Source organism: Scardinius erythrophthalmus (assembly GCF_964197995.2).
Source record: "Scardinius erythrophthalmus genome assembly, chromosome: 2".
NCBI lineage: Eukaryota > Metazoa > Chordata > Actinopteri > Cypriniformes > Leuciscidae > Scardinius > Scardinius erythrophthalmus.
The window spans coordinates 26,238,783-26,382,961 of NC_138222.1; positions in this window are offsets into that span (position 1 = coordinate 26,238,783).

A 144,179-nucleotide genomic window follows, 5' to 3' on the forward strand; every position below is an offset into this window, starting at 1 on the left:
GTAGTGAGGGGGGAGGGGACCCTAGGACCACCTCTGGACCTGTGCCGTCCATGACCTAGTGATCTCCTCATGCACCTCGGAGAAGAATGGTACCGGGGCAGGACGCTGAGAACCAGCGCGATCTGCCCCGAGAAACCAATCATCCAACCAGAGAGGGTTCGGGACAGGGTGGAGGGTTCCACACGAGCCCGACACTCTCGGCGGCCCGAGATAGCTTAGCCATCATCTCTGGGTCCGATTCGGGCAACATTGCCAAACCCGAAGGGGGCAGCGCAGCAGAGTCATCATCCCCGGAGAGAGAGGACCCGCCCTCCGATGCCGCGGTCGACATCTGATCGTCAGGCGGGGCGCCGAAGGATACGACTGGTGCAGACCTTGAAGGTGGCCCAGCCCGTTCCTCCGACGGCCCAGCTGGTTGCGGAACAGGGGAGTGAGGGGGTCCCGGGGGTGGTGGCCCTGCGGAACCGGTCCTCACTGTCACCCTCAGATCTCCCAAGCTGCGGCCCGAAGTAGCCCCCCGAGGAGGGTTAGATCGAGGCAGAGGCGAGGGGGCTCCCATCCCTTTGAGGAGTGAGAGCCGCGATCGGAGCTCCGAGATGGTCACGTTCCCGCAGTGAGAACATGACTCATCCACGAACGCTGACATTGCATGCCGAATGCCCAAACATACAATGCAGCATCCATGACCATCACCTGGCGTCAGGAAACGACCGCATCCAGAAACACACAGTGTGTTTGCCATTTTTGTACAAACGCGCACACACCGTGAAGCTCTTTTAGAGAACTGCTCTCTTTTTGTGCCGAAGCACGCAGGGAAACCCTGCTCGCGTCACCAACGGTAAAGGGAATCCTGCGGTGCACAACCGATACCAGCTGTTAAAACAGCTATTGTTTTTTAGAAGGTGCTGGATCGGTCGAGGAAGTTCGCTGCCGTGTCGCCAACACTCAAAGAGAACAGGAAAGTACACTCTTCTTTGTAGATCTTCTTTGCAGAAGCTCAACTCCGAAGCGAAAAGCTGATTGCATCATGCACCAGCTGCTCATTTATACCCGCGCTGACGAGGCAGAGCAGCTGAATGCAATGAATGCATGCCAATGTGAAATTGGCTTGTTTAGTTACACTCGAAGTAGATCGGTCCTCTGAGCGAGATCCCAAAATCGGCGGTCACGACGAGGCGTCGAGAGTGACCGAATGATAAGGGAACCAACGGCCATGTATACACTGCAGAGTTTCAGGAGAGACAACCTCATTTAAATTCAGAGTGAATCCACTAACATATCCATGATATAATATTATAACAATATAGGCTCATTTGGCTATAATCTTTTAATTTATGGAGACCTCTTAGCATCAGTAGATAGCCTTTTTATGTGCATTTGTTCAAAATAGCCTGTATGGGCAGATTGTTCACATAATAGGCAAAAGTTTTGTGTTCTTTACACAACGGATGCATGTTCTGTTCTCATCTTTTTTCTGTTAATTATCACCATGTTGGAATGTGTCTATTTTTCTTAAATCCATCAACTCAGAATGCAAAGTGGGTTTGATTGATTGCGTTACATGAGAAAATAAATATTTTTTGTCAACCTGATGTAGATTTAATGCATAGATTTAGTGCGGTTCGGGTCGTGGTCTTTATGTCAAATTTGTCGGGTCGAGTACGGAATTAAATTACTGTAGTGCTGCTGTCGGATAACAGGTCGGGTGTTCTGTTAAGTACTGCGGGTGCGGGTTGACCAAACAGGACCCATGCAGGACTCTGAGGAGGGATGAAGACAAGACAGAGTCCTTTATCGTACTGTTTCAGTCACTGTGATAAAAGAGTTTAAGCTGCAACATAAATTACGAGAAAATTTACATTTTATTATTATTATTATTATTATTTTGATATGCACCTATCGTAGGAGACCTCCAAAACAAGATTGGGAACCTTTACAATAGCATAATAGGGGCACTTTAATATGTGACAGGCAGATTGTACTAAATGGGACAGCATATAGGCTACATTTGTACTGTGACTAATGTGGTCAGTTCTTTGAAGAACTTACTAAATAGAACCCAAAGTTACTGTAGGATCTCTAAACGGTTCCTCCAGTAACCCCATCTCAAGAGAAAGGCTTTGAGTCTTGAAATATAGTTCCTTGTGTACACAATTGGATATCTGAGTACCTTTAAATGGTGCTAGAGTCCTCTAGACGGTTCCTAGAGGGCGATCTGAGGAATCAAAATGGTGCCTCGGGAAGCCTATATTTTTATTTTTACAGTATTCTTCTTTTTTGGTTGTTTGTTGTTAGTTTTTTTTTGTTTGTTTTTTTTTTTTGTTTTTTTTTTTGCTGTTTTAATGTTTAAATTAAAATGTTTAAAATTTGATCAATATATTTTATCATATGTTATGTTTTGTACTAACAAACCAATTTTTTGTCATAAGATGGATGGATGGAAAAGTATTAGTGAAGCTAGCCAGGGCTGCATTTCCCAAAAGCATCATTAGCCAACTATGTTCGCAAGTTCCGTCGTTATCAGCATAGTTCTATGAGCCAGTGTTTCCCAAAACCATCGTTCTAACGAACATTCGCAAACAGCATCACAAAGTTGTGTAGTTGGAACGACAGCTCTCGACCTGTGGTTAGAAGCATAGTTTCTAGTTTGCATGACATGTGGACTTAATAAATCCTTATCTTGAGTAAAATAAGCAAGCTGACATTCAGTACAACCTGTGTCTTTTATTTAGAATACATACAAATGTCATTTACGTCTTTTAGTTTGTCAAGAGATTTAAAACACCGTTTTTGAAGAGTGCGCATGTGCAAAAGTGCTCTACTATGTAAGAACGAGCCTATGATTGAATCTGCGAATAAAGCAAAATGAGAAATAGTCCTCAGATGTCATGTCTGTAATTTATAGCAAAACATCTAGCGTTCTCTAATTCAATCTCAAACAGATTAATTAAAAGAAGTTATTACTCCACCATGTGCGTGACGTCGGGAAAACAATATGGTTGAATGACCACTTTGCGACAATACAGTTTCGGGAAACAGTCGTGACTAGTCGTTGATTTCTTCAACGATACATCGGACTATGGTAGTTAAGCAGTGAGTTACGTCGTTCGGGAACGCACCTCAGTATGTTTTTTGCACATAAACAATATGTTTTCAAGCTAAAATACTACTTAAACAATATTGATTCTTTTCATTTTTAAGTGGGGAGTATTATTTGCTTTTAGACAAGAAAGAAAAAAACAGAAAACATAGACCAAAGATGCACTTTAAATAAATGACATGATCGTTTCTCTTTTTCCACTGTTTGATTTAGGCATAACTGGTAGACTACTAAACTAAATTTTAACAGATACATCTGGAAATATTATGTCATAGTTTCATAGAGTCATTATGTTATTTGGGAGAAACTGTCCTTTCTTTTTCCTCATTTTAGGGCACAATTTACAAATGTGAGGGTGTGTAGCTGTGACTTTAAGGGTGTTTGATAAGTTTGCTTTGCGCTTGGAGACATGCTGACACATCCCTTTTTAAAAGCAGCGTAAGTGACACCATTGAGACAAGAGAACTGAAAAAGGAGAAAGGCACTGATAGAAAAGGAATGAGTGAGAAAGTAAGTTAGAAAGTGACAGGGGAAAATACAGTAAATGTGAACATGTTTTAGAAAAGTTTCCCTTCTGTTTCATCTTTTGATTTTGCTGATATCAGCATGGATTAGAATATGTTTGTTCACTGGCATCCTGCTCTCTCTCTCTCTCTCTCTCTCTCTCTCTCTCTCTCTCTCTCTCTCTCTCTCTCTCTCTCTCTCTCTCTCTCTCTCTCTCTCTCTCTCTACTTTGTGCAATCCTCCCTCCCTTTACTTTCTAAAGAGAGAGCAGCTGTGGAGGCTGCCAAGGTCGCAGGGACAACTGAGAGTAATGACATTCCCCTGAAATGTTACCTCAATGCTAAAACTCACACTCAGCAGGAACAGATGAGGGCTCAGGAAGACAATGGCCTACAAAACCTGCCTGCATGTCTGTAGTGGTGTGTGTGGGTGTTTCTTCAACTTTCATGTCCCAGGGGTTGATTTTTATTAAAACTAACAAATAACAGAACTTTTTTGTTTGTTTGTTAGTTTGTTTGTTTGTTTGTTTGTTTGTTTGTTTTATGAATATCACATTAAAACTCTTGGCAACATTTTACCATGCGATCATGATTCATTTTGTGCTACTTTTCAAACGACTTTATGCAAATTTTAATAGGTGTTATGTAAAAATAACCCAGTCATAATTTAGTAACACAAATTATCACTGTCCCTCTGCTGTGGCATTATTTCCATCACAACCAACAATTTTGCCTAATTTAGAGTTAACCTAAGTTCTTTCACAAAGTGCACTTATTGAACAATGAGACAAAAGTGTCAGTGAAGAACCAGATAGATACGATGTGTGACGAAAGCAAAGCAAAATCAAGCTAAACATCACTTGAATACAATATTTTTTATTGTGCATCATTTTCAATCAAGCTTTATGTTTGAATTATACAAAAATATTTACTATTTAATTTATATAATATTCAAATTCAACTCAGCTTCAAATTAACTGTACAGCCGCTTCTGCACATATAACTCTGCGATGCTCTCCAGCCAAACTGGTGAATACTATTCACTGGGTGGATACTATAACACTTCATACAAACATTATATTCATTGCATTATAAATAAAATGCCTATGTAACAGTTGCATCATTGCCCATTTAAGGCCTTTCCAGGAAATAAACAAAATAACAAAGCATTATACATAATATATTAGTTAAATACTGTACATCAAACAATGAGGCAAGGTGACATTCTTATGCATATTACACAACACCACTTGTAAACATTGTTAGTAGATTTAAAAGAGTTTAATATAATTTTACATGGTTTTAGTTTTACAGTTGTACAATATAGAGTTTACAGAGATTAACACTCTGTGTTGTCATCTCTGCAAAAGTGTAAAGGCATGTGAACTTGCTCTAGAAGACAACACACTGCATTGCTCAATGATGCAAATTACAATCCAATAAATAAATAAATAAAATGGCCAGGACATTTTTCAAGAAAATGTTCGTCCTTTGGTAAGAAGAATACTTGGAAGATTCAGACTAAACGAACGTTGAGGAAAAATAAAAGAGGAAAGCGGAAATCCCTGAGGAAGATCAAGGCAGCAGAGATAATACCATGATAACTTTCTGTGGGTTAACAATGTGCCGCCTGCTGAAGCCGCTGTCTGTGTAATGGTTCTCTGGAGGTTTGCAGAGGCCGACGACTTTTTTTTTTTTTTTTTGTGCAGCTAGGCTGCATGTGGTGCCCCTCTCCTATCACCCACTGCAACCTTCTTTCTCCGATAATGATGCCAAGTGGTCAAGTGTGCACTTACCTACCTCACATGTACGCACATACAGTACACACACTCTTGGAGAAGTTTGTGTAGGACAATGCTGTTCTAAGTATTACCACAGTTGTTTTGTATGCTGCCCTATATGACTAGATAAACTGTCATGACCAACCTCCTCAAAATCATGAAGGACGGTTGGAATGCAAGACATAGCCTGCTGTCCTCTTCCCCAAAAATAGCTTCTGCTGAAGATCAGTGCTGACGTTTTCTTTAGCAAAAGGTCCCTACACTGGAGGATCCTTCTTGCCTTTAACGCCACAAGTTTCTGTTTGCTTAATGTCAGCTCTCCTTCTGTGCATTCAGCAGTGACTCTGTTCTTTTTCAGAAAAGGTTAAGCAAGAGCAAGAGTTTTACAGCAGTTTGGGGAGGGGAGTTTGTTTGTGTGTGTGTGTATTGTCTCATATATATATATATATATATATATATATATATATATATATATATATATATATATATTATTAGGGGTTTAACAATACTGTATATGGATCGATGCATCGATCAAACGTCTAACGATATGATGCATAAAATATCGATATATGGTACCTTTATTTTGACACTCACCACATCCTCAAGTAACTTTTCTCAGCTGAAATAGACGCCTGACAAGATTGACTGAACCCTAAACCACTTTGTCACAAAAGCCGGTATTGTCCACTGTCAAGGCATTGCGAGTTCATGTTTTAAAGCAGAAACTGACAAACAGCACCCTTGTTGTTTGTGAACACAACCCGAAAAGTCAGTTTTAGCAAATCAGCACGCAGTATTCAGTTCAGGTGACAAGGCTGTTAGTCACTTCGAAAATACGCACTAGCTGAGAGGAGTTTCGTCAAAGCTGACTAAAAGTGATCAAGGATGGATAATTTCAACGGACCCGTGATATCTTCTTCGGGGCATAAAAGGAAAATAAAAGCTGAAACTTTTTTCACGGAAACTTGCTAAAGCAGCACGATAGGGGTGAGGGAAAAGTCCCCTGTATTGCCTCTAATCACAACAACAAAGTATGTCAGGCGTTTATGCCAGTTGAGGAGATTAACGTTACAAAGATTAACCAAGTGCTTTATTATATATCATAGAAATTACTTGGTTTTGTTTAACTCTGAAACATGAAAAGTGGAGTTATCTGCTTTTGCAACAAACAAACAAAAAAACTTTTAAAGGGGTCGTGACATGAGAAACCAAATTTGCCTTGATCTTTTGGCATATAAGAGGTCTTTGTACCATTAAAACGTCCTGCAAGTTTCATAGCTTAAGACGTCCTCCCCATTATAAACGAAGCATTTATTTAATCAAGCTCTAAATACAGCTCGTTCTGGATCCATGGTATGAAGTGACGTCACGGTACGAAGTGACGTAGCAGTCGTTTGCATATGACCGCCTCCAGCGTAGACAACTACGCTTCAAGCGCAAGATAACTACACCACATTTCATCATCGCATCTGTCACGCGTTTCACATGTGTTCAGTCGACGTGCAGCGAGTGGGTCTGTTTACAAGAAGATTGCGATGTCACGACATGCAGATGTGCTGTTCCTGGCTGTGGACAAACAACATGTTTGAATAATATACGCTGCTGAAAGATCCAGATGTCAGGGGAAGATGGATGCAGTTTATTTTTCGCGGACGTCCCAGTCACGGCAGTGTTAATTTAAGCGTGTGTTCTCCACATTTGAAGGATGAGGACAGTTGAGAACAATCGCAGTTTGATGCTTTGCCAGAAAACTTTTGTACAAGATAAGGCCGTGTGGACTATTCTGGGCTACACAACGACGACGCAAACTGTAAGTAATGTAGGCTATTTAAAACTTAAAACTTTTTTAAAACGTTAATTGCATTTAATTCATTATGAATAATCACCGTGTTTTTTAGCCTACTTATTGTTTTATAACCGTCATGTTCATGCCCCGTAGGCTATTAAAAGATGTAGGCTGTTAAACTGACAAAATAGTTTCACACTTTCTATGTGGACGGGCAGATGCATTCTTAGTTGTGTTGATGGTTCATTTCCTCTGATTCCGACTCAAACATCATCACCATCGCCGTTACTATGGTAACGGTAAACACAGCTCCGCAAAATCCGCACGTTTTGAAAAGGGGGTGTTAACAATTGATGCATAGGCACTGACGTTATCCAATCATAACAGTGGATGTTAACACTGAACTCTTAAAGGGGAAACACCCCCAAAACAGACTGTTTGAATCAGAGCATGAGAAACAGGGTGGGAAAAGGTCATAAATCACTAAATTTTAAACGTTTTTTGTCCAAAAAACTATAGTAATACTATAATTGCACCTAAGGGAACACAATAAAAGAAAAGAAAAAACCATGTCATGACCCCTTTAATATATAAAAAACATACTTTCAATGAACTTTAATTTTGTAAGTTACAGTACCTGTATTTTTTGAGTTATTATTGCTTAATCAAAATAACCCAGCTGCAGTTTGATTGATATTACTTGGAATGCACAATAAAAAAAAAAAATAAAAAAACAACAACCTGATTTATGAAAATGAGCAAGAACGGAGTTAATTTTGTTTGCATTTGTGAGTTAATAAACATAACTGGTTGTGTAAACTTGGCACATAATATCTAAATATCAATAAATCAATCGATATAGCCCTGAATCGAATCGAATCATAATCGTATCAGGCGAAAGCTTGCGTCTGCGAAAAGGACAGGTGAGCGCGATGACGATGGATGACGTCATCCAGGCCCCGTCGTCATCCAGGCCCCGTCGTCATCCAGGCCCCGTCGTCATTTTCACTCCCAGGCGGGGGAGGGCCCACCAGCGGCTCGCTGGCGGCAGTGGATCTCCTCCCCGTTATAGCACGAATCAGGTCCCTCCTGGTTCTTAGGGCGTGCACCAGCAGCTCGGCAGGCGATGCAGAACTCATGTTCGTCGGGCGTGTCGATGGAGCCTGCACAAATCTGGCAAGTTTTGAATCTGGCAAAAAGGTTGCTAGTCCTCCTGGTGCAGCTTCCACGATGGCAGCGTGAAGAAAGAGATTCTGACGCAATTGTTGTGCCCATGCATTTTATACTGCCTGCGAGCCTGTCAGTATTTGCATACTTTGTGACAATTGGCCAGTTGTTCCAAGTTGGCGTTAGCCCATAAGATTTCAACAAAAGTGGAGAAGGATATATATAACATTTTATTTTGTGAGAAGTAATGGAGTGTACAGGAACTTCTTACTCTTTGAGCATTTCTAAATAAAATAAAATAATTCCTAACTCATAATTCATACTTAAGCTCATTTATCACTACTTTATTTATTTATTTATTTATTTATTTATGCATAATTATATCTTTATATCTTTTGTCTTTACTTTGACAATGATCAGCTGAATGAACATTATCCATTATGTATTGTAAATGCATTATTTGGTATGTTTGCAACCTCTTCGGCTGAAGTCTACTTTGAGGAAAAGGTTAAGCAGAAAAAGGTCTGCTGGTCTGTATGTTGCCTCGTCTCTTGCATGGGGTCCCTGTGGGTCTGTTCTTCTGACAGGGCAGCTGACGAGGACACTTTGCCAGTTGGTCACCTCAAATGTGAATCAATTAATTTGATATTTAAGAATGGGATGACTAAAGGGACATGATGTCCTTCAAGCTTCAGTAATCTGGTAATGATTAGGCCTTAATGAATGCATGCCTTGTGTCTCAAATACTGTGCCAAGCTATAGTTACACAAAAACAGCAAGGCACATATACAGTTTTGCATCCATTTAGTTTAGTTAGCCTGCTATTTAGCATAAGCCTAAACTATAGCAGGAACAGAATGAGAAGAGAGTACCTCTCGCGTACTGTAATAATTGATTTGCGAGTTGGGAGAATTTTTATTTTTTTTATTTTTTTACAGTATTAAAAAAATATATTTTGCCTTAATCTACTCATTCTACTCACTAATATAATAGGATAAGATACATAAAATGAGAACATTTGAATTTTATTATTATTATTATTATTATTATTTGTATTATTCATAGCTCCCACAAAATCTAAATAGCTCTGGTCTGCCACCATACTGTAGCTACATCACTGGTTTGATGTTTAAGGTGTGGGGGTTGTTGTATTTTTCCACTGGTATAACTTTAAATTTTGGCTTAAACCTCTATTTTAGTGCCATGTGACCATAAACACTTTTTCTAACATGACAACTGGTCACTATTAAACATTTGGGTAATCTCTAGATGGCCTTTTTCAAGTAATGACATCTCTGTATCATTTCTCTCAGGTCTTCTTGGTTTGCACAGAGGGTTTTTTTTTAATGACGACCTTTGCTAGGCAGCCTCTAGGAGGTTTGATGTAGCTGCCACTTCCTGAGAACATAATCAACAATTCCTACTGGGACATTCAAACACTTGGATATTGTTTTGTACTCTTTTCCTAGTCATTTGTTTTACTTTGTCACTATACAGTTTTTTTTTGTAATGCACTCATGTCTTTATTTTCACAGCAATACTTCAGATTCACAACCTAAATAATGATTGTGTAGCTGTGGGGTTTTAGTAGCTATTTTAATGATTCAGGCTATGTCTCCTTGTTGGGGAAATGGTCTTTCATCTGTGTAAACTTGGAGATTTGGCAACACGCAGATTGAAGACTTCTGTAAACTGCACAAGTAAGTTTTTTTACTTATAAAAACTTAACTACTTTATTTAAATTTTATTTATGGACGTTATGCCATTCCTTGAAAGTACAGAATTAGCCAGTAAAGCAGAGGAAGAGAGGAGTGGGAATGGCATCAGTCCCCATGAGAATGATAGCTTTAATGTGTTGGAATACCATTTTCTGGCCCTGAAGATGCATTGATACAGAGAAAGAGAAAATAGCTGAATGATCCTTGATCTCTGAGATTTGTAAACCTGTAATTGGCTGTCACCTAACTGCCCTCCAAAGGCCTGGTGGTGAATCGTGCCTCGAAAAACTGCTGATAATAGGGTGCAAACAGAGGATGGGTGGTCCAGACCACAGGGGTAAATCACCTGCATACATCTCTTTTTTTTTATCTCTCAAACCTCCAGAGAACAATTTGCAGAGCTACTGTATGTAGACCACAACAAAACAGCAGGAGGCCTGAATGTAAAATCCCACCTTAGATGTGCCCTGGGAGGGGGGCCGAAGGACCAGCTAGCCCATTGGTAAAGTTGATGGTCTTGATACAGTGTTACGGTGAGGCAAACACCTCCAAATTCAGTCCATGTGTAACATTCCCACACCCTCATTTCAATGTGCATGGTGAAAAGTAAAAACAGCAATTTTCTTACCTGATCTGACCCCTTGCAAAATACTTTTGTTGGTCCAAGCAGATGTACATGTAGTCGGGTTTATTCTATCATCAAATAATATGTTTGACTTAAATAAAATCAGTTAATGTGGATGTCACGACATGAAGCAGATTTTTAGTGTATTGTTTTACATTAGGCTTGGCGAGTTTAGCCGTGAGAATAACAGGTTTCCGCATCCCTGACTAGCCTACTATTAGCTATAAACTTTATCAAATCGAAACATTTGTTAAAGTCAGAATCATTGATGTGTAATACTATAGAGCTTGACAGTCTCAGTTGTGAAGATCTGATGTGTAAGGTCATCGGGTTCCTGCTTCAAAGGAAAAGTAAAGAATTGAACACTGCCGAGGTGGCACAGATGTTCCACTAGTCCCTGTTGATCTTTCAGTCTGGATCATTGTCTATTTCACACTGAACATGAAGCAAGAAAACATAAGAAATGCTCACTGAAAACAATTTACCCTTAACCTTCTGTTATATATATCTTAATCTTGAGCTATTAGTATTAAGCTAGAGTCGTATTGATAGTCCTCAGACATAGGCCAAAGTCATTGGTTTTCAGGTCAGAGTCGTGCTTCAAATCTTAACCTTCAGTTTATAAAGACTGGAGTCAAATGTCCAGTTACCTGTACATGCTTTAAATCAGAACAAGTCAGGACGAGTTGCATTAATGTGTCCGTTCCAAAGGGCTTGCTGTTAGAGTAATGGATGTCAAAGCCAATCATAAGATGAATTCATTTTGGTACACTTCATAATAAGTATAATAAAGTACTTACAAATCATTTACAAATTATTCGTTTATAGTCAATCCACAGTTAATATACTGTAGTCTCTACACTGTTAATATATAAATAGGATGTATACAAATAGTGGTATGTATATAAAATGAAACGATAATAATTTTGTTATAATTAGTGAAAATGAATGAAGAACTATCTATTTGTATAAAGCCTATTAACATATTAAGAATGTAGAGACTACAATAGATTAACTATGAATTAACTATAAACGAATAGTTTGCTTTTCAAATGATTTGTAAGTACTTTATTGTTGTATACTTATTAGTTTAAAGGTCTGTTGTACATTTTGAAGTGGTGGAGGCATAACTACCTTGCAACAAATTGCATGGGTTGCTTTTAATGGTGTCATAATGATTGTAATTTTAACTGTAGAATACTGTAAAAAATGCTACCATAAAAGCCTGTTTATTAACAGTAAGATCTCTTACTATACACATGGTAGAACTGTAATAAATCTAGCCTTACATTTTATGCAATTTTACAGTAAAATAATGTTAAATGTAATGTGTTTGGAAGTAAAAACAAACAAATCATCTTAAGTAAAAAGTCATAAACTGACATTCCCATGTATCACATTTGATGGTTTCCCTCAGCTTGTGTAAATGCTACTTGTGATGAACTTTGATTCATCATGTGTCTTTTTCTTTACCACCGGTTTTAGTTGCCTGTGTAGGTACAAAACAGGTTTAAAAGCAGCATGGCCTTACTAATTCAGCATAAAAGGGCTGTTGAATTTACCGTTTTGTAGACATTTTTAAACGGTATATTTTTGCAGGTTGTTCTGTAAATATGTTAACAGCTGGCAGTTTTTTTCACAGTGTAAAAACATCAGTATTGTAGCAAATTAGCTGTCAAGAATAACCAATCATAACTTGGGATAATTGATTATGAATATTTGGATCAGTTAACAGAATTAACTTGATGTAGTAAAATTAATATTGCAATCAATTAACCTGTTTGTGCCGTGAACATTCAGTGTTAATTGTTTATTAATTCTAAGAAATGTACGTTTCCGGGGCATGGGGAATGCCTTTCTTACTGTACAGTACTATTCAGAGCCTGTAGCCAAAAATCTATGATTAGAGACTCCAGATATGAGCTTGAGACACGGACAACTTTATGTGTGACATGAACAAGATTTTATTAACTAGACTAAACACTTCAACTACTCTAACATACACATACATACATGCATACAGTTTTCCAAGGGAAAGAGAGCTGAAGCAGAATACTGGAAAGCAAGAAGTTATAGCATTGCTTGAAATTCAGCAGATCAACAGCCTTGAGCAAACCATCAGTTTAGTTCTAACACACCCTTCTTTAAAAGGGTTAATGATACTTAATGTATCAAATAATGAAACTAAGTTTGATACTTGCATGTCTCGCCCATTTGAATTAAACTGTCCTGATGCAATTTGTTGAGGCTCCAGCTGATCTTTGCTGATGTGGTCTTGATGAGAGAGAACCAGTGGGAGTCAGAAGATCTTTGGTGAATGGAAAGACAAGGCCACAGCCTGGCACAAGCTCAGGATTCCAGAAAAGGACTAAAGGCTGATTTATACTTCTGCGTCGGACCTACGCCGGAGCCTCTACGCTGTAGGCAACGCGTTGGTTTTCATTTATACTTCTGCGTCGTTGTCCGCGTTGACGCGCGCAGAGGGAGCATGTGAAACCTGAGGGAGCGGTCCTAGCAGACCAATCACAGCGCTTGCGTCCGCGTAGAGTTGACGCGTTGTTACATTTTTGGAGAGGTGCACGTCAGGGTATGCCGAAGGGTACGCGCGCTACACACAGCCTACGACGTAGCTACGGCGTAAGTTCGACGCAGAAGTATAAATTGGGCTTAAGAGCATAAGAGGCATGATCTTGTGATCAGTGATTTTTAAAGCGTGAAGATGTCACACCCTCTGGAGGTGTGTGAGCCAATAAGAAGTTTTCCCTTTGGAGGGAGATTTTTACCACATAAAAGGAAAATCATGTGATGGAAAAATTAGATATGTTAATACATTTCTCACATGGATATATATATATAGAATTAAAAGGGTTTATTTCTCCTTCTCAGCAAGAATTAAGTGAGAGTCACAACTCTCTGCAAATTCCTTTTGGCATCATAAAATTCTTATCAGTCTCAATGTGTCCTGTAACAGGACACCGGGTTCTGCCAGTGTGTTAGCTTCATTTGGGATGTTAGTTTTTGGGGGAAGTTTCATAGACCTTTGTTGAGTGAGGGAGTTTGCTGGATTATTCATTAAATATAATGAATAATTTGTTTGTCTGATTGGTCCAGATGTTACAGTATACTATGGGAGCTTGTTTCCGCCAATTAATTAAAAAACAAAAAGGTAAATTGTGATATTTATCTCACAATTCTCTTCATTTTCTTGCAATTGCGAGTTTACATTTTGTAAATCTGACTATTTTTCTCAGAATTGCGTGATATAAATTCGAGATTATGACTTTTTTTCTCAGAATTGCGTGATGTAAATTAAAATGAAACGTTTTCAAAAGTTAAAAAAATTCAAAGATTTATCTCACAGGTCTTACTTAATAACACGCAGTTGTGAGTTATAAAGTCAGAATTGTGAGATATAAATTGCAATTCTGAGGGGGAAAAAAGTCAGTTTTGAAAGTGGCTAATGTTACCATTGTCTCTGAATGTATTCACATAGACCATTGTAGACTATGCTGTTATTTTTAACATGAAATGAGCAGCAACTCATTTGCATTTAAAGATACACACATCCAAAACAGCATGTTTTTGCTTCCACCCTAAAAGGGGCATTTAGGGCATGCTTTAATAAATTAGATGTGGGGTATTTTGAGCTGAAACTTCACAGACACATTCTGGGGACACTTGAGACTTATATTACATCTTGGAAAAAAAGGCACACCTGACCTGTTTACATTAATAATATCTCAACAAGACGAGCATTTTGATCAAGAAGTGCAATTATCATTTATACTCTTCACAGGCACATTTTATTCAGTTAGACTCAGTTAGGGTACCAGGCTGAGTCAGTAATCTATACTTTTTTGCATATTTTTTTTTTTAGTATCCACTTGTTCCAGTCCATCCCTGTATAAAAATAAAAATAAAAAAATGTGACACCTTCTAAGTAATAACAGTTATAACATTAAAGACAAACCTGTTACCAAAGCAAAAATATGTCCATCAAAGAATTAAGCACAAATACAGGGTTATTTATTTAGGAGAGCAGGTTAAAGGGGGTGGAATGGGGTATCTGGATTTGCCTGGGTCCATCTGGCTTGATGAGTTGTCCTTGTACAGTAGCGCTGAGATTTGAACTAGGACTTTAAAGGGAACAAGGTGACAGGTGTCAGAGCCAGGTGAAGCTATGCCAAAAACAGGAGAAAAAAAAGTTGTTTAAGAAGAAGACATGTATTGGAAGACATTACAGCTGGTCCCTTCCAGACACCTGCTTGAATTCCCTTGACAAGAGCAAGGGAGTGAATGGGAAAGAAAAAGAGGCAGGGTAAAGAAGACAGTGGAAGGGGCGAGAAAGCAATGTGTCAGCTCTTTGGGGATACCTGTCGCCCGTGGGGACCTGAATCCGTGCTGGGCCAAACAGGCTGTGTCCGCTCAGCATTTTAGTGTCCCGCTGTTACATGGTGCAATATGCCAGCCCTCCAGCCCCCACCCCTCTCCCTTTCTATCTCTGAACCTCCCAAATGCTCTATTCCCAATGCCCTTCATACATATTGTACACACATATTGTACTTCTATTGTTAGAGAATCATGCCCCAGTTTAGCCACTTTACTGGCATGAGATTGATGTTGCTGACATGGCAAACCTGATATTAGAATGATGGCTGAAAATGATAAAATTATAAATATTGTCAAGAAATGGCAGACAAATGGCCAATATTCTACATCTACTTTATATACTTTTCAAACGTTTGGGGTCATAACGATGTATTATTGTTATTTTAATGAATTAATGAATTATTAATTAATTAATTAGTTAATTAATTTAATACTTATAAAGTATACTTTTATCAAAGAATCCTAAAAAATCACACAAAAAATATTAAACAACTGTTTTTAACCTTTTTTCAACAAGCATAATGTGACATTAATATGACAATTAATGTATCTATATATAATTGCAATAATATTTCACAATATTACTAATTTAACTATAAATGCAGCCTTGGTGATCTGTTTATGCCCCAATGACGGTTAGGTTTAGGGATGGGGTGGACCTTCATGCTTTTTTTTTTTCCTCTAAAAATAATTTTTCCATATGAAATCACCACATCGTAAAAAAAAAAAAAAGTTAAATTTTCTCATGCGATTGGGTTGGAAACCAATTAAATATGAAATATTGACTGATACCAATGACATACTGCACTTTTAACATTTTATGTCAGCCTGACACAACACCCAGAGCGTCCACTCACTTGACAACATTTTATACATCACAAGGGTATTACAGTAGGTGAGTTTTTTTTTTTTTTTTTAAGTGTGAACTCTCTATGATTATAAATCAGAAACAATCAGCATTACAGGAGACTAGAGATTTGATTAACAGACCTCCCAATGAGGGTTCAAATATAATAAGGCTATGCTAGCAGAGATGCCTCCCTCTCTCACAGCTTGATTGGACACAGTTGGTGTTCTTTCACACACTCGGTACAGTTGCTTAAAGGGTTAGTTCACCCAAAAATTAAAATTCTGTCAGTAATTACTCACCCTCGTGTAGTTCCAACCCCATAAGACTTGTGTTCATCTTCGGAACACAAATTAAGATATTTTTGATGAAATCTGAGAGCTGGTTCACTCCTTCATAGGCTTCTATGTAATTGATATCTGCCATCCCAGAAAAGTTAGTAAAGACATTGTTAAAATAGTCCAAGTGACTACAGTGGCTCAACCTTAAGTTTATCAAGCGACGAGAATACTTTTTGAGCGAAAAACAACAACAACAAAAAAACCCACTTTATTCAACTAGGCCTATTCATTTTCTTCTGTGTGGGCCTCTGAGTGAGTTTATGTAGTGTAACAGGGCAGTGCTTCTGGGTTGTATGTCAGAACATAGGCTCACCATTGGCCGACGCTGGTCGTGTGTGATGCTGGCCCAGAAGCGCTGCGAACTAACCCTTTAAGCATGACAACTCGAGTATGTGATCTTTGAACCAATGCCATATGCAAGTTCAAAATGTTTTCAATTTTGCACATCCCAGTGCTCATAACCAAAATATACTGTTAACCAACAACAGCTTCTGTCCATGCATAGTATTGCATTTCACTGGAGACAGAGTTCATTCCAATACATACGGCACAGGGGAGGAATAGCTAATTAATCCTAAAATATATTTATCAGCCGTTCTGTATGCGGTGATTCCACAAAATTATAGACATGCACTGTAATATCAATCTTTTATTCAAAAGGACAAATCCCACAGAGCAGTAACCATCTGCCTTGTGAGAGATGGCATGCCCTTCCTTCAGAAATGCTATATCTTGGTTTGGTTGGTTAAGGATCACTCATGTGCTTGAATTGTTGTGGTGGTTTGGAGGTTATGTTTCACTGCAGGGCAGATGCAGGCCAGTGGCTCTGCTCCTGTTGAGTTCAGTGAAGAGGACTGAGTGGAGTGAAGTGGGTGGAGAGTTCTAATTACAACACCAGGGAGGACCGTGGCCTGACTTGATCTTTTGGTTAGGTCTGATTCCATCTGTCATGAACTCTGTTTTCACATCTGGAACCAGAGCAGTTTTGTTCTGTAACTGAATCTGAAGAGTTGTTCAACACATTTGAAGAGTTCATCAAGTGCAATCATTCCACAAAATGACACAGTCCCTGACATATAAACAATAACAGAACACATTATCAGTGGATCTCTAAGGGTGCTGTGCAGTGATTTGCATTGATGTAGTAGCTAACGTTTCACATTTGCTGTACAATACATCAGTACTATACCAATATTAGAGATTTTGTTTTCATCAGTATTGGTAAATATTAGATATGTATCTGTTAATACTGGATATTTGATTGTGCATTCTCATTTCCATTAATATATTTACATTTGCCAACATCTAACACTAACACAATTTATAAAAACATTTTTGTTTTAAACTTTATAACACTAGTGCATGTAATCTTTTGCAAATCTCAAAATAAACATTTTGATTATGCTGAAATCTATTTTTCATCAGTGTTATTTTAGTATTGCTTTATTAAAGGGTTAGGCCTAGTTCTAGGTCTTTATGTCTTTCTTCTTTCAGCCAAACACAATAGGAGTTATATAAAAAAATATACTGGCTCGTCCAAGCTTTATAATGGGAGTGAATGGTAACTTAGATTTTTAAGCCCAAGTGCATCCATCCATCATGAAAGTAATCCATCCAAGTCCAGGGGGTTAATAAAGGCCTTCTAAAGCGAAGTGATATAAATATCCAAATTTGTAACTTTAAAAACTAATAAACTGGCTTCTGGTATCTGCCGTACGGAAGTCTAGTTCCAGCGGAAGTGTGGCCTAAAGACTAACCCTTTAATATTTTGAATCAGCTTTTTTTTATTAGTATTTAGGTTTAATTTATTTTTATTTCAGTTTTAGTTTTTAATTTCCAGACAGTATTTTTTTATCAACTTTTAATTTCAGTTAGTTATCAAGGCAACAATTCTAATTTCCATTTAGTTTAAGTTTTTCATCTAATAGTAATGTTTTATTTTATATCAGATTTATTTCAATGAACAAATTTGAAAATTGTTTTAGCTTTAGTTTTAATAATAACCACATTTTTGTTTAATTTTGTAGCCTAAATTATAACCATGTACCTAAATGCCTAAATTCACTTTTAATGTTTGAAATAACAGATATAACTTGTTGTTGTTTTTTAGACAATGTAGTGTATTTGTCATGTACTGCTCTGAGACACGAAGGTTGAGGATCCAAATGTGATGCGATCTGGGAAAACCCATAACATGGTGAAATTTTACTTATTACTGGTTTTGATACCATATTAAATCTGGTTTCAAGCCCTTTCCAAATCTGTTTTTATTTCTTTCATCGTTTGTTGGTAACAAAAGTTATGGTTATCTCTAGCCGGCTGATCGCTATGATATTCAGGAACGGAATTTTGAGAAAAACAGGTTTAATTAAAGCTGCAAGCAGCATTTATCGGGGTTCAAGGGTTTAAAGCCTTTAAGCACACATGTGTAAAAAGATATTAAGTTTTATTTAGCAAGCATGTAAACACTTAGAAAACTTGGGAAACCAAAATTAATTTATAAAAGATCATATAAGAGATTCAGTCAATAATAATTTTGTACAGACGTAAATAATGTTTGATTGATGTTTATAAGGAAGTTCATCCTGATAATTCATTGTCAGCATTTGAAAGATTATTTTACCCTTTGGTGGACAAACATGCACCTATGAAAAAATGTACATTGAAGAATGTTAGGGCACCATGGATTGTTATTGAGTTGAGATGTAGCAAAGGGTACAGCAAACAGAACTGGGAACAAGGAGGATTGGGACGTCTATTGCAAATTAAGAAATCAAGTAACTAAAATGAATAGGAAAAAGAAAAGAATGTTTTACAAAATTAAAATAAGTGAATATGATTGTAAAAAATGTGGAGTAGACTCAATGAAATAATGGTTAGGAAATCAAGTCAGATTCTTCTTTTATTGATACAGGTGACTCATTTTTAACTATTTTTAAACCATATGAAATTGGAAATTATTTTAATGATTTTTTTTTTTTTTTTCATAAATAAAGTTGATAAATTAAGAGAAGAAATGTTGTTTGGCATAACCAGTTTGCCACATCTTTAATGTCAGTATTGAAAAGGGGATTTTTCCTTTAGCTTGGAAAGATGCAAAGGTTATTCTCTACAGAAAAAATGCAGCACTGGGTTTTAATGGTCATAATAGTCTACCAATAAGTTTGCTACCAATTCTTAGCAAAGTATTGAAAATGATAGTTTGTGAGCAAATTCAATTATTCTTTAAGGAGAATAATTTGTTCTCTAATTTTCAGCATTTATGTTGAGAGAGCACAGATTGATGACAGTAACTTAGTAGGAGCAGTATTGTTAGATTTTAGCTCAGCTTTTGATACTGGTCCATAAATTATTGCTGGATAAACTGAAATGTTACAAATTTACTTATCATACTGTACATTGGTTTAAAAGTTAACTGTCTAATGGGACAATGTGTATTTTATAATGGAAGTTATTCAGATGTGAAAGAGTTGCAATGTGGTGTGCCTCAAGGAAGTTGTTTAAGACTAATGATCTTCCTCTTGTTTTAAATTGTGCATGGACAGTCGTGTATGCAGATGATAACACATTATATTTACCTGCAACATCAATTAAGCAGTTGTCTACTGCTTTGGTTGAGGAAATACAATTGGTCATAAAGTACGGAATAATAAGTTGGTTTTAAACTTGATAAAAACCAAAAGCATTGTGTTTGCATCAAATTGCATCAAAAGTTGATTGGATCAAAAAATACATTTGTCTGAAAAGAGTGTGCCTATTGAACAGGTAGAGGAAATAAGACTTCTTGGAGTTATATTAGACAGTAGGCTAAAGTGGTCAAAACAGATAGAAAATACGGTAACAGGTATGGGAAGAGGTTAGTTATTAAGAGATGTGTAAACTTTTTACCACAACACTGTATTGTGCAATTGTGCAAATTGTGCAAACAATGGTTCTTGCTTAGATTACTGCCCAGTGGTGAGGCCGAGTGCATCAAGTAAAGACAAAAAATGTAACTAATTGAAAAATTACAATTAGTCCAGAACAGAGCGACACGACTCACTTTAACCTGTAATATAAGGGCTAATATAATAAGAATGCACTGGTGAAGGATTGTCTCTCTGCTTTGTTTTATAAGAAGTATTTCTGTGTCTAGAGTTTCTAATGTCTTGGGCTGCGTTTCCCGATAACATTGTCTCTTAGCGCGCTATGAAGACTCTTAAGGTATAACTTAACTAAAGATATACCATTTCTAGGCATGTTCCCCGAACCATATCTTAGGAAGCTGCTTAAGATATACCTTCTTACGTGCGACGTTACCAAGTGCTGTCCGTGGTGATGGTGCTGAATTGGTTGATATCGATGGCTTGAGAATCAATTATTCTCTCGTGCAGGGGCACGAGAAACTAAAAGAATCACTTCAGAAATAGTTAAAATTGCATTTATTACTATAATAGCCTAGCCTACATATTTTTTAAATTGTATCATATACCGGTATTGCTGCCATAATAACCATTTCAATTTTTGACATGCTTTTTTCTCGTTCCCATTTTTGTTCGCTGAGGTGGAGCTGCAATGAAATATTGTTCTTGTAAATACTTTCCAGCATTTCAGTAATAAAAGTTTACATCTTATGTATGGTGCTCGGCAGTGATCAAAAAGGATTTTAAACTGGATTTTAAATCTCTTCTTGTAAACTCAGAGATGTGGATTCAGATGGAAATTAAATTACCACATGACTTGTTTGTCAAAATACAGTAGGTACTAATTTGGCCAGGGATTTTTACAACAAATACACTAGATCATAGATGGAAAAGACCATTTACAGCCAATACAGGCAAATTATTAAGTTTTATTTAAGTTTTATTTAAGTTTATTTTGACAGTTATAGCACCATATCTTGCCCACCACTTTTATTAGGTGTCCTCAAAGTGTGCCCATACACATGTGTCAAATTTTTTGTAAATATCTCATTTCGTTTTGAAGTTTATTTTGACGCATGCGGAGTTTTTTTTAGATCACAAGTTATAGCCGTTTTATAGCCCCGGTCACATCGAACATTTTTGTTCCCCTTAGCGACTGTGATTTGAAATTTACTTTTTTTTGTTTGATGATTATTGATAGTCACTCTCCAGAGAATATTTCTGCAGTTGTTTTGTTCCAATCAGGCCAAAAACCTAGGAGTAGTTTGCAAAAGTAGGTTTTTTCAAAAATCCTAAATTTACTCGAAAATGGCACCTAAAGGGCGAGCGAATCCGAGGCATGCACCGCCTAACGGTTTAGAAGTTACGAGCCATTCTGTACTTTTGACCGTGTAGCACCCCCATCAGGCCGCTCTGGGCATGCCTTTCGTGACGTTGTAGGCGGTGTGAGTACTACCAGCCCTCAGAGTTTCAAGTCTCTACAACTTACGGTTCGGTCTGCCCGATCAGTTCTAGATGGAGAATGCTTCATTCGCTACGTGCTAGAACCCCTAATTAACTGTCACGTCCTGCAGGAGGGACGATTGGCGCTCTTTTTTTTATTGCCTTTTTTTCATATCACATATTTTAGTAATCATCATAGATTAGGTATCATTCAAAAGCTTACAAACTCTTTGAAAGTTTGGAAATTGGACGATTTCTTTTAAGCGAGGAGCTGCTTCAGACTCCGTTGTTCTCTTGTGCTCCGCTCTGCATCTCACGATAACGTTGGATAAAAAAATGAAAAAATAAAATTGCGTGCCGTTGTAGTTTACACAGGACTGGAGGTAAATGCACATTGATATACCTTTATTCTAGATCTTATGTGGTTTATTTTGATAGGTGAACTGTCTTTAGTGTTAAGAGAAGGAGAGCTGTGATTTGTTTGTTACTCTTCAGCAAACAAGGACGTGTGAAGAAACCGAATTGCAGAAGATTCCTTGCCCTCAATTTGGAATATAACATGCTGCAAGAACTCCCAGGTAGAAGCACACTGCTTGGGGTAGTTCATGTCAAATACATACTGTAGAATGCTTTGAAGCATACATCAACAGCTGCAAGCAGTGTCCATTGATGATGACAAAGGATTGCGATATCTGCTGGGCGTTTCCTATGGCCATGACAAAGGGATGTTTTTTTCTGGACTCTGCCTAGTTTAGAAATTCAACCATGTTCATTCCAACCTATAAAAGAAAGTAAATACAATACAGATTGTTTCAGTGGCAACGGTGTCATTATTCAGTTGAAGTCAGTTCAGTGTTGATTCAATTCAGTTCAATGTAAAGTTCATCATGAAATGGAGTTCATCATGATTTCAACAATCAATATTTGTATTTGGCGAAAAGCCGTATAATTAGTGGTATGCTTTACATTATTCCTTAAAGGTCCCATAACATGCTACTTTTTGTAGGCTTTAATATAGGCCTTAGTTGTCCCTAGTACTGTATCTGAAATTTCTTTCCAAAAATTCAGCCTCGGTGCAGAATTATAGCCACTACAAGCCAGTCCCAGAATGAGCTTCCTTCAGACAGGCCGTTTCGGTGTCTGTAGCTTTAAATACTAATGAGTAGGAGAAAGGCGGTGCAAGGTGGAGGGTGGGTGTGGCCTTGACCATCTTGCACAACGGTACCGTGGCATGCATGTTTACGTTGGATATAGCAATGGCACGAAGACACGCAGTCGTTCAAGCATTTCAGTTTGACCCAGAATCTGATCCAGATTGAGAAGCAACGGATGAAGAAGTTGCAACTCAGCGGCTCCAGCAGGACGTTTCCGAATGGTTAGTTTAAAATATTATGTCTGGATACGGTACTTTATTCGGATGGTTTACAGTTATTATCATGTAGCTAACGCTAACCTACTGTTGCCTTTTCATGAGAGATCTGTAACGTCTGTATTTATCTTATTACAATTACATCAAGCTCTGCGATCTTGAAATGCGGATATCGCGCGCGCCATATAACCAACAGGAAAACGGTTATCCAAATAACAAAGAAGTGTACAACACTCGCGTTACAGTGTGTGTATTCACAGACATAAACTGCATAGCTGCATAGCTAATGTTACAGCCACCTTCTACGTGTAACAATCTAGGTAACCATAAACAGTAAAGCAACACACTTATATATCATTAGTTGACTTACTTGTCCGAGGTGTGTAGCTGAGCCAAAGAGAGTGATCCAGACTTTAGTTTCAGACGTTCAGCAAGCCCAGCTCTGTATTGACCCTTCGGTGTTTATTTGTACATCCAATTATTGAGCAATTGTTAAGCTTCGCTCGCTCAAAAGCCATGATATCTCTTGTGGACAAACTAAAATCGCGCGCGCGCGCGTTCCTACTTCCTATCGCATTTTCTCATGGGCGGGCAAAGCAGAGACAGGGGAGGTAACATTTCGCCCTTATGACGTCATAAAGAGGAGATTCAAGATCAGCGCGTATGAGCCTCCATTTTCTCAAAGGCAGAGAAAGATAGCAAAAGCTCGATTTACACCGATTGAAATTTCTAGAAACTTGGGGACCATATACAGGCTAGGGGAAAATTTCATGTCATGGGACCTTTAAATGTCTTGTTTGATCTTGTGTTTTTGTCTAGGATCAAAGCTGCATAATATGAATCGTTTTGAGGTAATAAAGTTAAGTCAGATAATGTACATCCAGCCAGTTTTCATCACAAAATAAACTCCTTCAGGGTGATACGAAATCCCTCCACTTTGTGTTGATTACCCTGTTGAAGTTTATTCTGCAATATCAACTGGCTGGATGTACAGTATCCCTTGCTTAATGCACAGGCATTTCCTGTCAGGTTACAATAAAATTTAAATAGCAGTTATGTGATTTTATACTTACTAGTTGAAGATCAATGAATGCCTTTCCAGCTTTGTCAGATGGACAAAAAACCTTCTGACCAATTCTGTATACCGTGGCAGGAAGAAGAAGGAGAAGGACCAAAAGAGCAACATCACCTCTATTCTCTGCAGAAAAAAAGACATAAGATATCAGAAACAGGGCCAGCTACAACAAATATATACTAAAGTTAGTGCAATAAGCTACGGGCAAAACAAATATTATGCAATAATGATACTAAATACCTAAGGTTGCCTTTTATGTTGTATCCTTTTGAAGATGTTTTCCAAAGACTGATTCAACTTTTCTTTCTTAATTGCAATCCTTAAAATTATATTACATGAAATAGTAATCTCCCTTTGGAGTGACTGAGCTTTGTAACCTTGTAAACCTTTGTAAACCTTTGTAAACCTTTGTGTTATGCTCAAACAGCAACATAACACACTAACTAAAGTTGAAAAAATTAAAAAGCATAATAGGGCCCCTTTAAGTAATTCTCCACCCACAAATTTAAATATCTCGTCATAATTTACTCCCCTCATTCCACCCTAGATGTATATGACTTTCTTTCTTTTGTGTAACACAAATGGAGATTAACCATATAACATAGGCTAGTCCATACTAATACCAGCTGAAAGTGCTCCCTTTATGCTTTTAGCATTAGTTGAGAGATTTTTTCCTTTAAAAAAATGAACATGTAGCTACTGCATCTGATATTTATCCAAATGAATCGACACTGAAACAAGAAGACATTGAATCATTGTATACACAGACGTAGAGGCTGCCATCTTGTAGAGGCGGCCATCTTGTCTGAAGACACAGGCGTAGAGTCGCCCATTTTGTCTGAAGACACAGGCGTGGAGACGGCCATATTGTCCGAAGACACAGGAGTGGGAGCGGCCATCTTGGGACGAGACTCTGGCATGGTGGCGGCCATCTTGGCAGAGGGCTCATGAACGGGGGCGGCCATTTTGGGACAAGACTCTGGCATGGCGGTATTGTTTTACAGTAACATTTGTTACAGTATTTATTAATCTTTGTTAATGTTAGTTAATAAAGATAAAGTTATTCATTGTCCATGTTCATTCACAGTGCTTTAACTAATTTTAACAAATAAAACTTTTGGATTTTAATAGTAGTATAGTATTCTTAATTCATGTTAACTTAACTTAGTTAAACTTATGTTAACTAATGAAACCTTAATGTGTAAAGTGTTACCAAAACAATTATCGGCTGCGTTTTTATTTTTTAATGACTAAAAATATTGTATCCACAAGTTGCATCCAAAGTTGAGGAAAAGTGCTGAGTGGTCAATAAAGTGATATTGAAATGTTTTACAGCTGATCTTCACTTGCAAAAGGTTAAAAGCACTTTCTATACACCTTTTAGATGGTAATATTTAAGTGATTTCTCTCTCTTTGTGCTCTCTGTGCATTTGCAATGCATTTTGAGATCTAAAAGGGCATCCAATATTTCTTGTAAACACTAAGGAGACTGCTGCCCGCCCCTAGGTGTAATTTAACTCACAATGCAACCTTCAAAGCCACCCTGACATCCGGGAGATGAAGGGCTTTGACAGCGTTCCTTAGTAGGGATCATCATTTCATTAGCTTGCAGCATACAGTATAAATATTGAGATCCAAAGGCCACTCGCTTATTCGTGTACGCAAGGGAGAAGCGAGAAGAGACAGAAATGGGAAAGAGAGAGACGTAGGAAGTGTTTTCGGATGTAGTTGTTGTGGTCTGAGCTGAGAGTAATTTTGAATCTGTATGCAGAGGAAAGTGTGTCAGGGCAGCCATGCTGAGATGGCAAAAGCTTGAGCGATGACATTTGAATTATATGCAGTTTGTCTTGACCAGTGCTTTCCATCCTGGTTCTCATGGAACGAAGTCAGCATTCAGAAGAGATCCGGTCTGCTGCTCATCCACATTTCATAGACTCGCTGCGTAAAGAACTATCTAATGTATGCTGGAAAGCGCCTAGTCTAGCTAATACTATTTATCTAAGGCAGTTAGCATATCAAATACCTGCTGTCAGTGATCATTTGCATAGCCTCTTGTCTTGTGTTTCATACCAAGACATGCACGATGAAGGGGAAAAGAAATATGCAATGCATGCAGGATGGAGGCCAAGAGTGCAATGAGAGCATAAGCCTCATTTGATGTTAATTTCAGAGCATTTTATGCTATCCGAGCAACCTTTTAGCTCGCTGTTCAAAGCACTTAGTATCTCAGATGAGGACAGAGACCACAGGGTTGGAAGTGATTGAAATGGTTCTGGCCATTTGAGCCAGCAGGTTGCAAACGGTCACAGGTAGAAATTAAGTTAAATAGCATATTTCTTTCAAAATTAAAACTGTATACTTTTTAACAAAAAAGTATACCTTAAAAAATAATTTACTTAAAGCCTTTATAATGCATTATAAAGGTATTCACAATGCTTAATGCATCATATTTTCATAAATAATTGCAACCAAAGTTAAAATGAATTATAATATTTGGAGATTCCTGGTTAAATCTGAAATCAGTTGTTTGACATGTCTTTTAATGCATTATACTTTCCAAATGTTGGGTTAAAATGTAATTATATCTGTGGTTACAATTATTCATAAGATCACACAGTGCCTTATAAGGTGCATTACAAAGCCTAATTATTGCATTAAAAATATTTGTATAATGCATTATATATAATGGCTTTAAGTAAACTAATTACTAGAGATGCAGAGATACTGTACATCATCTGTGTTTGTGTGTTTCCCTTTTTCCTGCCACATATTTTTAAACACTGATAATTAATTACTGTACTCATATTTAATTGTTTTGAAATAAGTTTAAAAGTAAAAAACGTATTATTCATAATGTGTGTTCCATATTTACAGTCCAAGTCAATAAGAATGAATACTTTTATACAGCAAGGAAGCATTAAAGTGGCAGTAAAGACATTTAGAATGTTAAAAAATGCTGTTCTATTGAAAGTTCTATTCACCAAGGAATCCTGAAAAAAAAAAATGTTTCTACATAACATATTACACAGCACAACCGTTTTCAGCATTGATAATAATAAGAAATGTTTCTTGAGAACCAAATCAGCATATTAGAATGATTTCTGAAGGATCATGTGACAGTGAAGATTGGAGTAATGACTGTTTGCAAACACAGGGATAATAACATTTTAAAATATATTAAAATAGAAAAACATTGGTTGACAGGCAGGTAGGACATTTTATGATTGCCTTCGGTCTGAAAAAATTGTTTTGGTCTTGAGACTTCCACAGAAGATATATACATGTTTTAATATTTAGACTACTTCTATTATTGATTGCTATCAGGATGTGAAGATAGTTTCAACCAGTATAACAAAGAGTCTTTATAAAACTGTTTTGCCTACCCTTCCTTTAACTAGGAATTTTGCCTCAAACTCTTAATTTACTGCTCATTACTGGTTATTAAGGTAATTGTTATGGTGTTTAAGATTAGGTATGGGCTAGAATTAAGGGATGTAGAATATGGTCATGCAGAACAAGGCATCAATATGTGCTTTTTAAGTACAAATAAATAGGCAATATGTTAATAATATGCAAGCTATAGTAATAAGCAATTAGTTAATAGTGAGAATTGGTCCCCAAACTAAAGTGTTAAAATAATAATAATAATAATAATCTTACCAGTCCCAAACAATTGATTGGTGTATTTGGTGCTTTACTGTATATTTAAATGTATCAATATGAATTCTGGAATGAAGTTGACAGACAAATAATGACAGAAATATAACCAACAGATGATGAGAAGGATAAACTAAATTTTTGAACATATTTTACCCCTCAGTCAATACATTGGTGTATGACTAATATTTATAGTAAAATAAACATATATGTAAAAACAATGGGTCGTACATTAATATTAATATTAGCTCAAATGATCTATAGGGAATTTTAATAATTAATCATGAATATGATTAATATTTTGTATGTTACAGTTACATTAATTTATCGCAGCTGAACTAGATTGATATATGAACGATTACCATAACGGGTTATGGTTCGTCATTAATACATCAATTGTTCTTATTTCAGCTCGAAGTTATGGGATAACTTTAATGGAATTAATTTAGTTATCAAACAATCTGTTTGTCCAGCGAACAGATTGTACGTAAGATTAAATTAACTCTCAAGGAAAATTATCCTTCTTACAAACACGAGAAAGAGTATCTTTTCCAGGCCTTGAAAAGACACTCTCGGTGTTTGTAGACTAAAATTAGGTTACTTAAATCGTAGCCAAGGTAAAGCATATAGCTAAGATCGAACATTTCAGGGACTAAGTAACATGGGCAATTAAATCAGAGTCAGTCAAGGGCATATGGAATTTAATAATTGGACTAATACATCGACCTAAGGAATATATCAAACTACACAATACACACGGATTATATGTCTATGTACATAAAATACAGTTAAACAATACAAGATAACGAATAACAGTGAGAGAGAATAAAATGGTCAGAATTAGAAAAAGATAGAATGACAGAAAAGGATGAGAGAGAGAGAAGGATGGGAGACGAGATCGGAAGTGAAAGCAAAAATCTGTGATCAGAGATCGCAGTTGGCTATGGCAAAAATCACAGACAAGTAACCCGTAAGAGACAACAAAGAAATCACATCATAAGTTCAATTCAATAATCGATACTTGCATGGCATGTGGTTCTCTGTGTATGAGGTGTGTAGGACCGCAGGGTTCTGCGTGTCTTTAAAAGCAGCGCGAGTCGTCTGAGGGGAGGCGTGCGCGTGCTGTCTTCCGGCGCGCGTGCGAGCGCGGGAGCTTCAAAGAGTTGCCGGGAATGATTCAGGCTAAGTTCATTCAGCTCGTGAATGAACAGAGGCGAAGAGGAAAACGAAACTAGACTATAGAAAAACATAAAAGAAATAAATAAAAAGAAAAGAGAAGCAGGCCGAAGCCGGTCCGGACTTGGGTTTTGGAGGAGGAAGGAGAGAGCGTAGGCATGAGAGAGAGAAGGGTTTTCTGAGTCGGTCTTTTATGGACAATATGGGTTGACGCCTCTGTTCGCGCGAACAACCAATGAACGTCCAAAGGTCTGAAGCGGGAAAAATGTCTTTGTCTTAGTTCCCAGTTTAATTTGCATGTTTTATGGCAGCGTTATTATGTGATCAGTTATAATCTAACGAGGGTAAAAATAGTATCATACATTTTACCAGATCCTGATGCATACATTTGGTTCCAGTACAAGGAGAGCTTTACGTGGATACCGAATTAGATATGTTTCGAAGGTACACGTCGAGATAGATTATTATTCTGTAAAAATAAGCTTAAAAGTTAAACTAACAACCTAGGAATAAAATGAACCCAACATGTGGTGTACATTGATAAGTGGGCATTGAAGATTGGACTTTAGAAAGATCCACATGGCATATCTATGATTGAAAAAGGGTGCACATCTGAAACATTATTCCTTTACGGTTTACAAGAATACAAAAACCCATCACAGAGAAGAACAATCATGAAAAAGAGAAATTACATTCAGGCTTACATATTTCTTCAATGGTTATACATATAAAATATCTAGGATGAACACCTAATTCTGCTCTTCTGGCTAACATTCCGTTAGGTAATAAAACACAGTTCCACACAGGGGGGAAGGGATTGCCAGAGAATGTTAGTGAACCCTCTCTAACTAAAACACTATTGATTAAAGAATACATTTCAAAACCACACCTCTAGAAAATCATAATTATATGGTCAAACGAATTAATAAAACATGCGTACAGGAAGATCAAACCCAAATCTGAGTTACATACATTAAAACTATATTTCTATAGGAGGATGTTTGTGTGTGTGTGTGTGTGTGTGTGTGTAGAAGGTTTCAAGTTTCGTTATCTCTCTGTGGTCCAGAGAGGGGAAAGGGGGGGTTTGGAATGTCTCTGAGGTGACATTAGTGTCGTAAAAGTCAATTGGTTCCAATCTTTATGGAGCCAAAGCCTGATTTGCACTCACGAGTTCAAAGTGCACCAGCTTTTGTATTCAGGAAGAAATGTTTTTAGCAACACAGAGTATTTGAATTTGTTAATTCAAACCAACGACGAATGATTCGATAGCCAATGTTGTTACATATAACCAACATTTTATTGATAATTATTGTCTTTCTGAGCCCATATTTTTTTCATATAGGCTTCTACATATTTCAGCTTGATTGATTGCAAGTTAGTTTTGAACCATTTATAAGGCATCAGAAGGAGATTCCTTTTCTTTTCTTTTTATTGTTCAACTCTCTCACTTGAGGATGGCCATTTTCACCATAATCCTGTCACTTGGCTCCCTCTGTTTGAGGCTGATATTTTAATTTACGCTTGGCATGCTGCTCTATGGGCCTTGAAGGCTCATGTCCAGGCTACCACAATGAGCTCGCGCTATGATAAAAAGCAGGTGGCACCAATACTGTTGTGATTCACAGGTGATGCAAAGCTACAGAAGTCAGCCTGATGTCGGTCCGCTAGGTTCACAGCTGTTTGCACTGAGATAGCATCCCTGGTCTCCCCTTGTGGCCATCAACCAAATCCCTGTTTTGAGCATTTTTCTCCTATGAGAGATTTCTGCAGTTTGATTCCAAATAGATATATTCCTTGATTTCTTCAAGCGTCTGTCTCCCTCAGCACCACAGAAAATCTTACCAACTGATTTTTACTATTAAATCACACTTTTTGGAGATCACCTTGATGATTTCTGAGCATTTTGGTAATTTGGACCACTTACTTTTTTTCATCTTGGCAGAAATTCCAATCAGACATAGTAACAGACTGAGCTCTGGATGTCAGCAATACATTCTCTCAGTAATCAGCCCAAGGCTTTAATAGCCTGAACGTGCGGCAGAACCAGGAGCAGTGATGAGGCCCCTGATTAAGAGAGCTGTGCTCCACAGAGCCGTAAAGGACCAGAACGGAAGTAGAGCCACCATTTTCTCCCCATATGGCAGTGGGCAAGCCTTCATAACTCACACTAATAAATACAGGAAAGAGAAAAAGACTGATAATTACAGTGAGGAAGAGGGATGAAGGAAGTGTGGGGAAAAATGTCCAGATAAAGAAAATTAGATGGATGGATGGATGGATGGATGGATGGATGGATGGATGGATGGATGGATGGATATTATTGATCTGCATCTTTCGATAGACAGCGGAACAGTGAAATTTTATTCAATCTGATTCACAACAATATTCAATATGATTAGATTTCTATTTTTCATTTTTTTTTAAGTGAATTCATTGTATTATGTAAATGCTTCTCCTAAAAAAGACAAACTACTTAAGATTGTTTATTCCAGGCAACTTGCTCCAAAGTAAAGGCATTAAATGCATACACGTACTTGGAATATAACAAAGAGTTCAATGTGCTGATAAAATATCTTAGAGCTTTTTTTTTTTAAGTTTTCAATTTTCCCTAAAAAAAGGGGGGGGGGGAGTTTACTTTAGAATCAGAAAGAGCTTTATTGCTTTTTTAAGAGCTTTTTTAAAAGCTTTTTTAAGAGCTTTTTAGGTTTCTTGGTCTGAAAATAAATATTTTTTCAATTCAAAAATCCGTATTTCAAGGTTGATGCATAATATATAATATATATATAAATTGTGAACAAAAAATCTAAACTATCTAGATAACAAAAAAATAGAGGAAACATACAGCATCTGGTGAAATTTCAGATGGTCACAGTGCAGCTGTATTCCCTGGCCTTTCAGTGGAACATAGAGATTTTGTGGCATTTGCTTAATCTTAAATTCATTCATTGCCTGATGATTTCACATATTTTAACTTCCAGATGCTGTTTACTATAGCCAAGGCCACTTTTATTCACAAAGAGCAAGACTTTAAGTGACTTTTTTTTTTTAATTATTGTTTCTTGTCGTCATTTTCACCCCAACTTTTTCAAAATGTTTTCAGCAGACCGTGATCTACGGTAAAAAAACAATAATGGCAACTTGCAGCACTCACCTCATGATGCTTTGAGGTTATTCTAGTAGGAAAAAGAACTGCTGACTTGTGTACTGCCCTTAATTTGCTGAGTGTTTGCTCACGACACAAAAGAATACAAACACACACAGATGTACACACACAGACAGTGGTACGCACACACAGATAAACATGGCAGATGGCGTTAGACATTCTGTTGAGTTTCATAGGGACCTGCAAAGTCATTTGCCTTAGCAAAGGTCAATTCTCCCCTTATGACCAATTATCAAGGATTTTGCCTCTGCTGGGAAAAAAAGAGCAACACCAACAACAGCAAGCCCACCTGTCTGAGAACTGGGTCTTATTTATTGTAATTTACTTGTGCTGGGTTGAGGAAAAATGAGACATGCACACACATGCATCTCATTTCAGACTTTTCCTTCGTGTCTCTCACAATGCAGCACAATTCTATTTAGGAACTACTGGAGTTGTCATTCAAAATGGGTGAAGGTGGCAATTATGGATTCTGTCAGTGTGGTGCCACGCTCTCTCTCTGGACCGGTAAAAGGCAGAGCTTTCTACGTTTGATGCCCATGTTTCCTTCTGCCCCTAAACATGGCAATTACACCTCCTTTTATGTTCGTCTAGTCCAGGCCTGTGATAGTAATTCTGAGCCAATTTCAGCTGCTGTACTTCTCAGAATAACAGCTTGGCAGAGGGGTGTGACAATGTGTATGTTGAGCTGAAAAACATGTTCAGAGATAACATTCATGTGCCATCTTTCATATATGTGATGGAATGATATGTATCCCAGTGGATATTATCCCCTGAGTGTTTTCCAGTTTTGATATTCTGATCAAATATTAGGCTTCATTGTTTGAGCAATTATAATGTGGAGTTTTAAATGGAGAATTTTAGTTTAATGAAAACTGTATTTGTTATGATATGATTAAGATATATGAAAATCAGTTAATAATAATTACATACAAACACAAATCCTCCACTGAATTTGTGTATTTTAGATGATGTGGCTGTTTAGCATAAATGTTTCTTAAATTTTAATTATGTCACCGTAATTGAGATTTGTTTATTCATTGATAGAACCTCATTGTTTTTCTGCCAGAAAAAAATTAAATACTCTAAATATAGCTTTAGCTGGCTGGGGATATAATTTATGATTTATAATTTAATTAGAGTAAATTTTAGGCCAATGTAGCTGTAGATTAATTCATTTAAACTATGAACGTAACTTGACAAGTTTCAAAGTTGCTTCACCCACACTGCGAGTAATAAGCACAAAACTCCTCTACTGATTGAAATGTCCTTCGTCGATAGTTCTAGACTGGGCTCCTGTCTTTCCCAAACCACTCTGCCTAGTTTCCTGGGAAATATCATACTCCTCTATCTACCACTTTACTGACAAATCACTACAATAACTATCAAAACTCACCACCACAAGCTTCAGTTCACTTTGCATGCTCTTTAAAATAAACATCCCTGCATGGACATTCTTATCAAACAATTGCAATGCTTACTCAGGTAAATATATTCAGTACGTGCAGTGGCTTTGTTAGGAGTAACCATTCAGTTTCCTGTAATATCATGTAATTGTGTGTCTGTTAAAATATTATCAACAGATTAATGTGAGTATTCATCAACAAATGATTTTAATAGATTGAAACAGTGCTAGCACACTTTTTCAGCATCCTTGGTAAAGTATTTTTCGACATTTATTTTTCCCATAAGAATTTTTTAAAAAGTTTTGTTAAAGGCATGAACCAAATCCATCATGAATCATATTGCAAACTCAAATTTGAAGCAAGAAAGTATCTGAAATCTGAAAAAAAAAGAAAAAGGTATAAGACTGTGTACTTAACAGCTTCAGTGAGGGAAATAACTACAATCACATAAAGCAAAAGCATTGCAAATTACATAAATATACAACTAAGTAATATACAACTATTCATTTTTTTTATTTTTATTTTTTTGCATACTGCATGTGTGGCAGCTTTGACTAGAGGTACACTAAAGATTTAAGAAAGTTACCGACTACGCCACCCGGGGGCCTCTTTCCGGGGAAATGCCCTTTAACTAGATGTACCGCATGGCGGTACAAAATATGACCGCCGCTCAGGCCTGCACTGGCTTTCCACAAAAATAAATGACGTGGAGCAATTTGGCTGTATTGCATGTTTATGTATATACTCGGGGTGGAACGGTACACAGAAGTCACGGTTCGGTTCATACCTTGGTTCAGACATCACGGTTCGGTACGAGTTCGGTACAATGGAGGGAAAAGCAAAACAAAAATGCAGAAGGCAATTTTTTGTATTGTGCATGTCTCAGGCTGTACCACATAGTGTCATACAGTCTCTCCCCTGAGCTAGCTGCAACAGCCTGCCCTGAAGTGTGTAAAGTAAGATGTAAACAAAATAAGACAATCAGCTATAAAACTGAAAATAAAGCATCTCTTATTTATGTGCAGACGCACGAGCGCAAGGGTGCGCATGTCAAAATGTCGTCATTGCAGTGTGGGCGGTCGCGTGCGTTGGGTGCGCAAGGCCACATTTCGTGTGGCGGTGGGCAGTGCGCGGCTTTTTAGCGCGCACGGCTCCGCATCCGAAGACGCACGACTTCGAGCCGAATCTGGCCGAGCATGTACATCTCACAGCACCGGCACCCAGTTCTTGCGTCTAAATTAGTTGCTTACATTAACAAAATGAGCCTACAATAGCAGGCACAAGCCCTTTAAATAAAAATAAATGGCCATGTTTTATAAAAAGGTTCACAAAACTAAATAAAAATGTCTAGAAATTATGTAAGATAACGTTAATTTAGTTGTAGGTTACGTTCTCATATCCATTTTTTTTCTAATGTCACAAGGAATAATCTGGTTGCTTTACACGATTCTTTTATAGTGTGGGTTTGGTGTACTAAGTGTTGTAGTACTAAAATAAACATTCACGATTGTACCTTACTTCTCATCGCTGATTCCTGATGGTTTAGAGGACAATTACACCGAGTCGCACCCTGTCGTTCCAAAGAATAGTAGCCTACACCGGCGAGCGCTAAGTATAAATTGCCTCGTCCATTTTGGGAGGCGCGCGCGCGGTCAGCGGAAGCTCGCGCTGCGGAGGCGGGCGAAAGTATAAACAAACCTAGCTTAAGGCAGGGCTACAGATTAGGTGTCCCTAAAGAACCCGCGTATCTAACAGTAGTTCCGCATTACATTAATTAATTTATTTTTATACCGTGTATTCTCCGTGTAAATTCATGCACCGAACCGTGACGCCCGTCCCGATTCGGTTCGATACGAATACATGTACCGTTCCACCCCTAGTATATACCTAAAAAAAGTAGTAGTATGTGCATGTCTGTCTGTGTGTGTGTATGTGTGTGTGTGTTTGTGTATGTGTGTGTCTGTGCGTGTATGTATGCGTGCGGACATGTGTGTGCGCGTGTGTTTGTGTGTGTGTGTGTCTGTGCATGTGGATTTGTATGTGTGTGTATGGGTGTGTGTCTGTGCATGTGGATGTCAGTGTCTGTGCATGCTTGCGTTTGTTTGTATTCCTGCATATGTGTGTGTGACAGTATCATCCTAAACCAGCAACCCTTCGCTCAACACCACCATCTACAGGCCGATGAGTGTACAGTCACTAAATGTGCACATAAATGAATTTATTTTAGACCCCAAGTGGGAAGTGGCCCCCGGGGACCAAACAAAATTTTTCTGTAAAAGTCTAGTGGGGCTACATGCCCACCAAATTTCATGTTCCCCGGTGTTTCGGTGTCCCTGGTATCGTTGACGAAAAATTCACGGGGGGCCCAGCGCGGGGGGGAGTGGCCCCTGGGGACCAAACGAAATTTTTCCGTAAAAGTCTAGTGGGGCTACATGCCCACCAAATTTCATGTTCCCCGGTGTTTCGGTGTCCCTGGTATCGTTGACGAAAAATTCATGGTGGGCCCAGCATGGGGGGGGGGTGTGGCCTCCGGGGACCAAACGAAATTTTTCCGTAAAAGTCTAGTGGGGCTACATGCCCACCAAATTTCATGTTCCCCGGTGTTTCGGTGTCCCTGGTATCGTTGACGAAAAATTCACGGGGGGCCCAGCGCGGGGGGGGGGGGGGGAGTGGCCCCCGGGGACCAAACGAAATTTTTCCTGTAAAAGTCTAGTGGGGCTACATGCCCACCAAATGTCATGTTCCCCGGTGTTTCGGTGTCCCTGGTATCGTTGACGAAAAATTCACGGGGGGCCCAGCGTGGCCCCCGGGGACCAAACGAATTTTTTCCGTAAAAGTCTAGTGGGACTACATTCCCACCAAATGTCATGTTTCGGTGTCCCTGGTATCGTTTACGAAAAATTCACAGGGGGCCCAGCGTGGGGGGGTGAGTGGCCCCCGGGGACCAAACAAATATTTTCCGTAAAATCTATAGTGGGGCTACATGCCCACCAAATTTCATGTTCCCCGGTGTTTCGGTGTCCCTGGTATCGTTGACGAAAAATTCACGTTGGGCCCAGCGTGGGGGGGGGAGTGGCCCCCAGGGACCAAACGAAATTTTTCTGTAAAAGTCTAGTAGACCAACATACCATAAAAATGTCTTCATCCTCGGTGCCACGGTTCAGGTAGTTATTTAGGAAAAACTGCATTTTTTGGGTTTGGGGGGGCCCAGCGCGGGGGGGGAGTGGCCCCCGGGGACCAAACAAAATTTTTCTGTAAAAGTGTAGTGGGGCTACATGCCCACCAAATTTCATGTTCCCCGGTGTTTCGGTGTCCCTGGTATCGTTGACGAAAAATTCACGGTGGGCCCAGCGTGGGGGGGGAGTGGCCCCCGGGGACCAAACGAAATTTTTCTGTAAAAGTCTAGTAGACCAACATACCATAAAAATTTCTTCATCCTCGGTGCCACGGTTCAGGTAGTTATTTAGGAAAAACTGCATTTTTTGGGTTTGGGGGGGCCCAGCGCGGGGGGGGGAGTGGCCCCCGGGGACCAAACAAAATTTTTCTGTAAAAGTCTAGTGGGGCTACATGCCCACCAAATTTCATGTTCCCCGGTGTTTCGGTTTCCCTGGTATCGTTGACGAAAAATTCACAGGGGGCCCAGCGTGGGGGGGTGAGTGGCCCCCGGGGACCAAACGAATTTTTTCCGTAAAATCTATAGTGGGGCTACATGCCCACCAAATTTCATGTTCCCCGGTGTTTCGGTGTCCTTGGTATCGTTGACGAAAAATTCACGGTGGGCCCAGCGTGGGGGGGGGGAGTGGCCCCCGGGGACCAAACGAAATTTTTCTGTAAAAGTCTAGTAGACCAACATACCATAAAAATTTCTTCATCCTCGGTGCCACGGTTCAGGTAGTTATTTAGGAAAAACTGCATTTTTTGGGTTTGGGGGGGCCCAGCGCGGGGGGGGAGTGGCCCCCGGGGACCAAACAAAATTTTTCTGTAAAAGTCTAGTGGGGCTACATGCCCACCAAATTTCATGTTCCCCGGTGTTTCGGTTTCCCTGGTATCGTTGACGAAAAATTCACAGGGGGCCCAGCGGGGGGGGGGAAGTGGCCCCTGGGGACCAAACGAAATTTTTCCGTAAAATCTATAGTGGGGCTACATGCCCACCAAATTTCATGTTCCCCGGTGTTTCGGTTTCCCTGGTATCGTTGACGAAAAATTCACAGGGGGCCCAGCGGGGGGGGGAAGTGGCCCCTGGGGACCAAACGAAATTTTTCCGTAAAATCTATAGTGGGGCTACATGCCCACCAAATTTCATGTTCCCCGGTGTTTCGGTGTCCCTGGTATCGTTGAAGAAAAATTCACGGTGGGCCCAGCGCGGGGGGGGAGAGGGGCCCCCGGGGACCAAATTAAATTTTTCTGTAAAAGTCTAGTAGACCAACATACCATAAAAATGTCTTCATCCTCGGTGCCACGGTTCAGGTAGTTATTTAGGAAAAACTGTATTTTTGGGGTTTGGGGAGGCCCAGCACGGGGGGGGAGTGGCCCCCGGGGACCAAACAAAATTTTTCCGTAAAAGTCTAGTGGGGCTACATGCCCACCAAATTTCATGTTCCCCGGTGTTTCGGTGTCCCTGGTATCGTTGACGAAAAATTCACGGGGGCCCCAGCGCGGGGGGGGGGGGGGGGGGGAGTGGCCCCCGGGGACCAAACGAAATTTTTCCGTAAAAGTCTAGTAGACCAACATACCATAAAAAATTCTTCATCCTCGGTGCCACGGTTCAGGTAGGTAGTTAGGAAAAACTGCATTTTTTGGGTTTGGGGGGGCCCAGCGCGGGGGGGGAGTGGCTCCTGGGGACCAAACGAAATTTTTCCGTAAAAGTCTAGTGGGGCTACATGCCCACCAAATTTCATGTTCCCCGGTGTTTCGGTGTCCCTGGTATCGTTGACGAAAAAATTCAGTAGATGACGAAAAAAAAAAAAAAACTTTGACAATCCCTATATGACCGCTTTCGCTAGCTACGCTAGCGGCGGTCATAATTAAATAAGGCTCAGAGGTTCGTTGATCAGAGTCAGGTATCAGACATGGAGTAGAAAATAGTACAAAACTTTATTTTCTCAATAAAAACATATCAAATTTTATTTAAGACAACACCAATAAATCAAAAATAATCTGAACACAAAATTACACGGACGCTCACTTCAGAATGGGGCACTAGCTCTCTTTAGCAGAACGGATATAGCGATCATACGTGCACACTCACTTCACACCTCACTGTGAACACAGCATTCAGGCAAAAGAACCCACCACCACAATCGGGAAGAGACGCTTACTTTCTTCTACTGGGTGCCCCGATTCTGAAGAGAGAAGAAAAAAATAACACGAAACACACACACAATATCAAAAACATTAAACAGAGCAGCTGGCAATTTAAGACACAATGTTAAAAGAGTTCACCACATCAGTTGGGCTCATCAAATCGAGGTGCCGCGTCCGGTCACCCCTACAATGCTGGGTGGACAGAAATGGGCACAACAGCCAACAATGTAAAAATAGAGAAACACCTCTTTTGGGCTGCCCTCAAGGTATCCACACAAGAAACATACACATACATAAACTTGGTCACACACCAAATGTGTCACACAGAATATATACATATATATATATGGATAATATATCCCGCAAACTCAACTCAATGGAAAAGAAAATATATATAAAGTTAATCCACAATACAATGAACTCAAGAAAATTATATAATGTTTAAAGAAAACAAAATGTAGAAAAGCTGCTGACAGTTAAGTGGTTGATCTGATACCTGGGCGCCACTGGAGGTTTATGACTCAATTTATTTACTCACAGCACAGTTGATGAGGTACCATGCCAACGGCCCACAGTCCTCGGACCAGCTGATGGAGCACGCGCTAGACGAAAACAATGGATGTGGCGAAGGGTCGAGCAGCAGCGCGTTAACACGCGAACTGAAAGAGTCAATGAGGCTTGTTAGCCAGTTCAATAGAACAGACACACTCGGGACAGCCCCGTCTCACTTTGAGCTAGAGTTGTAGTCACGGTAACGGATCGGATAAAGTCGGAAAAGACAGCAAACACAATGCAGACAGCAAAAGGGAACATCCACACAGCGGTTTAGCTGCTATAACGTTATGAACCCAGAGAAAGCCCACTGTAATGTCTTGCGCACGTTGTCCCGCACCTTAAACATAAATACAAACTATTAATTTACCCGGCTACTAGCATTCATGTGTTCGTCAGCTGTTAAAACATACCTGTAGTGCGATTCCCACGGTACCCAAACAGCTTTATATTAAGCACTCATTAAAATCACGACATCCCACAGAGTTCCTCTGTCCAACCTTTAACAGATAAAATCATGTAATCCCTGCGAGACAACCCCACAAACAAGCCATGCTAGTATAGTCACTGCCAACAGCTCTTACCGTACAAACATTCACGCGTCCCGCCGGAAACACGGTGTCTCGCTCAAATGACGCAGAGAGAGAACACACTCCCATAGCGACACCCCTTTATACGGAAGGAACGCAATTAAAGGGCACTCCCCCTTGATATTAAATAACCTGACAGAAATAAACAGTACTGCTACACATGTGAACAGAGTTGGAAGCAAGGAAAATGGGCAGGTGAAAAGATTTGAGTGACTTTGACAAGGGCCAAATAGTGATGGCTAGATGACTGGGTCAGAGCATCTACAAAATGGCAAGTCTTGTGGGGTGTCTCCGTTATGAAGTGGTTACCTACCAAAAGTGGTGCAGTGAATGACAACGGGTGAACCAGCATCAGGCTTATTGATGCTAGTCTGTCTGGTCTGATCCCACAAAGTGCTACTGTAGCTCAGATCGCTGAAAAACTTAATGGAACTGGACCATGGAGTGATGGAAGAAGGTTGCCTTTTAGATCTGGTGGATTGCTGGGTGAATGTGTGTAGTTTGAGATGGCAGCAGGATGCACTATGGGAAGAATGCAGTGTTATGCTCTGGGCAATGTTCTGCTGGGAAACAGCATTGGGTTCTGGCATTTATGTGGATGATACTTTAAATTGAACCACCTACCTGCAGATTGTTACAGACCACGTACTCCTCTTCATGACAATGGTGTTCCCTGATGGCAGTAGCCTCTTTCAGCAGCACGCTGCCACAGATCTTGTTAAGTCCATGCCTCGATGCTCAAGAGTTTGTTTGCTTGTTTCATTTGTCTGATTTCTTTGCAGAATCGTGGGTAAAATTGTTTTCACCAGGAATTCTGCCTCATGATTAATGTTTAAAATGACTTATTTTTTACTGCAGAACCCAACTGCTGCATGACATTAACCAATGTATGCAGTCTATATAGATTTGTTGTGTAACTGACTATACTTAAGTTATGTTCATTTTATAGAGCCTATGGCATAATTTGTATTTCCAATTCACTGTAAATTTAAATAATTAAATTAAATAAACTTAATATTTTAAGTAAAATCAACTTGGATGTTTAAGTCATTTCAAGTTAAATTACATTAAACTGACTTTAAAAAATGAGTTGAATCTTGTATAACTTGATTAAAACTTTTTAAAAAAGTTGAAAATTGCTTAACTGATGTTGATGAGTTAAAGTAAGTAAAAACATGTTGTCATATATTACTGATCATTAACAATTTTTTACAGTGTTGGCATTTCTTTGATATCAAACTTATATTGCATACAGCATAATTATGAGTTTGCAGTATTTATCAGGAAATCTCTTTCATGAATAAGCCTTGAGATATAATGATTTATAGTGCGGCGTTTATGCTTTGGTACAAAGAGAAGCAAGTTAGAGGGTATCCTCTTCCATTGCTTTGTAAATGATACCGATATAAACAAACAGATAAAAAGAGATACAAATCTGTGTGATCTTCCAATTAGCCTCTTAAGAAAACTCTCAGTTGCTGCTTAAAAAGGTCGCATATTATCCCACTTAAAACATGCTCAAAAATGTCCTTCATACTTATAGAAAACAGGGCCAATGCCCTTTTTTCTCCAGAATGTTAATACACTTCTTCATTGGTCTCACATGTGAGTCATACATATTTTGCCTTGCACTTTCCCAAAAGATCTGACACATGTATATAGTTAGCATCCTCAAAATTATGTCCTAAGGGAAGAACAAAGGGGCACACCAGTTGTTTTCAGCTCTCCACTATTGATGAGCAGATAAGATAAATGTCACACTATTGTGCACTATAGGGAAGACGCATTGTCTTAGAACAGACTGCCAATAGTAACCTTTGTTGTCCTCTCCTCTGACTCTCTCAGGCAGCCTACAGCACACAATAATTGAGCTTGGACTATTGGGCTGACAGGCTGTGCGTGTGATTCCATGAGCATGTGTATACGTGTTCCTAACAAAATTACACTCTGAAGCTATCAGATCAGAGTCCAGCATATGTTAGTTAATTGTGAGACAGGCAATTAGATTGTTTGTATAATCTCTTTAAGACTTCTGGTTAATCTGGGTTGCCTGGTCGGGCTTCCTACCGCTGAGCAGTGAATGATTTTTTGGGGGGCTCATGTCTTTACAAAATGGATTTACACATGATCCGAAGACAAAAAGCTCATCCAAGCTGTCTTATGTTCCTTCTTTAGAAGATTAATCTCCAAATGTGTCTTAATGGACCAGAGTTTTGTGTTTGAGTTGAGTACTCAAAAGTGTTTGAGTTTTCGAGAGCTTCTTTATGACTAGAAAGACATACTGTATGGGGAGATTGAGAGAGTGAAAGGGACAGAGAGAGAGTAAAAAGAAATGGCTATGGAAAGACATATTCTTTACATAAATGTGTCTAATAAGAGTAAAGCATAACTTATATTATCAGCTAAATTTATTGGTGGAAATGCTGAGGCTAGCATTTTGTCTTTATTATATTCTCTTTCTATCTGGTTCATATTTTTGGTTTAGTTTAATGTATCATAGAAATTCAAATTTCTATAAAAAAAATTAACATATTTACTTTTAAAGTAATTAAAATCTTTAAAAAATCTTATTTTCATGGAGTGAACACTTTAATTTATGATCTCTTTTTTTATTATTATTCAATGGATTTTTAAGTCATAAAAACAAAGTAAAGAAAACACAAGTTTTTTCTTTATAATCTTATGTTATGTGTTTATGCATTTGTCATTGAGGGATGGTCTTAAAATGGAAGCCCTGTTACCAAGATTTTGTGTAATAAAACGTATCATTGAAAAGTGGAAATATCAACATTCAATATCAAAATTCCTTCTAAGAAGCACTTTGTAGTTCCTCGACCTTGAGCAGAAAGCTTGTAAACAAATTAAACCCTCTCACCATCAACCCTTTATTGCTGAAGGCACAATCACATCTTAACATTTATTACATATGCATTTATGTAGATGAACAAATCATTTGTCTGGGAGAAAATGTACAAAAAAACTACTTAAAAAATTACTGGATAGAGCATCTGTTTTATAGAATGACCCATATTTTGTATAGAGGGATTCCTTGTCACCTGATCAAATAATGAGATTTAAGAGACATTGCTCAGGAAAGACCAGCCATGATGTACAAGAAAGAAGAGACTGACCAAAAGGAGAATCTCATCCCTGGCCTCTTTCAGCCCGGTATTTAGAGATTTGTGGGAGTTTAGATCTTTGACCCCTCACGCATACTTTGAGCCCAAGGGCTCATATGACAGATGCACTGTCCTGACCAGAAAGAGATGAATGCTTTAGAAGGAAAAGAGAATAGGGCTATCTTCTCAAAAGATGAGAGCGAGAGGGGAAAAAAAGTATAAAATGCCTCTCCTTTGTACATGTCACTCTGCCTTCTGTGCTACACTCAAACTCAGAGAAAAGGAAAAGAGAGAGAGAGAGAGAGAGAGAGAGAGAGAGGGAGAGAGAGAGAGAGAGAGAGAGAGAGAGAGAGAGAGAGAGAGAGAGAGAGAGAGAGAGAGAGAGAGAGAGAGAGAGAGAGAGAGAGAGAGAGAGAGAGAGAGAGAGAGAGAAGAGAGAGAGAGAGAGAGGAGAGAGGGGGAGAGAGAGAGAGAGAGAGAGAGAGAGAGAGAGAGAGAGAGAGAGAGAGAGAGAGAGAGAGAGAGAGAGAGAGAGAGAGAGGGAGAGAGAGAGAGAGAGAGAGAGAGAGAGAGAGAGAGAGAGAGAGAGAGAGAGAGAGAGAGAGAGAGAGAGAGAGAGAGAGAGAGAGAGAGAGAGAGAGAGAGAGAGAGAGAGAGAGAGAGAGAGAGAGAGAGAGAGGAGAGAGAGAGGATCAGGGTGTACCATAATGCTTTGTTTCATTCTTGGGATGATTTATAGAGAAGAATGTGTTTTTTTCTTTTGTCATAGAGTCACATATGTGTGAGGATGAATCTCTCTCTCACACACAAACACAAACACACAGGCTATAAAACTTTGTAAATGTAATCTTGTGGGGACTTTCCTTTCGCATCTGTAATTATTTGTATAGCAACACACACTGGATTGTTCTCCCCATCCTCTCTTTCTCTTTCGCACATCAGGATCAGAAAATACTGGCGATAACTTAATACAATGATAGTATCAGATGCTTTTACCATGGTATTTAGATTTTTTTTTTTTTTTGGAGTGAATCATGTACCAAGGCATTTAAACGGTGCTCCAAAATAAGAATGTCATGGTATCACTGTGGTAGCCTACTTTTTTTGGTGTGAAACCATAAAATAAAATCAAAACCAACAAATTGTGTGCAAATCCAGGTCACAACAATACATTACTGTGACAAATACAAACAAAAACAGAAAAAGGGACAGAAAGACTCTAAATGTCTTGGAACAGAATAACACCCTTAGAAAAAAAAAAAAAAAAGCAATTGTACTAAACATAGGCAGAGCAGATACAAATAAAATAACCTTTATAAATGTGGCCTGGTGAGTGTCTATGCAGGCTAATTCACTTACGGGGAACGTCATGAAAAACAGATTCGACTTAATTAAGCCTGTTTCCTGCAGCGGAGAGTGCGGCATTCTATTACAGTGTGACCTGATTAAAGTTAATATGGCACCTGATCAGTATTTCTCTATGCAAAAACTCCACACATGCATATTATACAAATATGAGGCCTTTAGGGTAAACTCAGCCTGAAAGTGTGTTTAAACTTTAGTTTTGTGACCTTGTTGTTAATAATTAACTTTTTGTGCTTGTGAAATGGCCAACAGACCCTGATTTAAATTAAACAATGTCCTTTCCAGAACGCCCCATATATATTTTAGCACATTCCTAAATGGATGTCACATCATTTAGTGTTTCCCAAGTCCCAACACACAAGACAACTTCTATGACAACTTCTACTGACACTTCTTTGATATACCTGTTATTTGTATGCTAGCAGGAGAGTAACTGCATTTAACACACTCATTTATCTAAAAAAATATAATTAAATGTACATACTTCACTGTTAATGTAACATTCATCACAAGTCCAACCCAAAATATAGATTCATGCATCTCTAATATGACATGACCATGCGCTCGGCAGCATTTGAGTGGGGGTGTAAACTTATGACCCATGAGTGCACGGGTTACTGCTACTTACAAATGTGTATGTTTTTGTTGGCACTGGACATTATAAGGGTCACTGCTTTACCAGCATGAATTTAAAAGGGAATTATTCAGCTGTTTCACTCATAAAGTTATGATGTGCAAAATTCAATCACAATGTTGTTTTTTTTACAAACACTAATCTGTGTATATGCTAGGGGTGCACACACTTATTATTCACAAATGATGAATGTGTGGGCTGACTAATAATAGCTAATAATACAGTCCCATGTCACATAAAATCTGGGCAATTTATATACATGAAGCCTCAAGAGAATTCTATAAATAAAGCATTCTCTCTTTCTCTCTCTTTATCTCTACCTTATCCTTTTTGACATGGAGGACAGGAAACGGCAATCATCAATGAGTCATAACCTTTTCTGAACCCTGCCTAATTATTAGGATCAAAACTGATAGTCTCAACCTTAATAATTATTTTCTGTGTGTATTTTGATTAGAGATGGCTTGGCATGTGGGCATCCGAGATGCTGATAAGCCTTGCAGAGATGCGTCAGCTGTACTGCATGCAGGAAGAATTAAATGTTCCCATCTGTGCAGTACAAAAGCAATTAAAGTGCCTGTGAGAAAAATAAAGATATCCTTGGCTTATCTCTATCTCTTATCGCATACAATTTATATACGTGCTATGTGCTATTTGTTTATCCTAATATATTTGTTTCTATTTGTCTATCTACTGTATATGTCAATGAAATCACATTAGGTAACTGGAAAAAATATATATCTTAAAAAATGCAAATATAAAGAAATGAATTAAAAATAAAAATATGAAATTTATCATGTGGATCTTTGTATAGACTATAAAGTAAATTTAAGCTCATTATGCTCTGGATCATTACAAATAATACTGGAGAACATAATAATCAGGTTTTACACAAACTTCTGAAATTCATGCATTGTACAATATGGTTAATAGAAGGCGTCTTTAACGTGTTTAATGTAATGTGCATACTGTGTTCATGTTGTATTGCAAAACATGGTTACACTTTATTATAAGATGTCTTTGTTACACTGTAATTATCCATTTGAAGGGATAGTTCACCCAAAAATGAAAATTCTATCCTAGGTGTACACTCACCTAAAGGATTATTAGGAACACCTGTTCAATTTCTCATTAATGCAATTATCTAATCAACCAATCACATGGCAGTTGCTTCAATGCATTTAGGGGTGTGGTCCTGGTCAAGACAATCTCCTGAACTCCAAACTGAATGTCAGAATGGGAAAGAAAGGTCATTTAAGCAATTTTGATCATGGCATGGTTGTTGGTGCCAGACGGGCCGGTCTGAGTATTCCACAATCTGCTCAGTTACTGGGATTTTCACGCACAACCATTTCTAGGGTTTACAAAGAATGGTGTGAAAAGGGAAAAACATCCAGTATGTGGCAGTCCTGTGGGCGAAAATGCCTTGTTGATGCTAGAGGTCAGAGGAGAATGGGCCGACAGATTCAAGCTGATAGAAGAGCAACTTTGACTGAAATAACCACTCATTACAACCGAGGTATGCAGCAAAGCATTTGTGAAGCCACAACACGCACAACCTTGAGGCGGATGGGCTACAACAGCAGAAGACCCCACCGGGTACTACTCATCTCCACTACAAATAGGAAAAAGAAGCTACAATTTGCAATAAAGGTCTTCTGAAGTGAAGCGATGCGTTCGTGTAAGAAAAATATCCATATTTAAAACTTTATCGACTAAAATAACTAGCTTCCAACAGACGGCCATACACAAGTCGACTTACGCCAAAAGAGTAACACTTGATGATGTATGTATAGTAGAGTAAGCTTTGACACCTCTCGCGGATCAAACAAACAGGGCTGGGCAACTGCATTTGTCAATACGATGTGCGTCAATTTCAGGGGTTACTCTTTTGCCGTAAGTCGACTTGCGCATGGCCGTCTACGGGAAGCTAGTTATTTTAGTCGATAAAGTTTTAAATATTTATATATTATAAATGATAAAGCTTGGAAGAGCCAGGACATTTTTTTAATATAACTCCGATTGTATTCGTCTGAAAGAAGAATGTCATATACACCTAGTATGGCTTCAGGGTGAGTAAATCATGGGCTAATTTTCATTTTTGGGTAAACTATCCCTTTAAGTACTGAGTAATATTAATTAACAACATGTACTTACTATAGAGTTAGGAGTAGGATTTGGTTTAGGGTTAGGTGTATGTACTGTAATTACTGTAATAAGTACATGTAACGTAACAACGACACTGTAAAATAAAGTGTTACTCAGAACACATTTGCTGCCCTCAAGGTGTGATGTGGTTAACGTTAGGAACATATTTTGTTGTATTGTTATGATTATTTTTTTACTAGTGTTTCCCAGACTTTTCTCAGACCCAAGTGTACATATCATGTCAGAAATGTTATTTATGTGTTTGTGGACACTGGAAGGTTTAGATTTATATGGACTTGTTACCAGGGGACTTGGTGATGCCAGGGCCAATTAAAACGAAGCAGCTTTACAGGCGATATAGTCTTGATCTAGTCTGTTGTTCTCTGTGCCAATCTATTAATTCTCTCTTTTTTTTCTCTCTACATATTTTTGGTCTCAGTTTTGCCATTTGTTGTCTCTCCGTCCAGTCACTCAGATTCTCCTTTTCTCTCTTTCACTCTCTCTTTCCACCAGTCTCTGGGCAGCAGTACTGTCTATCCATGTGTTTGAAATGGGCTAAATGAGTGGATTCGGGCGCATTCTGCTTCACCAGTGGATATGAGCGGATGGATGAGCTTTGGCATGAACAGAAGAGACACGACACAGAAACGCATGACAAGTTTGCATGTATGTGTGCATCTGTGCATGTGAACTTCATTGTTTGTGTGCATCTAGACCGTGACTGTCATGCTAGTGTATGCTCTAGTGAATAAGAGATCAGCTCAAAATCGTTCTTAAATATGATAGATAGTAAATATTACCTTTGCATTTAGCCAGGAGCTTCAATCATAGGAAACTTTAAACAAACCTTAAACTATAACTAAAGTATAACTTGCAATATCTAACCAGAAACTGTAATTATTTAAATAAAAGGCCACTTAAGTGTATTTGAAAAGACAACATTTGTGTGTGTTTAAATATAGTCATTTGTAAGTATATCATTACAAATGTGAATACATAAAGTACACATTTCAATGATTTAATTAAAGTATATTTCACTTTACAATAAATGCTTGTCAGTGCATTTGTCAGTACACTTTAACCATATTTCAAATACACTAGAAGCAATTATGAAATTACATATAAAGAAGTAGGCTACATAAGTCCTACTTAAGTGAGTAAAAAAAAACTCTTAAGTTCAACTAATTGCATTTAGTAAAAATAAATACTGAATTATTTACAAAAAAATGCAATAAATGTGAACTGAATGTGGATTGAAGTCAAACCCAGATTTGATTTCTAAGAAAATAAGGTAAATTGTTGGTTATGTGACATAGATTCAGTAAACCATATCAAATGTTAAGATACTTATTTATTTATTTGATCTCTCACTGTGAGCTCTGTGAGGTGAGGAGGAGATTATGAAGGCAGAGAGTAATTTCAGAGTGAGGACAGAGAACATTTTAAAGGAAATGGAGCTTGTCAGGACTTTGAAACCACAGCTAGTTTTTTCCAGAGATCTTCATGTAATCCTATTATCTGTGCTAAAGTCAGGCATTAGCACTTTGCCAAGAATGATTTTAATAAATAATTTCCTGCAAATCCCAAAATGTCCTCAGCCTGTAGTTAAAATCACACATTCAGTTAAAATAATAACCAAAATACGAAAAACATTTAAAATGCGTGGGCAGTTTGAGTTTCTCAGGGGTACACATGATTCAGTCCAGATCCTGAGGTTATTTATATTTTTGTGAAGCATCTTTTAATGCTTTTAGACACAAGTTTTCCCTCCTAATAAAATAATGTAATTTTTTTGAAAAGTGAACTAATTTGAGGTTGTTTCTAGTGAAACATCTTAAGGCAGTTCTGAATGATATGACCATGTACACATCACCTATTGAGGGAAATGAAGATGACTGTTAAAATACTTTATCAACTAAACTTTGCTTGTGGGGAAACTTTACATCTGTATCATTTGTAAATGAGTCAGATGAAGTTGATCTTCCTCATGACAAATAAATCTCAAGGGTACATTAAAGTGATACTCTGTATCTTTGCTGGCTCTTCATAAAGCTGCACATCCCCAGTGCTAAACATAGCAGAGACTAATGAGACTCGGAACAATTAAATTCACCACTGATGTGGCCTTGCTTATCCTGCTAAGAGAATCAAAGAGTCAGCACAGACTATCTAATTTGAGATGATTTCATTACCTGATGCAATGAATCCCATTTGGTGTTAAATGTAGGCAAAACTGGAGAGTTTTAATTACCTTTACCATGAATTGTATAGTTCCACTCATCTAAGGGTTGGTAAGAGATAAACCTATAACTACATTAATTGTTGAAATGCCTTAAAATATCTCGAATGTAACTTTGCACCCTTGCTTCATTTAGAATACACGGATCTGTGGATATGCAAATTAGTCCCCGCCTCCACTCACTCACACCAGCTCAGAATACCTGACCCTAGTCAACTTTATGTAGTAAACACTGCGCAATTGCAAAATATGGGTTTAATTCAGCCATATTTGTTTGAATCATGTTTGAATCAGAAACTGATTCGGAAGAAGCAGAGGAAGAGCCAATTATGTTCGTCCAATGTTACTAATGTTACACAAATCATGTTCCTGTTCACCATCTCAGATTCAGACAGCTGCCTTCTGAAAATCAACATTCTTAGAAACGATTTGAACAACTTAGAACGTCAGTGGAGAAAGGCATATAGTTCATCCCAACATTGTATTATACATCATATACATAATTCACTCACTATATTGCTAAATCTACCCGATTTTTCATATCAGCAGAAAAATATAACTGGGATAACATGGCTTCACTTGAGACACCCCTGCTTCGCAGCATAGTTAAAGGTGCTCTAAGTGATGTTGGGTGGCGTCACTTCTTGTTGACGTTCAAAGTATTGTCAAACAAAACGGAGGCTAGCTAGACCCTCCCTCCTCCTCATCCGCTCACTAACCCCCCAAACCCCACCCCAAATCCTTCTTTTTCAGTTATTGGCTGGAACAGTTTGTTATGTTTTGTGGTGCGGGTTAGCCCAGTTTGTTTTTGTTGCTGTTTGTGGAGCCTGGGCTGTCTACAGAGATCTTTTTTTTTTTTTTTGCAGTGCGTTCAGGGAATAGGCAGCTTGCAGATAGTGAGGAGATGTTTGCTGTAAGTGACAAAAAAAAAGTTGGCCTAAAAAACGCACGACATCGCTTAGAGCACCTTTAAAGGTAAGGTAGCCTAGGTAATTATCAGAGAGGCTAGTAATAGTGAACTTTAAAAGCATAATCTTTTAATAAACTAATTTTAATAAACTAATTTTAAAGTTTAAAACTTTAAAAGATCATTTGCACATTTTTTTTGTCTTAAAACATATTAAAAACACCCCATTGACATATAAACAACGTTAAAAACGTGATTTTCACCACAGTTTAGAATGTTATAATGTTCTCAGGAGACCTTTAACTAACCCCTGAGAACATTCTAAAATAACATTTGGTGTTTAATTGGCCTATGTTGGGTACAAAACTAAACTAAACTGACAATAAAATGTATTTATGGTTAAGCTTTATGTGCTAAATAATAAATAAATAAATAAATTTCATGTTTCATAATTTAAGCATAGCATACACACACACACTGGGTTTTCGTGTTTTATGGAGACATTCAGTGGGTATAATGGTTTTATACTGTACAAACCATCATTAGCATTTATTTGAAATCAAAATTTTCTGCCATGATATTTCTGTTTAGTTTATGGACATTTCCTTTAATCCTTAAACACAACCATAGTGACCATGAATTTCACACAACAATGAATTTCCCATAATGGGAAATTCAAAATATGGAAAAAAAAAAAGAAAGAAAAAAAAAAAAAGAAAAAAACTGTGAATCTGTGAATTATATACTTGTACATTTAAAATTAATATAGACATTTATAAATCTGAGCCCAATACGTCTGTGAAAAATAACTTTGTATATGTGTGTGTGTGTATGTGTGTGTGTGTTCTTCAAGCCCATGCATGTTTTTCATTGTGTATGTTTGTGTCATTTAATTGCATGCTGAGCCCGGCTTTAGAGCCATGACTGATGGAAAACCATTCTCCACCATTAGATTCCTGTTCATTAGGCCCAACCACGCTCTGCTCTCCACCCAAAATCTATCACCATTTTCATTATTCCTCCTTCGTCCTTCCTTGCTCTCACACACATGCACTCGCAACCTCTTTTTTACCTCTTCTCTCCCTCTCTCCATCCTTCTCTCTCTCACACACACATACACTCTCCTACAAGCCCTGGAGTGCTGATGAGGACTTTTAGTGCTAATCTGTAATGTGCCCCATATATTTAAAATTTCTGCTGAAGCAAGTGTCTTGGCCAATTTATGTAAGGGTAAGAAAAAATGTTTATATGCAAATGTGGGGTGAGGAAAAAGCGGTGAAGTACTGTATTGTTGGACGAAAAGAGAGTGTTCATGGGATGAGAAGAGCTGAAAGACTAAGATCAAGTGGACATGCTTGCACATGCTTTGTTCAGTATTACATTTCCATGTTACGTCATACGGTACAGTGTGTATAAATGTGAATAATGGCAGGTTGATGGATTGACGTGGTCATGTGAATAAAAAGCCTGGCTCAATACTGAACGAGTGAGTATGCGAGAGGCACTTCAACACTTTGGGCGCAAATGAATGAGAGAATAAAACAGACAGCGCAAAAGATGGCCATATGTCCGTGAATTAGTGAGGCAGGACATTAGCTCATATAGATATAATTACACAGGTCAGTGACTGAATGAATTTGCAAGTGCAGGAGTTTTTGACTGAAAGAATAAATGAGGGAGTGAAGGGATGCATTAGCAAATACGTAATGGAACGAGAGCAAGTAAATCAAAAAAGATGATCTTCCAATAGTGAAAATCTTCAACCAAGTGATTTTTTAAACTTCCCTGCACATCGGTATGATGTTCCTGGACAGAACGCCATTCTCCAGTGTCCTTGTCCATACCCTAGTCTATCTGTTACTCCCCAGAGCGAATACACGGTTTTGACACGATCAGAACTTTTACCAGATGCTGTGGCTGCGCTGTAGGCATCCTCATCCGCCCAGAAACATGACGGCAGATGGCCACATTCCCAGCCAGAGAGGACAAGCATCTGCAGATACACAGAGATAGAAAAACTATGCACTGGGATTAGTGAGTGTTGGATGTGTATAGGGAAGTGGGATAAAACACTGATCATATGCAATTATGTGTCGTCTTGGTGAATAACCTCCATAATTAATTCAAGATATGAAAAACCTAATAATTATTTTATGACAATCAATATTTGACAGGATGTTTTTACGTACTTTAATTTATTTTTATTTTATTGATTTATTTAATTCTGGGGGCCTTTCCCTCCCCACGGACAATAAAGTCTGTGGAAAAGAAAATCGGATAGAGAAAGATCAGAAAATTATTAAAGAAGAGATATATGGAATGGCATCATTGGCCAGATATGAACGTGTCACCCAAATGAATACCATGTCTGGAGAATGTATGCATTTGCTTTGCTTATACTGTACAATGGGACTGTTATGCTCAGTTAATAGCTAAATGAATGCAATGGATGCATAAACTTCCAGCAAATGCTGAATTTATGTTCTTTGAGCAGCACAACAGAGGGTGAAAATTATGATTTTTAAAGTTCACCATGTCTTCAATCCTTGAATTCGCTTTACGTTTTAGCCGAGAACAATGTCATATAGTTATATGTGTATATATATATATATAAAAATATGTCTTTAAACATAGCAACAGAGTGCTTTCAACATCTACACGTCTACACTTTCCATCCAGACACCAAATTAGACACATGAAAATCATCTGTCAATATCCAGTATTTAGATGCTGTAGATATTTCTTCGTCTTTTTGTTATACACATTGTTATACATGTTTTCACCTTTTCTTCTTCTGTTGCTGTGGTTAAGAAAATAGCAGTGACACTATTTTTGTATTGTATAGTACAACAGACAATAATCAAAGGCATTTTACGGTACATTTTCTGACAGTCCATATTGAGTAAACCTAGTAAGTGTAAGATAATGCTAGACAACGACACTTAAACACTGTGCAGTGCCACAGATATGTACATGGATGATACATTCATAAACATCATCTCATTTCATGGCATTTGCAGATTTATTTCACCATCATTTTGGAAACACTTTACAATAAAGTCAGATTTATTAACATTAGTTAATGCATTAGGTATCATGAACAGTGAACTATAATTTTACAGTATTTATTAATCTAGATTAATGTAAATTTCTACATTTACCAATACATGTTTAACCTTTGGTTAATGTGTTATGACCAGAGATGAATTAACAATGAACAATAAGCTGCAACACAGGCTCATTGGATAAACCTTTGCCTGGGCTGATAATATATTTATAAATTAACATATAATAATAAGTGCTATAAAAATGTAATTGTTAGTCCATGATACCTATTGCATTAATGTTACCGAATTGAACCTTTTTGTAAAGTGTTACCATATTTAATTATCCTATTCTTTGTTAGAATCATCTAGTAATAAAAAAAAAAAAAATATCACAACAGACAGGGTATTCAAATCAGCTTCCAGCTCCTTGTGTCCGTGGGAACCAACAACTGACCTGATGTCAAAGCCAGCCTCTCTTCTATTAGGTGCCATGGCAACCCAGAGTCTTTGAGGCTGATAATAGCTGACACTGTTTCAGTGGTGCCGGCGATCAAGAAAGTCCCTCTATGTGAGGGGCCAAAGGAAGCCAGGATAACTAACCCTGAAGCTCTTCATCAAGAAACCAAGCAGCAGGCTCTAGGGCTGAGCTACTTCAGACTTCACAGTGGGAGGTGTGAATAGTTAAAATGCTACTTTGAATTTAAAAAAAATCCATTAACAAGAATTTTTACAGAGATAATGAATACATTTATTTTGCTGTTGTTTTTAGTACAACATGTTATCCTATCTGAGATATTGTGAAATGATACATATGTATACATTTCAAATGTTGAAAATAATATATCACCCTATAGAGGTTTATTTTGCGTTAAATGACCCTTACATTCAATTGGTATATCAAAAAAATATTTCAAGTTATATGGTTTCACATCAAATAAACAAATATGTGGATTTTTAAATATGAAATATTGATTCGAGTTAATAAATTAGTCAATTGGCGGATTAAAGCATCTGTTCTTAAAGGAAAAGTTCTCCCAAAAATGAAAATTATCACATTATTTCAATCACCCTCAAGCCATCCTTGGAGTACAGTATATGACATTCTTAGCAGAACACAATTGGAATTACATTAAATAATATTGTGGCTCTTCCCAGCTTTGTACTGGCATTGAATAGTGCCTGAGTTTTTGAAGTTCCAAAAAGTGCATCCATCCATCATAAAAGTAATCCATACGGCTCCAGTGGGTTAATAAATGCATTCTGAAGCTTCCAGCAATGGCCCTACACAAGTTCACCTGTTCCAAATTGCCAGTAATTACTTTAGAAGGATGTAGTAGCACTAATGACTTGTAGTCATTACTATCCAAAACCTTGCAAAAACCTCAACAACTTAAGACTTAAGTCACTAGAGTGTTGTAATGCTTTTCATTGTAGAATACTGTTCCAAATAATTAGTAATTCATTCTGAAGGATTTTGTAATACTTGAGTCATTACTAGAATGTTACTATAATCTTTACTATAGAATTATTTATATATTGTGCATTACTCTAGTTAAACTATCAGTTAGTAGTTAGTTGCTAGTTAAACTAGCAAAAGTGGATTCGGACACGCCCTAAGTAGCCTACACTTGCACCCTGCGCAATAGACCATGCGCTTAGATCATTAAAATAGGGCCCCAAGTATCCCAGACTGCCATACATACACAGATACAGTAAGTGAACTAGCAGATGTAAACGATTCACAGTTAAAGCAGAAAGGCTCCAGACAGAGTGTCGACTGCTGTCTCTTTACATTTGAGGAGAAATCAAGCCAAAAGCGGAAGCATCATAGTCCAATTCAAGACATCAATCAGGGGGCAAGCGGATGTTTGTGACAAAAACATGATGCAAGTGTGATCGTGTGCATGTGTAGGTCCGATCCTTTCATTCACGTACACCCCATGCCAACACAGGTGCGGCCTTCAGCATGCCAAGAATTTGGATAATTGGCAATTGAAAATCAAGGCAAGATATAGAAGGGAAAATTACGGAACACAAAAGAAATAGAGGACAGAGAAATATGCCCCCCAAAAAATCACTGATAATTTGTCTTTTATCAACTTCAGTAAGAATTTAATTTCTTTGGCAGTAGCGGTTCATAAGAGAATGATGCTGGAAATGGTGTTGCGGATCTGTGGAGAATAATTGGCTTTTAGCTGTGGAGGCAGATAGAGGGGGTACTGGTGGGGTGAAGAGAGAGAGAGAGAGAGAGAGAGAGAGAGCTTGGCTCCTGTACAGCTGTGGCGGAGAGCCTGCAATGTGCTTGTGCTGATGACAGGGAGAAATAATTATGAACGGAAGAGCCAAGAATCAAATTGTAAATACTGATTTTTGCATGTGCATGGGTGTGTGAAGGGATTGAGAGTCAACTACAGTATCATCAGTGTACTTGCTTCTTTCAATGTTCCTACAAATCGTCTCAGGTTACGACTGTAACCTATGTTCCCTGAGAACAGGGAACGAGACACTACGTCAGAATGACGCTATGGGGAACGCCTCAGGCGTGACAGGTGTCTGAAATCAATATCAAATCACGGCAATCACATTGACCGGCGACAGCCCGTGAATCATTAACGTGAATGATTAACATGCGACCTGCAAGTATAAAAGGGCGCCTTGCAAACATGACAACATCCTATCGTCTGAAGGGACTGTTGCAGGCAGGCCCCGAGGCATGGCAGGAAGACGTAGTGTCTCGTTCCCTGTTCTCAGGGAACATAGGTTACAGTCGTAACCTGAGACGTTCCCTTTCGAAAGGGAACTCTACACTACGTCAGAATGACGCTATGGGGAACGATATACCAACGCCACCATGCTAAGGGGAGTGCATGCCAAAGGCAGTGACAACTGTCAGAACCGGCAATTCAAATGAACGCTAGTACCACTCACCCCCAGGTCACACTGAGCTGTCAGTGACAGCACTCCCTACGGTCATAGCCCAAGCTAAATGACACCACAGAAAACCTCCATAAACATAGTTTAGTGAAAGGTCTACCTGGGCCTGCTCAAGGGCCTAGGACCACAACTTCAACTTCTTAGAAGGGGTCCCTTCTAGGGAATGTGGCTAGGGAACCTGAGGGAACCCCAGCCAGTCACTATTCAGGGGAACGTGCCACCTGAAATGCCACCAGGCAGGCCTGACCTGGTGTCACCATATAAGACACTACAGTCTGGCCACTTCCTGTCTGTCCGAAGACAGAGCCTCTGGACACTTGCCTTTAGGAAGGCATCCAACCCGAGGGACTGCGAAGCAGGCAGTAAACCACTCGGACCGGATCTCAGAGACGGGATATCCTGGAGAGTATGACTCAGCATAGTGCTTTACAACCCTTGCCAGCGAGGGGAGTTTCTCTACTCGATCCACGGATCAACCCAGTGTTTGTGTTTCAAAACACTAAGGAGGCCTGTGAGGGCCTAAGGACTGATCTAACTGGGAGGCCTCATGAGAGGCCTACGACCGACTGATCAGACTCAGGAGACCACATACTCATACTGACCCTCAGTGAGGGGAGCATTAGATCTACCTGGTAGGCAACCAGGCTGTAGCAGGATAAAGAGGTTCCAGGAGGGAACCCGTAGCAGAGAATACAAACTTGAGTCGAGCCAGTGCGCAAGCTCACCTTCGGTAGCTGCCTGATAAGGTCTGCTAAACTGAAAGTAAGCGGCCACTAGCTTACAAAACCCAGCACCACAGTGAAACTACTCAGGGAGACCTGGAGAGGCCTACTACCTGACAACCACAGTATGTGGGAGCTCACCTTCAGAGAGGCCTGGTGAAGCCTACTATCTGATAACCACAAAACGTGGGAGCTCACTTTCAGAGAGGCCTGGAGAGGCCTACTACCTGACAACCACAGTATGTGGGAGCTCACCTTCAGAGAGGCCTGGTGAAGCCTACTATCTGATAACCACAAAACGTGGGAGCTCACTTTCAGAGAGGCCTGGAGAGGCCTACTACCTGAAAAACCATGCTCAGTGGAACACACAGTAAGTGGGAGCTAACCCTTCAAGGAGGCCTGGAGAGGCCTACTACATGACAACCACAGTATGTGGGAGCTCAACTTCAGGGAGGCCTAGTGAGGCCTACTACCTGATAACCACAGCGCATGGGAGTTCACTTACAGAGAGGCCTGGAGAGGCCTACTACATGACAACCACAGTATGCGGGGGCTCAACTTCAGGGAGGCCTAGTGAGGCCTACTACCTGATAACCACAGTGCATGGGAGTTCACTTACAGAGAGGCCTGGAGAGGCCTGCTACATGACAACCACAAAACGTGGGAGCTCAACTTAAGGGAGGCCTACTGAAGCCTACCACAGTACATGGGAGTTCGCTTACAGAGAGGCCTAGAGAGGCCTACTACCCATTACCAGAAAAACCACATTAAGTGGAAACTCAAAGTATGTTGGAACTCAACTCCAGGGAGGCCTGGTGAGGCCTACTACCAGAGAACCATGACATGAAGGAGCTTACTTTCAGGGAGGCCTGGAGAGGCCTACTACCTGAAAACCACAGCTGACATTGGGCCAGACTGGCATTCCAGTTGACTGTCTATGGGGCTTTGCCTTCAGGGAGGCCTTATGAGGCCTACTAACTGATAGTTCAACCTCAGGGCCACTTAGTACCACAGTATGAGGGATTTAGCCCTCAGGGAGGCCTAGTAAAGCCTACTACCTGACCCCCACAAAAAATGTGGGAGCCCATCTCCAGGGAGGCCTGAAGAGGCCTACTTCCTGAAACAGTCTAATCAGCTGGATGTGACTGCTGCTGGGGACTCGCCTAACAGGGAGGCCCGGTCAAGCCTACTAGCTGATAGCGAGTCTTTCTGCTACTTTAATGAACACTGCTGGAACCATACTAATAAAAAACTTTCCTAAAGTTTTGACCTAGTGTATGCTCCACAATGTTGTGACCCACCTCCGAGGAGGCCTGTTAAGACCTACTACTCGGTAGTGAGTCTTCTGCCCGAACTACCAGGGCCAACCAACGAAGGTGAGCTGGCCTAGGAGCCCTATCTTAGGGGCTACCCGGTCAAGGAGGCCTGCTGGGGCCTACTACCTAACTGTGCAGCCTTCAAGGCAGAAAAACTGTTACTACAGCACTTACAGCATCCTGGCACCTAATCACATTGCCAAAGGCAGTGTACTCAGCAAAAAGCAATACCCTCATAGCAGGGGAGTACAACATACGCCACTCTGCCTAGTGGAGGCCCCATTTTAAGGGCCTACCTACTAAATGCATGGGCATCAGCTCATGGCAATGCTCTGGCTTCAAGGGAGCGGAGTTCAAATACCGGAATGAAATGTAGTTAGAACTCCCTACTCACCCGGAGCCATCGTGGTGTGAGGTAGATAATACAGAGCTGAGAATGGATTACTCAAAACTACCCCGCGTTTAGTGGGGGAGAAACACCATATGCCCCTGAAATGTTAGACAGGGAGCGGGCCTGCAAGTGGCTCCAAAGGGTGACAGGGATTTGTCCTGTGCCCAGCCTGGGGAAGCGGAGCTTGCTTGCAAGCCAACCAACCTTCACCCATCGTTCGAGTGGTTCAGCTCAACGGGCTGAGTGGAGCCAGCTCTAGAGGCCTAAAAACAAGTAGCTCTGTTCGACAGGGTCTGGCAAACTATCACATCGCAGAGCGAAAGACAGCCTGACCCGCCTGAAGGATCATACCTCAACTACCACCCTGCATTACTCTATCACCCCTGAATGCAGTGAAAGGGGCGGGCCTTGGCCAACAACTCCCATTTAAGGGAGGAGGCTGAAATCTAGGGGAGGAAGCCTAACACATAATGAATGCGGCAGCTATACTTAGCAGAACGCCTCCAACATCCCAAACATAGCCTAGGCCAGCTACAGAGGCGGCCCGGGTTAGGGCCGACCCATAAGCATAGATCTACCTGAGGGCTCAGAGGAGCCAAAGCCAACTTGATTGAGAGGCTGTGAAACACTCAACCTACTGACACCTTACAGAGCTCAGGGGAGCGAAGTACTCAGGATACAAATGTCACAAACTGATAGGTAAGACATAAGATCTATCTGAAGCGCCAGCGTCAGTCTAAACCTAAACAAAAAAGCTTTTTTTTTTTTTTTTTTTTTTAGGAAGACCAACTACTCTACCCCTGGGTGGCTAATAGCCCTGAGGCTAAACAGAAATGAGCGGCGGCCCACCACGCATAAAAAATGTTATGACCGGAAGGCCATCACACACTCAGCACGGAAGCCAAATCTTCTTTGAGCTTCTCCCTAATTCGTTCCAGCCACCAACTGAGGGGAGGCTTCAGGGCCCTGAAGTCCAAAACTTACTTTACCTTATTCCTCCTTGCCAGTACGACTCCCTAGGTCTATACAGGGAACGAGGTCTGTAGAGAAATAAATGTCAGTGTTATTTGTACACACAGATATTCTTAAAAGACCAATCAGCTCACCTGCGGCATGCGGAGTGAAGACTCCACCAGAGATTCACAAAAACCTGGGGTCCACCACTTTTACATGCCTAAAAGAGGCGCTCACACTAATCAAGCCAAGGCGGGCCAACAGAACATAGTTCTATCATGGGCCCAGCCCCAGGCCTGATGTAGCAAGAACGCCTGGGGAGTCAGGAAGAGAGAGAGGGCTGGTAGAAAAAGGCCCTCCAGGGAGATCAACCCTTACTCACGCTGTGTGCGCTTGCGCTGGATGACCTCCCTTAGATCCCTCTTCTTGCGGGAGGCTCGCCTTCTCTGTGTCCTACTCCTCCATGGAGGGGGCGCACGAGAGGCGACACTGGACCTCTGGTCCTGTCTACGGTCCTCGGACCGAGAGGGACCAGGGCCTCCCGTCTGCCTGGGCTTGGATCCGGATCTCAGCGGTATACATGTTTCAAAAGCAGCTGAGCGTGCCTTCGCCTCTCTAAACTTCCCAACCACCGTCATCCACGGAGGTGCCAAAAAGCTTAGAAGGCGAAACTGGTGAATTGAGGAGAAAAGGATTTCTCTTTCTCCCCGATATCAGCCATGTTAAGTCACAGATGCCTCTCCGTGGCCACCATCGCTGCCATCGATCAGCCGATCGCGGCAGCAGGCCCGGAGAGACAAAACTGTGGTTCGACGCAGCTCAGCAACCGCCTCAGGGGACAGCCCCGCCCCCTGGTCGAGATCCCACAGCAGGTCAGCCTGGTAAGCTTGCAGCACCGCCATGGTATGGGGAGCAGCGCCGGCCTGACCTGCTGCCGTGTATGCTCTGCCATTCAAACGAGCTGATACTTTAAGCGGTTTGGATGGCAGGGTTGGAGCTTTAAGTGTCGACACCCGCCCAGCGATATCAGCCATGTTATACACGAGATATTTTGTGAACGTCTCGTCAATCGGCGGTATCGACACATACCCATGCTTCCCGATCCACTCAACATCAGCGAAATCACCCCGCTGATGTCAGTGAATATGAGCAGAGCATGGGTTCTTCCAAGCCCTCTCGATCTCAGTATGGAGATCAGGAAGGAAAGGAAGGCTCACCTGAGCTGGTGCCATATGTTCAGGGAGAAATCGATCGTCAAGCCTGCCGCGAGCGATCTCTCCCTGAGCGCGCCGCCATGGCAACTGAAGTTTGTCGGCGGCGCGCCCCATATCAACCACCAGCTCAGCATACACGGGGCAGGATGGCTGACGAGGCTCTGGATCTAATGCATCCTCATCAGCCATTTCTTGCCCGTCCTGAAGAGCACTCTCTGCAGTACCAGTAGGAGAAACGTCTCCGTCATCCACCTGCAACACGCTCTCGTCAGTCGATGACGCATCTGAGAGGGTTTTTTTTTTTTTTTTTTTTATTTGCACAGGACGCTCCCTCGAGAGCGTCCCGTGCGTGCTCTTCACTCAGACAGAAAATGCACATTTCATGTGTGTCACCCGGCAACAAAAACCTTGGGCACGGGTCAACACATATAATGAAATTCTTACCTTAGGACTTGCCTTAAGTGTGCGCTTCATTTTCTAATTGCCGTTAATGCTTGACATTAAGACCAGACAAAACAGTCCCTGAAGACGAAAAGATGTTGTCATGTTTGCAAGGCGCCCTTTTATACTTGCAGGTCGCATGTTAATCATTCACGTTAATGATTCACGGGCTGTCGCCGGTCAATGTGATTGCCGTGATTTGATATTGATTTCAGACACCTGTCACGCCTGAGGCGTTCCCCATAGCGTCATTCTGACGTAGTGTAGAGTTCCCTTTCGAAAGGGAACCCCTTTTCTGAATCATCCCATTGTACCAGCAATCATATTTTTTACCCTTTACTTTATTCCCCTTATATTAGATGTGAATATAATTGATAGTTCAGTGAAATATTATAAAGGCAATACATCATTAATTAAAACTCTCCCACGTACTTTATGTCAGTATTTTATCTTGATGGATTCCAGACTAAATGAATCATAAACTCTAGATCAGGGCTATTGAACTTTACGACGCTCTCTTAAATTTATAATAATTATTTTTAATAATAAGGCTATGTGGTATGTATTATGACCAGAATCTTATATCACGGTAAGAGTTTTTGTATTAATTTATTGACTTAAAGGGGAACTATGCAGGGTTTTTTTAGCTTAAAATTTACCTTAACGGAACAGCTTCTGAGTCATTGGAATGATTATATGACTTTTTTGTTGAATGGTGGCAGTCTCGCTTCCCCTAGCGCCTGTGAGTGGAAAAAACACCCTTACAACTTTGGGCCGGCGGGGGCGTCAGGAAGTATTGTGTGATATCAGGTCTTGCGATGTAACAAATTGCTTTAATGCACTGCACACATATATGCTAGCCTTCTGTGTATCATACATACCTCAGTGGACATGGTTCCGTGCTTTCGTCGTACGTCATCTAGTAATCGTCATCTAGTAACATTACATATTAATATATTGCCTTTTTCTATACCTGCTAGATATGTATATCATAATTTGTGACATTTTTCATGACACGCATACAGATTGACATAATTTCGCACAATTAACGATGTTACCTTTCCACACCACATCTACAATTATCACTTGCACTGCACTTACATTTCAACTTAATTTAACCTTTCACGTCACTTATAATATTTCCATATGGATGGATTGGATGCTCTTTTTCATTGACTTTGTAGATCAGTCCATAACCAGTTCAAAATAAAAGCAAAATACTCAAAACATTATCCGTGTGACTGGATGAGTCATGTTTGAAGACATTGTAACAGCCAGAACATCAAATGAATTCTAAAATAATATGATAGGTTGTGACTGTTCGGCAAATACATAGAAACTAAAAGTGTCATGATGATTTAAGACTACTTGTAAAGTAGCGCTGCTGGTATCTCCACAAAAGTGGACACTGTCAAGCAAGATTTCAGTGAACAACAAACTAAATTTCAGTCTGTTCCTCACACAAAGCTATCATCTGTGATTTGCTTCTCTGGCTGCTTGCGTGCAGGGAGGTCCAGTTAAATATTTACAAAAACTGAATGTGAGTGTACTACCCAGATCTTTCTGTCTGTCCCCAGAAATCCTGGCATATGGTGCTGTTGGCACTCAACCACAACCACCCACAACTTTCCTTTGTGTGAGTTTTCCTGAACCCCTTTGACCCACAACCTCTAGTTTTTGACAAGCTACATTGAAAAAAGCTCCCTCTCCTGGCTGAATTCCCAAACTCAACTCTCTCTGTCACAAACATTCTGTTGGCATTCCCAGCAGTAGAATATGCTTGAATGTCGGCGATAAATCTGGACTTGACACCGGTAGGCCTGCTTCTAGGAAGCGTCCTTCCCTCATTGGCATGAAACATTCGGATGATTAGTTTGCAAAGAAACTTTACGATAAGGGAAAAATACATTAAACACGATCCGAAAAATTAAAAAAACAATAGAGATACGGTTTATGCCAATGTTTTCAAATGTTATGTGCAAAATTAATTGCTGAACCCAAATATGCATTCTTTCCTACTATATAGTAGACGAAAAACAGTATTTGTAAGTAGTTTCTGAATTAGTATTTAAACAGTAGGCTATTCATAAAACAGTAGGCGAAAAGTATCCAGATAACCTACTACTTTCTATGAGATTGTAAGGTGTTCATCCAATGGACACTTTACTATCCCACAAGACCATGGGAGAGGATTTGTGGATGGCAGTGAAGTGACACAAGTGATTGGTAGAACACATGACAATGACAACATCACATTTTATATAAAAGGGAGATTTGCCATCTTTTACACACCTGTCTCTGCAATTGACTGCTCCAAAACTGCTCAGGTAAGGTCAGGGCATCATCACCAGTGTTGTGGAAAGTTACTTTTACAAGTAATGCGTTACAATGTTACTTGTGTTACTTGGTTACTTTTGTGGAAAATAATGCATAACATTAGCCTACTTTTGCATAACTTTTTCTCTTGCTGGGCTTGCTTGTTTGGTTTTTAATAAAACAAAATGTTCTATTTTTGGCAAATGTAAAGGCCCTTTCACACCAAAAGTGCAAATACAAAAGGAAATCTAAATTCACGCCTGTACAGTAGAGACCTCAGCTCAAATTAAGTTTTCAGCTTTGCTGCCATTCTGGATTACAGAAAAATAGGATGCAGGAGAAAAAAGTTCAACTCTCTTTCTTCAGCAATAATAATAATGATAGGAACAAATGATGTTCATCTAAAGTCATTTTTGCTTATTAGTATGGTCGAATTGGATCATCGAAGGTCATCAGCAAAGATATTGATTGGTTAATAAAGTGAGATTAACCCTTTAAAACCTGAAGCTAAAATAGGTGTTTTTCACATATTTAGATTTTTTGACTGTAAAATTCTGTTAGGTGCAAGGTGTCATCTTTTTCAGAAAAAGATTAGCTTTCAACAAATTACAGTTATTGACCATTATTGTGTGTGGTGAGTTTGTAAATAGAATTTAAATACACAAAAATAAAAAAACGAGAATAAATTTACTGAATTGTTTTTTTTTTTTTTTTTTGAAAAATTCATACTAGGCATGCACACATACACATGCACACACCACATGCTAAGATACGTGAAACGCTATCCGCCTCCCAAGTTTCATTAAAAATCATCCCAATCCCCTCTTCTGCTGTCTACCACTTATTTCACCATGTATTTGTTCATTTCTTTTATTATTTTATGCAATCCAAAACACTCTAACCTGTCGCGCTTCGTATCTCTCTGTTCAAATCCTTCCTTCCTGCTCTGCCAGAAAGCTGCTGTCATTTGCTTACTTTTTATTACGGAATTACCATAATAAGCCGTATATTGCCAAAAGCGTATGTTGTCTATGGTCAGGGGCAATTTAAATGGTTTTGATAGTGCAAACGGTTGAAGAGTTACGGTAAAATGAATACAGCTTGCTGGTATGTGTCGGCGACGACACAGCCGGTTCTAAAGGGCTAAAAACAAAGTATATATGTATTATTTAACATATTTATTTATTGTAAGTTTGTGTAATATTCTGAGTTTGCATTTTAATGTTTTTGTATTCATTTTCAGTAATACTGAATCTGTTTTTTTTTATTATTATTATTATTGTTATTTTATCTTGTGCAACTGAGATGAGTAAAAGCATATTCACATTTAGTCGTGAGGTACATTAACGTCATTTATGTCACTCTAAAATGTCAAATATGATTGACAATTAGCATGCAGTTTGGATTGGCGGTATGGTTCCGTTCTGAGCAAGAACTCCCTGCAAATTCATGCAGACTAGCATGGATAAGAGCAGGGAGAGCAGTGATAACCCCCTTTAGGGTAAACACAACAGAACCAACATAAATGTATATCAACATCATGATATCATTAATTTAACATAGTTCGGAAAAATTTGTCTGATTTAAAGAGGAAAACCAGAAGGCCATGTCCTGATTGTGAGCAAAAGGAGGAGCTGGGGATGGAGGAGGGTAATTAGCTCCTGAGCAACACGACAGAGCCGCTGATGATACTGAATAGACATACTGTACATAGGGATGATTGTATTACTTTACTATAAGTAAGATTGTATTGTATTACTATATAGGTAGACGTGGATCAGCTGAGAGTCAGCTGATGCAAGCTTGACTGATGTGACCTGCCTGAACTAACTTGATGCTTGAGCTTGATGTTTACACAGTGCACACAACACCAGAGCACCTTACTCCCGATTTATCTAGGGGAACAGGAGAGGTGTCAGTCAATAAATGGGAAAACAAAGTAACTTGCGTAACTTATTTAAAAAAGTTATACTTTTGTAAATTTAAAAAGTAATTTGTTATTTTACTAGTTACTTGAAAAAGTTACACTGTTAAATGTTTTATTTTATAATACCTAAGCACTGGCACAATACTTTATTTTACAACAAAATTTTAAATGGCTGACAGGCAATTTGTCAATTTGTCAAAAATGAGTGACCTTGATGCTTAAAAAGTTTTGTTTTAGTAGGCTAAAGTGTTGCTGAGATGCACCCTGATTTATTCCTGTCTGGAGCTGGAACTGTGAACTTTATGCCATTACTTTGAAAAATGCCTCTACGAGACAACCATTATTTAGATTTTTTTTTTTTGTTGTTGTTATGTGTGTGCCTTGGTATGAAGATCATCTAGCACCAACATTTGTGGTGATTTGATATAATTTTTTGGAGTACTGAAAAAATTATTTATCAAAACCCAAGATGGCAGCAAATCTTGTGGGTCTAGACTCAAATCAATGATTTCATTAACCTCTGCATGCGGCAGGAAATTATGTTTTCTGAAGTATGAGAAATTTATGATTCTAGAAGTAAAGGTTCAAAAGTCAGAAGAAGAGGAAAAAGTCAAATTTGTTAGTGTAAAAATTGAGCAGCAAGTCAGCTACAGGACTACAATCATTGGATGCAAGCAAGTACTGCTTATATTAATTCCATGTAATTTTGTTTCAATGACAGGCTGCATTGCTTTTGAAGAACAGTTAGTAGTGTATTTCACTGATTATACAATGCTGAATTATATGCATAACTAAGGCCATGGCCTATACACATGAACATGAACATTCCTTTTGTCTCTGGATGTAAATACATTTAAAGGGTCTTTAGAAAAAAAAACTGTGTAAACTGGAAAATGTATATAAATAGTTGCACTCATTTATCCATTCAATAAGCACCAAGTAGCATATTAATCATTTCTCAGATTCATCCTTCTTTTACTGAATTAAAACAAACCCATTAACGAGGATTAACCGCTATGAATGGGAATATTTGGGAGCATTCCCAAAACGCTTGAGTTCTCCCCCTCCTTCTCTCGAGTGGGATCACTAAAGAAACAGCGGCTGAGCTTCCGAATAGAAAGCAAATACAATGACAGGGACTCACATTTAACTTCAAATGTGTGCCATTCTCATTTCTGTGTTCCAGTTCGTAATAATCTCCAAGGCCTCTCTTTTGATCTTCTTTTCTCGCCATCCTGCCTTCGTTATTTCTAGTTCCTCCAATTTTCTTTTTAAGGCTTTGTTTGGCACAAGGGTGGATCACCATATTATTGACTAATAATTAGCTGTCAGGATCCAGCAACTGCACCCATGGACGAATGAGTGCTGGAGTGTGATGGGAAACAGACTCCAGCAGTCATCCTTCAAGCCCAAGTTCATCTTTCTGTTCCTACATGTTACAAAAGACTAATTACAGCCTAGAGGACAATCTTTCCCAGAACATGACCTCGTTGCTTTAACCTCCAGGGGAGTGGATGAGAAGAGGGAAGAAAACGGAAGAAGAAAAAGGAAATGAGAGTTGCACTGATGTTATTCTCACTGAGGAGTAGTCTAATTGTCATGACTCATAATCTGTGCTCTGGTAAGACAGTGTCAGCCATGAAAATACATGTATCTAAGTCAGTTGTTCTCTAAGCCCAGGTGAAAAGGAAATATATTTAAATTGTGCTTTTTTTTGGACATACTTAATATATTTAAATTACACTATACTAAGTGCGTATTAAATGTACTATTTTAAAAACTTCAAGTATATCAGGTGCATTTCAAGATATGCCTAAGATCAATTTTAAAATATTAAATTGTGCTAAAATGGAACCACTTCAAGTACATTTAGTGCATTTCTTTACAGTTCATTTAAAATATACTTTTATATTGCTTAAACTACAGTTAGAATATATTTGAAGCTTCATTTTAATGTACTTCAAGAACATTTCAATAGCATTTCAGCTCATTAGAAATGTATTAGCATTACACTAATAGTTTATTATAAAGCTGTTTTATTCAGTATTCAAAATGGTATACTAAAAGTGCAAAAATAATTAAATATAAATGTTAAGACATACACACACTTTGAAATCCAGAGACCTTTAATATACTATCTTGTTATGTACATTGCAAAATAAATACATAAGAGCACATTAAAAAAAGTACAGCAGCATATAATCTTTTGAACAAAATACATTATAATTACGATAAGTGAAATGCTATGGCAGAGCTATATTTATAATTTGTTGTAGAACATTTCAGATATACCTGTATTACTGAAAAGTACACTATGAATATTACATCACTAAATAAATAAGCATCACAATTCAATTTTCTGAAAAAAGAAAAAGAAAAGTTACGGGAAAAACAATGTGCAGAAGTAAATAATTTACAAACTTAGGCCTACAAATGGCTGAACCAAAGAAACATAAGAGTTTGAATGTCACATCCTTATCTTCAAGTGGACGATCACTTCTTTGAGTATGACTCACATTTTCTGCAAATGAGGGCTTGTGGTTCAGAAACTGTAGTATTTGAAGACTGCTTTATCACAGGATCTGTGAAGAAGGGAAGAATAATTTATATCAAATTAATCAATTATTAACATTTTTGTATCCATGTTTGAATATATGTATTATAATTAGCATATATATATGCATTAGAATTCCATTGACTTCTCAGTTTACCTTTCAAAGCTTTGACTATATCCTCATCAAGCTAGACATGAGTGTCCATGTTTATCCTCTTGTCTGTCGTTACTATACAGCACTCTATGAGTTACATTGAACATAAGATTAGAAGAACCCCAACACCACATGTAGTATCAGTGACTTTTTGATTGAACTCTGCTCATAGTTATTTGCAGCAATAAAGCAACCTGTGAGTATTGGGTATGTTGTATATTGATAATTGTGGTTTATTTAAACCTAGGGTGTTTCCTATGAGTGTGTCTATTGTGGTCATGCTAAAATGCACTTTCTTTACCTCTGTTGCAAAGATTCAAGGAAATTAGAATTCACATATTAAAAACATTGGGCTTATTTACACGTGCTACTGCTCCACTGACATATGCTAGTCACTACGCTAGTCACTCCGTTGCACACCTCAGATCACTTCCTCCTCACTCTCAACCTGCCTCAGAGCATAACACAAACTTCTCCACAGGTCACCTTTCGGTGAAACCTACGCTCACTCTCACCCTCTCGCCTATCCTCTTTGGTCTCATCCACACTTCCTCCACCTGATCAGCTCTCAACACTAGATACTAACAGTGCAACTGATACTCTTTTCTCCACTTTAACATCCTACTTGGACAACTTTTGCCCCCTTTCCTCCAGGCCAGCCCTCGCCACACCCTCTGCCCCCTGGTTCTCTGATGTTCTCCGCGAACATCATTCTAAACTCAGGGGTGCAGAGAGGAAGTGGCATAAATTGACAGATCCTACTGACCTTGGTCTTTATCAATTCCTCTTCTCTTCCTTCTCTGGTAATATCTCTACTGCTAAAATGACTTACTATCACAACAAAATGAACAATTCTTCTGACTCTCGCATGCTTTTCAAAACCTTCTCCTCTGTTCTCGACCCTCCTCCTTCATCAATCCTAACAGCTGATGATTTTTTCCACATTCTTCATAAATAAAACAACCACCATCAGCGGCCACTTTACCAAACCACAAACTGATACACACATCTTACCAGCTAACACACACATTCTACCCACCTTCTCTCTGCTTTCAGAAGCAGAAGTCTACAATCTCCTCCTTTCCAATCACCCAACAACCTGTCCGCTTGATCCTATTCCCACTAATCTACTTCAAGCCATTTCTTCCTCAGTTGCACCCGCACTCACGCACATCATAAACACCTCACTTCACACTTGATACTTTTCCCACAGCATTTAAGCAGGCTCGGGTAACCCCATTGCTTAAGAAACCCACTCTAAATCCAGCACATCTGGAAAATTACAGACCGGTATCTCTTCTTCCATTCGTTGCGAAAACACTTGAACGAGTTGTTTCCAACCAGATCTCTTCCTTTCTTACACAGAACAACCTCCTGTACAACAACCAGTCTGGTTTCAAAAGCAGACACTCAACTGAGGGTCAGTCTCTGCCCTGCACTCGGTAATTGAAGCTCTGAGACTGGCAAGAGCAGCTTCCAAATCCTCAGTTCTCATCCTGCTGGATCTATCAGCTGCCTTTGACACAGTTAACCATCAGATCCTCCTGTCAATCCTAAAAACGAAGGGCATCTCGGGAACCGCACAACAATGGTTCAAGTCTTACCTCTCAGGTAGGTCCTTCAGGGTGTCGTGGAGGGGTGAGGTGTCTAAGACCCAACATCTAGATACTGGGGTGCCTCAGGGCTCAGTGCTTGGAGCACTTCTCTTCTCCATCTACATGACATCACTAGGATCTGTGATTTAGAAACATGGCTTTTCCTATCACTGCTACGCTGATGACACACAACTCTACCTCTCATTCCAGCCTGATGATCCGATGGTTGCTGCTCGCATCTCAGCCTGCCTGACAGACATTTCTGGCTGGATGAAGGACCACCACCTTCAACTAAACCTTGCAGAAACAGAGTTGCTTGTGGTCCCGACCAACCCAACACTCCATCAAGGTCAGCCAGGAACCTTGGAGTTGTGATTGATGATCAATTGAACTTTACAGACCACATTGCTAGAACTGCCCAGTCCTACAGATTTGCCTTATACAACATTAGGAGGATCAGGCCCTTCCTATCAGAGCATGCTACACAACTCCTTGTCCAAGCACTTGTTCTATGGTCTATTGTAATGCTCTCCTGGCAGGTCTTCCAGCTGTCAAACCTCTGCAAATGATCCAAAATGCTGCAGCTAGAGTGGTCTTTAAAGGGATAGTTCACTTTGAAATTAAATTTTGGTATGTTTTAGCTTACCTCAAGGGCATCCAAGATGTAGGTGTCTTTTTTTCCGCAGTAGTTTCAATTTTGATATTTTTAGGTCAAACCGTTCTTGTCTGTCAGTCATATAATGCAGGTCTATGGTCACTATCTCAAAGAGCATGCACAGTGAAGTCCAAATTAAACAATTCCCTATCGTAAGTACACATTGAGGGCCTAAGACACGAAACGAGCGGTTATTGTAAGAAAACGAACAGTATTTATATTGTTTTTACTTCTTGTACACAACCACGTCCAAGTGATCTGAGGGCGCGGGCACTTCGGTCTGCGCAAGCGCCGGAAAGCGCCGGAAGTGATCTTGTGATCTCGGAAGTGAAGGCCAGTGCAGTTCATGACTGGTCAACAAGGCAGCCATCAAGGCTAAGCTCTGAGCTGGAGTGGGCTCATGGACTGGAGGGAGAAGAGGAGGTGTTCTGGAAATGGATCGCCTTAGCAGGAGTCCAGAGAGGATATTGCTCCAATGTCCAGTTGTTAGCATCCCAAGGCATCTGAGAATACATCTGAGAATTAGTGGTTCATCTAAGCCCCCATTAAAGATCATCATTAATGTCACATCATCTAGAAAAACGGTGGAAGACAGAGATCCCAGAAATCCCCTGCATATTCCTAAATCAGGCAGCCATTTTGGGAAAGGGAGTCCAACAGGTTGATAGGGCATATTAGTATGCTCATGCTGCTGTCTGTTCTTAAATGTCTGGTCTTCTGTTACGGAATCACAGACTCAAGATAGATGGTTAGTGAAGAAACTGACATGTTATCCTTAAACACCCATGTAGACCACACTGGAGACACGAAGGATATGGGAACACAATGGAGAAACTTTGGAACATTGGGAAGTAGTTATTTTCTCATAAACGAGACCAGACCATGTGTGTGACTGAGGTGTGTGTACAGATGTGCAGGTGTGTGTGTGCAGGTGCAGATGATGGCTGAGTGAGTGCAGGTGATGATCAGGAGGAATGCTGGGAATTGAAGTCTAGAGTGTGAGTGAGGGCTGCAGTGTGAGCATAGCATTGAGGGAGGACCGATGCACTCATGACTCATAGATCCAATAAAACATTTCTCCACAAACTGTCTCCGTCTTGCTCTAATGCTGTATGAATATATATCAGCAATGATCCCGACCCTGTGGTGGTCTTGTTTATACACTTTTCAAAACAGTACTCTTAATCATATCACTGCAAAGACGTGTTTGCTGCACTGCTGGTCTGAGAGCAGCAGGTCTCTGAAGCAGCTGCGTGACTTCATCAGGGGGACACATGCAGCTACAAACAACGGGAACAGGCACATTGTTATTTGTCCTGTGGAAGATGAGGGGGGGAATGGCAGATGTATGACCTTAGAAGAATAAGTTTACGAACAAATTAAAATTCTGTCATTTACTTACCCATTTACTTACTTTTCTCAGTGTTGTGTCACTGAGAAAAAAAAGTATAATATTGAAACAGCTATTTCCATACAAGTTCAGAGTACCCATTTATGTCCGTCAAACTCCAAAAAGGACACACACACACACACACACATACATATATATTCTGTTGACTAGAATTCTGTAGAATTAGGGGTTAATAGAATGAGGGGTTCGGGTTACTACAACAAGTTGACGTACTTGAAAAGTTACTTATAGTCAGTAGATTGTTGGTTAGGGGACTATCAAAAGAAAATGTTAGCAGATATTAGGCAGACAGTCTTTTAATACTCTACTAATACTCTAATGAGAGTTAGTTGGCATGTAGGTACAACGTCACTTAGGCCACGTACACACTGCAGCTAAATTTGGTTGTCAGTTCACCTTTTAGAGCTTAATCCTGTTCGGTACACACGGTTCAGTACTTTACGGGAGTACGTATACATTTTAAAATATTGCTGATTACTTACAAAGCACTAAATGGTTTAGCTCTGCAGTACTTAAGCGAGCTCTTAACGCATTATAGTCCTTCATGTCTATTGCAATCTCAAAATTTCGGCCAGTTGATAATACCTAGAATATCAAAATCGACTGCTAGCAGTAGATCCTTTTCCTATTTAGCACCAGAACTTTGGAACAGTCTTCCTAACATTGTCCGGGAAGCAGACACACTCTGTCAGTTCAAATCTAGACTAAAAACAGATATCTTTGGCCTAGTATACACATGACACATTATAGACTTCTATAATTCACTGTTAGGCTGCATAGTTTAGGTCAGCCGGAACCGGAAACACTTCCCATAAATCCTGATGTACTTGTTACATCATAAGAAGGATGGCGTCTACGCTAATATTAGTCTCTCTGTTTATCCCGAGGTTTACCGCAGTCCACCGGATCCAGGCTGTATCCAGATCTGATGAAGGACCTGTGTCTGGACACGATGACGATGCAGTCCTGAAGTGTCTACTAGTCTCTCCCATGTGAAGGCCTCCTTCCCTTCCCTTTAACTCTGTACAGATAAATGTTGTTGTTTTATCTGTACAGAGTCATCACGTGGCTACGCGGACGCGATAAATAATTATGTATTATAGATTTTTTTTAAGCCCGACAAGTAGTTTGTTGAAGGTTGATTTGTAAAGAAGGACTACACACCTGCACACAAATATATTCAAACGCGCATACCTATGGACTGAACACGTTATGCGCATGTGCGTGATGTCTGTGTTTGCACAGAGATAACTGAAAATTGTTTGCACCTTGGAACCTATTTCGGGGAGTGCGTCCTCGAGCCACCGGGCACTGTTTTGTGCGGATGGGCGGCCGGTGCACGTTGAGGGTTATCTGTTAGAACGGTGTCGTGTTAGCGCCCCCTAAGTTAATAACTAATTAGGGATCTTCGCAACGGAAGTAAATGCGTTTTTTTTTTAAATGCGGTTGTCACTACCTGCATTTTTCACTATCTGGAGTTAATTTGGCAGTGTAGAATGTGGTTGTACTCCCGTAATGTTTAATAGGGAGTCAATGCAGTGTTGACAGAACCGGGCTAATATGGTCATACTTCCTGGTTCTAGTAAGAACTCAAGCTGCTGCATTTTGGACCAACTGTAGTTTATTTATTAAGTGTGCAGGGCAACCACCCATAATAGCATTACAATAATCTAGCCTTGATGTCATGAACGCATTAACTAATTGTTTCGCATTTGTCATTGAGAGCATATGACGTAATTTATATTTTTAAACTGGAAAAATGTGGTTTTACAGTTAATAGACACGTGACTTTCAAATGAAAGATTGATATCAAATAGCACACCCAGGTTCCTAACTGACAACTTGACAGAGCAACCATCAAGTGTGGACAGTATTCTAGGTTATTATGTGAGGACGTTTTTTGTCCAATTATTCGAATCTCTGTTTTTTTTTTGTTTTTTTTTCGGAATTAAGTAGTAGGAAATTACTAAACATCCAGTTTTTTATATCAGCTATGCAATCCGTTAATTTTGTGAATTGGTAAGTTTCGTCAGGGCGTGAAGAAATATAGAGCTGAGTATCATCAGCATAACAATGAAAACTAATGCCATGCTTTCCCTAATGTCCTGATGGTGCTGGGGAAATAAATCATAGGGTTGTACTAGCCTTGACTCATTCATGTTGCCAGACCTTGCTAGAAAAACAGCGAACAAGAACAAACCCATAACAAACCGAACATTTTTTTTAAATGCTTTATGCTGAAAATAAGACCAAAATAGCACAACCTGCACCTGCTCATTTCAATAACTCGATCGCTTTGTGAGCAAAACTTAAACAACAAGGCCAAAGATAAGGTTTATAATAAGTTGACATGGCAACACTGCAAGAGCGCGCTTTGTGAAGCAGCCTTTCCAACCATAAGCAAAACAAGACCTCTCCGTTGACTGTGACAATTGCTGAACATAATTAGTCTTTTGTCACTATAATATTTTCTTTAGTCACAATAGCGTATACCAAACTTGCGAGAAGCCAGAACGTTGCTCCATGGAGTCAATAATCACAGTTTCGGGAGTGAGTGAGTCGTGTTCCGTACACACATAGAACGATAATTTAGGGGACTCACTTTGGCATTTACATGCGGTTGTCACTCCTGAAACTTTAGAGTGTATGTGGTCTTATAGTCAACTGAATTTCTAAAGTGTACCATCAAAATAAAGTGTTACCAAAAAAAATTACAAAGGTGTGTACTATATTCCAAGCGAATCTTCTCAAACTATAATTAAGCTTAGTTTGCAGACATTTAGGGCTTTATTCCTTAATTTCAGACCATATTGCATTTAGAACTGTTCTCAATCTGGAATGGAAGGGAATATTATCTGTAAAAAAGTACTTTGTTGTTCTGTTTCAAGATTGATATGGACACCTTTTATTGCTGTTGTGTTTTTTTTTTGTCCTTTTAGAAGCTTAAAAAAATCACTATGAATTGTAGATCTGTAGAAAGGAGCTGCTTCAAAATCTGTATACCATGTTAAAATAAATAAACAAATAACAGCATACAGATTTGTACTACACATACTGTTCATTGGCCTGTACTATTGGAGATCTAATATTTGAAATAGTAAGTCCTAGTTTCACAGAAATGGCTTAGATTAAGCCAGGATTGTGGCATATGCCCTATCTCAATTAGGATATTTACATAGCTTTTATAAACATGGATTAGAAAAAACATTACTTGTGTGCATCTTGAGAAAAAAGAACACTGACATATTTTAAAATCTGTCAGTGCAAGTTGCTTTCAGTTAAAACAGCTCAAACATGCAATTTAGTCTGGGACCAAAAATTAAAATTCTGTCGTTCCTTACCCGTATTACTTTCGCTCATCTTCTGAACACAAATAAAGATATTTTTGATTAAATCTGAGACCTTTCTGTCCCTCCGTTGACAGCTATGCAACTACGCATATGCAACTTAGTGTCAGTCAGCCCTTAATTGCTTGAGTTCCCTTTCAGATGCACGTTCGACGTAGTCGACGTGTCGACTGATTGGGATCACGCTTAGGGAGCCTATCATCTTTGAGTATTGATAAAACGAGCCAATGCACATTGGCGTGCGAGATTTGCATCTTACGGTCCGCCCCGCAGCACGGGTATAAACACGGAAGCGGATGCACGCACTACTTGTCTTTCACTTGTAAGGGTGGAATTCCTGCAGTGGTTCAAGCTGCAAGAACTGCCGAATGACTAAAGAAACGTTATTGGCAAGATGGTAGAAAACTGCACACTTCTTGTCTATACAGTACCACCCACTGCCACTTATACCAACGAAGGAAATAAGTGCAGTTACAATAGCTTAATATTTGTGGGAGAGAGTTGCTATAGATAGTGATGATATTGTATTGCAATATGTAGCACTTCAAAGTCAATACCAAATCAAAACTAGTTAGTACATTAGTTGCAATTGAAAGGGTTTAATGACAAATTATGGTTATGGTTACACTTAAAACAGTTACAAAATAGATGTATGAAATAATGATAACTTATATTATTAATTGTACCCAGCATATATGAAAAATGTTACCTGAGAGAGAGAGAGAGAGAGAGAGAGAGATAGATAGATAGAAAAGAGGAGCCCCCAAGAAAGGGACCCAGAGAAGAAGATAGCCAGAGCATCAAAGCGGCAGAGCAACAGTTTCAATCTTCTTTTATCCTTTCCTTGACCATGTGACTAAATCCCAACTGTGAGACATTCAAACTGACCAATCAGATAATTACACTTCCACCACTGTACTAAAGGTGTGCTCTGGCACTGGTGAGAGTTTTTCATTTCCTGAAAGACCAACCGTCTTTTTCAAGATATCATTCTGTCCCTCCTTCCATCGAAAGGGCAGTGACTTTCCTGGCCTAAGCCCTGTCCTATCTCCGACTCAATGATACAGGGGGTCAGGAGGCTTTGTCTAGGCACTAGAAGGTGGCAGCACTAGAGGCATTTTAATATGGATCCCAATCAGTCGACTACGTCGAACGTGAACGACTGAAAGGGAACGTCTCGGTTACGTATGTAACCCTCGTTCCCTGAAGGAGGGAACGGAGGTGTAGTCCCGTCGCCACTACTGCTGGTCCGCCACTGAGTATTTTATCAATATTTGAAGATGTCAGGCTCCCTAAGCGTGATCCCAATCACGTCTCCGTTCCCTCCTTTAGGGAATGAGGGTTACATATGTAACCGAGACGTTCTTCATAGACATAAATGTAATAAAATAACAGCATACATGTTATAAATATATTGACCTGTACAACTGGAGATTATTTGAAATAGTACATTACAACCATCAGCAAGTACATGACACTCACAGTAGTGTCAGTCAATCCTCAATTGTCTGAGTTCATCAAAGACATCTGCACATTACTGCAGGTCTGCAATATAATGCATCTGTGTTGGATGGCTGAGGGGATGTCAAGCTGTGTGCCAGAAGCACACGTCTAATGAAGTGCCGGTGAATATTAAAGTTACCAACCAGTCAGTGGTGCACCACATGAGTGAAAACAATCATGGGAACCCCCCCCCCCCAAAAAAACAGAGCGAGAACGAGAGAAACAGGAAGACAGAGGGATAAAGGCATCTCTCATTTTCTCTCTGCCCTCCTTTCCCATGAGCACTTTGGCGCAAAAATGCCAAATGATCACGCTCCCGTGAGCACCATCTGCCAGCATGTACTCTTAAAGATTTCGTCTCCTCTGCTCACTCGCACTTGCTTTTTCCATTTGTCTCGTTTCCTCTCAATCTCGTCCTTTTTGTCACAGTTTTTATATCATCTGTGCTTTTTTCTGTTTGTCTCTCAGTTACAAATAGTACATTTTGACCCAGCTTTTCCTTATTTAATAATGTATTGCCTGGTTTGAGTGCATGTATTTTAGATTCATATAAGAGCATCCACTGGAAATAGCACACTCCATCTTTTATTTTTATTTCTTACAAGAAAATATACACACAATAGACTTTGTTCCAAATACATGCCAAATATGTGAGCAGCAACAATTTTCATGTTTCATGGACTAGGAGGCACCCAGGGAATTTTCTGTAACTCCCCTGATAGATGCTAACAACAAACATACTGCCGCATCTGAGACCGTCCTCGATATTCACTGAACCTCATGCTTTTGTGTAATTACGAGTTTGTGCGAAAGTACATTTGCCTGAGCTTTTTTATGGCTTCTGCGTTCAACTTCATTTTGGCAGTGGATGCTGTGCCTGAACTTGTTAATCTGGTTTCTGCATAGAGCATCTCCCAACCAGGCTTGGCATTACGCATTGCTGGCTCAAATGCGCTGGCTCGGTTATTATAGAACAGTTTTCTCTTGCAGTAACTGCTCTCGTATCAGAGTCCAGACACGGAGAGTCTGTGCACATGATAAATTAGCCACATACACACATGGTCTGAATGATGATGATGATGGTGATTGAAATTAGTGTTTCATTAAATGACATAGGAGCACTATTACTGTAATGCTCTTTATTTCGACTTTAGACATTCTACTAATTATAAGTAACTTTGCAACTACATGTCAACTACCTGTCTGCTTTATATCTGCTAACAATTTATTTTGATGGTCCTTTCATACTTTGCAAATATGTCAACTTAGTTATTCTACTAACCCGAATCCTAACCTAGCAGTCCACTAATACTTTGAGAGTTAGACATGTAGTTGCAAAGTTACTTAACCTGTTAAGCTGCAACCCCACTTTTAAAAAATCCCCAGAAATGACATACCCAAACTGAAACAGATACAGTTCATGAACCCTTTGTACTAAAAGCACAAGTATGATCTCATTTGAAAGCTGACACCTGGCAGTTTATTGTAAATGTAGAATTAATTATTGTCATAATGAAAATTTTTTTATAAATAGCGTTAAATATTTGTAAAGTTATTAGAAATTTATTTTTATGAAACATGTTCATGAAAATAAAATTGAAGTTGACCCTGTAGGTTGGTTGAAGCGCTGTCCTATTGCGTGTGGAGTGAATTTGAAAGACAGCCGTTTATTCCGCCCCTCGGATTGAGCCATGTCTATGGTGAGTTGCCAGACCTAACATCTTTATGTAGGTCTGGCTTGCCAGGCTAAATTAAATGTGCAACTTGGATGGAAACATAGCTACTGTTACAATCTAAATTAGTATACTTTGCACAAGCTAACTGATTAAAATACAGTTTTTGAAATACAGTAAACTTGAGAAAGAAAGCTGAGACCAATGTCCAGTGATGTTAAAAACACAGAAACACATAAGGGACAAGGCAAGAATCTGTTTACTCTGTATGTTTAGGATTTGATTAAGCCTGTTGGTTATATTGCATGCTATTGCATTAGAAATCCCTCACATCTAGTAGCCTTCGTATTGAGCTGGCAGTAGTATGATGTAACTTCTGAAACTTAAAAGCTCAAAAAGACTTTCTTCGGATTCAGGAAGACTGAGATGTAAATACATTTACAGTAATTCTAACACTACTTCAAGAAGTTTGGGCTATTCTGAGGTTTGGAGGTTTTTGTGAGAATGGATAAAACTCTTTGCAACACAGTCACATTAGAATTAATGAGCAATTAAAGGACAACATGGGCCACGGCCCAGGACAACCACTAGGGTACACCGAAACATGAGGTCAAATGCGAAGTTAAAGCTGTGTCTGAAATTGCATATTTTCTTGTATAGGTACTAATTAGGGCCCGAGCACCGATGGTGTGAGGACCCTCTTGGAATTGCTCTGTTTATTAGGGCCCGAGCACCGATGGTGTGAGGACCCTCTTGGAATTGCTCTGTTTATTATTATTAGGGCCCGAGCACCGATGGTGTGAGGACCCTCTTGGAATTGCTCTGTTTATTATTATTATTATTATTATTATTATTCTTCTTCTCCGCATTGAATTGCATTTTTGAGGGCCTAAACATGCGCGAAAACTCACGAAACTTTGCACACGCGTCAGAACTGGCGAAAATTTACATCTGATATAGGTTTCAGAATTGGACGGGGCAAAACGGCTCGATAGCGCCACCTATAAAAGTTCAACGGAGTGCGCCTCCCGCAACGTTCCACGTACGTGCACGAAATTCGGTACATACATGTAATGACCTAATACCTACAAAAAAGTCTCTTGGAGCATAGCCCTAAACCCAACAGGAAGTCAGCCATTTTGAACTTCCTCCCAGATTTTTGTGCAGTTTTTGACATTTTCAGGCCTCATACTTTAACGAACTCCTCCTACAGTTTTAATCTGATCATCTTCAAATTTGGTGAGTGTAATCTTAAGGCCTTTGCGACGTTAAATTGCGAAGATCTTGAGTTTTCGTCGAAGGGCGGGTCCTCGGCGGCCTGACAAATTTTGATGTTTCGCCATGAAACAGGAAGTTGCTGTAACTCAGGCATGGAATGTCCAATCTGCCCCAAACTTCATACGTTTGATAAGAGTTCTGTCCTGAACACATGACCATGCTCATATTCAGTTATAGTCATAGCGCCACCTGCTGGCAACAGAAAGTGACATGTTTAACACTGTTATGGACTCCTAATAACATATAAAAAAGTGCCAGCAAGTGCTAAACATGCTAACAACATACTAGAAGCATGCTAAAACATGCTAGCAAACTCTTAGCTAAGTGCTAAAGCATGCTATTATTGCAATTAAATAGGAATTTGCTGTAACTCAGGCATGGAATGTCCAATCTGCCCCAAACTTCACACTTTTGATAAGCGTTCTGTCCTGAACATATCTACATGAGAATATTCAGTTATAGTAATAGCGCCACCTACTGGTAACAGGAAGTGTCATGTTTAACACGTTGATGCCATTCTAGCAACATGTTAAAAATGCCATTGACTTCTAAACATGCTAGAAACATGTTAAAACATACTAGCAATACTTAGCTAAGTGCTAAAGCATGCTAATTCAATGAAACAGGATGTTGTTGTTACTCAAGAAGGCAATGTCCAATCTGCGCCAAACTTCACACTTTTAATAAACGTTCTGTCCTGAACACATGACCATGCTCATATTCAGTTATAGTCATAGCGCCACCTGCTGGCAACAGGAAGTGACATGTTTAACACTGTTATGGACTCCTAATAACATATAAAAAAGTGCCAGCAAGTGCTAAACATGCTAACAACATACTAGAAGCATGCTAAAACATGCTAGCAAACTCTTAGCTAAGTGCTAAAGCATGCTATTATTGCAATTAAATAGGAATTTGCTGTAACTCAGGCATGGAATGTCCAATCTGCCCCAAACTTCACACTTTTGATAAGCGTTCTGTCCTGAACATATCTACATGAGAATATTCAGTTATAGTAATAGCGCCACCTACTGGTAACAGGAAGTGTCATGTTTAACACGTTGATGCCATTCTAGCAACATGTTAAAAATGCCATTGACTTCTAAACATGCTAGAAACATGTTAAAACATACTAGCAATACTTAGCTAAGTGCTAAAGCATGCTAATTCAATGAAACAGGATGTTGTTGTTACTCAAGAAGGCAATGTCCAATCTGCGCCAAACTTCACACTTTTAATAAACGTTCTGTCCTGAACACATGACCATGCTCATATTCAGTTATAGTCATAGCGCCACCTGCTGGCAACAGGAAGTGACATGTTTAACACTGTTATGGACTCCTAATAACATATAAAAAAGTGCCAGCAAGTGCTAAACATGCTAACAACATACTAGAAGCATGCTAAAACATGCTAGCAAACTCTTAGCTAAGTGCTAAAGCATGCTATTATTGCAATTAAATAGGAATTTGCTGTAACTCAGGCATGGAATGTCCAATCTGCCCCAAACTTCACACTTTTGATAAGCGTTCTGTCCTGAACATATCTACATGAGAATATTCAGTTATAGTAATAGCGCCACCTGCTGGCAACAGGAAGTGACGTTTAACACTGTTCTTGACTCCTAATAACATATAAAAAAATGCCAGTAGGTGCTAAACATCCTACCAACATACTATAGACATGCTAAAACATACTAGCAAACACTTAGCTAAGTGCTAAAGAATGATATTACTGCAATTAAATATGAATTTGCTGTAACTCAGGCATGGAATGTCCAATCTGCCCCAAACTTCACACTTTTGATAAGCGTTCTGTCCTGAACACATGACCATGCTTATATTCAGTTACAGTCATAGCGCCACCTGCTGGCAACAGGAAGTGACATGTTTAACACTGTTATGGACTCCTAATAACATATAAAAGAGTGCCAGCAAGTGTTAAACATGCTAACAACATACTAGAAACATGCTAAAACATGCTAGCAAACTCTTAGCCAAGTGCTAAAGCATGCTATTATTGCAATTAAATAGGAATTTGCTGTAACTCAGGCATGGAATGTCCAATCTGCCCCAAACTTCACACTTTTGATAAGAGTCATGGCCTGAACACATCTACATGAGAATGTTCAATTATAGTAATAGCGCCACCAACTGGCAACAGGAAGTGACATGTTTAACACGTTGATGCCGTTCTAGCAACATGTTAAAAATGCCATTGAGTTCTAAACATGCTAGAAACATGTTAAAACATGCTAACAATGCTTAGCTAAGTGCTAAAGCATGCTAATTCAATGAAACATGACTTTGTTGTTACTCAAGAAGGCAATGTCCAATTTGCACCAAACTTCACACGTTTGATAAGAGTTCTGTCCTGAACACACATCCAAGCTCATATTCAGTTATAGTCATAACGCCACCTACTGGCAACAGAAACTGACATGGTTAACACAGTAATGCAGTACTAACCACATAATTATTGTGTACTAAGCATGCTAGAAACACACTAAACATGCTAGCAACACTTAGCTGAGTCATGAAGCATGCTATTATCACCATTATACAAAACATTTTGTAACTGACTTTGACATACTCTTACTATATATACCTCCTTAAATGTACATTTCCCAACCATGCTCTGTCTTCCTAAAGCCACCGAGTGTTGATGGCACGGGTGCGAGGGCCCTTTCATCGCTGCTTGCAGCTTTAATTATTATTATTATTCTTCTTCTTCTTCTTCTCCGCATTTAATTGCATTTTTGAGGGCCTAAACATGCTCGAAAACTCACGAAACTTTGCACACGCGTCAGAACTGGCGAAAATTTACATCTGATATAGGTTTCAGAATTGGACGGGGCAAAATGGCTCGATAGCGCCACCTATAAAAGTTCAACGGAGTGCGCCTCCCGCAACGTTCCACGTACGTGCACGAAATTCGGTACATACGTGTAATGATCTAATACCTACAAAAAAGTCTCTTGGAGCATAGCCCTAAACACAACAGGAAGTCAGCCATTTTGAACTTCCTCTCAGATTTTTGTGCAGTTTTTGCCATTTTCAGGCCTCGTACTTTAACGAACTCCTCCTACAGTTTTAATCTGATCATCTTCAAATTTGGTGAGTGTAATCTTAAGGCCTTTGCGACGTTAAATTGCGAAGATCTTGAGTTTTCGTCAAAGGGCGGGTCCTCGGCGGCCTGACAAATTTCGATGTTTCGCCATGAAACAGGAAGTTGCTGTAACTCAGGCATGGAATGTCCAATCTGCCCCAAACTTCACACTTTTGATAAGCGTTCTGTCCTGAACACATGACCATGCTCATATTCAGTTACAGTCATAGCGCCACCTGCTGGCAACAGGAAGTGACATGTTTAACACTGTTATGGACTCCTAATAACATATAAAAAAGTGCCAGCAAGTGCGAAACATGCTAACAACATAATAGAAGCATGCTAAAACATGCTAGCAAACTCTTAGCTAAGTGCTAAAGCATGCTATCATTGCAATTAAATAGGAATTTGCTGTAACTCAGGCATGGAATGTCCAATCTGCCCCAAACTTCACACTTTTGATAAGCGTTCTGTCCTGAACACATCTACATGAGAAAATTCATTTATATTAATAGCGCCACCTACTGGTAACAGGAAGTGTCATGTTTAACACGTTGATGCCATTCTAGCAACATGTTAAAAATGCCATTGACTTCTAAACATGCTAGAAACATGTTAAAACATGCTATCAATACTTAGCTAAGTGCTAAAGCATGCTAATTCAATGAAACAGGATGTTGTTGTTACTCAAGAAGGCAATGTCCAATCTGCGCCAAACTTCACACGTTTGATAAGAGTTATCTCTTGAACACATGTCCATGCTCATATTTAGTTATAGTCATAGCGCCACCTGCTGGCAACAGGAAGTGACGTTTAACACTGTTATGGACTCCTAATAACATATAAAAAAGTGCCAGCAAGTGTTAAACATGCTAACAACATACTAGAAACATGCTAAAACATGCTAGCAAACACTTAGCTAAGTGCTAAAGCATGCTATTGCTGCAATTAAATAGGAATTAGCTGTAACACAGGCATGGAATGTCCAATCTGCCTCAAACTTCACACGTTTGATAAGAGTCATGGCCTGAACACATCTACATGAGAATATTCAGTTATAGTAATAGCGCCACCTGCTGTCAACAGGAAGTGACATGTTTAACACTGTTGTGGTCTCCTAATAACATATAAAAAAGAGCCAGCAAGTGCTAAACAGGTTAGCAACATACTAGAAACATGCTAGCAAACACTTAGCTAAGTGCTAAAGCATGCTATCACTGCAATTAAATAGGAATTTGCTGTAACCCAGGCATGGAATGTCCAATCTGCCCCAAACTTCACACGTTTGATAAGAATCATGGCCTGAACACATGTCTATGCTCAAATTCAGTTATAGTAATAGCACCACCTACTGGCAACAGGAAGTGACGTTTAACACGTTGATGCCGTTCTAGCAACATGTTAAAAATGCCATTGACTTCTAAACATGCTAGAAACATGTTAAAACATGCTAGCAATACTTAGCTAAGTGCTAAAGCATGCTAATTCAATGAAACAGGACTTTGTTGTTACTCAAGAAGGCAATGTACAATCTACCCCAAACTTCACACGTTTGATAAAAGTTATCTCTTGAACACATGTCCATGCTCATATTTAGTTATAGTCATAGCGCCACCTGCTGGCAACAGGAAGTGACGTTTAACACTGTTCTTGACTCCTAATAACATATAAAAAAAATGCCAGTAGGTGCTAAACATCCTACCAACATACTAGAGACATGCTAAAACATACTAGCAAACACTTAGCTAAGTGCTAAAGAATGATATTACTGCAATTAAATATGAATTTGCTGTAACTCAGGCATGGAATGTCCAATCAGCCCCAAACTTCACACTTTTGATAAGCGTTCTGTCCTGAACACATGACCATGTTCATATTCAGTTACAGTCATAGCGCCACCTGCTGGCAACAGGAAGTGACATGTTTAACACTGTTATGGACTCCTAATAACATATAAAAAAGTGCCAGCAAGTGCTAAACATTGCTAACAACATACTAGAAACATTCTAAAACATGCTAGCAAACTCTTAGCTAGTGCTAAAGCATGCTATTATTGCAATTAAAAAGGAATTTGCTGTAACTCAGGCATGGAATGTCCAATCTGCCCCAAACTTCACACTTTTGATAAGAGTCATGGCCTGAACACATCTACATGAGAATGTTCAGTTATAATAATAGCGCCACCTACTGGCAACAGGAAGTGACATGTTTAACACGTTGATGCCGTTCTAGCAACATGTTAAAAATGCCATTGACTTCTAAACATGCTAGAAACATGTTAAAACATGCTAGCAATACTTAGCTAAGTGCTAAAGCATGCTAATTCAGTGAAACATGACTTTGTTGTTACTCAAGAAGGCAATGTCCAATTTGCACCAAACTTCACACGTTTGATAAGAGTTCTGTCATGAACACACATCCATGCTCATATTCAGTTATAGTCATAACGCCACCTACTGGCAACAGAAACTGACATGGTTAACACAGTAATGCAGTACTAACCACATAATTATTGTGTACTAAGCATGCTAGAAACAGACTAAACATGCTAGCAATACTTAGCTGAGTCATGAAGCATGCTATTATCACCATTATACAAAACATTTTGTAACTGACTTTGACATACTCTTACTATACATACCTCCTTAAATGTACATTTCCCAACCATGCTCTGTCTTCCTAAAGCCACCGAGTGTTGATGGCACGGGTGCGAGGGCCCTTTCATCGCTGCTTGCAGCTTTAATTATTATTATTATTATTCTTCTCCGCATTTAATTGCATTTTTGAGGGCCTAAACATGCTCGAAAACTCACAAAACTTTGCACACGCGTCAGAACTGGCGAAAATTTACATCTGATATAGGTTTCAGAATTGGACGGGGCAAAATGGCTCGATAGCGCCACCTATAAAAGTTCAACGGAGTGCGCCTCCCGCAACGTTCCACGTACGTGCACAAAATTCGGTACATACATGTAATGACCTAATACCTACAAAAAAGTCTCTTGGAGCATAGCCCTAAACACAACAGGAAGTCAGCCATTTTGAACTTCCTCTCAGATTTTTGTGCAGTTTTTGCCATTTTCAGGCCTCGTACTTTAACGAACTCCTCCTACAGTTTTAATCTGATCATCTTCAAATTTGGTGAGTGTAATCTTAAGGCCTTTGTGACGTTAAATTGCGAAGATCTTGAGTTTTCGTCGAAGGGCGGGTCCTCGGCGGCCTGACAAATTTCGATGTTTCGCCATGAAACAGGAAGTTGCTGTAACTCAGGCATGGAATGTCCAATCTGCCCCAAACTTCACACTTTTGATAAGCGTTCTGTCCTGAACACATGACCATGCTTATATTCAGTTACAGTCATAGCGTCACCTGCTGGCAACAGGAAGTGACATGTTTAACACTGTTATGGACTCCCAATAACATATAAAAAAGTGCCAGCAAGTGTTAAACATGCTAACAACATACTAGAAACATGCTAAAACATGCTAGCAAACTCTTAGCTAAGTGCTAAAGCATGCTATTATTGCAATTAAATAGGAATTTGCTGTAACTCAGGCATGGAATGTCCAATCTGCCCCAAACTTCACACTTTTAATAAGAGTCATGGCCTGAACACATCTACATGAGAATGTTCAGTTATAGTAATAGCGCCACCTACTGGCAACAGGAAGTGACATGTTTAACACATTGATGCCGTTCTAGCAACATGTTAAAAATGCCATTGAGTTCTAAACATGCTAGAAACATGTTAAAACATGCTAACAATGCTTAGCTAAGTGCTAAAGAATGCTAATTCAATGAAACATGACTTTGTTGTTACTCAAGAAGGCAATGTCCAATTTGCACCAAACTTCACACGTTTGATAAGAGTTCTGTCCTGAACACACATCCATGCTCATATTCAGTTATAGTCATAACGCCACCTACTGGCAACAGAAACTGACATGGTTAACACAGTAATGCAGTACTAACCACATAATTATTGTGTACTAAGCATGCTAGAAACAGACTAAACATGCTAGCAACACTTAGCTGAGTCATGAAGCATGCTATTATCACCATTATACAAAACATTTTGTAACTTACTTTGACATACTCTTACTATATATACCTCCTTAAATGTACATTTCCCAACCATGCTCTGTCTTCCTAAAGCCATTGAGTGTTGATGGCACGGGTGCGAGGGCCCTTTCATCGCTGCTTGCAGCTTTAATTTAGAATATGTACTTTGCGAACTCTAAAAAAGTACATTCTATCTACCTTATTTTTCAACACTGTAGTAAGGTGTTTTCTGTGAGTTTGCGAAACTTCAGATTTATTAGCCACTATAGGGAAATACAAGAAGAATATATCAAAGAGCAGTAAACCGTAAAACTGTTTGCGCTACAAACCAGCTTGTTTATAATTAAGACACTTCATTAAAATAATATGGTAAGAAATACCAGTTTGCAATAAACAGCATAATGAACTGGGCCTCGATAACGCACACTCTTAGCGTGCTAAGAAGACTCGAAAGATATATCTTACCAAAGTTGTTTATGTTCATATGTGTGTTCCCCGAACTATACCTTAGAAAGCTGCTTAAGATATACTTTCTTACGTGCGACGTTACCGGGTGCTGTCCGTGGCGATGGTGCTGAATTGGTTGATATCGATGGCTCGAGAATCAATTATTCTCTCGTGCAGGGGCTGTTTATGTGAGAAAGTGGTGTTCTTTATTAAAGAAGCACTTCAGAAATATTTGAAATTACATTTATTAGGACTATTGGATATTATAAAAAATAATCCAAACTAAAATAGCCTATAATAGCCTAGCCTACATATTTTAAAATGGTAACATATATTGCTGCCACAATAACCTTTTCAAAAATTTTACGTGCTTTCTTCTCGTTCCCATGTTTGTTTGCTGAGGTGGAGCTGCGATGAAATATTGTTCTTGTAAATACTTTCCAGCATTTCAGTAATAAAAGTTTACATCTTACGTACGGTGCTCGGCAGTGATCAAAAAGGATTTAAACCGTGAATTTTGAATCTCTTCTTGTAAACTCAGAGATGTGGATTCAGACGGCAATTAAATTCCCACACGACCTGTTTGTCAAAAAACAGTAGGAACTAATTTGGACAGGGATTTTTACGCGGGTTGGGTGAGAAAAACACTGATATTATGGATTCGGACGGCACTAAAATCACCGACTTACCCCATAAATGTTTAAAATACCATACAAGCCCATGAGAAACAATATTAGCGTCCGAATAGGACTTAACTGACAGTAGCCTATGCTTTCACTGGCCTTTAAAAGCGCTTTTTAATTAAATTAATAATATTGTATAATAATACAATTAAAAATCTAACAACAATCAGTGTAATGACAATTTTATTCTTTGCATGAAAACACTTGAATTAGCCAAATTGAATACTGTCTGGGTGTATTAAAACTTCAGAATTATATTTGTATAGACCTGCAACAGTGATAAGGTAAAGTTAAGAGTGGTCCAGACCAACCTTACGAAAGTGTGACTTACAAAAGATATACTTAGCGTGCGAACGTGTCGGGAATCGTGCCATAACGTTAAGAGAGAGGTTAAGGAATAGGTTAAGAACTACTTAGCGATAAGAACGTTTTGGGGAACCGGGCCCTGTTTTGTACAGCTAAAAATAACTGGAGGCGAATGACACCGGAAGCCAGATAAATTACTATTACAAATGTGTAAGCCCGCGCCAACATTCACCATGTTGTCATTATTATGTAACCTACCAACGTCAGTTGTGTCGCTTAACTGCCATTTACAAATCCTCTCCTGTGGCTTCATGGGATAGTAAATTGTCTATCGTATGCACACTTCAGAATCTCGTCATAAGCAGTATGTTGGGTACTTTTTTGGCTACTCCTTTATGAGTGCTGTGAATTCTGACATATCTTTTGTCACAAACTGTTTTTTTGCCAATATGAGAAACTTTCTGCTTATCTGACATTTGTACTAATGGCCATTAAAGATCAAGTGCTCATGAATTTACAAGCTTTGGCATGTTTTTCATCCACACGTCTGTTTTGCTGTTGTTGGTACAAATGGCTTACATGCTGAAAATGATGATTGCAGGGCACTGGGAGCTAATAAAGGGTTATTTCACCCAAAAATGAAAATTATGTCATTAATTATTCACCCTCATGTCGTTCCAAACTCGTAAAACCTTCTTTCCTCTATGGAACACAAATTCATATATTTTTGATTCAATCCAAGAGGTTTCTGAACCACCCATAGGTAGCAATTTCATTGTCACCTTCAAAGCCCAGAAAGGTAGTAAAGAAATCGTTAAAATAGTCCATGTGACTACAGTGGTTTAACCTTAATGTTATGAAGCGATGAAAATACTTTTTGTGTGTAAAAATAAAAACTAAAATAACAACTTAATTCAACAATATCTTCTCTTGCACATCATTCTCCTATGCTGTTGACGCAGTGTAAACAGTGCAGCACTTCCGGGTTCTACATCAGAACGTCGACTCATTGAAAGTCGTTGTCTACATTTCTAAGACATTTCAAAGAAGTCTTCGGTCAAACTACATCCACTCTATCCGTCCATGATCAACTTTTTCACCTTCGACAAGGTAAACAATCGGTGGGTTCCTACGCCTTGCAGTTCCATACCCTCGCCGTAGCAAGTGGATGGAATGAAACGGCTATTCTCACAGCCTATCGCCAAGGTTTAGATCCTGAGATTCGTCAACTAATGGTTGTTCACAATGATAATATGGGATTAGAGAACTTCATTCAGAAATCTATCCGAGTTGCCCAACGACTTACTGCTTGCTTATCATTCCAACCCGCTTTGCATCTCCGCCTCAGGTACCATCTGCCGCCCTTCCAACACCAGAAACCATGCAGGTAGATACTTACCATCTTACACCGGCGGAGCGTCAAAGGAGGTGGTTAAATCATCTATGTCTGTACTGTGGGGGAGAAGGACACATCATCTCCAACTGTCCCTCCTCGCCCAGCGGTAAGTACCATCCACTTTTCTCCGAAAATTGCATCTCTGACCCGTACCACAGTAACCCTTGTAATGTCTCGTTCAACTGTTCCAGCACAAGCTCTCATCGATTCCGGCTCAGCGAGTAACTTCATCTCCCACAACCTCCTACAAAGGCTCAATGTCAAGAGAAAACGCTGTCCCCAGAACCTAGAGATTCACACCATCCTGGGTAAGCCGCTGGGTCGTGGTCGTATCTGTCACTTCTCCCCCACCATGACGCTCCGCGTCGGCTGCCTACATTTCGAGGACATCTCGTTCTTGGTGTTGGAAGGATCCACCGCGGACATCATCCTGGGATGCCCGTGGATGCTCCAACACGAACCGCTTATCAACTAGAATACTTTTGAGATTCTTCAGTGGGGCAGATCCTGTCACCTAGCCTGCCTAACGCCTGTGATCAAAGTTCCTCATCCTCCTTCCCAGTTCTGTTCAGAAACTTCGTCCGTCGCTTTGAATTCCACCTCCATTGAGAGTCCTGATTCCAATAAGAAGATGGAGATTCCTCCTGAATACCGGGTGTCCCAGGATGTGTTCAGCAAGCGGTTGGCAACGCAATTACCACCACATCGGCCATGGGACTATGCCATCGACCAGGTACCTGGGGCGACTCTACCCAAGGGTCGAGTCTATCCCCTGTCCATCCCGTAACAGAAGGCCATGGACAAGTACATCAAGGAAGCACTCCGACAGGATTTCATTCGTCCTTCAACGTCCCCTGCCATGTCCAGTTTATTTTTTGTGGCGAAGAAGGACGGAGGCTTGCGGCCCTTAAGTGATTACAGGACTCTCAACTCATCAAGTACAGACTCACAGACCATCAAGTACAGTTATCCCCTTCCTCTAGTCCCCTCTGCCCTGGAACAGTTACGTGGTGCCTGTGTATTCTCCAAGTTGGATCTGCGAAGTGCTTACAATTGAATTCGTATCCGCAAGGGTGACGAATGGAAGACGGCCTTCTTGACGCCCTCTGGGGACTCTGAATACCGTGTCATGCCCTATGGTCTGTCCAATGCTCCTTCAGTCTTCCAAGGTTACATGAACGAGATTTTCCGAGAATTCCTTCATCGATTTGTCATTGTCTATATCGACAATATCCTGATATTCTCCAAGAACCTTACCGAACACCGTCAACATGTGAAGCAGGTCCTCCAGTGCCTCCACTTTCTTGTGTACATTATAGACCAACGAGGCATCCAGATGGACCAGAGGAAGGTGGAAGCCATCTGGACCTGGCCTCAACCCGTCACCATCAAAGAACTTGAGAGATTCCTCGGGTTTGCAAACTTTTACCGTAGATTCATTCACAACTACAGTCTTCTCAGCTCTCCCCTGACTTCACTCCTCAAAACCCGGCCCAAGTCTCTGTCATGGAACCCAGAAGCCACCACTGCATTTGCCACCCTCAAAGAAGCTTTTGCCACCGCTCCCATCCTCATCCATCCTAATCCTGAGTTACCGTTCACCGTAGAAGTGGATGCTTTATCTACAGGAGTGGGAGCGGTTCTTTCGCAGCAGCAGGGGAACCCCCCACTACTCCATCCATGTGCCTTCTACTCCAAAAAGCTGTCCCCGGCGGAGCAGAATTATGACATCAGCAACAGGGAACTCCTCGCCATCAAGCTTGCATTAGAGGAATGGAGACATTGGCTAGAGGGAGCCAAACATAATTTCGAAGTAATCACCGACCATAGAAACCTTGAATATCTCAGAAAAGATTGTCGTCTCAATCCTCGTCAAGCCAGATGGTCCCTCTTCTTCACAAGATTTGACTTCCTAGTCACATACCAACCTGGACACAAGAATTCCAAAGCTGATGCTCTCTCTCGTCTTCATCAACCTGATCTGGAACCCACTACTCCTGAACCCATTCTCCCTCCAGCCATGATCGTCAGTCCCATTCTCTGGTCTATAGATGAAGACATTCGCCTAGCCACGCTAACTGAACCTGCTTCGCCGGGAGGTCCAAAAGGCTGTATCTACGTACCAACATCCTGTCGCCTACCCCTTCTGGTCGCCTACCCCTTCTGGACACCTACCCCTTCTGGACCCAGATAGCCAGCGAACCCTCTCGCTCCTCAGTCAACGCTACTGGTGGCCCTCTATGACCCAAGATATCTCCTGTTATCTCAAGGGCTGCTCAGTCTGTGCCATCACCAACACTCCCCGTCGACTGCCAGCAGGCAAACTGGTTCCACTGCCAATTCCTCATCGCCCATGGTCCCACCTGGGAATCAAGTTCATGACCGATCTTCCACCCTCTGAATCCAATACCTTTATCTTTGTCATTGTCAACCGATTTTCTAAAGCCTGCAAATTGATCCCTCTAAAGAGTCTGCCTACTGCCTTCGAAGCAGCCAAAGCACTTTTCCACAATGTCTTCCGTCATTTCGGCCTTCCTGAAGATATCATATCCGACCGAGGTCCTCAGTTATCTCCCGTGTCTGGAAAGCCTTCTTCAAGCTCCTCGGAGTCTCCATCAGTTTATCTTCCGGTTATCATCCTCAGACCAACGGCCAGACTGAGTGTAAGATCCAAGAGATCGGGAGGTACTTGAGGTCATACTGCCACCAGAACCAGAACAGCTGGAGCCGGTTCCTTCCCTGGGCGGAGTATGCCCAGAATTGTCTTTGCCAATCTACCATCGGGCTTACTCCGTTTCAGTGTATCCTCGGATATCAACCTCCCCAGTTTCCCTGGTCCGGCAAGCCATCTGAGGTTCCAGCTGTTAACCACTGGTTCGAGCAGAGCGAGAGGGTATGGGACTCAGCTCATGCACAGCTACAGCAGGCAGTGCGAAGACACACAGCTCAAGCCAACGTTCGAAGATCTGAGACACGACAGTATCAACCTGGACAAAAAGTATGGTTATCCACCCGAGATATCCGTCTTTGCCTGCCCTGCCATAAGCTGAGTCCCCGCTACATAGGTCCTTTTACCATCCAGAGGCAGCTCAACAACCTCACCTACCGGCTCAACCTTCCTGCACAGTATCGTATATCACCATCCTTTCACATTTCCCTCCTGAAACCCTATTCTGAACCATTGTCTCCTCCTCACACAGAACCCGGTGAAGCTGACATACCTCCTCCTCCCGAAGTCACCGAAGAAGAGCTCGTCTACAGAGTCCAATCCAGCATCAACTCGCTGCGACGGGGCAACCAGCTGGAATATCTGGTCGACTGGGAGGGGTGCGGTCCAGAAGAACGTTCCTGGGTAGCTCGAGATGACATACTTGACCCCTCCCTTCTTACCCAGTTTCACCAAGATCATCCTACTCGTCCCGCACCCAGAGATCGAGGTCGCCCCCGTCGTCAAAGTTTCCAGCCGCCTGGAGCCGACCGTGGAGGAGGGGGTACTGTCACGGAGTCAACAGAGCCATCACTTCCGCCCATTGCACCTGATCACTACACTTCACCCACCAGATCACAGTCACCTGAGTTCTGATCACATGCACCTGCATGTCATGATTGAACTCCCTTTATCAGTCACTGTTTCCTGCACCCCAGTGTCTGGTCTCGTCTCTACACGATTCAGATTTCTTACCTGCATTACCTACCTGTGGATCTACTTACCCGAAGTCCAGTTGTCTCCCATCGTCTCTGTCCATCGTCGACTCACCCTGTGTTTCATCGTCATCGTCTTCACCTGCAAAGACATTATTCTAGTTCAGCTAAGTGTTCACCTTATCAGCATTGCTTTCATCGTTCATCTCATCCTGCATCGCTCACTCTGCACTTAATAAAGTTTGTTTGTTTGTTACACTCTACCTTATCTGCCTTCTTATGGATGTGACACATTGTAGTTACATGGACTATTTTAACTTGGTCTTTACTACCTTTCTGAAAGTTGCAATGATGTTGCTGCCAATGGCTGGTTCAGAAACCTCTAAGATTTCATCAAAAATATCTTAATTTTGTGTTCCGAAGATGAACGAAGGTCTTACGGACTTGGAACGACATGAGGGTGAGTAATTCATATTTGGGTGAACTAACCCTTTGAAGAGGTTTAGCTGACAAATCTTAATTAGTTGTGTTGCTTAACCTGCATATAACACTCACTCACATGACCTAATCAATATTAATAAGCCACGATGGGAGGAATATTTTAGCCCAAGACCCTGGGGTGGCTCTAACAGATATTCTTAATTTAGTATGGAACCATTCAGTTTCTAGTGGCCTATAAATGGCAGTTTAAATGCTGCTAAGGGCAACAAGAATATTTATGAATCTACAAAAAGTCTGAAAAAATGAAAAAAATCTGAAAAAATGTCTAGCAATACAATGAATGAATAATTTAATGAATGAATGAATTTTACATTATTAGTACATTTATTTACTTATTTATGAAAACATATTAATAAAGCTATTAAGACTTACCAAATAGTTTTAGATCTTCACTTCAGTTAGGTTGTTCTCCTTTTGAACTATACCATGTGGTTACAAAATGTTACCATGTAAAACATGGGAACATAAAAGTAATGGGAAACAGTGCAGCTCTCTCAGGCAGATGAGAGATGAGAGATGTGGGTGCAGCTGCTCTCTCAGTTCTGGTCATTAATGGAGATGGCTGAGATGATGATAAGACTAGGAGTTTCCATAGAGACCCGTGTGCCAAAAGACCATGGCGATGAAGAGTATGAGGCACTTACATAGCAAGTAGCCATCAGGATGGGAAGCAGGGCTGATCAAAAGGTGTTTGTCTGAGTTACTCTCTTTGTGTTTTGATGTTATCACATGCACCATGCTGCTTAACATTTCCCACTTTGCTCTGACAACCTACAGAAAAGGAGACATATAGGCCTAGGTACACACACACTACAGCAATCGTAAACTGTTTACATTCATTTCTCTCTCTGATGCACACACATATTACATTTATCTCTAGAAGATAGAAAGGCACATGTTGACTTTAACCCACCATTCACTGCCTTTTTTTTTTTTTTTTTTTTTTTTTTTACTCCTGTTCATCTCTCTGTCTAGCTTCTTTAAACAAAATTGTCAGCCTGCTCAATTCCTCTTTCCCAATGATCCTCTGCCACAAACAGACAAATCTTCACTAAGTTTCACCTGCTTGTCTTCATAATGTGCTATGATTACCACTGAAATCCTGAGGAGGAAAGTGCCCTGTGCTCAGATTGATTAGTAGGCCTGGCTGTATTCTGGTAATCATTGTTTGCTGCAGTCTCAGCACTCTACTAAATCTCCTGGGGTTCAGCTGCTAATGGACAGTCATGTGCTTTAGTGGAGGTAAAAGGGAGAGGTCAATTTGTGTGCATTTGTTTGTGTGTGTGTGTGTGTGTGTGTGTGTGTGTGTGTGTGTGTGTGTGTGTGTGTGTGTGTGTGTGTGTGTGTGTGTTTTCCGGTGCCTATATTCATAAATTTACATTTTATTACTGCATATTTTATCTCTGTATCTAGCTGTCACACAAAACTTTTCCATTCACAGTCTTCTTTTATCAATATTTGATCAACTTTATTCACGAAATACTGGTATTGACGATAACCGTGATATAAAAAAAAGAAAGGAAATATCGTTATCAGGTTAATAAGGGGTGTCGCAATATGCACTTTTGGCGATATATTTAAAATGAGTAGTACACAATGTTAATATAACATGTAAATAACACAGCACCAGTATCTGGTTGACATCCCAATGCACAGTACATTAGGTGGCTGTATTGCACCTTAAAGTATCAAAGCACAAGACAATGCACGCAACTGCTACTACCGCATAAAAGCATGTCGACGGAAATGACAGATGAGACACTCTACCTGCACAGCCGCACTCCAAGAAAGTACATTGTTTTGGATTTTTTTTTTTGGGGGGATTCCACGAAAGCGACTCGTTAATCATCCCAGTCTGCAGTATTCTCAATCAACAGTGAGCGCAAAATGGGGTAATACCACCAACCTCTTCACCCACCTCCGCATCCATTATCTTCAGATTTGACCACTGTACAGAGAGTAAGTTGCAATTACTTTGCTTGTCCTGAAATGGGAAATGTTACATTAACCTGTTTACTGCTGATGCCTTTCTGTGTTTTATTGGCCTATTTTCATCCCTCTGTGCTTTTAGTCTAAAAGTGTGCTCATTTGGATAAAAACTTATGAATTATCGTGTTTAGGTTACACTTAAGGTGATATAGTTATATTGTACTTTAAAAGTACTGAGTAGGGTACAATGGAGCTATAGGCTCCATGGGGTAAAAGGCTCCTTTGATTTTATTTTCCTATAAACCACTAGATGGCACAAAAACTTCCGCAGCACTTTCCTAAACATCCGTTTTTCAAGATGCACGTAAAAATTTGGCTTATCCTTGAAGCTATCGCGGGTGTAACGAATCAGTAGGCAGAGGCAGATCCATATGCAACAACGTTTATTAACAAGACTGATAAGGAACTCTAGCCTGGCAAGCCAGACCTACATCAAGATGTTAGGTCTGGAAACTCACCATAGTCACGGCTCAATCCGAGGGGCGGGATAAACGGCTGTCTTTCAAATTCCCTCTGCCCGCAATAGGACAGCGCTTCAACCAACCAGAGCGTTTTCCCAACAGCGGAGCTTAGTTGATAGATTCAACTTTTGCCATATCTGGCCGGCAAAACGACGAACACATCTTCCTTTTTTTAAGAATGACTTAAGTGCCGTTCTTTGCTCTTTTCTCAAAGAAAAACTTAACTCCAAGTCCTCCAGAGTCGCGGCCAAAGCCGATTCGAAAGACCGTTGTTCTCCATCAGCAGCCGCCATTCTTTGTTTTCAAGTAGCAGCAGCCAGGTAACCGTCGCAACTCTGTCGTGTATGTTAAGCCCGCCCCCGCCTACTCTATACACAACGTGATTGGCCTGACCCAATCTGGGTTTTTGCAGCGAGAAGGTTTATTGAGAGTTGCAAGACCAGCCTGGCTGCGAAATACATTTTGCTGCCGCTAGGGTGCGTCTAGATTTCTAGGCTAAAGGAACTCAGGAGTACTGGGGTAAAACTGAACTGAAGTAGAAGGCAGGCAGCGTGCAAACGGAATCGGGGACAGGCTCGTGGTCGAGGCAGGGGGCAGGGCAAACAGAGTCCTAGGACAGGCGAATGGTCGAGGCAGGCGGCAGGCAGACAAGGTCAGGATCAGGCAATGGGTCGGGAGGCTGGCTGCAGACAATCAGAGGTAGATAGATAAGCAAAGGTCAGTAACACAGGTAGACTAGGTATTCAGAAAACGGCTTGGACATGCACACGTAGAGAGGCAATGCTTCGCAAAGAGCGCTCCGTGAATTAGGCAGATAAAGGCTGAGCAATGAGCGCTGATGCAGAACAGGTGGAAGAGATAACAGCGCAGATGATGTATACTAATAGGAAAGTATGCACTGCGCTAGTACTCGGGAGAGGGTGCTCGTGATTGAGAGGTGGGGAAATCAGGGAGACTGGACGCCGTAACAGAGCCCCCCCCCTGCGAGCGACTCCTGGCGCGAGGATGCTGATGGCGGCGAGGTCTGCCACGAGCACGAGGTGCAGGCTTGTCAGGATTATTACAGTGGAATTCCTGAATGAGTAGTGGATCCAGAATGTCACTGGAGTTGACCCAAGACCGTTCTTCTGGACTGAAACCCTCCCAATCAACCAGATACTGTAGGTGACCCCCTCGGCGTCTCGAATCAAGTAACTCGTGAACCCGGTAGGTTTCCTCACCCTCCACAATGATGGCTTGAGAAGATTGCTCAGTACTGGTTTGAGGAAGCTGTTCAGAAGAATCACCCCTCCTCTCCTCAGAGGGTGATACAGCAGGTTTAAGCAGTGAGACATGGAACGTGGGAGATATACGAAGATGCCTGGGAAGAGCAAGACGGAAGGACACAGGAGTTATCTGACGTAAGATCTTGTAAGGACCCATGAATCTCGGACTGAGTTTTTTGCAAGGTAGATTGAGACGCAGATTGCGAGTGGATAGCCATACCCATTGACCTGGTTGATATTCAGGGTTGGGACGACGATGACGATCAGCCTGCCTTTTACCACGATTAACTGCTCGTTGAAGGTGTGTGTGAGCTAAATTCCAGGTCTCTTCACTTCGATTAAGCCAGTCATTCACAGCGGGAACGTTGGTGGGCTCACCGGACCAAGGGAACAGGGGTGGTTGAAAACCGAGGACACACTGGAAAGGAGTTAAGCCTGTGGATTGTTTCCGGATGGAATTTTGAGCGTATTCAGCCAACATCAGGTACCGGCTCCAGTCCTTCTGATGGAGTTGACAATAGGACCGGAGGAAACGGGAGATCTCTTGGTTGAGACGTTCGACCTGTCCGTTGGCCTGTGGATGGTAGCCAGAGGTTAAACTCACGTTGACTTTGTAGCGACTGAGACAAATCAGACACAATTATTTGCCATATGCACACACCAATCTTTAAAACTTCCATCCGAGAGCAGGGTCCCAACCCCCAGGCGGGGTGAAAGGGGCCTGGTTGCCATGGCCGCGATCAGATAGGATGTTTTATGACTCTCAGGAATGCTAACAAGTAACTAACTCTGCCACAGATATCAGAACAAACTCTCCTGCATTCATTTATTGATGAACTGACTGACATGAAATGAACAGGCCTTCCAGAACATTTTGAGAATGATTTACTGTTGTGTGTTTTGTCTTTTAATAATTCTGTTGATACTATGATCTCTTTGATACTATGTAGTTATTACAAGACCAACTGTCTATGTAACCATGTTTGGTCTCGATAAATTGGTGCTTTGAAGATCGAAATGATTGTGTACATGATATGCCAATAGCTGTGCAACACATTAGAATTACTAAGAATCTTCCTTAGTAGTGTCATTAAACACCAATCCAGCATGCCAGTCCGAGTGAGCACGCTTAAGACAAAGGCTTGTAAATCCTGGTGACAGAAGAAACTCCCGCCAGACAGTCCACCCTTCTCATTGGTACAGCAAACCCAGAGAGGGGTGGCCATTTCTCAGGCTTTATTAGAGACTGACCACAGTGACCGCTCTCTCTCTTCTCAACGCTTCTCATCCGACAACAAGGCAGCTTCTGCTGTTACTGGGGGAGGGGCTGGACCCCTTCCCCCCCCACTTGGGCCCAGCTCCCTGGGCCCAAACAGGCCTGAGCAATGCCTGCCATGCTTTCATACTCCAAAAAGGAGTCAGACTTTTCTTCAATCTAGAAAACAACTGCAACTTTACCATCACTGGCTCAACGATCCACTCCTGGTCTTCAAGCCAGGACAGCAGGCTTCGACTCACAACAGCCATGTGCTCGAAGCCACCATGCTTTTCTTCAAGGCCATAGACCCAATCAACGAATCCAATCCAATCCAAGAATTTTCCACGATTGCAACTGCCATGCAAGTATTCTTTGATGAGATTGCTATGAAATAAGCTGATGGTTCTTCTTCTCATACTGAGATCTTATTCCATAGTTCTATTTCCTGTTCCACACCACTCACCCCTTTACCTATGCATGTATGTATGAATGTATGAATGTATTTATGTTTGTTTAGTGTTAGTTATGTTTGTGATTTAGTTAATAAAATTTGTGCACGATTATGAATTTGGTTTCTGATCCTCTGTTTGCATACAAAGTCCCTTTTACGATTTTGATCTTGCTACATGCTAATTGCTGTACATAAGGAATAATTATCTTTCAGCGACCATGAACAATACATTTTCCTTAGAATAAATGAATAATCAAAGAGTTCTTTGGAACTGATTAATTGATTGCAATATTACTTTGGCTTACCTCAAAGTTAATCTGATTAACTGACCCAAATATTAATAATTAATCATAATTGGTAATTATGGATTATTATTAATATTTCCCCTTAGAGCTAATGTCCTTACATATGGTGGAGAATCTTGGGAATTGTATTAAACATTGTATGCAAGCAGACATTAATCAATCATATGTTGTCCCATAAGTTTTTATTAACATCTCATACATGCACGTACAAGTTTCTGATAAAATCAGCAAAACTATTGTTTGAATATGCCTTCCTACGAATGGCAGAAAGTTTCTCAATGCTATTATGCATGTTTAAATCGTACAATAAGAAACTTCTGATTTTAGCGAAGAAATCCTAATTTCGGATATAAATCGAGCGTAAGCCTTCTCTGACGAAGAAATCTCAGATTAGCCGCCGGTATAAATGGTTCCTGATATTAGCAAAGCAACCCTAATTTCAGTTCTAAAGTGATCGTAAGCCTTCTCTGACGAAGAAATCTCAGATTAGCCGCACGTATAGATGGTACCAGAACAAATTAGTCTGAGATGGGCGAAGAAATCCCCATTTTCAGCAGTTTTTAAGGTGTTTGAGCGATGTTCCTCCTCACCGATTTAAGGCCTTATTATTATTCGTCACGTCATTGTATTCATATTAAACTGCTAAACCGCACATATGAAACAATCGCGTCGATTTAGTGGTATAAATTCTAGCCTAGCTAACTAGGAATTTGCCATTGTCTGTGAAAGAACGGTGCTGTTTGATTTGTGAAAGAATCACTTACATGCAACGTCATGTGTCTAAACTAGACAATCTCTGACTCAGTGCAAACCTTCAGCACAATGCGAACGCTGCTCCGTTCAACTTGTGTTGCTGGTTGGCAGTGTGTCTGAAGTGCGAGCAGGCACTTCTGTTTACGTGAAGAACAGCACCAATCTCACAGACCCCTTGTGTAAACAAGTGAATGCGTGTAGCCAAAGCCAGCTCGCTAGCAACCCTACGCGCATACAAGCCCCTTTACCTCGAGTGATAGCTTTTAGCACTGACTAAAACTTAGACACGTGCGAGCGTAAAGTGTAACCTTTAAACCAAAGACTACAGACTTTGGAGCGTGGCCCTTGAAACAAAGGGGTAGTGTTTTGAACACAAGAGTCAAAGCTTCTCGAGTCTTTGAATCAAAGGAGTCAATTGCATCACAAATGATTCTTTGTTTTGAAGCGCCCTCTTTGGCGACCCCTGCTGGTCAGAACAGTGTAAGTGTAGAGAACTCAGCGTAATGAAACACCTTTAACAAACCAATCGCAAAGGTTTGATCAAAGGTGTAAGCATGTTATAGCAACGCACAAACTATCTAATACTATGAGGTGTCTTTCAAGGCACAATAATTTAATAAACTGTAGGGCTCGTTTATGAAAGAGACTATTAAATTCGCCTCTTCCTTTTATCAAATGTGTCATTAAATGTGTACGAATCTATAAAGTGATACAAGATCACATAGAAATCAAATACACATTGTTTCACGAACCGTTGAAATTTAGAATAATTTCTAAATATCTATGACGCGCAACAAAGCCCGTTTACTGAAATCCTGTGACTTTAACAGTCTGATACATGCTCAGAATCACTGATTTGAGACAAATGATTCACACCGGTTTCCGAGCTTCACGAAGCACGTATCATAGGCGGTTTAAACTACTCCGCCCTCTCTCTATTTCTGTCTCTCTCTCTCTCTCTCTCTCTCTCTCTCTCTCTCTCTCTCTCTCTCTCTCTCTCTCTCGACCCCCCCTTTTTGGTTTCACTTTAGTTGAAACCCAGATACCTTGGTTTTATTTGTGTTTCATTTATTTCGACTTAAGTCTACCCCTATTTTTGTGTGTGTGTGTATTTACACCTGATGAGCCTGAATATTCCTATTCAGTTAAGTTGAATTTAATTAAATTTGAGATTTAATTAAATCAATTTGCTTATTCAATTTCCCTTTTAGTTACCAGGGCTATGAGGACAATCCCTGTTTACTTTGATTTTGATTTTATTCAATTTATTTACTTACTTTATTTTAGCCTGAATTTCCATATTCAGCTAAATAAAGTTTAACTAAATTTGAGATTTAACTAAATCAATTGTTTCCCTTTCCTTTGGTTTTGAGCTATAAGGACATTCTACCTTTACTTATACCTTATCTTATGTACTTCCTATCGACATCTTCCCTCTCTCTATAGGATTACAGTAATTATAGCAACTGTTGTTTCTGTAACGACCCAGGTCATTAGAATCCTAACCCCTGTCTGTGCTTTAACCCTCCTCACTCCTTAGCACCAAGTTAAGTACATGAAGTACGGTTAACGTAAACGCACAGTAGGCAAAAGACAGAACGGGAGACACTTCCCGCTGTTTCTTCTTCTTTTGACCTTTTTGTCTGATGTTTGATGTGTCCCTGCTAGCTTCGTCTTACAGCAGCTTAACCCATACGTGACACCTGTTTACCTATGTCTCCTAGCTAAACTTAAATAGGTAGAACACACCTTCCCTTCCCTTTCAGATTTCTATTGTTTCTATTTTGTTTTTCTCTATTTGCTACTCTCGTAGTAAAACGTGAAAAGAACCATCAGTTTTGAGTAATAGTTTTAGGACATGTAAGAGGCCAGTCATCAGTCGATGCTGCTTAAAGCACATCAACTTGAATACTCAAAACCCTTTTGTTGTGTGCTCACCAACACTAAATTTAATGGCCCACAGAGCCACCTCTGTAGAAACTTGCATTGGCCTTTGTCACTTCTCTCTTGTGTTCCCACAAAGTATGCCGGTAGGCCTCAGACATCCAGCCCTGCCACCCACCAGAACCACCTGGAAACCGGCAGAGCCACGTCCTCGACATCCTCCAGCCTGAAGCAGACAACGACCTGCCGAGGCAGAGAAGGGAACCGTTAGACGACAACGAAAGCGGACGTCTGACACCCAGCCTGAGTCACCAAGAGCTGACCAGCATCATCTTCTCCTTAGCCACGCTCCCTCAGGCCTTAAACAGGAGGTAAATGACCTTAAAAAACTGGTTGAGCTCAAAGAGAGACACTAAAGCCATAAGTGTCCAGTCAGAGCTGAAGTCCAAACACTGACTCAACAATGCTGCAACATTATAGACAAACAGAATGTGACCCTGAACAGAACTGAAACAGTCCAACCACCTGCAAATGGACTTCACATAAACTTCTAAAGTTTGCTAAAGCTAAACTTCACATCAGCCGCATAAGCTCCCCCAGCCCTGTACAAAGGGGGGGAGGAGTCAAACCCTTGGCTCGACAGTCACCCGCCAGTGTCCTGAGAGGCTCTGCAGGCGCAGAGGAAAAGGTTTAATTCAGACAAACCCTGAAACGACACATGAAGCGATGCTCCAAGAACCTTTTTCTCCAAAACCAGTTAGTCACCATTCATGGCAGCTCCATGCAATGCCCACTCAACAATGTGTGACCTGACGCAGAATGCCTTTAACACACGAGGCCTCATCAGAAAGGGTTCATAAACCCCACTGACTCTGAACGGCAAAGATCAGAAGACACACAGCCCGACCATAATGCAAACCGCTGCTACAAAGTTCATAGTCAGCATAGGACATAGGACTTTTAAAGTAGATGAAAATGTGTGCTCAAAAGAAGCAGGAAGCGGCATTAGTAAAATTAGAATTTTACTGACTTAAAGAAAATCTTGAATGCATACGTAAGCCCAACGCGCCAACAGACTATGCACTGCTTTCGAACCATACAGACATTTGATCATTGCAATCCAAATAGGATACAACCTGAGATACGCACTTTGATCACTAGTTACTGGCTTGTTTAAGTGCAGATAAAACGATAGCTGTAATCGACATCTCTACTAAGAATAAAAAGTCATAGATTTTTAACTAGTATCGGCAATTTCAGCATTAAAGCTTAAGTCTGTTTGACAAAGGAAGCTCAACTCAGCGGCATGCTGTGCCGGTATTTATTATTCTGCCTTGACTGGAGAAATCCAAAGTGCAGCATTATTTAATCTGTTCGGACGAAGAAATCTCAGTACAGTGTTATATACAAGTAGACTTGGGTGATGTCCCCTCCTTTCTACAATGTAAAGGCCTTACAAATTATTGTTAGATTGATGTAATTCATCTAGATTTTGGGCTGCATCTACAAGCAGAGCTACTTAGTGATCAAGATTGTTTCACTCGCTGAAAGTCAATATTTATGCATGAGATGGACGTAACCTTGTATGCTTAGGAAAGCTTTAACTTACAGCAAATCCATTTCCTCACTTTCAAACAATTAGAAGAAGTTGTTTAAAGTAAAGAGAAGCATTACATGAGTAAAAGTTTCAAATGCAAAACCACATTTGCATTTTACTGAATGTAACATCAAGTTTTGGAAAGACTCAAAGTATAGGCGCCACATTTTAACTTGTTTAAACATGTATGACTCATTTCAAATGTACAGACATTCGTCATAGACTGTTGAATTGCTCTGACATGGTTCCCTTGACAACGACTTGTCACAGGAAGTGCAAACGCATAACGTCATATTGTAAACAAATCAGCCTAGAGAGCTAAGCCAACCTAACCTAGCGTCCGTTCAGCTTAGACCAAGCTAAATTATAACTGCTACAGTTAGCGGTTAGCATCATTTACTTGAAGCCTTTTTCTACAGCTTGTGCTGTGCACAGTGCAAAGTTTAGCCACTCGTGCCATTGATTATTCCCAATTTTAGATGATTCCTGCTGTTTTTATCACTTATTTAAGTCCTTTTTATTTATTATTTTACTTTGATAATAGCCATCAGCTATTCACTTGTCTATTCTTTCATTTATTTGATTTATTTACATTTCCCCTCTTGTTCTAATGTGGTTCCAGTCCCCATAGGGCCCAGAAAGGAACCAGAGACCTTTACTTGTGATTTTGTTTATTTTCAACAAGTGCACTCATTTTTATGACCCTGCAAAACAAGTAATCTCAACGATTACTAGGGCATAACTATAGTCCTGAGGATTGATAATAAGCATAATCTGAATAGGAAAACTGTCCTTTTCCTACTATCATTCACTTCGCCAAGCCCGTTGTGAACAACCAGTTAAGTCCAGAGAAATAATTTAGCCATAAGAACCATCTTAAGTCATTTATTTCCTCTTGGCTTATGCCCTTTTCAAAAAAAAAAAAAGGTCTACTAACACTAACACCCACAGCTAAGATGATAAGGATACAAGACACACTTGACAAGCTACACATAAACACCTAGCTTTATGCTACATACCTAGCTAACCTATCAAACCTTAGCTCTGAACTCTTTAGGGTCATGCATTAGCCTCTCAACCCTAGGGTGTCAAAAATGTCGCAGATCCTCTGTTCAATCTGACCCTAACCAGACAGGAGACCGAAAGAACTGACAAGCCCTCACAAGGAACACTGTTCCACCAAGGCTGCTGACATCCTACAGCACCAGAGCCAAACGTTACTGAACCTTGAGAGAAGAGGACCAACGACCCATGACCCAAGCCAGAGTTATAGCCTCACCAGGCTGATCAAGAGTATCATCTCCTTACCCCACCTTTTGGGTGGGAAACAGAAGGTACACAACCTTCTATAAAGATCACAGCGTCCCACAAGGAGCGGACCTGTGCTCAAAGCCTCACACACCAGCTAGAGACTGAGTTTCAAACCAGATTCAACGCAGCTGGACTGAGCATGCCCAGCACCAGCGCAGAACTGTCCAGGTAACCCAGGTAACAGTCAAGCTTTTGGAGAAGCCATGGAGGACAGCACCCTCCACCTGCAAACACCACAAAATGACCATAGGCTGTCAACGACAACATCCTCCTCCACACCATTCACACAGGTGTCAATCGGAGGCTCCACAAGGACAGCTGGACACACCTGACTCAGAGCTACAGGAGCTGCTGACACACGCAAACCAGCTCCCTGAACAGGACTCACCCGAGGAGTCCCGTAAAATACAAGCATCTGACTCCTTGCCTACCCCAGCTTAGGCAAGCTCACATCAGCACCGCCATAAGGACGGAGCAACACTTCAATTCTTCAGACTACCTTCTGACCTCCTGCCACCAGCACTAGGTCGGCCTGAAAACCTCTCTATGCTACATAGAGCCCTAACCCCTTCCTGCAACCACAGGCAAACACCTGCCCCGAAACTAATTAACTTCAGAATGACCGGTGACACCCTGTCAAGGCACCTGCTGCCTCGGCACCTGCTGCACCAACTCAAAGACCAGTACTTGGCTACTGTCTACAACACCTGGTGGAACGACCACCGCTCCAGGAAACACCAGCAACCAGAGGCCACCATGGCCTTCCAGCCTTGTATGACAGTGTCTGATCTTTCTGCACTTTCAACATCGTTCGTGGTTGTCCTTGAGAGGGACAACAACGACCGAAAGGGGGGGAATCTGTAGCGACTGAGACAAATCAGACACAATTATTTGCCATATGCACACACCAATCTTTAAAACTTCCATCCGAGAGCAGGGTCCCAACCCCCAGGCGGGGTGAAAGGGGCCTGGTTGCCATGGCCGCGATCAGATAGGATGTTTTATGACTCTCAGGAATGCTAACAAGTAACTAACTCTGCCACAGATATCAGAACAAACTCTCCTGCATTCATTTATTGATGAACTGACTGACATGAAATGAACAGGCCTTCCAGAACATTTTGAGAATGATTTACTGTTGTGTGTTTTGTCTTTTAATAATTCTGTTGATACTATGATCTCTTTGATACTATGTAGTTATTACAAGACCAACTGTCTATGTAACCATGTTTGGTCTCGATAAATTGGTGCTTTGAAGATCGAAATGATTGTGTACATGATATGCCAATAGCTGTGCAACACATTAGAATTACTAAGAATCTTCCTTAGTAGTGTCATTAAACACCAATCCAGCATGCCAGTCCGAGTGAGCACGCTTAAGACAAAGGCTTGTAAATCCTGGTGACAGAAGAAACTCCCGCCAGACAGTCCACCCTTCTCATTGGTACAGCAAACCCAGAGAGGGGTGGCCATTTCTCAGGCTTTATTAGAGACTGACCACAGTGACCGCTCTCTCTCTTCTCAACGCTTCTCATCCGACAACAAGGCAGCTTCTGCTGTTACTGGGGGAGGGGCTGGACCCCTTCCCCCCCCACTTGGGCCCAGCTCCCTGGGCCCAAACAGGCCTGAGCAATGCCTGCCATGCTTTCATACTCCAAAAAGGAGTCAGACTTTTCTTCAATCTAGAAAACAACTGCAACTTTACCATCACTGGCTCAACGATCCACTCCTGGTCTTCAAGCCAGGACAGCAGGCTTCGACTCACAACAGCCATGTGCTCGAAGCCACCATGCTTTTCTTCAAGGCCATAGACCCAATCAACGAATCCAATCCAATCCAAGAATTTTCCACGATTGCAACTGCCATGCAAGTATTCTTTGATGAGATTGCTATGAAATAAGCTGATGGTTCTTCTTCTCATACTGAGATCTTATTCCATAGTTCTATTTCCTGTTCCACACCACTCACCCCTTTACCTATGCATGTATGTATGAATGTATGAATGTATTTATGTTTGTTTAGTGTTAGTTATGTTTGTGATTTAGTTAATAAAATTTGTGCACGATTATGAATTTGGTTTCTGATCCTCTGTTTGCATACAAAGTCCCTTTTACGATTTTGATCTTGCTACATGCTAATTGCTGTACATAAGGAATAATTATCTTTCAGCGACCATGAACAATACATTTTCCTTAGAATAAATGAATAATCAAAGAGTTCTTTGGAACTGATTAATTGATTGCAATATTACTTTGGCTTACCTCAAAGTTAATCTGATTAACTGACCCAAATATTAATAATTAATCATAATTGGTAATTATGGATTATTATTAATATTTCCCCTTAGAGCTAATGTCCTTACAACTTGGAGCATTTGAAAGAAGGCAGACCAGACACGTGATGTGAACTGGGGACCTCTGTCCGAAACGATGTCTTCGGGCAAACCATAAAACCGGAAAACCAGATTGCAAAGATGTTCAGCAGTCTGAAGGGCCGTGGGGAGTTTACGGAGGGGTATGAGGCGGCAAGCCTTGGAGAAGCGGTCGATGACAGTGAGGATAGTGTTATGACCATCTGATGGTGGTAGATCAGTAATAAAATCAATGGCGATATGGGACCAGGGTCGCTGTGGTAAGGGTAATGGTTGTAGTAAACCGGCGGGCATGAGATGGGAAGCCTTCTGAATGTTGCAGGTTTGGCACTGCTGAACGAACCGGCTTGCATCTTGGGACAGAGTTTACCACCAGAAACGATTCTGTAGAAGATGAATAGTAGCAGTGATACCTGGATAGCCGGAGCTGGGCAGGGTATGAACGTGCTTTAGCACCTTTTCACGGAGGGCTGCTGGTACATGGAGTTTTCCAGGAGGACATTCAGGAGGGATCTCGGTGTCAACGTTGGCCAGCTCGAGTTCAGTCTCGATATCCCACTGTACGGGACCGATGACTAGATCAGGACTGAGGATGGTTTCAGGATTCTTGATGGTTGTTTCAAAATCAAACTGACGAGACAGGGAATCAGCTTTGGTATTCTTGGAGCCTGGGCGGAAGGTAACTGTGAATTGGAAGCGAGAAAAGAACAAGGACCACCTGGCCTGTCGAGCATTCAGTCTTTTTGCAGTGCGAAGGTACTACAAGTTCTTGTGATCAGTTAAGACAATGAATGGATGTGTGGAGCCCTCTAGCCAATGCCTCCACTCCTCGAAAGCGACCTTCATCGCCAGTAACTCACGATCACCCACATCGTAATTCCTTTCCGCAGAACTGAGCTTCCTAGAATAATATGCACAAGGGTACAACTTGGGAGGAGATCCCTGGCGTTGAGACAATACTGCACCCAGGCCGGTACTAGAAGCATCCACTTCGACGATAAAAGGTAACTCAGGATCAGGATGATGCAGGATGGGGGCTGAAGTAAAGGCCTTTTTGAGGTGATTGAAGGCCATAGTGGCCTCCTCACTCCAGGGGAGACGAGAAGTACCTTTACGAACCAGAGTCGTGAGAGGCGCCGCCACCGAACTGAAACCTCTGATGAAGCGGCGATAAAAGTTAGCGAACCCTAGGAAGCGCTGCAGTTCTTTCAGCGTAGTGGGTCTGGGCCATTCCACCACTGCCTTTACCTTGCGCTCATCCATAGCAACACCTCCCGGACTTATGATGTAGCCCAAGAACGAGGTGGAGGTCTGGTGAAAGTCACACTTCTCAATCTTTGCATACAGCTGGAATTGGATGAGCCTTTTGAGCACCGCTCGGACGTGCTGGACATGTTTCTCTAGGGTATTAGAGTAAATCAGGATGTCGTCGATGTAGACAATGACGTGGCGATGAAGCATGTCTCGAAAAACATCATTAATGAATGATTGAAACACAGCTGGACTGTTGGAAAGCCCAAAAGGCATAACCAGATATTCGTAGTGCCCAGTTCTCGTAGAAAAAGCCGTCTTCCACTCATCCCCTTCGCGGATACGGACCAGATTATAAGCACTTCGAAGGTCCAGCTTGGTGTAATACCTTGCTTTGCGGAGCAGTTCCAGGGCAGCTGGTACCAGGGGTAGTGGATAGCGAAACTTGACGGTGCAATCGTTGAGCGCTCTGTAATCTATACATGGACGAAGTCCACCATCCTTCTTTTGGACGAAAAAGAAGCCGGCTGATGCTGGAGACGTGGAAGGACGGATAAACCCCTTGGCGAGCTCTTCCTCGATGTATTTCTCCATAGCTTCAGTCTCGGGCTGGGACAGAGGAAAGATACGCCCCCTAGGCGGTGTAGCGTCAGGTAAGAGGTCAATGGCGCAGTCGTAAGAGCGATGAGGTGGTAATCTTGTGGCTTTATCCTTACTAAAGGCTTCAGTCAAGTCTTGGTACTCAGAGGGCAGGCGTTTAGACACGGTGTCATCAGGGGGTTCCTGAATGCTTCTTAGAATTAGTGGCTGGACAGTAGACAGGCAGTCAGAAAAACAGCTCTCACCCCAGCTGATGATTTGTCTGGAGGTCCATTGCAAAAGAGGGTCATGCTTGCGGAGCCAGGGCAACCCCAGTATGACAGGTGTGTGAGGAGCTTGTAGAATGTAAAACTGAATCAGTTCTCTGTGCAGCAGCCCAGTGCGCATGTTTAACTCCTGAGAGAGATGAGTGACGCGACCGGTGCCCAGCGGTCTACCATCAACAGCCTCGACAGAAAGGGAAGAAATGCATGGAATTAGAGAAATCATATGAAGTTCAGCAAATTCTTGTGACATAAAATTCCCTGCAGCGCCTGAATCCAACAAAGCTGTAGTGGGAACGATTTTGCCATTTACATTAAACTCGATGGGAACAGTTATACATGAATTAGGATTTAAACTGTCAAGAGTTAGACTCACCGCAGCATTATCTTTGGTAGATGGTCGATGAGGACAACTCTGACGATAGTGACCAGCCCCTCCGCAGTATAAGCACAGCCTTTGTGATCGACGACGTTCCTTCTCTTTATCTGTGATATGATAAGAGTTAATTTGCATAGGCTCACTTGAATCACATGGCAGGGAATTGTGGAAACGTGACACAGAAACACTGCGAGAGGAGGGCGCGGCGCGCGCGCCCGCTCGACGTGAGCGCATCAGGTTGTCGATTTGAATGGCGAGTTGGGCGAACTGATTGAAACTCCTTCCCTCATCGCGACATGCCAGCTCCGCTTGTAACTCGTGATTAAGACCACGCCGGAAAATCACCTTAAGAGAACTGTCAGTCCAGTTAGTCTGTGCGGCAAGAGTACAAAATTCAAGTGCATACTCAGCGGCTGTAGTCTGTCCTTGCGTGAGTTCCAGAAGTTGATCCTCCGCTCCTTTTCCTCCTTTGGAGTGTTCGAAAACGGCCCGGAATTCATGAAGGAATTCATCATACGAACGAAATGCTGAGCCATCCGTCCTCCAAACGGCCGTAATCCAGTCCAGTGCGCGGCCGGTAAGCAGGGAAGAGACGAAGGAAATCTTACTGGCGTCTGAAGCATGCGGTGAAGGCTGTTGGTTCAGAAACAGAGAACATTGAAGGATGAATCCCTTGCATTTACCTGGATTCCCGTCAAACTTCTCCGGTAATGCTGGTCTAAGGCTCGCGGCGGACTGAAGAGCCGAATCAGATGGGGCATTCGAAGATGGGGTACGTAGAGTTTGAATTGCTTTTACCAGTTCCTCAGTTACAGAAGTTAATCGGGAAAGCTGATGGTGATGCGTGGTCAGCTGCGAGGCTTGGGCGTTGATCGCTGCGGATAATGCCGTCATAGTTGCTGGATCCTCGTGTGGCGAAGCATTCTGTAACGAATCAGTAGGCAGAGGCAGATCCATATGCAACAACGTTTATTAACAAGAATGATAAGGAACTCAGGAGTACTGGGGTAAAACTGAACTGAAGTAGAAGGCAGGCAGCGTGCAAACGGAATCGGGGACAGGCTCGTGGTCGAGGCAGGCGGCAGGGCAAACAGAGTCCTAGGACAGGCGAATGGTCGAGGCAGGCGGCAGGCAGACAAGGTCAGGATCAGGCAATGGGTCGGGAGGCTGGCTGCAGACAATCAGAGGTAGATAGATAAGCAAAGGTCAGTAACACAGGTAGACTAGGTATTCAGAAAACGGCTTGGACATGCACACGTAGAGAGGCAATGCTTCGCAAAGAGCGCTCCGTGAATTAGGCAGATAAAGGCTGAGCAATGAGCGCTGATGCAGAACAGGTGGAAGAGATAACAGCGCAGATGATGTATACTAATAGGAAAGTATGCACTGCGCTAGTACTCGGGAGAGGGTGCTCGTGATTGAGAGGTGAGGAAATCAGGGAGACTGGACGCCGTAACAGCGGGCAGCAGCGCAAAGTTGATTATGCACTAATTTTAATATTTGATGCTTTGAAGTAGCAAATGAGAATCGCTAAAATTATTGAATATATTTTGAGACAAAGGTCTTCTTAATGATTTTCAGTTTTGTTCAAGGTAATTATACCAACAGTTTTCAAATTAAAGAACACAGACGCAGGCGGATCTTTTCCATGATGACCAAAACAATCTACCAAGAGCAGCGCAAATTAGCATCTGGTTTAAGACATGCTTTTTTTGGCGGTAAATAATGGCGCAAATACCAGTAAACTGACAAGCGCAAATCTTAGTAAATCACTTTACGTGATTAATTTAAATACTCTCCTCCCATAAATGTTGCGTCTGAAAGGTTAACTCCTACAAATGCAATAAGATCAGCTGCAAAAATGCCCATGTCTATGCCTTTTCAGTGCTAATTTTTCACTGCGTGTCTTTAGTAAATCCTGATATATATTTTTTTTTAAACGCCAAAAGAGGGTTTGTGCAGGGTTGGCAGGTATTTATCCAAGTCCTGAAAGAAAGACAAAATCATATTTTACACAAAAAATTAAGCCAAATAAAAATAAAACACTGTTAATAGTAACTGTTTTCAACATTGATAATAATAATTATAACAATAATACATTTTCTTGAGCACAAAAACCTGCCAAAAATAGATTAAATACTTTTGATCAAATAAATAGTGAGCATATGAGACTTCTTAAAAAAAAAAAAATAATAATAATAATCTTACCCCAAGCATTTGATCAATAGTGTAAATCACACCACATCTGCTGCACCACAAAGATTAGCCAATAAACCCACACTATGGACTGAGAAGCACATGTTGTGGCCAGTGGGCTCCATGACTCTCACCGCAGCCACAGGGAAGCCACCACCCCTCACCAGGACCAAACCCCTTGTCAGCACTCTCAGACCTTCACTCGTGGCAAAATCACAGTGAGAACATCATGCCCCCTTTCATTTGTCACAATATTCCCTTTGCAAACTTTTTCTCTTTTTAATATTTCATGTTCATGTTTATTTAAAAATACATGCCTCCACCACGGCCTGACACCACAGCCTCTGTGTATCTATTTGCCCAGCACACATCTTCCCTCAAACTCTTTTGCTTTATTTCTCTCCTCTTCAGTGTTGTATTTGGTTTCAAGTCATCAAACAATTAAGGCTAATTGCAGTGTAATAGATTTTCTTCATTTAATCACAACTCCCAATGTTATTTTCTCCCCTTCTCACAACATCTTTATTCATTCTCTCATTCTAGTTCTCTGACAACAAACAAACAGCGAGTAGTTTTGACTAATATATGATCCCATGTGGGCTCCGTCCTGCCCTTTCCTTCTTCACCCTCCCCCTTCTGCAATTCTGATTCCTTCTAATGTGTAAATATTTGTGCTCCTGCTCCTGTCTCCAATCTGTGACCTTATCAGTGCTATTCTGAGCTACAGACCATACAAAACCTGAAAAAGCAGTTCTTACTGAAGGTAATGTATATTCCCCAAAAAATGTTCATGGCAAACAAAGAGAAGAAAATGTAAGTATAAATCCTCTAATAAAAATAAATATGAATGATGAAGTCAAGCAAACAGCAGGTTGGGGCTATGCTACTACAAAAGGCACCTAGGCCATATTTCTAATGGAAAATTTGGATTAAAGCCCAGACAAGTAGAACAGATGAAAAAGAAACTCCTCTTGTGGGTCCAAAGAGATTTTTTTTTTTTTTTTTTTGTCTTAGCTGATGGTAAGGTCAGATGTAAACCTCAGAAGAGTGGAGGTAAAATAAAATATGCAAGTCTAATAGCATCAATTGATACAATTTCAAATTACTACTTATAAAATAGATAGTCACATACTGGTTTCTGATTGGTCAGTACATACAGCATTTTAACCATGCTAAGATCCATAATATTGCAACAGCTAATATGTCAAAAAAAAAAAAAAATCTTAAGACTTTCCTTCATCTTTGAAACACAAATGAGGATGAGAGATTTATCTCTCTAAGAGATTTATGCCCCTTCTCTGAAAGTCCCTTCATCAAAACACCACCAAAGTTCATAAAGACATTGTAAATGAAAACCATATTTTTATTTTTTTATTTAACCTTTATTTATCCAGGTAAACTGTTTGAGAACCACTTCTCATTTACAAACATGACCTGGCCAAGAGGCTACAGGAATAAATAGGGACATACTGGACAACTGTACATGTCAAACACATGACACATAAAACAAGCAATTTAATTAAAAAAGGTAGACAACAAAGAAAAGAGAAAAAGAAAAAGAATAAACTGCTTAAATATGTGTATAAATATGGTTCATAGGAGCAAGAGTCAACTATGTAATTTTGGAGGTTTTGCTTAAAGGTGGAGATTGGGATCAGAGATGTAAGTTTCAGGGTATTTTGTTGTATGTTCCAGTCATGTACTGCTGCAAAGCGGAAGGCATTACGTCCAAAGGTAGTTGAAGTAGAGGGGGTACTAAATTTAATCAAATTACTTGATCTTGTGTGATAGGCATTATGAGCAGCATGAAGAAGAGATGACAAATAGAGAGGTGTCTTGCCCAGGATTGTCTTGTATATGAAGAGAAACCAATGATGGAGCCGTCGGGTATAAAGGGAGGGCCAGCCCACCAGTTTATACAGGTCACAGTGATGAGTGTGAAAGGGTGCATTAGTGGCAAAACGGATGGCTGAATGATAGAGTGTGTCAAGTTTTTTTAGGGCTGTGTTTGGTGCCATTCTGTAGATAATATCGCCATAGTCCAAAATTGGCAGTACTGTCATCTTAACGAGGGTGCATTTGGTAGCATGAGTAAAGGAAGCTTTATTGCGGAAAAGAAAGGCTAGTCTAGCTTTGACTTTTGTTTGAAGGTTATTGATGTGTGTAATGAATGACAGGGATGAATCCAACCAGATACCTAGATATTTATATTTATTGACATACTCCGGAGCCATACCGTTCATGCAGGTGATTGTAAGTGGAGTCTCGGTGACCGGTTTTAGGCTAAAAATTATACATTTTGTCTTACTGGTGTTAATACGGAGGTGGAGATTTTCAAAGAACTGCTCTATAGAGGTGAAGCTGAGTTTAAGACTGGAAGCCGCAGAATTGAATTTTAATTATGAATTTAGTGAAATCCTTATATGAAATGCAAGACAAAAAAATTAATTGGTTCTCGCACATGAAGCAAGCATGTGAGCTTCCATTTACCAATTGGTTGGACTCTATGTATGTGGGTTAATCTTTGCTTAGAGGTTAGTAACCTTAATAAAAAGTAAAAAAATAAAAACTCAAGGTTGAGCTATAAAATATGTATGGCTAAAGGAGTTCTCTTACGAGAGGTTCTCTCGTATTGCGTAAGTAGCTTACGCTGCGGGAAAGTCTTCTTTCTCGAGATACTGAAGCCAAAAAATTATCCTTAATTATCCTTAAGACCTAGGGCAGGCTAGCTAGCGTGCCATTGGCTGCCCTGCGGCAACTGCAGCAGCCTATCGCTGAGCCCTTGGCGTGACGTCATGTCCAATGAGCGCGCTTGGCGCGCTTCATGCGTCACAGCCCGCGAAAAGGGGTGTGGCTTAGCGTATATAAGCGAGGCTCAGAGGCTGATTGACTGATTTCTGTCTCTTCAGCGAAGCTCTCCGCATCGCTGGACTCCGAGGAAGTCGCCGTCGAATCAATCGACCAGTACCCCGAGGATTTCAGCCTGAGGAAGCCGGCCGTCTTCGCCGCCTTCAGCATTCCCTGCCTGCTTCGCTATCCGGCGATTATATCCTTTTTACTGCTCTGTGTTGTGTGTTTGTGTGTTCGCCCCGCAACACACTCTGCATCTGAAAGAGCGCAAGGCGTTTCTTTCAAATTGCCTCGCTCATCCTGTGGCTCGTGCAGAGCCCCGCTCAGTGACAGAGACCGTCACGTGGTCTGCGCTCTCTGCCTGGGCCTTGACCACGCAGCCCGCGCCCTTTCCTCGGGCGGCTGCGAACAGTGTGAGGATATGTCGATGTCGACCCTGCGAACCTCTTCCTGCCCCGCCGCTCGAGCCCAGCTGCAGGCCGCTCTCAAGCTCAGCCTCCTGCACGCAGCTCTACACAGCGCTCGTCTCGGCCTCATATCTCTTCGCAGCGACGTCAGGGCGGCCGCCCTAGGTCGCGCTCGACCAGCCGTCACAGACCGCCGCCCCCCCCGGGGACCGCGGCCCAAGATAGCGTTGAAGCCCGAGCCTGCGAAGTCCTCCTAGCACCTGTAAGGAGGAAAAGATGGCTGAGTCCCGCCGCGGCCGGACTGCCATCAAAACACCCAGCTCTGTCAGTCCCCTTAAATCAGGCTACTGCAGCAGCTTACACCGCAGCCAACGAGCCAGTAACACTACTCGCTCGCCTGCACACAAACGCCGTTTTTACGGCGGCCCAGATAAATCTCAGAAAGAGTATAAATTCGGGTTTTCCGGCTCTGGCCGAAGGTGTCATAAGTGTAGAAAATGTGCCCACTCCCATGTGCTCACCACTACACACAAACACGGTCCCCATGGTAACGCGCTCAGGGCGCACTCTCATAAAGCGGACACACGCCGCTCGAGTACTAAGTGTAGTAAATGTGCCCACAACTCTGTGCTCACACCTACCCGCTGCTCGCTCTGCCACTCAGTTACCTCGGGTTACAGACCTTCTAAAGCTCCCAAACACTGGCCGTGTTATAAGTGTAAACTCTGCGCCCGCTCACGAGCACGCGCACTCACTTTCAGACACGATAACCCCCACACCGCTCTCGCGCCAGGGGTGTTCAGCAGCAAAACACGCTCCATCCATAGGGATCGAGCCATCATATGCTGTACAGCCAGCACTGTTTACCAGCCCCCGTATTCGAGCACCGGCGGCGCGCGCGCCGCTCCATCCTCTCTGATACAGGTTCCCCATCCCGCGCAGCACGGCGATCCGAACCCAGAGACCATTCGACCCCTAGCTATGCATGCAAAAGCATGGGAAGCTATTCAGGGCGCGTCAGAATGGGTGCTGAATACTATAAAACACGGCTATTCGCTTCAATTCGCTCGTCGCCCCCCGCGCTTTCTAGCGCAGACGGAGACGAAAGTGAGTTTAGAAGCACCGCACCTGCTTCAAGCAGAAATAGCGAAGCTGCTGCGCAAAGGGGCTATAGAACAGGTTCATCCTTCTCTGAGCGGGTCGGGCTTTTACAGCCGTTACTTCCTCGTACCCAAGAAGGACGGAGCGTTAAGACCTATTTTAGATCTGAGACATTTGAACAAAGCCCTCATGAGACGGCCATTCAAAATGATCACAACCAGACAAATCCTCGCGCAGATTCGCCCAGGAGACTGGTTTATCTCTCTCGATCTGAAGGACGCGTACTTTCAGATCCAGATAACTCCCCGTCACAGGCCATTCTTGAGATTCGCCTTCTACGGTCGAGTATATCAATACACAGTCCTGCCGTTCGGCCTGTCTTTAGCACCCCGTACGTTTACGAAGTGCATGGACACGGCTCTCGCTCCCCTGAGAAGACGATTGGCTTATTCTAGCGTAGTCAGAGACAGAGCTTGTGTCTCACAGAACAGTTCTTCTCAGCCATCTGGAAGGTCTGGGTCTCTCGGTCAACTGGACCAAGAGCTTGTTATCGCCCCATCAGTCAATTTCCTTTCTTGGAATAGAACTGGACTCGGTGGCTATGACGGCCAGATTGTCAGAGCAGCGCGCGCGCCGCATCAGTCAACTCGCCGCATCCTTCCAAGTAGGCAGCCAGGTTCCGCTGAGGACATTCCAGCGTATCCTGGGGCATATGGCTTCAGCTGCAGTGGTGCTCCAGCTGGGCTTATTGCGCATGCGCCCGCTCCAACGCTGGCTGAAAGTGTGCGTGCCCTACCGAGCCTGGGCGGCCGGCGGCTCGCGAGTCGGAGTGAATCAGGGCTGCATTTCAGCCCTGCAGCCCTGGCTGGCAGCCGAATGGTATCACACAGGAGTGACTATAGGAGTGATCTCACACCGGAAAGTTGTCTCGACAGACGCTTCCAACCAAGGTTGGGGAGCGCTCTTCGAAGGCAGACCGGTCTATGGCCGCTGGTCAGACCAGGAGAATCTCCTACACATAAACTGTCTAGAGATGCTCGCGGTCGAGAAAGCGCTCAAGCACTTCCTCCCATTCCTCCTAGGTCACCATGTTCTAGTCCACACGGACAATACATCGGTAGTGGCCTATGTGAATCGCCAGGGCGGTGTCAGATCGAAGACGCTCTGCACCCTGGCGGAACGCCTCCTCGTGTGGGCTCAGCACTCTCTGCGCTCGCTGAGAGCCGCGCATGTGCCTGGCCACCTGAACGAGGGCCCCGACAGACTGTCCAGGGACAATGTTCCCCCTGGGGAGTGGTCTCTACACCCCCAAACAGTCCAGTCACTGTGGCGCCGTTTCGGCAAAGCGAAAGTCGACCTTTTTGCGTCAAAAGACAACGCTCACTGCCCAGAGTTCTTTACGAAGAACGAGGAAGCGTTGGCCCAGACCTGGCCCAGCGGCCCGCTATATGCTTTTCCCCCGGTCTCTCTGTTGCCTCAGGTCATCAGGAGAGTCAGGAAGCGCGCCACACAGTGCTCCTCATAGCCCCGTACTGGGAGAACCAAGCTTGGTTCCCGGAACTAATACAGCTGGCAGACACAGTCCCCTGGCCGATACCGGTGAGGAGAGACCTTCTCTCTCAAGCCCGCGGCTCGATTTGGCATCCACATCCAGAGCGCTGGTCTATGCATTTATGGAGCCTCAACGGTTACCCGTTGATCTGCCACGAGGGGTTATGAACACGATCATACAATCTAGAGCCCCCTCTACGAGGCGGCTCTACACGTCTAAATGGTCTGTGTTTAGCAAATGGTGCACTGCCAAGGGGCTCAATCCACAGGCATGTGGGGTATCGCACGTATTGTGTTTCCTTCAAGAGCTGCTGGACGCGGGCAGGTCCCCCTCCACGCTAAAAGTTTATGTTGCGGCCATCTCAGCTTTCATTGACTCAGAGCTGGGCCGCGCATTAGGAAGGAACGAGTTCGTCACCCGCTTCCTTAGAGGAGCCAGGAGGATGAACCCCCCGCGACCCCCCTCAGTTCCTATGTGGGATCTTTCACTGGTCTTGGAGGCCCTGAAAACGCATCCCTTTGAACCCTTGGAAACTGTGGATATGAAATACCTCACGCTCAAAACCGTTTTTCTGATAGCTCTGTCTTCAGTCAAACGTGTGGGAGACCTTCACGCGTTATCTATTAACGCCGCGTGCCTCGAATTCAGACCTAATGACTCTAAAGTTATTCTCAAACCGAGGCATGGTTACGTCCCCAAAATATTGGGCACTCCCTTCAGAGCGCAGGTCATTTCTTTCTCAGCCCTGCCAACTTCCGGCAGCGAGGCCAATAGTAATCTCCTCTGCCCGGTCAGGGCGCTGAGAAACTACATCACACGCTCCGCCACTTTCAGGCGCTCGGAGCAGCTTTTTGTTTCGTTTAGAGGGCGCACCAAGGGTCTCACCTCCTCGAAACACAGCCTGTCCAGATGGATAGTGGACGCTATCGCAGCTGCTTATGCGTCTAAAGACCTGCAGTGCCCAATGGGCATTCGAGCTCACTCCACCAGAGGCATGGCCTCGTCGTGGGCGTGGTCCAGCGGGGTTTCCATTCACGACATTTGTACAGCGGCAGGCTGGGCCTCCCCCTCTACATTTGTTAGATTTTACAACCTGGAAGTTCCCGCCTTGCAGGCGAAAGTTTTATCAGTCTAAGTCTCGCGTAGACCGGCCCACTATCAGTGCGAGGGCTACGTTGGTTGATTTAGCTCTACTGGTTGAGCTGCACTATGCAGGGAATTGTCAGTTCGGACCGGCTGTGCCGCTCCGTGCTCCTTAGTATGTGCTTGTGTACTGCGCTAGCCTTCTACTGGCCGCCCGGCTCCCTGCTATCACGTTCCCCGGGCTCTCCCTGGGACTCATTCAGTGGATGCTGGGCGCGCACGGCGTTGACAAGGGAGTTCCCGCAGCGTAAGCTACTTATGCAATACGAGAGAACCTCTCGTAAGAGAACGTATCGGTACCTAACGTAACCTCTGTTCTCTCTAGAAGAGGGAACGAGTATTGCGTAACCCGCCGTGCTCGCGCCACAAGCTCACTCGCTTCAGCGACAGAAACCAGTGAAGCAGCCTCTGAGCCTCGCTTATATACGCTAAGTCACACCCCTTTTCGCGGGCTGTGACGCATGAAGCGCGCCAAGCGCGCTCATTGGACGTGACGTCACGCCAAGGGCTCAGCGATAGGCTGCTGCAGTTGCCGCAGGGCAGCCAATGGCACGCCAGCTAGCCTGCCCTAGGTCTGCATGCTGCCGCACTGCGTTGACAAGATTATTAAAAATTAAGGATAATTTTTTGGCTTCAGTATCTCGAGAAAGAAGACTTTCCCGCAGCGTAAGCTACTTACGCAATACTCGTTCCCTCTTCTAGAGAGAACAGAAGGTTACATTATATATATATATATATATATATATATATATATATTTATATATATATATAAAATATATGTATATATATATATGTATATATGTGTATATATATATATATATATGTATATGTGTGTATATATATATATATATATATATATATATATATATACATATACATATATATATATATATATATATATATATATATTCACACTATAATGTAGCTCTAAATGTAATATGTGTAATATGTGTAATACACACACACACACATATATATACAGTCTGAGCATAAGACTGTTGAAAATAACAGGTGGCACAATTGAGAGAATGCCCTGTGTGTTTAAAAAAATAAAATAAAATAAAATAAACTTATCAGGTTATCACTGCTACTGGTGTCATTCTCTGTAAAATGTATATTATACTGTAAAATCTGAATTGAATGAATTGCATGTACAAATATATATGTAGATTGTATATGTTCAAGTGAACAAATTGGTATCATTGATACATGTAAACATTTGTGTATAATTCAATAATTATGATTTCATCACAATTTCACTTATTTTAAACTTTTTTGTGCCATTTAGGTTTTGGTCATGCATAGTTTTTTTTTTTTTTTTTACTTTAGAAACTGACAAATTTCAAGTTCTCCCATTGGAAGGCTGGACTGTGTGTGTGTTTGGTGGACCTGGTAGGTTACAAAAAAAACATATTGCAATGAAGCAATCTTTTCTTTTTTTTATATGCTCAATCTTTGAGAAGTGTGGGCTGGTTGTTGTTCCTGCGCCTTCTTTTCAATACTGAGGAGACCCCGAGGCTGAACAGCAGCTCAGAACAAGAGAATACAATCAATGCCTGTGGTACATCTCCAGTTCTGAATACAACATAGGGATCTAGTGATACTAGTCACACTGATCCTCAACCACCCTATGACACCCTTGTTACAGGCATTTCTGCCTCTATTGGTTAGTCGTCCAAGGCACAGGTTACATCAATCCACCCGATTTCAAAAACGAGAGAAGATGCATGTGAGGTTTGAGGGATACTCTACTGGAACACGAACATCTCTTTTGTATCCACCTTTGATGATTGTCCAGTTGTCTATTAAGCTACCTTCTATAGCTCAATAAATTCCCCACTGAAAGGGTTTCAGGACAAGTACGGCGGATACAACTCGTTTCACTTTACGAGCTTTTATTTCGTACACATAACGCTACAAAACACTCTCTGACGTTATATTAGGTTAGGTTGTAAACCTGCAATAAAACACAAACACCAAAATTAACTAATAAAATTACACAATCATATTCAATATCAACCTAAATGACTAGCAATGCTAGTTTATAGTCACTCACCGGTAAGGCGTACCAGTCCTGAACTTCAACTAAATGAAAATGAAACCTAAAGGCAAGACGACGCCTGCGCACTGTAACTAATTCAGATTATAACGTATTGCATAAAATATAACTATGCACATAAACATAAATATGACTGCCTTTGTAATAAGTCGGTAAATGTACACACTTATTTTCTCATATAACCAGAACATAATAATAATGTCCATCACTCGTAATATATATATATTTATATATATGTAAAACACTAGTTAACATGCTGGAAAGTTCTACACTGTAAAAACTAAAGGAGCCTGAAGTATCCTGTTGGAGGAACTTCAAAATGTAATTTTGGTGCCTCAAAGCTCTTTCTCCTATAGTAGGGTTACTGGAGGAGCATTGACAATCTTTGAGGTTCTTGCTGGAACTTATGGGATCCTTTAAGCACTTTGTATTTACTTCAGAGGTTCTGGAGTCACCTTTTCATTACCATGAGACCTCGAAGTGCTTTGGGGGAAAATAGAGGAACTTAAATGCGATAAAAGGGTTATTGGAAGATCTTTTAACATTTAAGTGGTTCCTGGAAGATCTCTTATGTTAAAGCCAGCATCTGGAGGAACCCAATGGTTCAGTGAGGCCCGAATTAGATTATTATTCTATTATTATTATTATTATCCTATTATTATTATTATTATTATTATAGGCTACTTAAGTTTGATTCAGTATACATACCCAGGTGAAAAAGACGTACTATTAAATGTATTAAAAATGTACATGTGTTTTTAGTAGACCTACAATACAAATATACTTTAATGCATTTTTATTATTATTATTATAGGCAAGTTTGATTCAGTATACATACCCAGGTGAAAAAGATGTACTATTAAATGTATTAAAATGTACTTGAGTGTGTTTTTAGTAGACCTACAATACAAATATACTTTAATGCATTTTTAATACATTTAACAGTAACCTAGTCTTTTTCACTTGGGTAGCTTACATATATTTAGTATAGGCCTATTTTATTAAGTCATTTAAACCTTAAACAACAACACTAAATAATAATAATATTATATGAAGAAGAAGAAGCAGGAGGAGAAAAGTATTATTCTGTCACGAAACTGCTGCTATTCCTCTGCTGTCGTCGCTTCAGTGATCCTCGCGCTGCTCGCGCGCAACAAAGCTCAGCTGATCGTCATCAGGAAACTAAGTAACGGCTCCTCTCATCAAAGCTTCCGCCGTTTATTCGGCTCTCCATTACAAGGTTTGAAAACTCGCCAAATAAATATAAATACAGAGTCTTCTCACTATATATTTAAACACACATATATATAAACTAAATTTATTATAGGCCTACATTACTACGTTTTTACAGTGTTTACCACTCGTTTATTGCACAGTATCTGGTATGAAGGTTTTAGCCGCGATGCTAACTAACGTTACGTTGATCTAATGAACAAATGGAAATGATTGACTTATTGTCTTAGATTGATTTAGTCATTCAATTCAACATTTTGTACAACTGTGTCTTCAAATTGCTGATATAGCCTAACTACTTTAGAAAATTCTCTGATTCTTGGCGTTTGTTATGAATAACAAAAACAGGTTATAGTTTGCTCTGTTTTTGTTTAGCCTAACGTTAACTTTACTTACTACAGGTGCCCTCATTCTCTCTCCATTTACTGGTCAATAAATATTATGTTGTGAATAATCAGCTTTGTTCTTTTGTTTCCCCAGAACAACCATTACATTTCTAAAATAATCTGAACATTTCAGTGGCAACATTGAATTACAGTAAGTTACCTGCACCACATGCAAGTACTTTATTACTATGAACTTTCTCTGTGTGAAATTGTATTGTTTGACTGTGTACTTGTGTTTTTTAATCAGTTAATCTCTGAAAATCTTTTCTCATGATCTCAAATCTCATTCATGTTACTCAGAAAAATAATATCACAGGTTTGATTAACAAAAAATGCTATAGACATTTTAACTCTGAATTATAACTTCAAGTTTAGTCTTTTTCGACAAAAAAAAAAAAAGAAAATAGGAAAAAGCAATTAGGCTTCAGAAGACTTGCAACACAACCCATAACACATGAGTTGTGAACTCATTGATTATTTTTAGGATCTTTTCTGGGACATTTTTGGAGCTTAACCATTTTCACATAAATTGTTGCATTGAATTGAACTAGACAAGAGTACATAAGAATGGTTTCATGAATGATTTACACATTTGTTTTCTGCTTGTGTTTCATGCAGTGAAATCGAACGGTGACTGGGGTTGCATTATGCCTGAGATCTGCTTTTGGGTTCCACAGACAGAAAGTCAAACAGGTTTGGAACGTCACAAGGCTGAGGAAATTATTTAAATTGCACAACTATCACTTTAATAACATTACTAACAGCAAATTTTGTACTTTGCAGGGATCTCGGTAAGCTGAAATACAAGTTTGATCAAGAATAAAAATCCTCCTGTAGACCTGAAAATCACTGAAGTGCCTGGACCGACCATCCACCAGAAAAGACGAAAAACAAACGGAAAACGATGCTGTACCTTTTCACTTTTCCAACTCGTTAAGTACCTCACACCAGCTTGGTCCCATAGTGACATTTTTGACCACAAACGAAATTGCTGATCGTGTGGATTCTTATTGAAATGACTGAATTCACCAGTGAACATTCACAGAACAACAGATCATTTTACTGCACCTTAACTCTGTTTCCGGGTCGAAGCCTCTACTTCCTCTATCTTGTTTCATGAGAATACTCAACAACCATTTATGAACACTGTTGATTCAAGTCACACATTTAAGCTTTTCAAAAGCCATAGTGTACATTACAGTCTCCAGTCTAACGGCATCCCGGACTTCAACATTTTATGATTCAAAATAGCTGAATAACTAACCATCAGAGATTTCAGTATAGAGATAAAGGTTACAGCACAATTAGTGTATATTAGCACTGTTTGTTTGTTTTTGGCATCTGATAGAGCTTTTGGACTTGGAAACAGTAATGTCAGACTTACCATCGGACTGAAACACAAATGTTTTAAAGTTAAGTATGATGGACATTTTTAATTAGTTCAAATGTAATTTTTTTACATTGATTTATTTCGTGGAACATATGTGTTTCCATGCATTTTGTTGAGATGTCTTTTCTTGTTTATCTATTGTATATACATGGTTGATTATTCATGTTGCTTATGTATTATACTATTTTTTGTGTATTCATTGATATTAATCTGTAGTTAGCTTTTTTCCCCATGTGCATGGAAGTGTATGTATAAAAATGAATATCAAATATGTAATAAACAATTCTAATTTTGTATTTGGTTCAATTTGTTTATTATAATAGATGTCAAAGGTAACCATACTGTAGTAACAACATGAAATTAAATATTTAAAAAAAATTAAATTTGGTTCCTGGAGGCACCCAAAGTGGTTCCACACAGAGCCTAATATAAGAGTTCCTCAGGAAACCTGTGTGGTTCCTCAGAGAACCGGCCCTTTTTAAAGGGTGCCTAGAGGATCTACAGACGGTTCCGCCGGTGTGGCGAAGTGAAGAACCCCAAAAGGTTCCTCCAGGCACCTTTTATTTTTACAGTGTACAATGATCAAAAATGAGGTCCAGATGTTAATGATTATGCCGTCCCGCTTGAGGTTCTTGTTTGATTGTTGTCACCCAGGGCAATAGAAACATACACAGAGGGCTCGCCCTCACATGTGAATATTTAGGAGTATATGGGAGATGAGTTGTCATGTCACTATGTCTGAAACCTGAATAAGAGCTGAATGAATCTGGCAACATGCAGTACATCGCAGCATAAGACTCCAGCCCCTGAAGGCCTTTTGCTTAGAGGCATAGTCAGAAACAGCTGGATAGTACCTCTGGCTCAGTCACTAAGTTGCATGTTTATCGGTTTATCTGCTTAATTCAGAATAATTCTCTGGGCAGATGTTTCTTCTCAGTGCTGTAAACCTCATCCATCTCAATTAGTCTAGTCTGAACACATAACACAAGCAGTAATGAGGTATGGGCTAAAGCAATAAACCATGCTAAACTGTGTAAATATGAAATGGTCAGAGCAGTGAATACTCACACCAAATTAAACTAGATTATATGCATTTTGTTTTACCAGCCTGTCACTTATCTTTTAGAGCAACTCATCATAGCATTAAGTGATACATTGGATGTGTCAAAGTGAGCTACTGCTAGAATTTTAGTATTATTAGTTATACTCCTGTGAGGTATAAATACATCCCGTGTAATTAGAAATCCTACATTTCGGTGTATGTCATCTGAACTGTGTAATTATGAATAGTAATGCCTGTTAAATTATGTTGCATAAAAGTGAAGCTATAGATTGTGTAATTAAACGTGTTCTGGGCAAATGCACTGTACAACTCTGGGTCATCATGTTTTGTGAACAAACATTTAACTTTACAGCACATTCTGAATCATACACATCTTTGAAATGTTCTAAATGTCAGGGGACGTTTTAGAGATGTATTACAGATCAGCAAGCGCCAAAAACAAACCCATCTTCCAGGGCACATCAAAACCATGGCAGTTTCTTTCTTTTTTTTAGGAATGAATACTTTTTATTCACAATAATGTATTCAACTCAAAAGTGTCTCTAAAGACATTTATAATGTTTCAATAGTTTTATATTTAATAAAAAAAAGTAGTCTTTTGAACTATTCATCAAAGAATCCTAGAAAAATAATAAATGTTTTTGTGCACCAAATAATAATTATTTCTGAAGGATCATGTGACACTGAAAACTGGAGTAATGATGCTGAAATTTTACAGGAAAAATATATTACAGTTTTTCTGAATTACTAAAACACATTTCTCAAAACCATCACCCACTTACTCAAGACCTTAAACACAAAACCAAATATTCAACTAAGTTCAGAGAACATCTGACTCTTCTGGCAAAATCCAGTAATTGACTCAAAATCATACATTACTTTCAGATCATACACACATCAGTCAATTTATAAACAGTGCAGATCATTAATTGAACACTATAAAACAGCAAAATGAAGAGCACAGCATCCAAAGCATGCAGTTACAGAAAAGATGTTATAACAGTAAACACATTTTGCAATTATGTACAAGAGTAATCGCAACTTAAGGTGAATAATTTGTATACTGTATGAACTGCTTGTAGTATTGTACCGAGTATTGTTCTGAATATTACTGAATGCCTGTATATTCAACACTTGCATACTGTAAAAATACAGTAGTCCAACTGCAAAAGCCAAAAAGTCCGGCCTGAGAACTTTTTCTACATCACAGGCAGTGTTGTCTCTTGCCAGGCAAAGGGGAAAACCCTCCAGCTTTGACAAAACTGTCCACACCTTGCTCTATCTCGTCCTCATCCTCTTCCTCCTTAGTGCGAAATGTGTTTTAGAGAGTGAGAATGTGTTTAGAGTTTTGCAAAAAGATTGCTTAGAGAGTCTAACAACCAGCACTTGTTTAGGGTTTTACAGAAATAGTGAATTATTTGACACATTGGTTTAGGCCTTGTTTCAGAGAATGGGGTTTAGTGTTTTAGCAATTCAGAAAAACTATAAAATAGAAAAACATTATTTTAAATTACAATAATATTTGACAATATTACTGTTTTTATTGTACTTTTTCAAATTTTTAAAAAAAATTTAACAACCAAGACAATAGTTTTCTAAGGTCGTCATTTAGGTGTTGTTCACACAATAAACACTGAGTATTCTCACATTTGACTCATTTGATGTACAGCTTTTTGCACACAGCTGGGAAGTACACATATTTGGACATGGGGTAGATTACTTACAGCAATTATATTGATGCACCAAACCAGAGCCGATGAGAAATAAATCCAAGTTTGTCATTGCAGATAATCACCTTTGAGTGAAGGGGAGCAGGGTAATCATTTTTATGTTAAAGAACTGCGAGCTAAACATTAATCACATGCTGTCAGGCTGTAGCATGGGTAATAAACTGTGAGGAGACGGCATACATTTCTTTTAAAACATTCAGACTACAGTAAAGTTCAACTTCTCTTGTTCGGTGATTCTATAACCTGATACAATGAGTATAAAAGGATAAAGGCTGTGAGTTACCCATGATTTTTTCTTAATAAATGCAGCTGTCACTTGCTCTCATCTACATTTGAAATGTTTAATGAATTTGGTTAAAAAGCATAGATCAAAATGGCATCTAAAACGCTGACAGTCATAGATGAAAGAATCAAATCTGTTTAATGTCACAAACAGCACATCTACAATGAAATAGTGTTCATATTATCCTGGAGTAGAACATTTATAGGCTTCAAAACTGTTATTTTAGTACTTAGCAAAGTTTCAGATGGAATCTTCCAACATTACAGAAAATGCGCTTTTTTTTAAATTCCACAAAATATCTCTGTGTGGTTTGTCAGAATAGTAACACAATCTCAAACGCAGTTTGGTTTGAAAAGCACAGCCTATAGTACATACATTCTCTCTTCAAACAAAGACAGAGATGCAAGAGGCGAGCAGAGTCAGAGGAATGAGTAAGAGAGAGAGAGAGAGAGAGAGAGAGAGAGAGTCAGAGTCAGAGGGATGTGAGAGAGAGAGAGGGAGATTGGATGAGGGTATGTGGTCCGGTAGGATTATAGCGTGTGTGTGTGTGTGTGTGTGTGTGTGTGTGTGTGTGTGTGTGTGTGTGTGTGTGTGTGTGTGTGTGTGTGTGTGTGTGTGTGTGTGTGTGTGTTTTTGTTTATATTACATTGTGGGAACCAAATGGCCCCACAAGGATAGTAAAACCTGAGATCACCTCCATTGTGGGGACCAGCCAGCGGGCCCCATGAGGGAAATGGGTTAATAAACATACTAAATTATATTTTTTTGAAAATGTAAAAATGCAGAAAGTTTTCTAGGGGTAGGGTTAGTGTAAGGGGACAGAATATACAGTTTGTACTGTATAAAAACCATTACGTCTATGGAGAGTCCCTACAAAGATACTGTATGTGCGCCTGTGTGAGTGTGTGTGTGTGTGTGTGTGTGTGTGTGTGTGTGTGTGTGTGTGTGTGTGTGTGTGTGTGTGTGTGTGTGTGTGTGTGTGTGTGTGTGTGTGTGTGTGTGTGTGTGTGTGAGAGAAAGAGAGAGTGAGTGAGTGAGTGAGTGAGTGAGTGAGCGACACTTTTTGACTTTTAACATCTCTTTAATTACAATCTATACCAAAAAATACATACACCTTTAACACATTACTTCATAAATACATACTCCTAATAAAACATCTTTACAATTAAAAATAAAAATCAGCTTCTTTTACAACAATACATTACATCCTTCCTCTTCACTGGGTTGACATAAAATATTTCCAACACCCCATAAATAGAAGAAAGATTCAGTATCATTCACCAATTCATAATACTTATACTCCATAACGTCTCGGGTTATGACTATAACCCTTGTTCCCTGAGAAGGGAACGAGACACTGCGTCGTTGAAAACGACTCTTTGGGGACGCTCCCTTAGCATGCGCCTCTGAAGTTTGAATGAAACTAATCCAATCCTGATTGGTGTTGCGTCATGACGTAACATGTGACGGCATAACCGGATGCATAAAAGTGACGCTGGCACACACACACATTAGCCTCGCAATGAAGCAAGCCGCTCTCAGGCATTGAGGGACGTGGCAGGATGACGCAGTGTCTCGTTCCCTTCTCAGGGAACAAGGGTTATAGTCATAACCCGAGACGTTCCCTTTCGAGGGAACTCGCACTGCGTCGTTGAAAACGACTCTTTGGGGAACGAATGCCCACTAGGCCACGCACCGAGAAAAGGCCTGCCCTAGAGTGAAACTGAACTCAGGCACCCATCTAGGACGAGAGCACATGTGCGCCAGGCGTACTAGGGAGGTGCAGACTATAAAACCTGATAAAAGTGTGTGGGGTAGCCCGACCGGCTTGCCTCACAGATCTCCTGGAGGGGCACTCCCAAGAGGAGGGCTCTAGAGGACACCATGCCTCTAGTAGAATGAGCCCTTACGGCCAAAGGTGAAGGCAAATTGCGCACCTTGTAGGCCTACTTATGGTTTGTTTAGCCGTGAGCCCCTCATTAGATGACCCGAAACACACTACAGTAAGTCCGACCTCCTCCAAGAAGAGGACCTCTCAAGGTAATACTCGGAACTCTGACTGGCAGAGCAAGGAACCTCTTCTCTTCTGCCGAAACATGTGGTGGAGGATGAAATGCTTGCAGGACCATGGACCTAGCCAAGTTAAATTGCACTTAAGGCACATAGCTGGGTCTCGGATGCAGGATGGCCTTAACTCCGCCGGGGCAAACCCCAAGCAAGCTGGCGTTAATGCCAGGGCTTGGAGGTCTCCCTGTCTCTTTATAAGAAGTAGCTAAGAGAAAGGCTATCTAGAACGTGAGATCCTAGGCAAAGCCGACTGAAGGGATTCGAAGGGAGCCAGGGATAGCCCTTCGAGAACCACCGCCAGGTACCAGGAAGGAACCCTGGACCTGACTGTCAGTCTCATCCTCTATGTACCAAGGAAAAATAGTATGACCAGATGGTGCCTCCCCAAAGGCCCAATATTCAGTGGTGCATGGAACACCGCAATGGCATCCATGTGCACCATCCATGTGGACGGGGAGAGATTCGCAGAGAACGATCTTGAAGAAAATCCAGAACTGAAGCCACTGGGCAGTTAACAGGGCCTAACTCATGTCCTCTATACCAAGTGGAAGAACATTCCACTTAAGGCCATATAATCTCCTAGTAGACGGAACCCCAGAGATAAGTATGGTTCCGTGCACCCCAAATGATAGAACAGCATTTAGGTACTGAGCCCCCTCAGAGGCCAGACCCACAATCCTCTGGGCGAGGATGGAATATAGTACCCTCCGCCTAAGATAACAGATCCCTCCTCAGAGGAATCTGCCATGGCGGAGCTATCAGGAGTGAAATTAAATCCGAAAACCATACTCGGGCCGGCCAAAACGGGGCTACCAGAAGAAGACTGATGCCCTCCTGACGGACCCTCTCCAGGACTCCCGGGAGCAGAGCGATCGGGGGAAAAGCGTACAGGCGAAGCCTCGGCCAGGCCTGTACCATGGCATCCAACCCCAACGGGGCTGGATGAGTGAGGGAGAACCAAAGTGGACAGTGGGACGTCTCTTGAGATGCAACAGATCCACTTCCATTGGTCCAAACCTCTGCCATATCAGCTCCACCACCTCTGGATGGAGTCTCTATTCCCCGGGCCTCAGCCCCTGCCTTGACAGGATGTCTGCTCCCTGATTCTGAACCCCCGGGACATATATTGCTCTTATAGATAATATTTTCCCTTGGGACCATAAAATAATCTGATGCGCCAATCTGGATAGAGGGCGCGATCTGAGTCCCCCTTGTCGGTTCAGATACGCTACCACTGATGTATTGTCCGAACGTATCAAGACGTGGTAACCTTTGATGTCTGGGAGGAAACTCCTCAGAGCCCTGAACACAGCCAACATTTCTAGGCAATTTATATGCCAAGAATGATGAAGGTCCTGCCACAGACCCCTGGCAAAGCGCCAATAACCGCGCCCCAGCCAGTGAGGGAAGCGTCTGTTGAAATGGTTTTCCGGCGACATGACGCCCCTAATACTGGCCCTTGGTAAAAGAACCAAGATTTCTTCCATATTAATAAGGAACGAAGGCATCTGCGGGTAACCTTTATTATACGGAATGGATTCCCCTTGGGGGAAAAACCCTTGGCTTTGAGCCACCACTGAAGGGGCCTCATGTGAAGAAGGCCCAAAAGAATTATGTTGGACGCCGCTGCCATGAGGCCCAGCAGTCTTTGAAATTGCTTTACAGTGATGGCCTGGCCTAGCTTTATCCCTGACACCATGGTCAGGATGGATTTCGATACGTGCGGGAGACATACGTGCCTGCATCGTAACCGAATTCCATACTATGCCCAGAAAAGTAGTTTTCTGAGCTGGTTCTAACACACTTTTCCTAGTGTTGAGTCTCAACCCCAATTTCTGAATGTGGCCAAGAACGACATCTCAATGCCGAATTGCCATTTCTCGAGACTGGGCCAATATGAGCCAGTCATCGATATAATTCAGAATACGGATGCCCTGAAGCCTCAGTGGAGCCAGAGCTGCATCCATACACTTAGTGAACGTGTGGGGGGAGAGTGCTAGACCGCACGGAAGAACACGATATTGGTACGCTTCGCCCCCGAAAGCGAACCTCAGGAACCTCCTGTGACATGGAAGGATGGAGACATAAAAATAGGCGTCCTTTAGATCTATCGTGACAAACCAATCCTCGGATCTGATTTGATTCACGATGATGGGACCAGTGAGCATCTTGAACCTGAATCTCCTCAGAGAACGATTCAACTGCCTCAAATCTAAAATCGGCCTCAGCCCGCCATCCTCCTTTGGAACTATAAAGTACCGGCTGTAAAACCCGGACTCTTTCTCTGGTAGGGGAACAATTTATATGGCCCCTTTGACCAGTAGAGTTCTGTACCTCTTGTTCCATAACCCGAGCCTGTTCTGGAACCACTGCAGTCAGTACCACCCCAGCAAACTTGGGAGGTCGGTGACCGAACTGCAGTCTTTACCCATATTTTATAATATTCAGGACCCATATAGATATATTCGGAAGGCGTTGCCATTCTTCTACAAAATCTACTAAGGGAACCAGCCCCTCGAGACTGACCTCGGGTGTTTTTCGAGCACTATTCTCGACCTCCTGAAGCGGAGGACCGGCAGGAAAAAGTCGAGAAAGATTTTGTGACCATAGACGGTGCCCTATTGCAAGCTTTTGGGGTGAACGCCACGGTGTGCGTTCGCTGGAAATCATTGTGGCCCGAAGCGCACTTTACGGCGGGATACAGATATCAATTTCCTGAGGGCTCCCCCAGAGGGGAGACTCTTTGGGTTTCGTTCTCGACACCCTGAAGCGGAGGACCGGCAGGGAAAAATCTTAAACGATTTTTGACGTTCGCTGCTCATCATTTTAATTCTTCAGAATTAAATGCAGCCAAAAACACTCGATAAGTGAAACACGGTCTGGATGGTAGGTTGAATTAAAATATCTAATTTCTTAAAGTCAGATAATATATTCCATCATTTCAATTCCATCATATTAATTCATAGAATTGAATGCAGCCATAATCGCCAGACAATACTGTTTTAATATTTATTTATACGGTCTCGTAATCTACACGCTGCCTCGGCAAACGCGAGATTCGAGCCGTTACAATATATTTGGCTTTCATCCCTCGAGAAGAAAGTCATCAGGTGCGAGGTTGAAACATCCGACAGCGCACGGATTGCACTCGCGCCGATATATTTCTCAATGAACACTGCCAGCACCCTCAGGAGCTGATTGTGAATGCCTCGCACCCAAACAGTATTATTTCACAGATCGCATGTGTCCCTTTTATTGCAGACTCGTAATCTAAGCGCTGCCTCAACAAACGCGAGATTCGAGTCGTTCACGATATATTTGGCTTTCATCTCTTCGAAAAGAAAGTCAACGGGCTCGAGGCTGAAACATCCAAAACGCACGGCTGTGTGCGTCGAGATATTTCTTAAAAACCACAGCCAGCACCCTCAGGAGCTGACAGTGCATGCCTCGCACCCACACAGAATCTTTATTGCAGAGTAGCCGTCATCTACGCGCTGCCTCGACAAACGCGAGATCCGAGCTATAGATTCTGTATTGCAATGTAGTGGGACAACTTTTTATTTTTTATTTTGGGTTACAACAACACCGGCGAGTGTGACTCATGTTCCTCGTTCCCGATGCTGAGCACATCCACTTCCTCAGAAGCAGATAGCTCGAGCATCGGGCACTCGTCACGGGCAGAAGAAGCCACATCGCGGGCTTTTGCGTCGTGAGCGAGCGTTATAGAATCTGCGGATGATGAACATGAAAGTGCCTCGGCAGTCTCGTTCTCATCCGCGAGATCCTTCTGCGATCCCCACGATCTAAGCCACCGCGCCGCCTCAACGGACGCGGGACCCGAACCGCAGGGATTGCGAGCCAAGTGGGAGCGCAGCACTCTATAGTACTTTCACAGTGTTCACAGGCAGCCCCCTCGAGAACTGCCTGTGCATGCTGCGCTCCTAACAGTGTACACACAACTGATGCGTGTCTCCACCCGTGAGAAATATAGGGCAGGGGTGCACACACTTAGTGTATCCTTCACTCGCCATAATATAGAGGATTCCACTGACAAACAACATCAAATAAGACAGACAGTTTCACAGAGAGCGCTTGCTGAAGAGCGAAAGCTAATGTGTGTGTGTGCCAGCGTCACTTTTATGCATCCGGTTATGCCGTCACATGTTACGTCATGACGCAACACCAATCAGGATTGGATTAGTTTCATTCATACTTCAGAGGCGCACGCTAAGGGAGCGTCCCCAAAGAGTCGTTTTCAACGACGCAGTGCGAGTTCCCTCGAAAGGGAACCAGCCTAGTTTTTACCAGAGCTCTGAACATGTTCAAAGGATCAGTATCACTATTAAACTGCATTTTTCTCTTTCTTGTCAGCCAAATTGCCATTTTTGCCTTACCAAAGAAAACATTAAATCAAAACAATTTTGCTTTTATTCGAGGCGCTATATTTTGGTCCAAAAAAAACAAAACTAAAATTATGGCTCAAGTCTTTTAACACCCCAAGAAATCCTAATAGCCTTAAACATCCAATAAATATTTGAAAAACTGTTTCTGGTAGACCACAAAACAGACACTCTTCTCCTTGCAAAGAATTTAGATGAACTTTATAACGGTTTGTTGCTAAAATCCAATGAGAAATCCTCCATTGCAAATCTCCACTTCTTTTCTCAATTGGTTTCTTGTCCTCCAACATCCTTTTGGCGAGGCCCCTGATTCAACAAAATTAGTCCATTTTGTCTCTGGAAGATCTTTCAATGCTCTTAAATTCAAAGAGAAAATTCAATGTCAAAGAGACAAACTTCAGGTATTGTAAAAGAAAGTAATCTTCCATCAACCTCCTGCCAATCTCCTACATTTACACCCACCCTGATGCTGGGGAATACGGCCTCAACCATTTCTGCTTGCAAATGGTATTACAGTAAAAGAATCCTGCATCTCAGCTATTCATTTTTCAACAGTCCGAACAGAATGAATATCACAATCTCCATGGCCAGTTTTTCTGCAGAAATCCATTTGTCCCTTACCCGAAGATGACAGATTTTACATATTCCTGCTTTAACCAAGCTTGCGCAGACATCTTTAGATTTTAACATCACACTAGGTAAAAGAGGATTAAAAAAAATCAAAGCTTCTTCAAGAACCCACTCATGGACAGCTCTTTTTTAACAACAAATATTTGCCACACATTTAAGACTGATGCATAAAAAGAAGAGAGTCCATTAAAAACCACTTCCTTCAAATTCACAAAAAATAGGTGTCTATCCAAGTTCATCCGCCCCGCTCTTAGTAAAGCACAAGCTATTTCTGTCCAGTTCTGAGAATGATTATATAGGAGTCTTTGTACAATCTGCAGTCTAAACGCAGCTACATTGGACTTAATGTCCATAAGGCCTTGGTCTCCTTCACTTAACTGCAGATACAGTACTGATTCTCTTAACCAGTGTTGTCCATTCCAGAAAAAAATGACCAACACTAATGAATTAATTTCCCTAATGAATTAATCTGGTGGGTTTAACACAATTAATTTATGCCATAAAATAGAGGTGGCAAGATTATTTATGACCAGCACTCTCCTTCTATATAATAATTGAGGTAAAATCCAATTCCATTTTGATAATATATTACAAATTTTATCTTTAACACCTTCCCAGTTTTTTCTTTGATATATTTCTGAACCTGAAAATATATGCCTAAAAACTTAAATCCATCTTTTTCCCACTTTACATGTCCAGGGATAACAGGTTTTGCATTGACATGACAGCATTTATCTTTATCATTGCACCAAAATGCTTCCGTTTTACTCCAGTTCAGTTTTGCAGATGACGCTCTCTCATATAAAGAGATTCTGTAAATAACAACATCAATATCTCTTTGATCTTTCACAATTGCAGTAATATTGTCTGCATATATGCTGTTAACTTAAACGCATTGCAGTTACTATCAACATTTAGACCAGACAGTTCTTTTCTTTTGTTCCACTGCTAAAGCGTATAACTGGCCAGACAGTGGGCATCCTTGTCTTATACCTTTCAGGCTGGATTGGATTGCTTGTATCAGAACCAATACTGACCTTTTTAAAGGATCTGTATCAGTCAGATGTGACCGATGTAAATCCAATACTGCGAGTGTTTGTCATGCTCGATACTTTCAAACTCAGGAGAAGACTGTTAAAGAACACCATATAATTGCTTAGCTGGATGAAATGTCATTCTCTATTGTACACATTTGAACTGCTTTGTCAATTTACAGTTGCATAGTCACTGTTGTTTTTGAATCTGACATGTGTACTACTTTTTAATGTATTTTTATTGATTTTTTTTTTACTTTTTTGTTGGTGTTACATTGGTTTAAATTTATGCTGAACTTTTTATTTATCATGAATTATTGCTTAAGACATTTACTGTGACAAAAATAGGAATGAGTGTTGTATTGTTGTGGAGAAATGAGACAGGTAAAGAAAACTGGTGCAGAAATCTACAAATGTCAAAAATCGTTATATATAATTATTTTAACACACAGTGCCTTGCAAAATTTACCCCTTCATTTTTTTCCACATTTTGTTATGTTAAACTACTGTAGATTACCTTTTTTTTTTTTTTTTTTTTTTTTAGAACATTCTACACACCATGCACAATAATGACAAAGGAAAAACTGAAATAAGTACAATGCATAAGTATTTGTACCCTTAACTCAGTATAGTTAAAGCATCTTTATAGCCTCAAGTATTTTTGGGTACGATGTGACAAATTTTGCACATCAGCATTTGGTGATTGAAAATTCCATGTGGGTTTTCATGTGTCTTCACTGAGGAGAGGCTTGAGTTTGACCACTTGTTGCAGTGATGTTTGTCCTTGTGTAAATTTCTCCCATCTCCATACATGATCATGAAGCTCAACCAGAGTGACCAACAGCTTCTTGGTTGGCTCTTCTCCATCGATTGCTCTGTTTGGCCAGGAGGCCAGCTCTAGGAAGAGTCCTGGTTGTCCCAAACTTCTTCCATCAAGGACTATGGAGGCTACATGATTCTGTGAACCTTCAATACAGCAGATTATTATTTTATTTTTTGTCTTCCCCAGATCTGTCTTCATACAGTCCTGTCTCTGAGCTCTATAGACAGTTCCTTCAACCTCATAGCTTTGTTTTTGTTCTGATATGCATTTTCAACTGTTAGACCTTTTATTGGGAGATTTAAAGGAGATGTGTGCCTTTCCAAATCATGTCCATTCAATAGAATTTGCCACAGGTTTCAAGTGTCCTACAAAATGGTATGAAAATGCAAAGTAATAATTTTATTTTTTAATTTTTAATTAATTTGCAAAGTTGTAACAAATGTTTTTTGTTGTTGTTGTTGTTGTTTTTTTTTTTTTGCTCTCTCATTATGGTGTACGGAGAGTAGATTGATGTGGAAAAAAATAATTTAAAGTAGTTTAACATAAGGCAGCAACATACAAAATGTAAATATATATGTATATATGTATATATATATATATATATATATATATATATATATATATATATATATATATATATATATATATATATATATATATATATATATATATATATTAAGGGGAACGAATAGTTTGGCAAGGCACTATATTATATATTTTGTAATATAAACATTACATACATAAGGCCACTGTTCAAAAGTTTTGGGTCTGTGAGATTTCTTAATGTTTTAGAACATTGATTATTACTGTTCTTGAAAACAATTGTGTGTTTACATTACACATATTATTTATATTTTTATTGACTTAACACTAAGGGCCCTATTTTAACGATCTGAAACGCAAGTGTCAAAGCGCAAAGCGCAAGTAATTTTGTGGGCGGGTCTTGGCGCTGTTGCTATTTTCCCGGCGGGATAAATGACTCTTGGGAGGAACACGCCTCCTTTTTTGCGCTGAACCGCCCCAAGAGCGCAAGTTCATTTCCTAGTTTAGCGACGTGCTTCTGTGGAGGGAAAAACGCGCTTTGCGCGGGTGCAAAATAGGAATGATACATGTACAAAGTCCATTGCGCTGGGTGCAAGATAGGGCCCTAAATGTGTTATGCCCTTAATTACCAATACATAATAATAATAATAATAATAATAATAATAATAATACATATGTTTAATGCAGAATTTGTTATGTTTGTTATTTAAAAAAAATGGCATATTAAAGATTCAAAGTTATAATTTCTGTTGTTATGGGTTGACAAGTCAAAGTACAACCAGAGACTTGCTTAGGTATACTCTGGGATAGCTCTGTTTGTGAATCAGTACTATTCAGTAACAAAGTATTCACTGACTTTAAAAATCATGGCTCTCTCACAAATTGAGTAAGAAAGACAGAGGGCTGGGGAGAGAAAGAGGGGTGGGTAGGTCAAGATCTTAGTGTGATAAGCAATGAAGGATGAAAGTCACTCTCCTTCCTTTAAAACGATATGCCATCTTGAAGGGGAAAAAAAACTGTCCCCCATGGACGGAAGATAAATGCAGACGTCAGACAGTGATTGATTATTTGTCAATCAAATGTCTAATTCGCCCTCATAGTCTGAGATAATCAATGATAGCTGAAAAATTAACTTCATGAAACATCCTCTTCTTGACTAGAGATGTTCAGGATGATGGAAAGAATTTCATGTTTGACCTCTTCTCCAGTTTCAGAAGCCTGTATTTCAAAAGCGACATCTGACCCTTTGAAAAATAATTAAAAAAAGAAACAAAAATTACTGTGTAATCATTTTTAATAAGATTTGTCAGTGTGAGCATCTATATAATTAACATTTGGAATATGAGCTGTGCAGCATATCAAAATACACTGAATGTTTGCTTAGAGTAAATGAGTGGATTTCAGTTGTCCTTCAGAAATCTCTTCTAAAATAATTCATACGACAGTCTTAGAAGATGTTTCATAGAGTTTTAGCATTGTTTTCAGGCCTCAACGTGTGACATCAGAAAAAAAAAAAAAAAAATCTGTACAAATGAAATGATAATTTCTAGATAGGCGGTTTTCAGACTAAAATTGTTCTATGACTTTGATATTTTAGGGACAACAAATTCTAAAGTGTATTTTTCTAAAAGAAGACCACAGTTATGTCTATAGTTAAAATGATTCATAAACCATAACAATTTTAGTTTGTGTATGTCATGTCTTGGGTTTCTATTTTATTGTACAAGTTAACTCAACAGCCACTATTCAAAAATTACATACTAGATAACAATACAGTCAAAATACTCTAAACCAGTATTATTGTGAAATATTATTACAATTAAACTAATGAAATGTATTGTGGCGAAGCTGAATTTTCAGCATCATTACTCCAGTCTTCTGTGTCACATGCTCTTTCAGTAATCTAAAATGTTGAATTGGTTCTGAAGAATCATTTCTTATTATTATCAATGTTGAAAACAGCTTTGCTGCTTAATATTTTTGTGAATACCGTGATAATGCTTTTTAGGATTCTTCTTTGGAAAGTTTATAAGAACGGCATTTATTGAATTAGAAATATTTTGTAGCAATGTTTAAATTTAAGTGTCCTTGCTGAATTATATACAACAGTGCTTTCTGGATCTCGAATCTGATTGGCTGAGAGCCTTTGTGCGATATTCACCCAGTTACAGCACTCTAGCCGTTTCACCATTTGTATCACTATGCTTGGCGACTGTCATGGTGATCGAGCAAATCTACCATCTTTTTTTATAAAAATACTACTGTTGTTGTGTCACAAAATTTTGTTTTAAGAGTTTTTTAGGCAAGCATGTAATTATTTAGACCTCAAATATGTGACTAATATATAATCATAGTGCCTATTTTACAATCTGTTCCAGGACCTGGAACACGCTGTCGTATACGCCGATTCAGAGCATCCCAAACACATTCATTCATGCTGACTGTAGGAATGTCCACCAGAGCTGTTGCCCGTGTATTGAATGTTCATTTCTCTACCATAAGCCGTCTCCAAAGGCGTTTCAGAGAATTTGGCATTACATCCAACTGGCCTCACAACCACAGACCACGTGTAACCACACCAGCCCAGGACCTCCACATCCAGCATCTTCACCTCCAAGATCATCTGAGACCAGCCACCCGGACAGCTGCTGCAACAATCGGTTTGCATAACCAAATAATTTCTGCACAAACTATCAGAAACCGTCTCAGGGAAGCTCATCTGCATGCTCGTCGTCCTCACTGGGGTCTCGACCTGACTGCAGTTTGTCGTCGTAACCGACTTGAGTGGGCGAATGCTCACATTCGATGGTGTCTGGCACTTTGGAGAGGTGTTCTCTTCACGGAAGAATCCCGGTTTTCACTGTACAGGGCAGATGGTAGACAGCATGTATGGTGACGTGTGGATGAGCGGTTTGCTGAAGTCAACGTTGTGGATCGAGTGGCCCATGGTGGCGGTGGGGTTATGGTATGGGCAGGCGAATGTTGTGGACAACGAACACAGGAGCATTTTATTGATGGCATTTTGAATGCACAGAGATACCGTGACGAGATCCTGAGATCCCCCGGACCCCCACAGGACCCCCCAATACAGTAAAACTGCTCACTCTTATAGTGGACTTTTATTATGGTCAGCCTAATTTATTGTAATTAAGCCTAAGCTTAATTTCTTGATTTCTTGAAACTATGCCTTGTATTCTCAAGACAGTAAACACAAATCCATAACGTCTCACCCAATTCCCCAAACATCCTATTGTCAGGTCAAAATGAGCTCTACACTCAATACCATTCACTCTTGCTGAAAAAACAAACTTTGCCCTCAGACATCACACACAAGCCCTCACAAACACACACTACAACATAATATTGCACACTGGTGCAATAAGTTCAATAGAACATTTCCAAAACTGGTAAGTTATGTTGCTTGTGGTGGGGCGGACGTCTTAAGCTATGAAACTATGAAACTTGCAGGAAGTTTTAATGGTACAAAGACCTCTTATATACCAAAAGATCAAGGCAAATTTGGTTTCTCTTGTCATGACCCCTTTAAATGAAATATAGCCTAAATATAAAATTATGAAACTTACTGTAATTTTGCCCTTAACCAAAATCGATTTTCTCTCGAACAAGTAATAGATTAATAAGATTAAATATTGCCTGTTTGATATACCATACATTATACACTGAACAAAATTATAAATGCAATACTTTTGTTTTTGCCCCCATTTTTCATGAGCTGAACTCAAAGATCTAAGACTTTTTCTATGTACACAAAACACACATTTTTCACATTTTCCACAACTCACTGGATCTACACAAATCACTCAAATTATCTATTCTGGATTCAAAATAGTGATTTTTACTTAAAGGTAACAAGTTTGCATCCCTGAATATTCAGCTGATTATGTACCTTTGTATATTTGCATGCAGTACATCTACAGTGCATGCATCTTCTTTAAAATATTGCTCATTTATTAAAAGTCTGTCAATAGTCTAATTATATATATTTTTTTCCCAAGCACATTTTATCAATTACAAACAATCATTCTTAATAACTACCATTAATTTGGTATATAATCATTTATAAGTGATATATAATTGTTCATGAGGACACCTTTATTCAGGTGTGCATAATTATTAAGCAGGTTTTCTTTGACAGATAAAATGGGACAAAAAATAGATTTATACTGAAAAGTCATTATTAAATGCCCATGATAAGGATGAAATCAGAAAATTAAACTGACCGACCATTGGACACGAAATGCTGATTGGGTCAACAGGGCCCAGCCCTAGTTAATTATTAAATATCACTTAATTGCAAACTTTTTTTTCTTTCTCTCTCTCAAACACAACATACCAGTTACACCTTTTTAAATTATTCATTGCGGGTGAACAGATCCTATTCTTCAAATTCCGAAACTCATAGGCTCATATTTTTGTTGAGAACAGTAACATTTTGGTCAATCATGCACATTTCTTTGTGTATGAATTTGTGAATCATCTATACTGTTTGACTATTCTCATGTCACATGTGGTAAAAAAAAAAAAAAAAAAAAAAAAAAAGTGCTAGCTAGCTAATTGTTTAATTACCATGTCGATTTCAGTTAGCTGTGGTATGTGTAGGCCTATAAGATCATGGACCGGTAAATCTCATCATCACCAATATGTATCGAAAAATGTTTTTGACAACACTACTTTGCACTTATTTATATTGCACTCTATTTATTATTTCAGACTACAATTGAAAAATGTATATATTATATAGTCTATAAAATTCAACTCGACAAAGTGGCTAGTATGAGTGACTGCGTTACATGCCACTGCTGAAATCCACCAGCATTTGGTGGGTTGGCGGGTGTTAATGTCAAGTCCTAACTGCAGACTAAAGGGGCTGTCACACTTCACTTTTTATTCCATTGACTTCCATTCATTTACATGTGAATGTGGGGGATTGGAAATGCTAGCTCTTGCAAAAAGTTTCACATTTTGCTGCATTCCACAGTTCAAGTCTGGTGAACTCTGACCTGCGAATTCACTCTACATGATAACTATCCGGGAGCTGTCATGGGAAGGACAAAGACGGACATATCGCTTTACTCAGTAGACATTTAAACTGATGTTCTGGATATATTATAATGGACATCGACCTGAAGAATGAATGCTATATCAGGTGCAGGTAATACACTCTTTTAGTCTATCTCTCTCGCCTAAATACCATAATACTGTATAATACAACAAGCTTTAATGAAGCGACTCAACGTTCCTTCGTTACTATTCTAAAGTGACGTTTTAGAATTAGTAACGGAGGCTTGGGCTCAACAGCTAAACTATCAGCTTGAGATTTGTATCCATAACTGAAGTAGTTCTGCACAAAAGAAGGTTTTTAAAGACACTCCATTGTTGTTTCTTATTTACTCATGTGTGCCGTTGAACTGTTGTATAAACACAATATCACACTCGTAGCCGTGCTGATATACAGCTGCTACTCATATGATTTTATGTATAGCCTATATATATATGAACCCGGTATCACGACAAGACGTGAAATAATCACGTTGGTCCCCTTTGGAAAACGTGTAGATGTCACAGTTTAACGCCCTCAAACGTGAATCATACACGTTTGCCATATATTGAAGATATCTGTACAATTTCCTATACCATTTTATAGATTATAAATTTAAGATCCCTTAACTCTACTCCCACACCTAAACATTCCCATTTTATGGACAATATTAAAATGATAAAACGTATGGACAGATATGTGTATGAAAATGGCATTTTTATGAACAATATGGCATTAAAAGATAGTTCGAGCCACGATCCTACCCCTAAACCTAACCATAACCATTTCTTAAAACTACCTAGGCAACAATTATAAAGAAAAACAACAGACAGACGAATATAATCACAATAATTTATTTATGGTTCCTAATAGAACCATAATATACTAACCTTACAACACAACATCGATTCACAAAATACATAAATTTTATTAGCTTGATGTAATCCAAACCTTCAGAATCCATATATTATTTGCAAGAAAAAGATCCAAACTCAGCCCTTTATCCAGTAATCGTCATCTTGACCGTAAACGTCAAACCCCGTTTGTTATGAATTCAAATTCAAAAATTGCGCCCTCAAGAAGCGTTACGACAGGTTACTATGGTTACGGCAATATCAAACGCTCATTGGCTCTCCCCTCGCCTGCTTCGTCACAGATTGCGTCATGCACACATTCACATTTGAAATGAAGCGCGCACTGTGCCGCGCAGCCCTGAGCGAACCGAACCGAAGACGGATTAACATTTTCATGGATTTGAATTAATAACTTAAATTCTGCTCTGTTTCCTCATACAAAACCACTGCCAGAGAGGACTGCCACACATCGTCACGTGAACAACTTTTGGTACCGATTTTGACATTTTCTCATTAAATAAATTATTGTGATTATACTTCTGTCTGTTGTTTTTCTTTAAAATTGTACCCTACGTAACTTAGTTTTAAGAAATGGTTATGATTAGATTGGGGTAGGATTAGCAAACGTCCCGGGATAATGGTACGTGTAAGATTCACGTTTGAGGGTACGTGTAAGATTCACGTTTGAGGGTATGTGTAAGATTCACGTTTGAGGGCGTTAAACTGTGACATCTACACGTTTTCCAAAGGGGACCAACGTGATTATTTCACGTCTTGTCGTGATACCGGGTTGGAACATGTGGCGATACACGAGAGCAATTGGATGGTTACGGGGCACGCCCTCCCATACAGAGCTATAATGAAGTCACGACTAGCCACCCCAGCATTAACCCAGCTGGGGAAATACCCATAAGAAAAAGGGGCACACAAGTTCGTTTCTCCCTCCCACAATCACAAGACAATGAGACGTAGATACGTACAAAAATATATATAATTATTTAAAGAATTATATATATATATTTATATCACCTTCTGACCTTAAACTTTAAAACGGTATAGCGTAAAAGAATGCAGTGAATAGAAATAGAGGTAAGCCTAGAGCCTATTAAATGCTTGAATTTTGAAAGGCCTTTTTCTACCCTAAACATGTAAATGTGTCTAAACTCAGGTAATAGTGTTGAGTGTAATAGTGTTTACAAAAAAAACATGAGTGAAAAATGTGAGAAGGACAACAAAACTCAAAAAAGGCCATGTCGGTAGTGCACATCCTGAGGACTCCTGATGAGATATGAGACTGTCAGGCTCCATTGCCTCCCCTTTCTCTCTCTCTCCCCCCACTCTGTGACATGACACAG